The sequence below is a fragment of the Blennius ocellaris genome (assembly GCF_963422515.1).
Source record: "Blennius ocellaris genome assembly, chromosome: 10".
Taxonomy (NCBI): domain Eukaryota; kingdom Metazoa; phylum Chordata; class Actinopteri; order Blenniiformes; family Blenniidae; genus Blennius; species Blennius ocellaris.
Window position 1 is genome coordinate 20,477,691 of NC_137659.1, and position 119,751 is coordinate 20,597,441.

Consider the following 119,751-nt stretch of genomic DNA (forward strand, 5'->3'; position numbering starts at 1 on the left):
GAGACGGACCTCCACGTAGACCGGCTCCCTCAGGACTTTATTGAGCGGGTAGTCAGACGGCACGTAGAAGGAGTTGAACGCTACCTCTTCTGCAATGAGAGCGCTTGTTACGGGTTTGGCATTAACTTTCCGCAAGGCGTTTGCACTACCCACCCTCCACACATCCTTTCAGGCGACACTGTCCACTGGCCAGGCGCAGCTCCACTCCGAGGGGTCCTGCAGCAGCAACCGGCATAGGGGGAGGGACGTCATTCACCTGCAGGACAAGGGCCTCCACAGCTGTGCCAGAGTACCTACACTGAAACAATAACCTGCAGACAGAGCCAGAGACTTAGAATCTTAACTTTCATGGGAGCAACTCTGGACAAGCGAGCTTTATGTGGGAAGTAATGAGCCTGGATTTATATTTCATTGCTTTTATAGTCATGGGGGACAGCTAAACACATTGAATACAATCGAGACATTCACTTAAACTATAATGGTGTATGATAGACTGAATCATGGAACCAAATTCCAACTACTAAAGTGCATTCTTTTAATTTCCTTGTAGAAAAACATCTGCCTGTCACTGTAGTATGGTCTCAACTTAAATTCAATGCAAATATAGATTCCTTTGAGAAATCCCTAATGTTTAAATTACAAAGATTTGAATTCATTATTGTACATTTTAACAGGGAAAATAGCAATTCTCCCTTAGTCACAATTACAATCACTACAGGGATTGAAATCACACCACCTATTGCAAGGCTTCTGTAGATTTATTAAAACCAGTTTGTTGTACATTTTGCCCGCAGCAGATCAGTGAATTGCAGAATACATTTTGCTTCAAGCACCACTTCAGACAAACATTAAGAAAAGTGGGCCTCGAGTGCAGGTTAAGCGTTGGGTGTTCACTTAACGTGAGAATTCTGTGCTCGAGTGCAGAAGAGCTGAGTGGGTCAGATAAACTGTAAAGTTGATCATTTACATGAACTCACTCAAAATGGCTATCCCTGGTAATCGATCCTTTTGGTCCAACACCCACTTCATAAGACGACGACATGTGGTTCTCATAGACCACATAACCAGCTTCCTCTTCCTGCTGTAGAAAAATCAGGATTTTGGTTCAACCGTTGCAGTTTTGAGTCAATTGGTTTTTCGGTCAATCACAAAACACTTCCCAAAAATGCTTTAAATGACCAAGAAAATTCAATAGGCTAAAAATTGGGGCTTATCCTCTTAAATGTGGATAGCCTAAAATACAAGTAATCTACAAATAAGTTCACAATATATTCCTCTTGCAAGTCCACACTGGAACCCCAATTCAGTATTTCACAGCTTTTCAGATGTGAAACTTTGATTATGGATAAAAGATATTCTTTGAAACACCACCCACCTTAAGCACAGTGCCACATGCAGTCACAGGGAACTGAAAGATGACGAATTCAGAGTTGGCATCAGCCGGAGAGCAAACATCATCAGTCATCTCCAGCAGGCTGATGGAATTCACATCAATGGGTGGGAGAGTGGCTTCTCGAGCCACAACCACCACAAACTGGCCATCTCTGGTACACTGCACAGTCACTGCACGAAAAAGAAAGATTACTCCCGTTCATGCCATGGCAAGTTCTTCTTGCTTTGACATGCGAGGCTCACACGTACCTGCTTTCCCATAGTAGCACAGTCGCCCATCAAAGCAGCAGTTTATGTCTTCACACTGCTCGGCCGTGAGACCTGGAGTCCCGCAGCGGATCTTCTCACGCTCCTCCACCTGACATTTACTAAAAGGAGCCACAGGTGGAGGAAGCTTTGACGGTTGCTGAGGCCACTGAAAAGGAGACTGCTGTGGCACGTGATGCTGGGCGGCAGCAGCGGCAACCAAAACAGCAACTACCACGACACCAAACAGACACTTGAGGAGCTCCATTATGGTGTTAGTAACTACACACAGGTCCCGAGCTGCAACAATACCACTGCCTGCTTTGACGCTGTTTTTATACGTGATTGATTGTGAGCAGTTTGCTGTGAGCTCCGCCTCTCATTGTTAGGAGCCAATTGTGTGACAGCCCCGCAGAGCTAATCAGCCGGGAGCTGACAGGTGGAGCTTATTGTCTGCTCATCTGTCTGAAAAGAAGTCATTACTCCACTGTTGAGTCAAGCTGAGTGGATTTTTTTTTCTTTCTTTCGTCTTCCTAAAATAGACTGAAGACAGGCAGCAGCATTAAGGAGCAGGAAGTGAATTTTCCCCACACCTGGCTGTGTTTACTCCGAGTTTAAACATCAATCATTTACACAAGTTCAATGTACCATTCATTTTATGTAATGCTTTGATTTAAGTGTGAATTCTGTGGTGTTTTTTTTTTTTCTCTTCTAATAATAATACATTGGTTTTATATAGCACTTTTTTGGACACTCAAAGAAGCTTTACATTGCATTATTCATTCACTCCATACTCGATGGTGGTAAACTATGTTTGTAGCCACAGCTGCCCTGGGACAGACCGACCACCACCAACCACTCACTCTCGCCCTGCATTCACCCAGGCAGTTATGGGGTTCAGTGTCCTGCCCAAGGACACTTCAGCATGTAGACAGGCAGAGCTGCGGAATCAAATCTGCAGAATTCTGATCACTTCTACCAACTGAGCCAAGTCTCTCTTGTCTTGTCTTGTCTCTCCTCCTGTCTCTCTTTATGCTCTAATAACTTGCTTTTTTTTCTTTTTTCTTTTTTGATCTATAGATGTATGGGCGGTACACCCAGGAACTGGGGGTGTACGCCAAGGAGGAGGCGGCGCGCCTTCGGGACGCAGGGGTACGGGACGGTGGTGGACTGCGGAGGACCACCAGTGTTCGTAGTCGTGCCAGTGATCTTCTGGAGTATGAGAAAGACCCCTGTGCAAAGTGCCAATGTAAGTAGTCATCTATCCTATGCACTGGCTTCTTCGCTGTAATTTCTACTCGTCTGTTCAGTTATTTCTGCTGATCTCAAAAGAATTCGCATGATTGTGACTCTCGACTCTTGAGAGTTTGCGGCCCTCCGTTTACTTCGGTTCCTATTCTTATTTATTTGATATGATGTATAATCAAATCCACCTGCTGACTTCAGGAGAAGCAATGATACTTGGATCAGTGACAAGGACACCTTTCGCCCTCCCCTTTTAGCTTCTCTGAGATGCAACGGTTCAGTCAGTTAACAGTCGCGGTGCTCCAGTGAACTTCCCGTCTTGAACTGCTGAATTTGAAAGGTACAGATTTCACTTGGAGGCTTTGCAACTATGAGGTCTGGAGTATGCATAGTTGACCATGTATGTTTCAGTCACTTATTTCCCTCTGGCATAGTGTGTTTGGCTAGATTATGGTAATCCTACTTATCCTGATTTTGATAAACAGATGTACAGTATGGTAACCCCACAAACGACATGAACACCAGTGAAAATATCTCACTTTTTCCCTTGCAACTTCAAGGACCCTCTCCAAGCTTTTATCCACACCTTTACCTTTGAGAAGAATGAAACCCCCCCCTGTGCCAGAGGTTGCCCTCTAAGTGTGGAGGCAGCACAGTGCGCAAACACGTCTTCAAGGTCAGACCAATGTGGTGTTAAAACAAAAGTGCATCCGGTGTGAGTGTCTGCACGAGGAGCCCCGAGGCAGCCCTCTTACATCAGATTGCAGCGCTCCAATAAGCATGAAAGTTGTGTGAAAACACTGACTTCTTAAAGTACAGCAGAGCGACGACTTGACACAAGGGACCAGGAGAGGATGTGAACACGATTAAATGTGACTGATCTGAGCAGTGACCTCCAGCCAACCAGGGCCGTCTCAATGTCAGACAAAGACAGCTCCCTCTTTCGGCTGCCTGAAGCCAATAACGTGTTTCTTTGTGTGCGTGTGTGTGTGTGTGCGTGTGTGCGCGCGTGTGTGTGGGTGTGCAGAACTCTGATCTTAGCTGTCAGATTATTTTACGTCTAGTCTTCCCAGATGACTGCGGATAAGGGAGTGGCACCAGAGGAGCTCCACTTCAGACTGATGTACACGAGAATAACGGTGTGACAAGATAGTGTGTGTGTGTGTGTGTGTATGTGTGTGTGTGTGCGTTCTCAACGACCCCGGATGATGTTTTTGGATAGACACGGTGCGTTTGTCATTTTTCAAAGCTGTCAGCTGCCTAAATGAAATCCTCTTCACCTGCATCATATTGATTTGATGGATAAATCCCAGAGATGGATATCATAATGCTTGATTGGATAAAATCCAAGTTAACTGTCTGCTGGGAGACAAAATATGTTGATATGTGAGTTGGTGAGTGGTTTAGAGTGAATGATTTTATTGCTTTATCAGCTTGTGCCAAGAGTTAATAATCTGGTAAATGCCAGGGAAAAAAATTCCTTATAGAAGCTTTCTTCTTGGCTGTACGTTTCAGTGTTGGCTGCAAAAACAGAGTAGCATCTGCTTTTTGTGTTCTTTTACTATCAGTTGCAGTTGGAAGGTGAGTGTTTGTTGTAGGTGAATTCGATTTCAGTCACACGGTTTATGCAGCAGACCACATTGTGCAGCTGTTTGATAACTCCTGCTGAGAAATAATGAATCGAATATCAACCGGAGTATGTTGTGTATGCAGCAGAGCGGTGGGCTGGAGACATGAGGGGAAAAGGCTTGTAAACAGACATTTTCTGGTTGAAATCCCCCCTGCGGACGGGTCACTGCTGTGGCTCCTTGAGCAAGTCCCTTAACCTCAAGTTAAACACGCTGCTTGTGATGCACGCTGCGAAATCACTCACGGATTCAGTACAACTGCTGTGCACTTTGTTTCAGAAAACAAAGATCAATGATGCAGCAGGTATAGTTATTACAAATATCCACAAGTACTTACTAACTAATCTCAAAGGTGCTCAAACGACTGAAGTTTGACTCCCTGTTACAAAAACCAGGCGCAAACTTGATGTTACAAATTGCTTTCTGTTAAGGAATGTGTTTATACTTTGCAGAACAGAAGTTAACCATATGATTTTCTCTACAACAGTTTATCATGGAGTTCCTTGAGAAAAAGAATCACCCATGACTGTTCTGAAATTAGTATCACAAGATCTCCCTATATTGTGCATTACCAGCTCAGCCAAATTCAAACTCCGGTGTTTAGGGGGACTTGCAGCATTTTAGGATGTCAGCAGTTTCCATACATCCACTACACACTGGAAATCCTTGTGGGTAAATGTTCAAAGGGGAACTGTTTACATGGCTGCGGTAACCTTTATGAGACAACAGTTACCTGATGGTGGCTTGCTGAAGCTCGCCAGTTTCAACGCGTAATGTCTCCAACTCCAGAGCCGAGGGTTTTGCTTTTACATGTGTGTACACAAGTGAGCCTGTGTGGCTGCTTTCCAGGATCTGTTTCTGCCTCTTTGCCCTTGTGACTAGTGATCTGATTAGAGCGCCATAGATCACACCATAGGTGAAAGCTACACTATATCAGTCGGGGCCGGCTCGCTGGCTGTAATGGAAGCCATTTAAAACAATCACTCTCAGATCAGCAGCCAGCCAGAGTGATTTGTGTGCTCACTGTCTGCCGTGTGTGCTCGTAGATCAGGAGGTGTTTGTATTTTTAGACTCATCTGTTGAGAGACTCTCGGGCTGGCCAGGCACAGCCGTTGTCTTAGGTAATGCAAACACAGAGAGAGAGAGAGAGAGAGGGAGAGAGAGAGAGAGAGAGAGAGCGAGCCTTCAGCTTTTTAGTGGGAGTGGGAGTTTTAGTGTTTTCCTCTCCTGCATCTGTGTGGGAACATCATCTCTGTGGGTGATGGACTGTGAGTGAGTGCTTCAGTTCAGATCAGTAGCTGGGGCTTTTGAAAAAGGCAGCCTACACATGCAGCTAAAGGCTCTGTTAGCGGTCATGATGGAGAGCTAAAAACACAAACTGCCTCACAGTGTTTATTTTGACTCATGGAAATTTTATAGCATGATGTTACTCAGATCTCCGTGTACTGGCTATTCCGAGCTTGAGCCACGGTGTGTTATATCACTGATTGTGTTTGCATCGCCTTCAGAGGACGTATTTATTATCAGTGGAAGATCTGTTTTGTTTTAACACATTATTTCTGATTAAGGCTCAGCGGTGTCAGGTGATGCGATGCAGGACCAGCAGAGGTGGAGGGGGAAGAAAAAAAAAAAGTCTGGCTTTGGGTGTGATTTCATTACACGATCGGGAGAAGACATCTGTGAACGCCACTGAGCCTGCGGATGCGAGAGCGAGCCAAGATGCACGCGCTAGTATGTGGCTTTGCAGGTGCCAGACGGTGTATGTGTGTGTGTGCGTGTGCGTGTGCTTGTGCTTGTGCGAAACGAATACACCGAACACACCGATGTGGGAATTTCCACAGCTTTTCCCCATACAGGAGCGTCCACTGGTGTGTGAAGGCAAAATGAAACATTGAGAAGCAACATGGTCGCCTAATATTGTCTTTGGAATTAGTCTTTAAATATTTCTCTGAGACATGTCCAGATTTTCTTTTGTCTTAAACTGTTTGTGCACCCATGTGTGCACGCATGTGCATCTCTGTTGGCAACTTGCTGTCCAGCAGGTGGCCTGACAGTTATGCCTCGTTTTCAGTTTTTTGTTTTTTGTTTTTTTCTACAGGAGATGAACAATCTCATTGTGAACGATCGCCTGCACCGAAAACACTGCAGCAGTGATACGGTACAATAAAGCAGCAGGCAAATCGAACAAGGAACACAAATGTTTTATATAGTCATGGTTTAACAATATTGTAGATAAAAGAACTATCTTTTGCTGCATTTTGAGGATATGAGTAATCAATCCATGAAAGGTTTCATGCACTTTAGTACAATTTAAAGTGTTTTGTTAAATTCTAATTGTTAAAAATAGATGTAAAAAAAAACCCGTATTCAGAGAAAGGCCATGTAAGCACAGGGGGAACATGCAAATTAAACAAAGATATGCTCCCACACATGGATTCATACCGGGGATGTTCTTGCCGAAAGGCTTGAACGCTAACTGCTACACGACTCTGCGGCCTGACACAAAATTGAATTTAACACAAATACCAAATGCTTTTTTCTCAACGTAGTTTATGTTTTACAGGCAGGACAAAACCTGACGTATCTGGACTTTCATGATTTCATAAAGCATGGGTCTGGCAAATGTGTCAGTAGCACATTTTGAGCGTCTCTGGAGACGCTCACATCTACGAATGCTCTGGATACTGGAGTGAATCCCAGGCTTTGGCAGAGTCCGCAGACACGAGGGAAGAAATTAGTCCAGTGATGCTTCTTTTAGCTGACCTAGCTCAGAGTTATAGATTGTAATGTAATGGCAGAATTTATAACCATGGCCCAGCTTTGTTTGTCAAGTGGATTGAGATAAAATGATTCCCACACCCATATCAAAGTGTATAATATCTCTGTCCACTCTGCTCACCGAGGGTTTCGTTAGATGTTTTTTCTTTATATTTTTTTTTCAGACCAGTGACTGGGAATATATGTTTTGTTTTCCCCCCTCAATTTATTTGTTCTTGGACCTAATTGAAGGATTTGTGTCCAGCCGCGACGCTGATAAAGGAATCTCAACATTCTGTCAAGTTATAAGAGTGTACTGAATTTATTTATTTGCTTTAAAAAGATTTCAATTCAAACACATTAAACAGCTTTTTTTGGGAACTTCCCTGTACTGAAAGCATCCAAATTAAAGTAACAAATTACTTTTAACACAAAGTAATTATCTTACGTAATTATAATAATTCTAACATTACTTTATATTATTCTTCTAATGGACATGTCAGAAACAGACTCCCAAGCAAGACATACCACTTTTGACCCCCCAAAAATGTACTGGGCTCGCAACTTGTATTATAAATTAAACATGACAAGATAACTGGCAGTCAGATTAGAAACAGTGAGATGAGCAACGGCAGGACAGGATGCCTTTTCCAATTTCGTGAGGAGAATTCATAGGAACAGAATTCAAGCAGAATTTATTATAATTTTGCAGCAAAGGCTGCAAATTAATATTGTGGGGGAAAAAAGACTTGATTCCAAAACCAGAAGTGTAACAGTTATCATAAATGTTATTGAACAATTTGAGTCCATCTTGCCGAAGAATGGTTATCGATTTTATTACCTGTGAGTCCAAACGTGCAGCAGCACTATGATGTTTCTGTTCATTTCAAAACATTAGTAAGTGTGACTGTTAAAGGAGTCTTGTTTTGTCTCATAAAGAATGATGTGTAATTCTGCAGTTAGTGTTGAAGGATGACCTGTGTTGGAGTGTTGGAGCCTCGGTGCTGCTTCAATGCAGACTCAAAACAATTGTCTGACTTCATAGTGAGACGAACTCCTGGACAATCATGCAAAGGTTGGACTGTGACATGCCTCTTCTTGCAAGAATAATGTAATAAAGTTGCCTCAAACATTTTTTCAAATCGCTCTCAGTGTGATTCCAGTGTATTCTGTCTCCCTGAGGTTTTCTACTCGGAAAAATCTCCTGACAGTGACATGACTACTTGCACCAAGCATGTCAAGGAGGAGCGATGGGGGCTTGTTCTCCCACAATCTAACACGGTTCTCTGCTTCTTCATTTTCTTTATTTTATGTCAATGCAAGTGGTTGTGTGTGAATTGCGCTATACACACAATCTCATCTCACTGTTCTTCAGAGATGTTATCCCACTCATTCCCATTTGAAATTCTTATTTACCGCAAGCCACTCTGCCTCTTTGAGTCACAGGTATCTCTGCAGTCACTTTACACCTCAGAGACGGCTTACTTTCAGGTGACTTCAACAACTCCTCCTCCTCCTCTTTCTGCCCCGTTTGCCCCCAGCGTGTGCATCTCGCTGCCAGAAGTTCCTGATCTCGCGGGTGGGGGAGGACTGGATCTTCCTGATCCTGCTGGGGCTGCTCATGGCGCTGGTCAGCTGGGTCATGGACTACGCCATCGCCTACTGCCAAGAAGGTAGGAGAGAGAAGGCAGAAAAAAAAACAACCCTGCTTTTATACAGGCTCTAAGGCCGCATTAAGCATTAATCCCTGAGCAGTCGAGCTCTTAATTAACTGCTTAGAGGGATTTCCAGACCATATGAAGTAGAATAATTGTAAAACATTAATGTGAAATGACTGGCGAGCTGCAGCTGTGTTACATTGATTGTGAATAGAAGCCAAAAGAATAGGTTTGGTTAATATTTAAGGCGTTAATAGATAGGTTTGTAATGCACCAAGCTCCATTTTAACAGCTCATTCAATATACGTCCTGGGGGGTAGAAATCTGCTCGGAAAGGTGTTTTATAGCATTAAAAAAATAACGCTTGGAGTGATTACAACTCAGAACAGTACATTGTCATTACATTTACCAACTTGCATATATTTTCCATATATTACCATTTATACTTATAAAGTAGAAATGCCTATACAGTATATAGATGTAGGGAAATCCATCTGCCACTCTTGGGAATGGAAGGTAACCAGCCCCTCAATCTGAAGGAATATTATATGCATCCATTAATAATATATTTGTGTACAACAAACTCCAGTTTTTTTTATAGTTTCTGCAGATGTGTGCTGCTAAAATGTGTGTTTTTTTAAGGTGTTTTTCTCAGATGTTGCAGAAATTATTCACCCTCTGTATCAGGCAGGATATGTAAAATATACATAAAGCTATCTAAGCCTAAAAACACATGATTTCTATAATGTCATGTTCTATTCAAGCCTGTTTGATTCTTTCTCTCCCTGCTCTCAATGTTTCTGTTAGTGTTGATCAATTGATGTTTTAGTTTTATGTTTCCTTCTGTAAGTAATGATGAGAATGTCATTCAATTGCTTATTTTCAATGGTTCAGCTATAAAAACACAGTCACATATAAACAAACAAAAAAAAATTACCAAATGGCATAAACACACAAAAGCAAATGGGTGTATGTCCTGCATGTGTTGTCTGAGTTATATTGACACTGTAATGATGAACTTCTGGAGGCCCAAGGGGACTCAGATGAACCAGAGGTGATGCAAGATAAATAGAAAAAGGGAGGAAAACATGTTTGTTTTTTTTCTTCCTTTTGCTATTTTCTATTAAATTACAAGCTCATTCATTTCTCCGGGCCCATAAAAAGCGCTCGAATAAAACAACCTCTGAGGGAAAAATTACTTTTTAGATTGAACTGCCGAGGGTTGCAGATGCCTGCTCAGTGTGTCAGGGGCCAAAAAGGCAGCAGAAAGTGGGCTTCGAAACTTTAATGAAACGCTGCTCTGTATTTCCTTTTTGTAAACCTCTGACTTCTAAGGCAAGTTGTTTGTTTTGTTTTTTTACATATATATTCTTTCCAAGCATCACCCCGTTTACACCAAAAATATTTTGTTTTCCATGTGTGAAAATGCCTGGTTTATTGTGGGCAAGGAGCAGAAATGCTCAAAAATAAATTTGTGGCGAGCTTAGGTGAGTTTGAAGTATTTATTTCTACCGATTTCCTCGTGATTAAACTGGAGACAAATGCAGGCAACAATGCGAATATCTGGGAAAAGTGTAAAATAAAAATAAAAAAGTGTATGAGGAATATCAACAGATACAATTAAATGGGGAAGTTGGTTGTTGAGTGTTCGGCTTTCCCTTGAATAGTACTGAGATTAAGCTATTTCTGTGTGTGTGTGTGTGTATGTGCAGCACAGAAGTGGATGCATGGCGGGCTGGACAGTAACATGCTTCTGCAGTACATTGCCTGGGTCACCTATCCTGTAGTGCTCATCACTTTCTCGGCAGGATTCACTCAGATCCTGGCCCCTCAGGCTGTGGGTAAGATACACACACTTAATTCATATACAAACGTATGCATACGTCCCACTAATCCATTGCCATATCTCTGTGTTTGAGTATTGTAATTGGCTCTGCGGTGGCTCATAAGGTCCTCCAAGGACATGTGCTGTGTGTCTCTAAGCGGTCACATCTGCAGGAAACCCATGAAATATACCTGTAATGAGATGTGCATAGAGAAAACTATATGAATATCAATTGGATATTCCACTCCTCAATTATTCTTCTCATCCCTTTCTCTGTAATTGCTTTCTTTCAACTCTCCTCCTACCCACACTCTCTCATCCTTTGTTTTGTTTTTTTCCTCAGGCTCAGGTATACCCGAGATGAAGACGATACTCAGAGGGGTGGTCTTAAAGGAATACCTGACTTTTAAGACCTTTGTGGCGAAGGTCATTGGTCTGACCTGTGCTCTGGGCAGCGGGATGCCCCTGGGAAAGGAGGTAGAGTGTAGTTTCTTTTTGTCTCCGTCATCTCTTCCTGTCACAGTGGCACCCCCCTCTGGCGTAACAGATTACAAATGACAGATCGCTTGACAGTTCTTGAAGTTTCCTGTCTGGAGGATTTATTAACTCGGCTTCTTCTCGACTCCTTAAAGTCAGAGCTGTGAGGATAAAATTGTGATTTACCACTAGCAGCAGTTACTGAGGAGTAATTAAGTGGTCTGGATGTGAATTGGGGCAGGGTTTAATTGCTTTAAGTTTTTCTTTTGCCCCTGAACTTCCAGGCTCCCCCTCAGTGTTTGAATGGACTTTCGGTTGCCTCCTGTTGACTGACATTTCTCTCCGTCCTCCTCCTCCAGGGACCCTTCGTGCATGTTGCCAGCCTGTGTGCCGCCCTCCTGAGCAAATTTATGGCAGCTCTTTTCGGCGGCATTTACATGGTGAGAATGGTAAACATATTGCAGACTGGAGATGCAGATGTCCCGACAGACTGCAGCGCAACAAACCTTCCCTTTACTTCTCTGAGCAGAAACGTCACCGTGATGCCTCCATCTGTGTGTGTCAAAAAAAGAAAAAAAAGAAAACAGAGACACTTTCTCAAATTGAGATGGAGAGGTAGTCGTTTAATCATGTATGTGTTGTTTTCAAAGCAAAACTCAGCTGCTGGTAGCACATTCAAAATGTTGCATCTCAATTGGTTTGGACATGAAGAAAAAAAATGTGGTTTATCATTGGTAGATTATGCTTCTTGACAATAAGTCTTAGAAAATTCAAAAGCTCGTTAAGTCCTCCTTAAGGCAGTGCCACATGTATTTGTGGGATGAGCGGCGCAGCTGAGTTATGTGGATCCTGCCTTTTGAAAAATGAAGCCAAAACTTCTCTGCCAGTGACAAACAGCTTTTTCTTTTTCTTTTTCTTTTTTTGCTCTTGACTATTTTTGGAACTTCTGTAAACCAAACCAGGTGCCAGTCTGTTATGGGAGTGTGCAGATCGTTCACACGTCTGAAGCTCCCGTTTGTTAAATGAGGAAATTGAAAAACTGCCAATATGTCTTGTTTCTATAGATTTCAAACAGGAATCAAGCGGAGAATCATGTATTTATTATTAGCAGAGAAGATTTGTGAATTGAAAAAAAAAAAAATTAGCTTATGGGCCAATATGGCATGTGGACCAATAGAGCAGCTAAATATCTTTAATGAATGAGTCGAATGTGTCATGTTGACATTTATAAAGCAAGATGCCTTGAAATAAGCTGGGAAAGTTCATTTTTATAATTAGCTATTTTCCCACTGTTATAATGAGGTTTATGTCAGAGTTCTGATCAAAACAGGCATTATTTTTTTTCTCAAACAAAAGGTTTTTTGAAAGTCTGAATGGTGACGAGAAACAATTTGACTGACGTACCAGGGTTGAAACCTACATTTCTATGTGTGTGGCTTTAAATTAATAACATTATCCAAACCAGTATTTAACATTTTTTCCCCCACAAATAGCCTCCGAAAAAGACAGCAGATCCCCTTTCTTATCTCGGAATCCAAATGCGAGCACATGCAAACACAAGGGCTTTTAAATGGGAAGTTTTCTGCTATGGTTTCATTTAAACATGTGCAAATTAAATTTTCACCACCTCAGTGCAGACGCAGCCTCAAACCTCTTGTGGTGTCGACCGAACGCGCTCACATTCACACCTCGGGGCAAGTATAGACTCTTCAAATAGCCTCATGTGTTTGGGCTGTGGGAGGAAATCAGAGGAACTGGAGGGAAAGACACAGACAAGCACAGGGAGAACATGCAGACCCCACACAGAAAGCCCCTGCAAGCCTGGGTCTGGTGAACCACTACACCACAGTGATTCTTGTCAATTCTTTAAGGAAATATAGAGGAATGTCATTGGACTACTCCTCAGACCCTTGGTGCTAAAATAATCATTAATAGCAGTAATGCTAATGAGAGTAGTGATGCAGTAATAAAATATACAGGTCCCTATTATGAAAATATATTCTCAAAAATACAAAAACATTCATAATAAGGCCTGTTCATGTACTAAATGCGGCGTGAAAGAAGTGCTGGAATTCCCAACATCTGTCACTGCCATCAGCCAACACATAAAACTGCATTTTAAAAAAAAATAGGAGAAACAAAAACATTCAACATTTTTCTTTACCGTGAATAACAAAATCTCTACAAGAACTCAAACACTGTAAAAGTAAAAATCTCATATAAAAAAAAAAAAGAGGTGAGCAAATCCTTCCTCCCATGAGTCATAACTGCAGCGTCTTTATGGTTGAGATCAAAGCTGCAGAGAGCAAATTTAGTTCAAACTGGTTGCTCTGAGCAGCCACACCTGAAAGAGATGCTCCATCTCTGTGAAACTGCTCCGTCTGCACGTTGAAGGGCAACCGGCTGCCAACTGGAACCAGTTCAGTTTGTGGAAGTACAAGTAGATGGAGGAGGCAGATGGCAGGGACACTGTGCTGACCTGAAAGTCTTAAAATACACGCCTGGAATTTTCCTTAGTGTACATAAAACTCCTTATTCTCTTATTTCACTCTCACCAAATAAATACAGAAGTGTTGATGACCTCATATAACTCCTTACAGACATGAGGCAACAATTGCAAGTATTTTCTTTGTTTATTCACTTTTCGGTGCTTCTTCTTTTAGAAGTCGTTTCTGGCAGGAGGCACATTTTCACTTTGGACAAAAAAAAAAAAAAGTATGATTCAAACTTGCAGGGTAAAATTGTATATTTTAAAAGCATTTTATTTCACCTTTATTTGACCTGGGAGTCCTGTCCATCAGCCATCTTATATATAGTTTGTATCTGCCCTCTTTAAAGCAGATACAAACACTGTGTAATTTAATTAAGAAATGTGACAAATTACAGTTAGATGCTGCTTTAGAACCCAGAAAACATCAATACAAGCATCACATTAAAACATGAAGTGCACACACTTGATGTAGTGTCTTTTCTGCTGTTACAACAGAGAGTCATTTTGTTTCCTGATGTCTCCTGATGAATCCGTTTCTTCAGGAAATCTCTTAAGCTCGTCCAGATTTAATGGTCGTCTGGCGTCCGTTTTCTTCAGTTTGTAATTACACTGAAGTCAGTCAATAACTATAAAACAACGCTTTATACAACCGACAGCGGACTTCTGGAAACTCAGACATTACTTCTATTTAAGCTGTTTTTATTTCCGTATACCCTTCTGCATCTTTCTTTAGCTTTAGTGTAATATTATGGTGAATCTAGTTCAACTTTTGCTGTTGGCAGGAAGCTGTCTCACACCCTTACTGAAGTTTTGTAATACTGCATGTAGCCCTCAGTTCTGACTTCGTTCTTCCAGCTTTGAACATTCGTGTCTTTGCAAAACTGTCATTTGTCGTGGCTCAATGTGAAAAATTATGGAATAGAATAAAAAGTCTTTATTAATTCCAGATGGAAATTCTTTCAAAACTCTAATAATAGTGGCCCCGGTTCATCCATCCATCTTCTGCACCACTGGAGCCAATCCCTGCTGACCCCGGGCCAAAGGCACTGCACCCGCTCGTTTTTAAAAACCTTCAAGAAATAACTGTTTTTGTGTTTTTCAAGTAATACTCGTAGGTTTAGAAATGCCATGTGGGAAAAAAAAAATAGACATATACAAGTAATTAAAGCGCACTCATCCGTACCATCTTGTTTATGTTGCCATTAATTGTGAAGGTTGCTAAAAATAGCACCTGCACAGACTTATATTGACGAGTTCTTTGACATTTCTTTGACTTTTCTGCCATTTCCCAGGACAGCTCTCACCTCCACTCATGTGAGGATGAAGATAGGGCGCAGTGATGTGGAGGAAGGAAAACACGTGTTAAGAGAAAGACTCAAATAGTCCCGGGGTTCATCTGCGTGGCGACTCGGCATGATCAGTCTGGGAAAATGTTAATTCAGTCCGGTGTGGACTGGAGACTGTGTTCGCAGAGGCTCGGCCGCTGCTTGTTTGATGTGGTTCTGGATGTTTTCCAGGAGGAGGAGGAGAAAAAGAGAAAAAGGTAACCTCCACACTCACACATATTTCTGTCTTCTTTTTGTTTTTTACTGCTAAAGGAAGAACCCTTTGAGGGAAACAAGGTACGGACGCATAAATCGGACAGCTTCTTTATTTCAAATCCCATCAACATTAATAATCCATGCTGTCCATTTCAGAGGCAGGAGATAGATTCATGTCTTTCCATTTGTCTGCGCTGTGTTTGAACCAGTCCAGTGAACCGTCGCAGCGAGGCATCGATCTGTTGTCCCCTTTTGCTTCAACACAAACATCTCATTCCATAATGCCAACACTCAATCTTGGGCCATTATGGCCTCCCATGCACCTCTGCTCAGATGTGTAGTTTCATCCAGCAATGGGACAGATGCGTCGGTTTCACAGTCAAACTGTTGCATCTGTAAACTGGCAGCAACTTTCATGAGATATGCGTTTCTTTTTGTTGCGTCTTTGTGGCACTGCATGTACTCCTCCTGGGTGCGTGTGTGTGTGTGTGTGTGTGTGTGTGTGTGTGTGTGTGTGTGTGTGTGTGTGTGTGTGTGTGTGTGTGTGTGTGTGTGTGTGTGTGTGTGTGTGTGTGTGTGTGTGTGTGCGTGCCCCTGCTTTGTGTGTTTCCGTACATACGTGACTCCTGTCAAACAGAACGAGCTGAGGAACACGGAGATGCTGTCGGCGGCCTGCGCCGTGGGTGTGGGCTGCTGCTTTGCCGCCCCCATCGGAGGTAAGAGAACGCGGCCGCGGCCTCCGATTGAACTGGATCTAATTATTAAAGATTTTTACGGAAGTCCTTAGATGAGCAGGATATTTACCCCCGCTGGCAGCAGAGGACGCCAGGCTCGGTCAGTAGTTCTGTCTGACTCTCTGGTTTGAGAAATCACACAAGGTTGCTGCTTAAAGATGAAACTGTCTCCACTCTTTGAATCAGGTTGGAATAACAGTTTTTTTGGGATTGGTTTTTTTTTTTTTTTTTCCCAAGTATATAATTTTACTTTGTAATATACATCACCGCTTAGTAGCAACTTAAGATTTAAATTAGGTGATCACACAATTTGAATCAATTAGCCTGTGAGGTTATTCCTTTAATTGATTTATATTAAAATCTTTACACTCTATTGTTTCACTGCTGATATATAATTTTTTGTTTGTCTTTTTTAGTTTAGAGCATGGTTTGTGACTGGAAGGTGTCGATTCGAATCCCACTTAGGGATTTGTCAGAAAATGGCATCCGGTGTGTGTGTGTGTGGGGGGGGGGGTGTCAAGTGATCTGCTATCATGATCTGTTGTGGCAATGGTGGAAGGGAGGAAGACGATCTTCCAAATAAATCAAATGCCTTAAAAAGTAACTAGTACTTTTACTTGTAATTGAGCACAATTGAAGCAAGGTTAATGTACGTGAGTAGTACAGAATGTATGTATCCCACCTCTGTCTAAAATGTTGAGGGAAAATTAGTGTCGCGGATTGACGTCAGTTGTCTTTGCCTTTGCAGAGCTTAATGGAGATTAACTAACAAATTAAGAGAATGTGACGTTTAAAGTCGACGTTCTCGTGCTCATGAAGCAAGCGCTTCGTCTCTGCAAGGGTTAATGAAAATTACAACATACATAAAGGAAAACAATCACTCCTGATGTGGCCAGAAGCAGGAATTCAAATTATTGGGGAAAAAAACAAAAAACCGTCTCTGTAAGAATTCAAAGGTTAAATGCAGCTGTTCACAAACCTTCAGGGGCTCAAAACACCGTTGTGTTGATTTTTCCAGCTGATATTTGTGGAAACTAGATGATATATCCCAACTTATTTAGACTGTCTGGCCTGTCCTCCAGGGGGAAAAGTTGCTTTCGTCCACTTTCAGATTCGTGCCCAAGTATGGAGGAGAAAGTCATTGAGTGCAGACGTGATGAGTCATGTTTGGTCTGCTGATCTACCTTCGACTGTCTTCCTCTGCCGATGCACTCGCTCACTTCTAGAAATCAAACATTCTGATTTCCTCAATCCCTTCTGAGGAATTCAAGGACTTCTCGTGCTTCATTTTAATGCTTTTATTGGGTCAGATTTCCCTCTTGCCTAACATTTTATTAGATTGCCATTTAATCTTCCTTTATCTTAATTGATATTCTATTCAGTTCCCTCTGGTGTATTTTAGGGCCTGCAGTGTGTGAAACACTGTAAATTACCAATCTGATGGAGATTCCCCTCTTTTTCAAAGCTTTCGGTCGACAAACACTGTCCTTATCGGCTTTTCCCATCATGTAAAGATGAAAACGATAAGAACCAGAAAATGAGCGAGAGACGGGGCCTCAAGACAGAAATGTTTCTAAATTACTTTTCTTGTGCGCAACGTTTGAAGAAAAAGCTCATGGCGACACGACAAGAGGCGGGAGGAGCTCCTCGTTGGACTGTGATTGACATTTTGTCTCATTCGTTTAGAGCAACTGAACTAAGTCATGCTGACATCCGTCCACTATGAACAACGTGGTGACTGGACGACACCATGATAAATATTTGTGTTTTTGGGGATGTTAGTTGCAGTGGAATGTTTTCTGGGGGGGGGGAAACAAGAGGATGAGTTAGTGTAAAGTTAATGAACTTTCCTGCAGCAGGTCAGTGGAGACAACAGGGTTTAGGAGCGCGAATGCAAGACTGAGAGAGGAACAGCAGCTTCACACCCCAAGAGCGGCGAAACGTCTGATCCAAAAAGAAATAGAAAATATTTAACATTATTTATGTGACACCTTTTGAAAGCAGTCTTCACAAAGTGCTCGGTTAGGACACCCTTGGAAATGAGCTGACTAATGTCCTTCCATAATAATGATTGTATCTTATTGCGTCTATTATATATAAAATCACATTACCACATAATTTATTTACATTTTTTTCAACAGATAGTCTAAATGTAATGCGACCAACATGTTTAAATGAATCTATTCTTGATTAAGTGCAAGCTAAAAAATAAAATGTTATTTATTGAGAAGGGGTTGGATTTAATAAGTTATGTTTCTTGCCACTCCTTTTCGGACATGCAGCCAGATTATATTGTTCTGCTGTTATTTATTCACTATTCGTTTGACAAGTTATCTTTTGGTTGATTGGTGTGAAATTATTATTTGATTTTGTGCATGTTTGAAACATAAAAAAATAAATAAGGATGTGATGTTTCCAGGAAATATCGTTTTGTAATTAAAACAAAAAGCCTAATTATGGGACTCCAAGCAATCAGAATCCAACTGAACAAAAACTACAAAAAGAAATCACACAAATATTAATACATTTTATAATAGGAAATGTAATTAAGTGAAATAATGTTGAAATAACAAACATAACGGTAGATAACCAATATTATTTTAATTAGATTGGGCAAAAATGGAATAACATTAATTATATTACAGTTATTTCTAATTATACAAATTGACTGTGCAAGAGACGTTTGATCACTGCTGATATTTTCAGACAACAGCAGTGGGTTACTTCACTGTGTACAAACAAGCCATTAATAACAAAACCTGCATTAACATTTCAGTTTGGTTCTGCATGAAAAGGAAATTGCCGCCCATTCATCAAAAGATGGGAATGTTACTGTAATGTAACGTATACAAATCCACAGTATGACAGATTATACCAATTGTATCCAGAAATAATAGTATAATTATAGTATTCAGCAGTAGTCATGTTGTTTGTGGTGGGCACACAAAACAAATGATTGAATGGATGAAAACATAGTGAAATAACCAATAAATTAGAATAACTGTTGTGCAAAAGCTTCATTCTCATTTAAAGTTCTATATTTGTACCAGAGAGTTCTAAAACACAGGAGTGAGAGCCCACATGCGGTTCCTACGCCTGTGGGTGACACAGACAAAAATAAAAAACATTTTAGCAGGGTACAATATAATATACTCATTTTACATTTGGTGAAGCTCACACTTTTTAAAAAAAAAAAAATTGAAAGAAGCCGTGGATAAAGATGACAGACAGCACATTGCTGTTGGAAAACCATGAGAAAGTGACTTTTGCATAATATGACCCCTTTGATTGTGATGTCCAAACCTCAAGCTTTTAGTAAATGCACATTTAATCATTTTACTGGTAAATTAATTGCTAAATCAGGAAATGTCAGTGATTACTTCACAGTTTCAGTGCATGTCAGGTTGTATCTCACTGCAATGTGATTGGAAAGTAGTGACTTGAAATATTTATAACATGCAGGAAATGTTTCCCTGTGTCTGTGTGTGTTTGTGCTCTTCAGGGGTGTTGTTCAGTATCGAGGTAACGTCAACGTTTTTCGCGGTGAGGAACTACTGGAGGGGCTTCTTCGCTGCCACCTTCAGTGCCTTCATCTTCAGAGTGCTGGCGGTGTGGAACCAGGAGGAAGGTAATGTGCCTGATACCAAGGCTTTATTTATTTCCACATCTTTTTGTGCATCAGTGCTTTTGTGACTATATATCCCATGGTTTGCTTGTTTTTTGGGTTTTTTTTAGAGCAGGGGTGTCAAACTCCTTTTGCTTCAAGGACCACATACAGCCCAGGTTAAGCTCAGTTAAGACAGACCAATGGAATATTGAACAATCGCACCTGTTTTCAACAACAAGAAGTTTCTTTCTGAGAACAATGGATTTGGTCTTCAGTCTTTGAAGAGGTTTCTTCCCTTATCCAGGTTGCCTCATCGCGTTATGCTGTTCACTTCGTCCGATACGTTTAACTGAGACCTGATTGAAATGCTTCAAGAGGCCTGAATTAATAATGAGAACATAAACAAACACATACAAGACAAATCAATCATAACGTTTTATAGCCATGTTCATACAGCTGGTTGGATTTCAAAGGAGAAATAGACTGTCATTATTTCATTAAAGAAGCATTTTACTTATTGCAAGTTTTACTTTTTCTTTGTGGATAAGTCCTATTTATTTCTTTGTTAGAATATTTAAGAACATACATTTTTGTTTTCATGATTCTGTTCAGAATTTAAGCTGTTTTACACATTTCATTTTCATGTTGAAAATTACAGTTTAGAAAATGAAACTTGCTACTATAAGAGTTTCTCGCATTTCTACTCATTCTCTATTAGATATTGGCTATTTCTATCATTAGATATTTTACGTAATACTTCAGGTTTGGAGCGTTCTGGTGGAATTAATTGCTGAAACAATGAAACACTAAGCAGAGTTCAAAGGTTAAAAAAGGTAAATACAATAAAAAGGCTTCAAGTGTTTCATTAAGTTGACTCAGTTCGCAGTGAACTGTGGTTCGTCGTGTTAATAGCTGATGCATAACATTTATAATTGCATACCCCGTCTGGTTTAGTGTATTTTTAATTGTCTATTAATGGATGACTATGTCCCCCGAAACTTATTCTGCTCAGGTCTCCAACATGTTCAGGGCCAGCTCAATATTTAGTGTCCAATAATATAAAAATGTCTCCAAAAATGTTGAGGCATTCAGAAGTGTTTAGGGTTGCAAGAGGATGGAAAACTTCCGGAAACTTTCCATGGGAAGTTATGCAGGGGAATTTGGTAGTATCTATAAATGAAGTGAATTGTCACTGAGCTGATGATGCACGTGGCCAGCTGAATAAAATGACTTTAGAACAGACGTACTTTCAATAATAAGTTTGAAAAGTCACTAAATGAGACAGTCAAGCACAGGTTCCTGCATGACAGGTGGATCACAACAGACTCAATTTTAACTCGTAATTCATATTACCTAGATAGATTGGTCGTAATTCATTTCAGGGGATCAGAGGAAGTAAATGGCCTGTAAAGTAACTTAAATATATTTTTTTTGAAACTCACCATTAATAAGGATTCCTCCTACAGTAAAGCAAGCTGCTCACAAAGCGCTTTTTTCAAGGTCACTGAAAGTGCGTACAGAAACCATTATTTATCCACATCAGTCACACAGGTGGAGGTAAACTGTGTTGTAGCCACAGTTTTCCTGTTTTATTCCCGTAAATTCCCATTAATTCCCATGGAAAGTTTCAAACTTTGAAAAACTTTCCCCTGTGATTTCCACCGGCAGGACGGTTTATGACGCCGCTGATTTAGAGTGATAGTCGTCTTAGTGTTGGAGGGCCATGCAGTTACGCAAAGAAATCCTCTCAAAAAACTATTTTATTTTTATTTTATTATTAATTCATTTCAAACAAATCGACATTTCAAACGTGTGTACAATCACATACGTAGCTAGTCTTATATATTGCATACATACATGAATTTTGATATATAAACTCATTGACTTATTGGAAATATAAATAGAGAAGATATGGAAATAGACACTCTATGTTTGAGAGTACACACATACTTATAAACTTACATACATTCATCCTATATCTAGTTAAATGCCTGAAAATGGGTTTCCTTCTCCAATATTCAATAGTGATACATAATTAACCAAATATACAAGATAGAAAGTGCAGTTAATATGTAGTGAATACTACAAATACACACCTTAAGTCCAGCATGTACAATGTAATATTTTTACTGAACAGAGCCGATGAACAATTCTGATTTGTATCAAACTGCTTGAAGTCGAACAACACAAAGAACAAGAGCTGCTTTAAATTCCTATGATGTATACAACAGCTTTAATCCAAAAAGTATGTGTGTGTTCTTCTTTTCACCTCTAGAATTATTGACAGTAAGTATTTATTAAATTTGAGCTCCAAACCTTTGAGATTGTGTTGTTTACCATCACTGTGCTAATAGTGAAAGCACAATGTCATGATTACATATTAAGTGAAATAAACATGTCACAAAACCTTTATTTTGTTGTTGTTGCATATTGAACGTAAAGACCGGGTATTATTACCATTTGAGCTTCATTCTTGACATTTAGCATTGTTCTTGTGAAGCAATGTGAAATGTAATTGACGCTCTCCTTTCGATATTCTTTTCCTAAAATGACCCTGACCAGCAGTATTATATTCAATATGTTCTGCAGAAATGAATCCATCCACAATCCAGTTCTGCTGTTTCACTGAGCAGACACTTTAATCCAAACAGACGAATACCCGAGGATCCGTGACAATACAAGCGAATCTCTTTTTAGATATCTTAACAAAGATGTTCCCGTGCGAGCATTCAGATTGTGTTTGTCGCTGACTTATTACAATCCTCTTCTCCCCCAGAAACCATCACTGCTCTCTTCAAGACCCGCTTCCGCCTGGACTTCCCGTTTGACCTTCAGGAGCTGCCAGCATTCGTCGTCCTCGGGTGAGTGTGCCTCTCTGTTCTGACGCCGCATTAAAAGGGGAGCCTGATCCCACAGCACTTCAGCGCCCAAGTTGCTGAGATGTGAGCTCTTTATTCAGCTCCTCTCTGAGGTCTCTTCCCAGACACTTTTCGCATTCCTACTGGGAGCCCGAAGCTCGATTTGCATTCGGCGAAGTGGCCATGAAATTAACTTTTTACCCTGCTGATTACAAGCAGAGGCTGCAGCCGCCCGCTGCACGCGCCAGATCTGATCCGTTTGATGCCAAAATGTCTGAACGGAGAGAAACAATGCGTTGACACTGGTTGGATTGCGATCAAAGAGATTTTTCAAAAGTGACTGACTTAACCAGCCGAAAGCAACACAAAAAGAAAAAGAAAAGAAAAGGAAAAAATACACCTAAAAACCTGCCGCTTGTATTTCTGTGTTGGCAAATGTTTTTCGGGGCTGCTGGTTTTGTTTTGGCCCGGGATGGTTTTCTGTTTCACCCTCAACAGAACAAACAGACCTTGGCTGTGTTTGTTTGTAGGATTGCCTGCGGGTTTGGCGGCGCTCTGTTTGTCTACCTGAACCGGCTGATTGTGGAGTGCATGAGGAAGCAGAAGACAATTAACAAGTACCTGCTGAGGAAGTGAGTATCTGATCCCAGTCTTGGCATATGTGTTCTTTGTCGTTCTTTTTTTTTTTTAATCCTAAAAACAGATTTGAGAAATGCTCTCTCCTTTGCCTCAAAGCTGGTATTTCGGTGATAAAATATGAATATTGCTGCTGCTAAAGGATGAATCAAAGCGAATCCAACTTTATTTATATAGCACTTTTCATACAAAAGGTTGTGCTTCACATACTATAAAAATGTAAACAAAAACACACACACGCAGCCTTCTTGACAAGCACCAGAGGGAAGGGGGTGTAGTGGAGTACAGTTTGCATGTTCTCCCTGTGTGCAGTTTTTCTCTCGGTGCTTAGACAGTCATTTATTGTGTGAATGTCACCGTGTGCATTATTGTCTGTCGCTGTATACGGCCAGTCCAACTGTGACTTTGATAAACCAGCAAAGAAGAAAATCAATTTCTCCTCAGTGTAGTGATGAACAAGAAGCAGAAATAGCGAACCAGCTTGTGAAACATTTAATTTCATGTTGCCTGAGCCAAACGGAAAACAAAAGACAGCAAATGCTGTAAAACAAAACGCACCCTCACATGATTGTCCAACCACAACATTTCATTTTTTGCATGTTGATTTTCTTGCAAATGAGCCAAGCATACGGTGGTTTGTGTACTTTTATGATCTCCCGCTCTGGCTTTCTAACTGCATTTGTTAATTTGGAATTTAAGCTGAACACGCATCCTTTGTGTTGCGTGTTGCCTTTATTAAAGTGTTGCATTACACACTACTGGATTCCTTTAAGTCCTTCTTTGCTTCAAACCTCTCCATGGAAGGTGTTTAGCTGCACCACTTCTATTATTTTGCAGCCTCTCATTAAAAAAAAGCCATTGTTTTGCTAATGTTTTAGCATTTATCATGTATTTCACTGTCAGTAATATAACTTTAAATCTGACATACAGTGCCCAAAATAAATCAACATGTCATGTACAAGGTTTGTCTTCAATGCTCAGTGTTTAGGCTAGGCCAGCTTAAAGGGCACTAAACACTGGAATGTAGCAGCAGCGCCACCACATTTCTGTCCTTTTTGCTCAAGAAATCTGAAAACATTGTGTACGTCTCCTCTCTTAGCAGACTGTAGACGTCTATGTCTTAGTTTTCAGCACTGACTTTTGCCAGGTGACTGTCTACAAGGAGAACGATGAGCTCAGATCGTTCAGGAGTAAAATGCAAGCGGCAGTACAATTCTTTTAATGAGTACCAATACCCCTGGCTTGTTGCACAAAGCATGAAGGTGAATGTAAATGTAATCTCAGTAACCACTTGACTTCACACCCAGCTCTGGTCTGGGAACGTGGCTCAGGTGGTTGAGCAGGTTGTTCTTACATCACGGGGTCAACAGGTCGGCTTCTGCTGCTGCATGTAAAAGTGTCCTTGGGCAAAACACTGAACCTGGGTTTGCCCCCGATGGCTGGGAACCTCCTGTCACTGTTGGCGTGTTAATGGATGAATGAGATTGAAACTGTGAAGTGCATTCAGGACACTCGGGAGGTGAAAACACATAAGTGCCGTGCATTCAGTCGACAGTCTATAGGTTCAGTATAAATCTGCGAGTTGAACTGTGGGTAAAGCGCCTCTGTGAATCTAGATGAGCTCGGATGACCAACCTCCAGCTCATGAGCCTCTAGAGCTGTTTAAAATTGATTTTTTTTTTTTTTGCTCCGTGCTAAAATAAACATGCAGTTCTGGTAAATTATGGCGAAAGCCCTTGTGTAAAATTGGGTCACTTTCACACACGGATCACATGGAGCTATTCATAGACTGCCCGTGCACACTGGAGGGAGAGTATGCACATACAGTATGACAAGCACACCCATTAATGACCCCACAGTCCGTCTCTTCCTGTCAGACGCCTGGTGTATCCGGCCCTCGTCACCCTGCTGGTCTCCACGCTCACGTTCCCACCGGGCCTCGGGCAGTTCATGGCTGGACAGGTGAGAAAATGCTTTCCCACTCGGGTGACAATATTAAAGCAGGACATGATTGTTGTGAGATGATTGACGGTTATTTTATATGAAGTGGGGGCTGGTGTCAGGTCGTGGGTCATCCTTGATCGCACCGTTAGTGGAGATCTCTTATTAAAATAAAACGTAAAAAAATCCAAGTGATTTTAATAGTATTATTTAATGCAGTGTATAGGCTTTTTGCTTATGAATAGTGTTCGACGGCAAAGTGTAACATTGCGTTTTTTTGGGGGGGTAAAATAATTCCAAGTAGCAGGCCTGAGGCGCCTGTTCATGAAGGGAACACAAAAAAAAAAGTTGTGCTGTGTTGTGCATTGTGCTGTACTGCCATAGGAAAACTTTAATAACTGACAGAACAAAGTGAAATGTAGTTTGAGCTGTTTTCAGGCAGAGATGCCGAGCAAACATTTTTTTATGTGTGTGCTAGTGTTTTGGGTGAAGCTGTCACTGCATATTCATCCCACATAACAATCCATACAGTTTCATTTTGAGCAAATACTCAAAACAATAAAAAAAATAAAAAAAAACCAGCCTGATAGTTCGTTGAAGGAACTTGTTTTCCAGTGGATCATCCCTAATTCTCAGACAGTGATACAGAAAAAAAAAAAATCTTGCTGCGATACAGAAAAATACAGCCTGCAGTGTCAGCGTCGCAAAAGTTGCACTTGTTTGGAGAAAGTGTCAGCAGTGAGTTGATGTTGTATTGAAAGATTTATGGCTCCAGGGATATCGCTGTCCGCCACTTTGATGCACGCTGAAATATTATCCACTGTTTTTGATGGAGAGCTTAAATTTTTATTTTTTTTTTAACTTTACATTTACTGCAGCATGTCAACATTTTAGTGGAGTCATTAGTAATTGATTATTGGGGCAGTCTGACTGTTTCTCTCATTACGTTTGTCGGGACTTCGTTCTACTCAATAAAACACGATTCATGACCTAATCACAATAAAATGGGAGCTAAAAAGCTGAGATAAACTGCAAACACTTGCACTGACTTTCTTTTCAGCTACAATGTGCAAAACAAATGCAGATGACTGGCAATACCCTACTATACAGGGAACCGTCCATCTATTTAAGGCTGCTAATGTAGCACAGGTACAGTGGACAATGCTAATATTACACGCGGTGGGACATCTTAAGAGGACAGAGTTAAAAATAATAAGTTCCTTCAAAGCCAGTAAACTGGAGTTAAGAGAAATAATTGCCATCATAAGAATCCTTCTGGCTAAAGGTTCATTTATGTTCAATGCTGAATGCGATACAGATATGAAAGAAGATTTGCGTTCATTACAACCACACTCCTGTCTGTGTCCTGGAAGTTTACAGATAGCAGGACCACCGGTAACCGTGGGGGGGCAGTGTTGAGTTGCCCTGGATATTTCATCCATTCTCGTAATCATATTTGGCCAATAATGTCATAAATTGTTTGAAGAAGCATAACTTTTTTTTTTTAAATCTATTAACAGATACATGCTGCATTTGTTGGATTTGAATACCTTTGTGCAGGATTTGCTTTTCTAAAACATGTCCAGTGAAGGGGATAGTCGTCACATTGAATTATTGAGGATACATTCTCTGCAACACTCTGGTGTAAAAAAAAAACGTAAATATTTTATATCAGAAAGGCAGTTAAGTTATTGGCAGTTTGTATGTTTATTGCTTGTTGCATACAGTCGCGTCACGCATAGGGAAACTTTATTAACTATAACTGAGCCACTAAATTCAATTTAGTACTTAGCGACTTCACTGTGTGTTATTCACTGCAATTGCTTTGAGCATCACAATGCTAACATGCTAAGCTCTTAGAAAGATGTTTTAGTCCTTATATTTCAGTGTCTTATTTTCATCCGAATGACATTTGTGTTCCTCAAAATAAGTTTGGTTCTCCCTCCTGTTCCAAAAGAAACTGTGATGTAGCGGTCTGGTCCATTTCTAATGCACTGCGATTGTTAGACAGACTCTCTCCAGGTTGTGTGAGAAGACAAGACACAATGGCGAGTGTTACACGACACATTTATGAGCTGAACTGTGTCTGAGCAGAGCTGCAGCTGCTGTGTTTGGCTGCGACTTGCCGGATGCGGTTAACGGCTCCTCGGATTTTCTGCGTTTGTGATTGAATTTACAGCGCGTGTGTGTGTGTGTGTGTGTGTGTGTGTGTGTGTGTGTGTGTGTGTGTGTGTGTGTGTGTGTGTGTGTGTGTGTGTGTGTGTGTGTGTGTGTGTGTGTGTGTGTGTGTGTGTGTGTGTGTGTGTGTGTGTGTGTGTGTGTGTTTACGCACCGGAGGATTTGACTCTGCGGCGCTTCTATCTGACATGACGGATGTCCAGCCGGACCGTGGCTTCCCCTGCAGTTTTTCGGCCGTCGCCAGGACCACCGCATGTCGTCGGTGTTACACCCACCCGTTATTAACTCATGAATCACGGCAGTCAGAGCAAAGCGACATCTTTCGCCACAATCACAGTTACAGTCTGTTTCAATCAGCCTCCGCCGCAGTCGGTTAAATAGTTGAATGATCTCCTCATCCATCGAGCCGCAGTGATTCCTGCTGAGCAGCCACAACCCAGGCTGGAGCTCAGCTCGCAGCAGTACGCTGCATAATATATGAAATCATAAAACAACAACCTTTTTTTTTATTGTTTTGTTATTTATAGTGGGGATGGGGTACAAAGAATGAATCCATTCCTATAAGATGCAATGCAGCTTCTCATACTCTCCTCTCTCCTATTTCCTCTCGCCAATCACCTCCATGTCCTTCATCACTGCACCCATGCACTTCCTTTCTCTCTCTCTCTCTCTCTCTCTCTCTCTCTCTCTCTCTCTCTCTCTCTCTCTCTCCCCTTCTCCTCTTTCCCCACATCTCTCCTAATTACATCATCAAACCAACTCATTTCTCACACTTTCCCTTAAAACTGTCCCTCTAATGTTCTTCCATTAGAATCTCCCAGTTAGCACTATAGTGCTGCTGCATAAATACTATACAGTAAATAAAGATGAAATCAACACAATTAAAACATCAAATTAATATCAACTACTGACACTTGTTTGAATTTTGATTTGGGGGAGAGAGAGAGAGAGAGAGAGAAAAAAAAGAAAGCCTGTGAGCTTGTTTGTTCCCCGTCAACGTGCAGGCGGGTTTCTGAGTTGAACAGCTGCACCGTTTGTTCTTTTCGCTTCAGCACATTCGATTCGAAACAAATGAATCAATACTGCATTCCAGTGCCAAGTCTCAGGATTAATTTGAGTAGGTTTACATCAATATAACAAATAACTGTGGGAGAAAAGTCTCTGTTAACACCAAGCTCACAAAATGCCAAATACTTTGTTTCGAAACGTTTCTTTTCCAGGAGATTTCGTGTTCCAGCGCGGCTTTCGTCCTGACTTTGTGAAACCACCAGAGCCTTTTTTTTTTTTTTAAGTCATTCGGACGTTTCACATTCGCGCCACTTTCTCTTGTGTTTGACCTGCCAGCTGACGCAGCACGAATCACTGGTGGCGCTTTTCGACAACCGCACGTGGTGGCGCCAGGGCGTGGCGGAGGAGTTCGACTACATCAGCCACCACCACGCCTGGAAACACCCCCAGGTCAACGTCTTCATCACGCTCATCCTCTTCATCATCATGAAGGTAAGTCCTGGACTCAAGCTGGACAATTCCAAGTTTGGACATAAATCCTGTCGCCCAGGATTTTAATTTGCACAAAGTGTGTTAGAAAACCTGGATGACTGGAGAGTTTTTGGCTGTTGACTAACTCGAGGAACACAGATTAAAGAAATATGTGGGTTTTTGGGGGGGGTTTTTTGCCTTCCTCAGTGCACGGCTCTCACTACACTCTCTGTGGATTTACTCTTTTCCAGTGTTATCCCTCTCATCATGTAATCCCACTGTGGTTCTGTGGAGCTTGTTTATGTGAGGATTTTCTATCTGCCGGAGGGCACCTTGCTGCTCTCGTCGCTGTAGCCGGCTCTGGTTATGTCTTTGGTGATTGAATCTTGGATTGATCAGACGCCTCCCTGATGTTATTGTGCAATGCATCATAATCTAAATATGCACAATTGACTGTCCAGACAATTTGGGAAATATGGGGACTTTTTTTTTTTTTAAACCGATTCTCCAATCCTGCATCTCCTCCGTTTCAGTTCTGGATGTCCGCTGTGGCCACAACCATGCCCGTACCATGCGGGGCGTTCATGCCTGTTTTTCTTATTGGTGAGTGAAATCAACAGGTTTGTTTTTTTCTACTTATTTATGCAGCAGCAGTGAACTCTTTAAAAAAAAAAAAAGCGTGCGTGTGTGATTGACAGGTGCAGCATTCGGCAGACTTGTCGGGGAGATCATGGCGACCATGTTTCCCGATGGCATACATGCTGATGGTACCGTGTATCCCATAGTTCCTGGCGGCTATGCTGTCGTCGGTGAGTATCTCCAGTCGGAAAGACGTGTTTGGCTTGGAATGAGCAATTCGAATTCAATACAATATTTTGATCTTTTGAGAACAAGCAGAACGTTGGCGGAATAATGAGAACGAAGTCGGGTGGAAATGCTCATGTTGAACACTTTCATCGAACCGGCAACTTTGAGAATTGACAGTCAGTGTGTTAGTCTTTTATCCATTTATTCACCTTGAGTTGAAACGATGGAAAATTAGTCATATTTTCAGGAGGTTTTTTTTGTAAATCTGTATGCACCAGAAATCCAGAAATATGCCTCTTTTGTCCCAATTTTGAAAGGAAAAAACATCAAGGTAGCAAAAGTATAAGATATGCCAATATAAGTTATTGTGTTATTAAGACGTGGTTTTGCTCTGAAAATGGGTCTTTAAAAATGGGTTTGTCTACTTTTCTTGGTCCTATTTCAACTCTGTGTTATACTGAACTACAGGTGCTGAGATGTTATTGTTAAAAGGTTTTAAATTGTACAAGATATTATGAGACACTTTCAACTAGAAAAAAAAAATTCTATATTAAAGGGGAAATTGGGCATTTTGAATTTGATTTGGCAGCTTTTCATAGACTTCATTAGTACAACAGAATGTATACCTACTGAGAATGTAAAATAAAACTGTGAATGATATCCTTTGTTTTATGTTTTTTGTTGTTATTTTTTATTTGTTTAACCTATATATGTCAAAAGTCTTCCTTGTTGGCTCAGCTAAATGTGTTTTTACAGTTTTATGAGGATGAGAAATGAAAATGAATAATATGTCATTACTTTTTTTCTGTGGACTGAAAGCATGATAATAGTAGAAACAAAAAAATATTAAAACCTAGTAAAATCTATCAAAACACATGTAGCAGAGCATAAACCTAACAACGGTTTTACCTCATTGGTGCTCATTTAAAACCCGTATGATTGAAATTGCTGCCGCTGAAACGTTGGAGCCGCTTGTTTCCCATTTGTAGCCGTTTATAGAAAGCGGCTGATGAGAATTGATTCCTTCTAAGTTGAACTTTATATTTCGAACCAAAACAAAATAGAAAATCGTTCAATGCAAAATTGGCCCGGTCATGACTCACTGGAATGACAAATGATACGAACGAGAACAAACATCCTGCACATGCTGTGTTTTCACGATTAGCCGTGCCGCAGAGAACTGTTTTCTGACAAATGGTACAAAATCTTCCTTCACAGTTACTGCTGTATGCCGATTGCTTTGGAGAGATTAGTTCAGAAACACAGGTTTTTCTTTTTCTGTTGTTTACCCAGGTGCTGCAGCGCTGTCTGGAGCGGTCACCCACACTGTATCCACAGCGGTCATCGTGTTCGAGCTGACCGGTCAGATCTCCCACATCTTGCCTGTGATGATCGCTGTGATTCTGGCCAACGCCGTGGCCCAGGCGCTACAGCCGTCGCTCTACGACTCTATTATTCGCATCAAGAAGCTTCCTTATCTGCCTGAGCTCGGGATGGGACATCACGAGTGAGTCTGGATTATGTTTTCTCCTTTTTTTGTTCTTTTTTTTTTTTTTTTTTTTTTCATCTCTTACCCGTCCCACGTCTCTCTTTTCCTGCTCAGTCTGTCACCTCAGTCTTTCACTCCTTGTTTCAGGAAGTATAATTTCCGAGTGGAGGACATCATGGTCAGGGACGTGCGCTTCATCACTCTGACCTCTTCCTATCGGGAGTTGCAGGAGATGCTGCTGACGGGGCAGCTCCGGACACTGGCCCTGGTCGAATCAAGAGGTAAGGGTGGACCCGTTCATGTATGGAAAGCTTTCCATCAAACTTTTTTAGGTTAAGCATTTTAAATTGATGAGCAACAACCATGTACCTGCACAGTAAACTGAGGAACATTTGTGATCAGAGAGTGAGCAGCAGCTTGATCCCACATCCAGCTCTTAACACCAGCTTGGTGTGTTTCTATAGAAATTACAACACCAGAGAGAAATTCTCCTTGTTCAGAGTCTGAACAGCAAAAGAAAAGCAAATTTTTCACCGGATGTGTCAGCATTCCTGCCAGTTTTTTTGCACTGTGTGTAAATTGCCACATCGCGGATTACGTAGCAGACGTGCCTACAACAGCTGGGAAGCAATCCAACGTGCCGTTTGCATGAACTCCTGGATCAGAAGTAGGGCTGCACCACCTCTAAACGGATTGTAATTTCAGTTGGATCGGGTCACTCCGAACACAAAGTGTTTACTTGACTGAATAATCTGATCACGAAAAGCTATTAATAGTCACGCTGTGGTTTTCCTGTTTTACAAGAAAGCAAAATTAATGACAAATGCAGCATGTCAAATATAGTTTGTTTGCATCTTTTTGAATGTTTATTCCATGAAAAAAAAAATAAAAAGATGAGTGAAAGTACTGAAAACAAGGGCCAAACTCCTACCAACACCAGACAGGAGACAGGAGACGATGTTAATGAGGCGCGACCATTACAAGGACATCCCCTCGACTGGAGACAATAAAACGCCACCTTGAAATTGAATTTGTAATTAAAGGACAAGATGTCACAGATTAGCAAAGAGTCCAAAACTGGCCGTGGCTTTATTGGATGTTGGCACGTTATCTCGGCCGGTTGCCAGACATTTGATTGTGCACGGATTCACGTGCCCTTGAGGAAAATCTGGACAGTCAATCAATCAGTTGACTTGTTGTGAAGGAGGCTTTGTCCCTTTAGGTTAGAACTAAACATACAATGCCCTGACTGTCATCGATCTACATTTTGATGCTGCATCTAAATTTTTAACTGGATCGCATGTTATCGTTACTACATTTTTCATTTTGTAGTTTGGAACATTCATTATTGATTTGGTGATTAAGCTTTTGGATGTCCAGAATATTTTGTATCATTGCTTATCTGCTTGATCATAACTTTGAAATCATGTACTTCTATTTTTTTTAATGCACCTGGCCAAATGTGGCTGCAATCCAGACACCTGGCATATTAATCTGGGATTATTTTAACAAGTTAAGAGAGCTTTTAACCAGTTCAATTCAACTTTATGTCTATAGCAGCAATTACAACACAAAGTGCTTTTACAGAGAAAAACACAGGATTTAAACCTCATTTTAGTGAAGCTGCTGCTTATATCCAGGTGTGCTCAATAGTCTGGAAAATACAGTAATTCGAAGCCTCAGGTCCTGACTCTCTGACTTCCCATTACTAAACACTGCTTTACATGCAGGTATAAAACTTTGCATTCTAGTTCTTTAGTGCAAAATAACAAACAAAAGAAAGCAAATCATAGATGATCACTCAGGAGACTTCTACTATATTAGTGCTTTGCAACCTGTGAGCTTATTTTTTATTTTAGCTGTCATATCCTAAAACTTCAAAAAGATACAAGCTCATTTATGAAGAATATGAAGCAAATCCAAAATGATTAATTGGTTAAAAATGTAACTAACTTGCACAAGCTCTGCATCTGTCATTGGTCCTCCTCTCTATTCAGACTCCATGATCCTGCTGGGCTCCATCGAGCGCCTGCAGCTCCAGTCTCTGCTCTCCCTCCAGCTGGGCCGCCAGCGGAGGCTGGAGTACCTCCGTCAGCTGGCCCAGGACAACGGCACCAACGATCACCTGCCCAGCCTGACCACGGACAGCACCCCCAGCTCGCCCTGCGCCCACGCCCAGTTCAACGCCTCGACCAACACAAGCGCTCGCCAAGGGGTTCGCTTCCTGGTGAGCACGCAACAGGTGTGAGGCGTCCGGGGGCGCCAGGGCTGGGCCGGGGAAACGTCCGACTTGGGTTGGGGTTGTAGCAGTAGGATGACAGTGGATCAGGCACAGCATGTGTGAAGCATGTAGTAGTAGGTAAGGGCACAGATGGAGATTTTGGACTGCTCTTTTTGGTAAGTGTTTGGAACCTGTATAAAATGCTTTTTTTTGGGGGGGTACTTTCCCCATTAACACGTGTTTTCTGTGTTTCTGTCGTCTGTGCCCTCACCTGTGCTGTCCTGTTTGTTGATGTGCATGCGCTCGTATTCGTCTTCTCTCTCTCTCTCTCTCTCTCTCTCTCTCTCTCTCTCTCTCTCTCTCTCTCTCTCTCTCTCTCTCTCTCTCTCTCTCTCTGTCTCTCTCTCTCTCTCTCTCTCTCTCTGTGCGTCTGCATGTGTCTGGCTTTCTCTGTTAATGTGTTTTCCATGTAGATCTCCACAGAGGAGTCTTCCTCCTTCAGCCCGGTGGTTTCCAATGCCCAACTTCCTCTGAAATCCGCCTTGAAAACGGTTTCTGCCATCAGTGACACAGAAACACCAAATAGTATGTATTTTGCTCCGCTACAAGAGCACACGCAGACCGACACCCTGGTTCCACATTGTATTAAAAGGCTTTTTATGTGACTGGATTGCGATCAGACAGTGTTACAAGTGTTTATGCAGACGTGAGATGATTAGCGTGAACATTAATTTGTTTGCTCCTTCCACTTTCTAATGTGACCAGGGACACGTTGAAATTGAAACAGAATCAAACACAAGTGTCAGTGCGAATACATTTTCAATCCATCAGCAGACGCCTCTTTCCAAATGTATGGGTCAGTGCCAGCTTGTGTCCACGGATCAAATGAGCGTCAGGCCTATAATCTCACAAAGGTTTAGGGCAATGTGCTGCAAATAGAAGCCAAGTGCAAGTCCATGTTATACCAGATGGCAAAAGTAAGTCATTTTACCGTTCCATTAAAAACCTGAAACATCAGAAAGTTTGAAAAGAAAGTGTCACTAAAAGTAAATGTTAAAGAGCATTTTACAACCTTTTATACAAATGAACGACTGAAATATTCCTGGTTTAGAATGGTAAATATTATAAGCTCTCATAATTAAAGAAACTGAGAGGTTCACTAATCTGTGGAAAAGAGCATTTAACTGGAATTACAAGCAAATATGGCAGATTTCAAACACCCTGCAAACATCATCCTGATGTCCTGCACACCAGAATGAAGTCGCCTTTAGCTTTCGATCAGTTAGGAAAGTGTAATAAAATGGGTCTCAACCACCCTTGGTACTAAAAAAGTTGGGACGATCGCTAAAAAAAAAAAAAATTACAAAGACTTTGTATATCCTGTCATCTGTCATACATAATATCATTTAATGATTTTCAAAACCCAATTTTCAGAATTCCTCCATCATGGAGAACAAATTCTCCACTGCTGGATCTGTTATTGCCATTCATTGCTGGTTCATCCCCGAGTTTCTTTAAGTGATGTGTTTGGAGACGGGATCAGCCGGTCAGTTTACAGAACGCCGACCAGTGGTGCATGTAGCATGCAGGAAAATAAACTGGGTGCCTCAATATTTGCTCTTGTTGTGGCTTAAGACTGAAAAACCATGAAATAAACGATCATATCTGATTCCAAACTGTAATGTTGACACTGCAGTAAATCCTGTTGGTAAATATAATGGCGTTAAAATCAGATCTGCACAACAGACTCATTTTAATGAAAGGATTAAATAGGTGGGATCCTACAAACACGTTGATTTTAAAAGGTCAGGATTCAACACCAGATTTTTTTTTTTTTTTTTTTTTTTAACTCTTTTTCTTCCCCCCTCCCCAAGGTTCTCAGACCCTTTCCTGTGCTGACCAAGACCAAGAGCTGCTGGAGGTGAGCCTGAAAAACAACCTGTGAAACAACATGGGGTTGAATGCGAGTGTGCTGCAGAGTGTGACGTGTGCAGTATGGGCGGGTGTGTGTACGCTCGCTCCGAGTCCACGCATACACCGTCCACCTCGTCGTCCTCCTGCCGCTGACAGGCCCGACTCACCCACAGGCAGCAGGGCTTTCCTGTGTGATCTCATGCTGTGGTCTTCGCCTTTCTTTTTCTTTTTTCTCCTCCTAAAACTTCTGTGCGTCATTGCACCCTCACCGCGCCGCACATCCACTGCCAGTCAAACGCGTTTGAACATCCTACATTTGAGCATTTCTTTCTGTTACGTTTGAAGCGGCGATGGTGTCGATCGACTGCGGGGAAATGTTTTCGGCTCAATCAGCATCATCGACGGTCAGCCAGACATTGTTCAAACCCACAAAACTTAAAAGTTGGATAAATGTGGCAGGAAAACCTTTTTACCGCAATGTATGAAGCGGGGAATGTATTTTTAATGTGTGAGCACAAGCTGTTCATCGATAGCTTCCCAGCTCGTATTCACCCTCTTCTACCTTCAAGTTAACTTTATTTCTTTAGCATTTACTGTAAACAAACAGCCGTAAACAAGTTCTTCCTGAGTTTAAAAGCAAGAGACTAAAATCAAACAACAGGCTACACCAGATTAAATTAATTAGGCTTTTTGTTCTCTGGATCGTAACTAACAAGTGCTTTCAAGTGTGTCCATAGTTATTAAAATCCTTTAAAATGAGTTGTTGACATTGACAATTTAAACATGTTGTGTCAGTGTGAAGCTCAGTCATTTCAATGTGTGTGTATATATAGAAGTATTTTCTTGGTGGTGACAGTTTCTCTAAGCCAACTTCAACTTGCATTGACCCTTTTTTTTATAGAATTAATCAAATGCCTGCATATTGTAAACTCTGCACTCTGCAGCACTAAACGGGTTGTGTTCTCTTAAATCAGCAGCATCTCAAAAGATTTCCTGAAACCAAAGTGTGTGAAGTGCATTAGTGTTACTTGTACATGTTTCTTCCCCTGGAGTGTATCACTACTATTGTCCCTGCATCAGTTCTGGTCACACACATTGTACCATTAAACTGAGGAGCTTCCTGGAGAATTTATGGAGAACAGGACTTTTTCCCCCTAATACCTTCTTTTTTTTTTCTTTTTTTTTTTAATTCGAAGCCTTCATGTGCTAAAACGTAAAGAGGAATCAAGCTTAAACCTGCATGAAATATGAAGCTCATCCAGAATTGTCAGAGGAGGAAAGTTTTGCTAATCTGACTTCTGCTAATCTTCTGTGATTGTTGCTTCTTTCCACAGCAACTACTTTCTGGGGGGGGGGGGGGGGGGGGTAGAACTAATGAGATTATCACTGGATCTGTTGCAACCTTTTAATGTTCTCAGCTATGGCTGCGCTTCAGAGGTTAAAAGCTTTCAGAAGTATGATGTTCAGTCATATTTTCACTGCACTATTACAACCCTGGCCATGGAAAGTAGCAGCTGTTATTTCAGTGAAGATCAAGAACTGATTCAGAATAAAATCATGGATTCTTAGAACCAAAGTTGCTTAACAGGCCAGTCACGGTGCAACATGCGGACAACGATCTTGACAAGAATGCTGAAGTATAAGATGTTCAAGTCCTTCTTTTTCTGGCAGTGCATCTCCTCCCATCGAGTGTCGTGTTAGCACTTGTACAGACTCTGTGCCCTCACCTTCATCCGCGGTGTAGTAATTATACCCTTTAAGCAACATTGTGTTCACACCGCACAGACTTCTCCCAGCAGAAGTCAGACTGGGATCCAATGTTGCGCCATGCCGAAAGGGCTCACAACTGTCCACTTTCACTGATGCTGATGTTAATGTTGTGCTGTGTTGATGCCTTCTCTCCCCGGTCGGAAGAGCTCGGCTGGGCCGGCTCCTCCTGAAAAGAGAAAGCCCAAGCCCAAACGAGTGAGGATCTCCATGGCGGTAAGATTGTCTGCCGCCTAGAGACTGTTGCCTAGTAACCGTTGCCTTGCGACACACACGTAGTGAGTGCTGGACCAAAATATTTGTGGTACACACATCGAGGCGTCAGAGTGGCTTTGCGGAGAGAGTGAGATGAAGTGCCCGCGTGTGTGTGTGTGTGTGTGTGCATGCATGCTTGCGTGTGTGTGTGTATGTGTGTGTGCGTATGTGTATGCGTGTGTGTGTGTGTATGTGTGAGGTGGGCAGATTTAACATCACTGTCAACTGTTTGTCAACTCGACCCCAAACTGTTGCCGAGGCTCGTACCTGTTACCGTCTTATTTTCCTGTGTCAGTTGTTTGTACCATTTTCTGGGTTGCTGATGAATAAAGAAACACTTGCCTTGTATTTGAATGTCTCCTCTGATCAGCCATAACATGATGGCCGTGTTGGGCTGCAAGTGGGCTTCGTGTCCTGTATACAGTGGGCAGTATCTATTAAAAGTGGTGCAAGGAAGAGCCATGAAGGCCATGGCCCACTGAAGCATGAGGACAACGGTGGGCGGTACGTGTGGTCCTGTCCAACAAACCGCTGATTGTGTTAAAAAGATGTGAGGATATCCAGTTTGTTGGATGTGTGGCTGCAGTGTGGCAGCTCCATCAGGCGGCCCATGCTGACCACTGTCCACCACTGAGAGATCCGACGATGGGGATGTGCAGCAATGAAACAGATGTCCCGGTCTGATGAAGCCTATTTAAAGCCCAAGGATGGAACAAAGCATGTAGCGTGGTGCTTTGGCCAGTCTGCAGGAAAACACTCCTGCCATCCATTTTGGGCTTTACTTTGACTGTGTCACCTGCTGAAGTATTGTTGCACAAGTGAACAACAAGTCTGAGGCGTGAACTTCTCCAGATTCCTCCAGATCCCAGTTCAGTCGAGCGTTTGTAAGACGTGCTGGACAACCGAGGCCAATTGAGGCCAAGAGTCAAACGATCTGCTGAACATTGTGGTGTCAAATAACACAGGACACCTTCAGATGTCCAATGGAGTCCATGTCTCGAAGGGTCATAGTGGTTTGTCACCTAAACGCTGGACCACGTTAGGCTCGTGGTCATCATTTTATACCTGGACACCAAGATCATGAAGTTTTTTATTTATTTATTTATTTGTGGGGGTTTCGGGAGAGTTTCACATTCATTCCACCAAGTATCCTCACCAGATTGGCTCCCTGTATGCAACATACAATCTGATGTGGCGTTTTGGTGCTCAAGTCCTACCTTGTGTGTTTATCAGACTAACAAGTTGGGTTTTTTTTTTCTTTTCTTTTCAGGACTCAACTGAAGTAGAAGATTGCACGACCCCTTCAGATGTAAGACCTGCACTAAGCGTATGTAATCCAAATGAGTGTCATCACTCAGATTTGCTTATTGATGATTGTCATGTACGTTTTAATTTTTTTATTTTCCTCGCCGCAGATAGCAGAGTGGGAGGAGCAGCAGCTCGACGAGCCGGTGGAATTCAAGAACTGCAAGATTGACCCCGCCCCCTTCCAGCTGGTGGAGCAAACGTCTCTGCATAAGGTGCAACAGAGACAAACAGCCGTCGGCGCACTTCCACAACCAAGCTAAAAGAGAGAAAGGAAGCCACGCTGTAGAGATATGGCACCTGTTCAAAGTAATATCTGTGAATAAGAGGCCCAGCATCTATCTGGGTGTCAGCAGAGTGGATAATACTGAAAAAGCGGGACATTCAGAGCAGCAACACTTTTCCCCTCCATGAGAATTGCTTGACGTTGAGAATCTCTGAGACCAGAAATAGCCGTGAGAAATGTTCTTCAAAGAGACGCCGTAACCCCTTGTACTTTTTTAGGACTATTCATACTTTGTGCTGTATTTATTTTTACCTGCATTGTTTATCCAGAATTTCTAGTGGGATTTTTCTTTTTTTTCTTTTTTCTTTTTTTTCAGTTTTGAAAGATGTGATCATTGTTTTTTACACCAATCCTTCAATTACCGGTTACTATTTTGAAATTAGCAACAAAGTCACTGGAGCTTCACTGAGTTTGTTCGCTTTGTCTTGTGTGCGAACATTTTGAAAGCCACCGTCTCTCCTTATACTGCTCATTCAGCTAAACATCAGCTTCACCTTTACCTGTGTTTATAAGCACTGTCTGCACGTCATGACTTCAGAACTTGTTTGGTTTTTTTTCAGAACGGCGAACATCTAAATTTAGAATCGACTTACGACTGTATCTGCAGCTCTAAACAATAATCGTACCGCTGCAACTGACGAAGAAAAAAGTTACACAAGAGTTGAATTCCCAATTAACTAATTCACTACGACCTGGTTATATTTGCACTGTAAACATTGTCCCAAACTCTCAGGACATTTTGCCACACAGATGGTGTTTTCTAATTATCTGTGCACGTCACAAAAGTTATAAAAGGCAACAAGCTGTGAGGTGATGATCTGAATTTAGTGACTTCCGACACAGTGACCATCTCCCCAGTCGCCGAGTGGATGCAGTCTGACTCCACCGTTTGGGGTTTGCATAACCCAGATTCCTGAATGCAAACCACCCCCCCCCACCTCTGAGTTTGTATTCAGGCCATGACCGACCTCTCCTCTTCTTCCTCAGACTCACACTATCTTCTCCCTGCTGGGCCTGGATCACGCCTATGTGACCAGCATGGGACGGCTGGTTGGAGTGGTCTCTCTCAAAGAGGTGTGTGTGTGTGTGTGTGTGTGTGTGTGTGTGTGTGTGTGTGTGTGTGTGTGTGTGTGTGTGTGTGTGTGTGTGTGTGTGTGTGTGTGTGTGTGTGCGCGTGTGTGTGTGTGTGCGTGTGCGTGTGCGTGGGAGTCTTTCACTTGTTAAAGCCTGAAAAAGAGTGATGTTTTATGTATGTGCTCATTAATCCCCACCTTCTCCGTCTCCTTTCTTTCTCTCCAACTCTCCCGGGATTCGACTCCTGTCTCTTCTGGGCCGTCCCCCAAAGCTGCGTAAGGCCATCGAGGGCTCAGTGACAGTGACGGGGGTGAAAGTGCGCCCTCCACTGGCCAGTTTCCGAGACAGCGGGAACAGCACAAACGTTTCTGAGGTAACAGAACTACACAAGCTGTGCATCCGCCACAGGGGGCTGTCTTTGCCGCGGGAACCCAACCCTCCGGATGTGAAGGACCAGCCAGATCTCCAATACAAGGAGATCCCCGTCACCTTCTCAGACCAGACCAGTTTGGTGTCGGAGGACGGTTCCGGCGACGTGGCCAATCAGCCCACGGACCTGGTGCTGCAGGAGAGCCCCTCGTTCACAGAGGACCCAACAGACTTCACTTTTGACTGCAGCCCCTCCCACACCGAGGAGTCGGAGCTTGCCTGTGACTTTGACCCCCCGACACAGACCCCCGAGCCGGAGGAAATGGAGGAGGGCCGGGGGAGTCCGTCTCTGAACAAGGACCAGTCGGAACCTGAGGGCGAGGCCGGTCCCGCTCACACCCAGGACCCGTCAGACTGATCCGACCCACGCTGTCGCCTCATGAATGTTGACATTTCCTACATTTGTAGAGGTCACACTCACCTCCAACTCCAGCCTCGGTACACGTGTTTCTACCGTTGTTGTGGTGTGTGTGTGTGTGTGTGTGTGTGTGTGTGTGTGTGTGTGTGTGTGTGTGTGTGTGTGTGTGTGTGTGTGTGTGTGTGTGTGTGTGTGTGTGTGTGTGTGTGTGTGTACGTACACGAATGTTAAAAGGATCAAGCTGGTTTTATTTTAGGGTCAACACATCTGTCTAAAAGATCCAATTCAACTCTTTTCTGACTTTCCTGTCTGTGGCTTTATGGGTCCAACCGAGAACCGAAATCTTTAAACGTCCAAAATCCAAATACAATAATCTTTTTATTCTCTTATTTTATTTTTTTATTTAAGAGTGAAGAAATTTTAAAAAAAAAAGTGTGATTCAAAAGGAAAAGCTGCCACAGCTTCTCCTTCTTGCCTGAGGCGTGAGGTTGCATCAGCCACTTCAGACGTAACCTCAGACTTCAAGACTCAATTGCTATTTGCCTTATTTTTGATAGTAGTTACGGCATTACAGCCTTCAATGTCCTTATTAAATGAAGGTGTATTATCAAACACTGCCTTGCCTTGGGGTAACTAGATCCACACAAGGCCACAACATTGAATAACCTCGAAGGCTTCACTGGTGGAGCCCCAGAACATAAAACATGCTCTTAAATTTTAAAAAAAGGCAAAATGCCCTTCCTGACTATTCTTACTGAGGTGCGTTGTGTCGGTACTGTCACCATGTTGCAGTGTCGGTGCTGAGCGTCCTTAACAGTGAGTATCTTTGATGGAGTTTGGTCTTTCATTCCTGACTTTGGAAACAGAATTCTCACCACATGTTTAATTTAGAAGCTGTTTTGGAGGTTTTGATCATATCACATGATGCTCGTCAAGCAGATGGAGTCTGCTCAGTCGTCACTGCAGGTTTTCGTTAATCTCTTCATTATATGAAGCACGTTTGAATCCATACTGGCTTAAAATTTGAATATAAAATTGTAGAAAAATGACTTCAAACTTTCACATGCATGACAGCTAAGCAAATTAAGAGTTTGAAGTCGTAAAATGTGTGAGAACAGATGCTAAATAGACATTTAGGTAGGATTTTTGGGGTCATTATGGCGGTATTAAAAGCAAAGAGCCAAGTAATTTTCTCAAACAGCTGGCCACTGTTGTTTTTGAAAGCTTTCTCAAACAAGACCCTGTTTGTTTGAGTCTTTTCAGCTATGGATTGATTCATTTTTTTTACTCTAGTGAGTATTTACAGGACAAATATTACCGATACCCAGCGTGAAAGAGAGGGACTCATTACCAGAAATACAAAGCTGTTTCCTGAAGCAGCTCATTTTTTAGCAAAAAAATTAAAAAGTGATGAATTTGTTGTGAACTTTTTATAGCTGCAGGTGTTGAGGGAGATGATCGATAGCAGCCCTCAATTAAAGTAAATTACTTTGCCCACTAATTAAATCTTCACTTTAGATAAGCAATTCCTGGTTAATAATGCAGCTTTTTGAGTGGTTTATTTCAACACCCCTTTTTTTGCCCATTTTATTTTTATGTTTATGAAGATTTTAAGAAGTTAATGTTTAGGTAGAGAAAAAGCATATTATAAAGAGAAATCCTAGTTATATAAGAACAGGTGCAATGGTTGCATGCTGTACATAAAGACTTGTCATATAATATGCTGGCTGCTTATAAATCCCAACAAAAATCTTTTTGTGTGTGTGAAAAACATCAAGGGGCCTTAAGTTGCTACAGCCTTGTATCAACTTCACTTAAAACAATTGCATTGAAGAGTAGAATTGATGTATAATTACAGAGGGGGGAAAAAACGTGTATCAAAGTCTGCATAAATGCACACAAGCGTAAATTAATTTCTTCTCAATTAGTATACAGTTGTAATCCCTGCAGTACTCCAAACTGACCCCCCCCCCCCCCCCCCCCAAAACCACAAGTACAGACTTTGGTCGAGACGACAGGTAATGTTTTTGCAAAGTTGCGTTGACAATGGGAACATGCAGAACGGCACCAGCTTCATCCTTTATGTACGTCTGCATGTGTTTGCAAGAGTGTGCAAGAGAAACCTTCCCTCCCACACTCAAACGTTGTTCAACCATTTCAATGATTTTGACAATACATACCAAATCAGCATCCCACAACACCAAAAAAAAGAAAACATTATCAAGGACACATAATGAGGCACACGGTGGGAATGGAAACAAAAAAAAGAAAAAAAAAGGAGCAAATAATAAAGAAAGCACAGACAATTTTGTTCAAATGAGCACATGATGGTATACACTCTTAAAAACTACCTACAGTAATCGCGACCACTGGACCAATATATCAGCAGGCCAGAATAAATGGCTTATTATTCTAAGATGTCATGGTGTTGGTTTATGTGTCGGCTGATATGCAATAAATTTCCATCAGTGCGGTAAAGGGCGAGGTTTAGAGCACTTTGCTGTCCCTCGTGTCGCAACGTTTCACGATTTCACTCTTCAACTTCAGCACTCGTACCGCACACGCCAAACCCTCTGCGAGCTGGGATCTATTCACACGACGCAACAAAGGCAGCTTCCAAAGGTCCGCCAGGCTTAGTACAGGGCTCTAAATACCAGAGAAGCACATTGTAATTACCATGAATATAATTTGCTGCACATGTAGCCTCGTCGGCTTTGAAGGGGGCTGATTCAATAAGGGCAATGTAGACTCGGCGTCGGGTGTCGTCATTTCAAGCTGCCTCCACATCCTCTGCTTCTGTGAATGTTGCCGCGTTAATGTGTTTCTAGCATGATGGGGGAGGGGGGGGGGGGGGGGGGCACACAAAACAAAACATCATTTTGGGCTCCCAGTTACAGAAAGCTTGAGGTGTTATGCCAAGTTTTGCATGACTGATGGAAATGTCCCCCCAGGCACCAGTACTTTTGTTTTTTTTAACTGAGGCTGCAGTGTGTACACTGCATTGCTTGTTTACGTGTACACAAGGTGGAAAATCATTTGGCGTGAAAGTGCCAGTCAACGTGAGCTTTGTTTAAAAAAAATAATAAATCAAGGATATCTGATGCCAGGATGGTCGTTTTATATAAATATTATATATATCATATATACTATCCTATTTAACTATCAAATATATTTCCCCTCCCTCCACATTTAAAAAAAAAAAAAAAGCTCTCTGTGTTGCCTCTAAAGAAGTTATTAGTTAAATGACTAATGGACAACGCCGGTAATCACTGTTCCAAGTTTTCAGGAAATGGTCCCAAGTCACAAAGCGTAATGTACAAAACCAGCAGACACACTGAAGCAAGCACAGGTCTGGTCTCCTCAATGGTACATGGCTGGTGTTTATGGAGTTTATTTCACGGTTTCCGCGCTTTTAGACCTGCTCGTCACGTTCATCCATTCACATTCACGCTCCCATCTTGAGGCAGTTACAGGAATGTTCAGTGAATTTTGCACAACAGTTTTGGAAGTGAAGGAGTGACGGTTGTTGTGGATGTTACTCGTCTCAGTTTAGTTTACATGAACGCTTTCAGCCAGCAGCGTCTGCATTTCTACTACTAACTGATCTGCAGCCACAGTCTAGAATTGTCCACCGTCTCTTATAAGCGTTGTGAATGATTTAATCAGGTGAATGTCTTGAGCAATTTGCAGATACATTTTAATCCACCGTCTGACATTATGTGACACGTAAAGTACCAACCCAGTGTGATTCCAAGTAAATTTGTGGCTCATTTCCATAATCGAATAAATTCATTTATTTTGAATCAAAGTTAAAACAAAAATAATCTTTATAAGCGATTTTATAAAGGAAGTAGAATATTTTCTAGATACATATGTATAGTTTTTCAATTCAACATGTTATATTACATTACTAGATTATTAAGAATCTGATTATTCTGTGCTCCTAAAAAAAATGCAAATTTTCCTCTTCCAAGTACCTGTCAAGAGTTTATCATTCTGTTGTTGTTGTTTTTTTAAGTTTTACTGCTGTATCTGCTCACCCGTTAAACAATTTGTGTATTTTTCTCGTATTTTTCCGTCTCCAACGAGTCACAAGTTGTCACAGTCAAGTGATATAAGAGGCTTTTCTCTCTCACTCTATTGCTCCGAGTGAGTTTTCAAGATTACCTTTTATTGTCATTTCACAGCGCATCCAAGATGCGGACCGAACAAATTCACATACAAATATTGAAATGAAAGAAATGAGATAACAGGAGCCGTTAATAGCCGCTGCTGCTGGAAGTAAATGGATCTTCAGCAGCATGTTGGCTGCAGTGTGAATCCATCTGTAGGGATTTGCTGGTCGTTAGCTCTTGCAAACAGGATGAAACCAGCAGGAATGAAGCACCCTTCAGTGTGATGGTGGGAGAAAATGAGCTGCAACAGCCACAGATTTACACATCAAGGATTTTTTTTTTTTGGGGGGGGGGGGAGTGTTACATGAATAAAAACACCTCCACAGTTTTTACCAGAGTGAAATCTCGCTGGGTAACAATAAAGCAGGTCGATGTTAGAACAGCAGATTCCCTTTCTTTGTATATGAACTACTGGTCCCAACTATCAGTGTGTGTCTGTGCAGGGAACACAACATTAACGTGAATACATTTTTACAGAATACAAATATACATGTGATACCTGTTGAAGTAAGATTAAAAAAAAATAATAATAATGATAATAATATCCCCCTGGTGTGGTCTGAACCAGGTAGTGGATGGCTGTTGTCTTCCGTGTGAGGTACTGCCGTGGCCAAACGTTTTGATGACGACACAAACATTGATTTCCACTAAGTGCTGCTTCCGTGTTTTTTTAATTCATTCTTGTGAAAAATAATATTTGAGTCATTCTCAGAACGTTTGCTCAGGTGGTACATTCATGTATTATGTACCGCCAAACAAAACCATTATTAGGAGGCTTTGCGAGCTTTAAGTGCGTGCACAATACTCTCCATCACCCTCAGACCGTCGTCCAGTGAATCTTGACTTTTTAGTTTGCATTCGATTCTCTCCAGCTCTGACATACTTGCTTTCGCTCTTGTTTCACAAACTCACCTGATTTAACTTGGATTTAACCTGTGAGTGAAATGTTGGGACTTTACCGACTGTGATGCTTTTAGGTTTTGTGAGTTTTGAGGTTGGTAGTGCCCAAGATTTTACTGCTTTATCCCACCAAGAGTGCTACATGAATGAAATATACTCTAATGAACTCACACTGTCTTAAATATTTGTGTAATACCATTTTATTCTTGTGCTCACAAAATGAGGGGAGGACTTTGGGATTAACACAGCAGGGGATGAAGATTTCTGCTACTCCAAATAACTGCATCTTCTCCCCTTTTTCGTTTTTCTTTTCTTTTTTTCAAGTCAGTCCAGACACTTTGGAATTTAATTCTGCTACAAGCATTATATTGTGGTCCGTTTTAGTTTTTCCCTTGCAAGTTCGTACATTATTATTCGGATCTGTTGTTTTCCACTGCACACTTTGGAGAGGGATCCAGTTCTTAGTAGTCACGCAGGACTTGGCATAACACGGCTGTGGTACAGAGCACACACTGTACTGTCTGCAGCCTGTAGATATTTACACCGGGATTTTGGTACATTTAACCGAGCCTGGCCCTCTAATGCAAAATGTTTGAATCCCCCACAAGTCCAAAATAACCTTGTAGAGCAAAGGTCATTTGTGTGACTCCTTGTTACAACCTTCAAATGGATGCAAGTACTTCAGATTCATGCACCCGTTTGAGCCATACTTCAATCTTATGTGGTATCACTGCAGCACACCAGCCCTTTTCTGTTTGTCTTTATGTCCATGTAAACACGTATTGCAACAATTTCTTCATTTGTTTGCATAGAGAATGTGAAGTAGTGCTTGCCATATAAGATATAAGGAGTTAAATGTAGAGAGTGTATAAGCTAATTTGCAGCGTATCTAGTTAAGCAATAAGTCTGTAGTATCTCCCTTTATATGGCACTGGCCTGTATATGCTTTGTACATATGAAGATATATGAATGAGAGTTGCGTACATGCTATACTGTACATAGGAGAATTATGCATTTGAGATCAACAGCCATTGTTATTTTTCAGAGGACATAAAATTGTTTTTGTACATGAGTGAATGATTAAATTTAAAGAGAGATTTAAAGGATAGGCAGTGGTTGTGTTTCTTTCTTGTGTCTTTTTGGTGGTGGGGGTGGTTGGGGGTGTGTGTGTGTGGGGGGATAACCTCATGTACATAATATGGGACATTAAATAATTCACACAACAATTAAGAAAGTTAGTTTTTTTGCTGTAGTTTATTCGACAATATCATCTTTATCTCTTGGCTCCCTCTCAGAAATGAGAAATTGTGCTTTTTGTTAGTTTATCAATGAATAATTATGTGTTTTTGTTTGTGGACAGGAAGAAAAAAACAACAACCAACAACTGGTAATGTTCTTTCAAAAAATCCATATTTATATATGCAAGACATTGAGGCTTTCAATATCAAACATAGCCCAACCCACATGGCACAGCCTGACCCAGAAATTAAACTGAAACACTACAAAATAGCCATAGAAAAACCAAGAGCAATAGCAACACATGACTCGTCACAGAAAATGTACAAAACTCAGTTTGAACAACAGCTTTACAATCTGGTGGAGCTCTCCAACATAGATACCGTTTACAGCAGCGCAAAACAGCGGAGTGACATCGGAGTGTGAAAGGCCTGAAGGATGAGAGACAGAAGGCAGCAAGTGGGGGGGGGGTGGGGGGGGCAGAGAGACGGAGGGGTGACAGTGTGAGGAGAATAGATGATGTCCATATCCAGAATCAACACAGGCCCGAAGAGATATAAAGATGGACGACACATCACATCAAATATTCCTTCTCCTCCTTCTTCTCCTCTACATCCTCCCTCTCCTCCTCCTCGTCGAACGACGCCACACCGGAGGACGCCCGGTCGGAGAAGAAGCTCCTCGGGCTGCAGTGCCAAACGCGGACCTCGTGGAACACGCTGCCTTCTTCCTCGTCGTCCTCGTCCTCCTCCTCCTCCTCCCCGGGGGACTCGGAGTGGGAGGTGGAGTAGCAGGAGTCAAACCTGCTGCTCCTGCACCGGGGCCTAAACTCAGCCTTGTACTGTGCGCAGACGTCACTGCGCTGCAATGGAGCCAACTCCTCCTCCAGGCCATCCAGCCTCTCCTCCTCCTCCTCCTCCTCCTCCTCCTCCTCCTCCAGGAATGGACTCATGCAGTCGCTAGGTAAAGTAGGGGAGTTGGTCTGGGATGAATGGGGGTCATTGAGACTTGGCGGCCCCCCACTGAGCAGACTGCTGCTGCTACTGGAGCCCACCGGACTGAAGCCAGGCGCCACCTCACCACCGTCCACCTCAGGCTGGAGTGGCGTTCCGGTGGCGAGATTGCACATGGCGGCGTCTGAGGGAGGAGCAAAGAATCAGAACACCTGGAAGACGGACGGATGATGGGAAGGATGAGGCGATCGGTCAGTGACGATGAATGAACGGTGATGGACATGAGATGAAATGAACGGACGGCTGGCAATGGAGGATACCTGAGCTCTGGGTGGACAAGGTGTGAGTCTCTCTGTTGACGTGGGAGTCTTCGTCGTTGAAGTCCTCCTCTTCATCGTCATCTATAGACGCCCAGGCCCGCAGCTTGGCCTCAGCGATGGCAAACTGCTCAGCCACTCCTGCAGCCAGAGCACAAGTCCTGTCAGTTACTGAAGCTGCTTCCTCTCGATAGAATGTTTCTACTGCTTTTATACATTCTGATAATATTCTTATGAATCACCAATTTTTTTTCTGATGTCAGTAACAAACAAATACTTTGATACAGAATGGGACACAATTCATATCCTGAGCATTTTTACTTTACTTTGGTTGTGTTTTATGAAACATTACCACACACGTGACTGGTTAGACACCCTTTAAGATCCTGTTTCTGGAGTTCTCTTGAGTTTTGTTTCATACGTTACACATAAATAATCTTTACTTTACTTTTACTACAATTGGCTCCTTCCCCTCTTTCTCAATGTTTTTTGTCCTTTTTCCCAGATCGCTGCTGCAAATAAGAATCTGTTCTTAATAACTTACCTGGTAAATAAAGGTTGAATATTGAAGTAGAAAGACATAGATGCACATTCATGTCACAGCAACACACAGAAAAGAGGTATTCAAACATTTTAAGGATCTTTGTGGGAGAATTGGTGGCATCTAGTGGTCAGGTTGCACAAAGTATGAAGCAGATTTACTGGTCATCCTCACAGCTCCGTCCAAAACCTGAGGACCTATAGTGGTCCTGAAAGCCACAAAAAAAAACCTGTTTGTGCTATTCTCTATTATTGGGGACGATCTCAATGCAACATAACGACATCTTCAGAGGACAATGGATTCATTCATGTAAATTATTTCATGCTCAGGGCAATATTTTGTCTAAATAATTCAAATTGCCTCTCATAAATAGTAAATCTGATATAAAGGGATTGTTTAATGGGAGTAGAACAAAGATGATTTTTCAGGTTCACAGAGATAATATGATGATACTCGCGGATCCGGACTCAGCAATAGGAAAAATATTGTTCCCATGACGTCCAACTGATTTGTGAATGAAGCAGAACTGCGACCCGGGATTAACCACATTAATCAATCTCAAGCTGTTTTAAAAATATCGGCCAACACAATATAAACTAAATGGAGGGGGGGGGAGCAAAATAGATTAAAAAAAATATCAAATTTAATCGCTTTTGATTGATGAAGCCATGTCTCCATTTTATTTACGCAACAAATTCCAAAATATAATCTATTCATTCAGTCAATCTTATTTTGAGCAGTTGAATCATGATTATGGACTTTATATTCAGTTTCAATTCACCTGATGTTGGGACAGCACGCAAAACCAACAAATCCGTCATCAGAGTGACTTGATATTAAGTTGACCGCTGAATCGACGCAGCACTCGGTCCTCCGGCGTTTTTCTCGGGTCAGCTCGTCGCAGGAGTGAAGGTTGAGACTTTCAGTGACGTACACTGACTGTGCAGCCCACTTTCCTCCCTCTCGTCCTCTCCCTCTTCATCAAACTACAGCGACGACGCGGGCGCCAGCGAGGATGACTCACAGCTGAACAACGGGAGCTGCTGTACCATCGGTGGGCAGTGAAGTGTTTTGGGAGAGTGTCTAATAGGCCACCATCTGCTGCCAAGACAGGCCGCCACCCAAGAGACTGCGAGGTGGGCGGAGCCCAGCGCTGACATACAGGGGTTTGGGGGGGGGGGGGATTAGGATGCACTGACAGAAGGTGGGACTCAGCCAGGAGTTGATGCTGGAGTTAAATCGAGCCAACTAAGAGGATGCACATGATCGCACAGAAGCAGACGGAGCGTCAGCGAGCTGCGCGGCACGTGTCCATTGAGTGGCAGGAAAACAACGCAAATAAGCACCCAGACGTGAATACCTGCAGCGAACCGAGCCTCCTTCTCCCCTTCAGTCAGGTGGCAGTAGGAGCTGAACTGGGATTGGGCGGCCGGGGAAGGACCTGCAGGTTTGGGCCATCCTTTCCACTCGATCAGGTGGGCGACCCGGCCCTGAGCCAGCGAGGTGGGCTTCGTCACATGGTCCCTCACCGCCTGAGATAAACCTGGAAACAGAGTGGCACACATGCATGCTCAACATGGAAAGCCCCAATTAACTTTTTTCTGTTTTTTTTTTTTTTTTTAAACTGGGCAAAAAAAAAAGAAGCGCTCCTCACCATTCAAGGAGGACCTTGCGAGTGCAGCAAACTCATGGATCCCGACACTTTTCCGTGAGTCTGCTGGAGATTTTCCTGACTTCGGAATCATTTCAATCTCCTCAAACTTCACCTGCAAGACAGAGGTTTTTTTTTTTTTAAATATAGTCAAAAGTTTGGTTAATTTCACATAAGTGGAACATTAAACATTTGATCATGATCAACAATTTCCATAGAAAGTGGCATTCTGTCTCATATTGTAAATAGATTTAAACATATCATTTCACAATGCATACCCATTATGTATGTATGTTTATTTTTTACATTTCAGAGAATATCAGATGTTTAATGTTGCACGCGTCTCTCTTTTCACTCTCCATACTGATATTATAATACTCAGTGGGGTTACTGGGGCAAAAGTCAATCCCAGCTGCCGTTGACCTACAGGCGGTTTACAAGTGTTTAATGCTGCAAATACATCCAACATAGCAATGATCATTCCCTCTTGGTTTTAAATGTTGTTTTTCCACATGACTGCATTCTGTAAGAAATGTGTGTCTTTTTCCTTAATGAATGAGAAATCCAAACAACGATCAAAAACACATGTGAATCCAAGGACCTAGAATGGGGGGGGGGGGGGGTCACAGTTTACACGCCAGTAAAATAGGAGAATAAACCTTTTTCCTACCTCCTCCTCCTCTATTGCCCTCTCCCTTCGTTCCCTACTCCTCAGCTTCATCGTGGACACGCAGAGATGGGATCACGTCGCGGCAAAGCAACGCAACTAAACATCACAGCTTGGCTTCGTGGTTTTAAACCACCGGACAGACAAGCAGACCGCTATGCCCTAAATTTACTGCACAGATGCTAAAGCCAACGTAAGCCGGAGAAACGGGTTAGAATGGTCGGGGGATGGAGGGAGGAGAGGAGAGGCGAGGGCCGACAGTCTCCAATGCGACCAGGCCAAACATGTGGCATGTGACCAACTGGAGTAAGCAGCTCCAGCCAGAGCTGCACACCACAAAGCCGCTGATTAAAAGTGATAGCGCTACCTAGCTTCACTCCAATACAAACACACATGGCCACAATATGAGCATATCTGGTTGGGGACAGCTGAAACTGAGGCTGGAAAACAAAAGCACAATGGCGGGGGGAGGAGGGAGGGGGGTAGATGGCCTTAGTTTTGGTGACTTTGAACAAGCAAGGGGACATGTTGCCGGGATCACACATGGGCGCACGTGCTTGACTTGACAGCTCTTCCTAAGCAGATTGGCTCCCAAAGCAGCTAAAGGGGGGGGGGGGGGGGGGGCTCTGACAGCAGTTATAGGCTTACGCTGAAGTCAAACATGACAGTAAATGTGTGTCAAAGGCAAAGAGGCAGGTGGGAACTCTGGGAGGAAGCGATATGAAGGTGCGAGCAGCTCCTTCCAGCGCAGGTGACATTCAGCGCTCCTCAAAGGAGAGCTGCAGCTGTGAATCCAGCCGGGGAGACATCACTCATGCTGAACGCTGATAAACACGACACATGTTGAGCATGTGGAGCCCCGAACGTCTCCCTCCGGAGAGCCAGGCGCTCCACGGACGGCTCGCCTCTTTAATCGACACAATGAGCGGTGCTTAATGGGAATCAGCTTTGGCTTTAACCTAAATATCAACTGAAGCCACGGCTAGAAAGGGTGGATTATACTGGGTCATCTGAAAAATTAGCGATATTTGGACTGTATTACAGTGATTTGCTCCTCTCATCTTTCCAGTTCTGCTCGTCTAGACATGAAGCTGCATTTTTTTTTTTCCCTGTCTGTTGTTCATTGTGTTTGTTGTTCTCGTTCCCGCTCTTTGCTCAATACACTCTCCTCTAATCCAACTCGGTGATGTAGATGTTCTCCAACTGTGGTTTCGCTACTGGCTTCTTTTAAAAAAACAACCAAAAAAAACACCTTTAGTTCTTACTTATGCTTGCTGATGTTTGAGTGCTGGGAAATCCTCTCTATCCTTTATTGAATTGGGAAATTGATTTTACCTATAATGCCTGCTTGATCAGTCTGATCAAGTTTGGTTCAGTATTTTACTAAGAGACACACAGTTGGGGAATCGCACCACCAACCTTTTGTTTGGAAGACAACCTGCTCGTCCAACTGACCCTCAGTCCCTTCAAATGTCTTTGCAATGAGTCGACTCTGGTGTAGCTGTTCCTGATCCGGAGGTGCATGAGGATCATTTGGCCCTTTTCTGGTTCTCTGGCCCATTAAATGTCACGGCCGCATTTGAGGTGTAACAAGGTGGGAAATTATTCAAACATCTCTTTGTCACACACTATGACCAGGAACAATGTCATCTCATGGCAGGTATATACTGCGTTTTGGGCTTACAAACACGAGTTCGTCGTCTGCATCATGTCAAATCAAACCTGCTTTTTCATGCACTCTCATCATGCACATTATCAAACTAATACACGCTGTTTTGTTTCTGTCTCTGCCTCCAGCTTACCTTCTGTGTTACCAAGAGACGGATGTGATATTTATATGTCACAGATCTTATTTCCCTCCTCTAGTGTCTCTGCTCTCTATGCCTTCCTGCACGATCTCCGACTGCAACCTGTGATTGCTGCTTCCTGCTTATTGCTCTCTGCCTCTGTGCTATCATTCTCTTTTACTATCCTCTAACCACAACCGGCAGCCGACAACAACCCACTGCTAATATTTGGTTTCCACGCCACAACACCTCATAGAACATGTAGAGTAATAGAAGTGTAATGTCATGTTATTAACTGTTCATGGAGCTCCTAGATGTAATCCCAGTGGAACCATCCCGCCCTCTAGGGCAGTAACAACTATATAATGTCCCTGTCGTTTATCTGATAATGTGATTATTATAACATTTTGTGATCAACAATTCAGTCCAATTCAACTTTATTTATCTAGTACAGAATACAATAATCAATCAATATTCTCAATGTTTTTTTCCAATTTGATTGATTGATTGAATGGTTGATTAAAGCTGTGATTAATAAATGACCAATTAACTCTCATCCATTTCCCATCCTACACTGCTCTGACCTCCACACATTTAAATTACTATTAAAAATGCACCCGTTCAAAATCCCTTTTTTTATGCCGAACTTCTTTACATTTGTATACAATCTGTTCGTTTCTGTTTTTATCTTTTGACGTGTAAAGTGTCTTTGAGTGTCCTGAAAAGCTGAATACAAAATATATCCATTACTATTATTAATCATTATACTATATAAAAAATGTCACTTGCATCAAAACGTTCGGCTCTCAGGGGTAGAATAAACAGTACAGTCATATGAAGAGTACTCTTTCCTAAAAAGGTCAGGCAAGGAAGGAGGTTGCATAACAACGTTTGAACCCCAAAACTAAATTCACATTTCTATGTGGAAATCATCAAATGCATCATTTTGTTTTTGTGAGCTGAATATACAGCCACTCACTTTGCTCCTGGTGTTAAGCTCTAAACTCCAATCCTCATCATCCAGTAATAATCCATTACAATTTGGCCCTCTGGTGGCAAGGATGACATTTGTGTGGCCCTGGTGGAAATCATGCGGGAGGTATAAGGGCGTCCCACACAAATAAAGGCCATATGAAATGATAAGATACCCCGTAATAATATATTGGATTGTTCCAACCAGAGGGGAGCAGCCTCACATGTCCCTCCTGGTATTTGAGCCTGACGTGCCAGCTCCTTTTAGCATGTGGCAAAACCCCTCTGATTAGGACTCCTCTTGATAAACAATTGCATTGCCGCTGCAACCATGTTTTGCTTCAGGTTCTTTTTCCGTGACGTTTGGATTATTTTGTATACTCCCTGTAGAATGGTGTGTAAAACAGAGAGAGAGAGAGAGAGAGAGAAAGGGGGAGAGAGAGAGACTTCTTGATATAAACATACGGTGAATAAAACCCTGCAGCAGTGAGGATGTCTCGTCTGACACCTCTGGAGACGCTGATTGTGACTTTACAGGACCAACAAGTGGGATCGAGTGAAGCCACTGCCAGTGTGCCTGAATGGAGTGATCTGCAGTGCTGAGGTGTGTGTGTGTGTGTGTGTGTGTGTGTGTGTGTGTGTGTGTGTGTGTGTGTGTGTGTGTGCTCTCTGGAAATGGTGCATTCAAGCACCAGAGAGGAGACACGCTGAATAACACGTCGCCCCCGCCATTGAAGATGTACATGTGCAGGGCTGCAATTGTTGGGGGGGGGGGGGGGGTGTTAATGAGCGGTTGCAGCAGCCAAGCAGACGCACAAACCTCTGAAGTGTCCATCTGCATACCAATCGCTCCATACCTGCATCGCGTAAACACCACGGAGATACGACCCCCCCCCCCCCCCCCCACCCCTTCTTCTCCACGCACCCCCACGGCCCCGTCGTGAGGTGCCGCCGCTTCTTCCCGTCTCTCCCTCGCTGCCTTACCTGGAAGTCGGACCGCGGCGGCTCATGATGATAATGCCCTTAATTGTCTCCGATCCGATCAACAGATGACGGCGCGCGCTGCGTCCTCGCGCTGGCAGCCTCTGCAGTGACTGGAGCGTCAACCCCGCGCTGACGGCGCAAACATCTCCCCAACTCCAGACTCCAGCTACATCACATCCACTCAACCCCGCACCATTTGTTGCTCGGTATGTGGGTTACATAGGCTGTCCAAATGTCTCCCGATGGCGAGCGTCATCAGCGCAAGGCGGTGTCATCTCATCCATCCGCCCCCCTCCTCCTCCTCCTCCTCCTCCTCCTCCTCCTCCTCCCACCTGCAGCCAAGAAGACGTCGCTTCAGTCCTGGAGAGCGCAGTTTTCCTCTTTTTGAATAATTGATTGTTTCATATTTCATGCCACAGTCTTCAGTGCGCACGCACGCTGCAGGATGGAGGGATGAATGTGGAGAAATGTTACGGAATCCAAAACAATAACAATAATGCTGTAAGATGCACCGATATCAGAATCGTATTAATGTCAAATGTGTCTAGTTTGTTCATTTCTTAGGACCATAGCGGAACCAGCTTTTTTTTTTTGTTAAATTATTTCCAATTTCAATTATTAAATCCAAAACAGGAAAACGCATAAATGCAGCCACCCATTCCCTTACTGTATGTTTATTCCTAAATGTTAGTGAATAAAACACACCTATAACCTTCATTTTTGCCCATAAAAACCAAATTATACGGCCTTACTGTGAGTTTAGAGTACATATTTCTATGTATCCACTGTCTTACTTACTAAATAATATATTTTATTTATCCTGTATTCTATTTCACCAAAGCCTGATATTTGTTTACGGTTTTTGCCTTACGTCCATATTTCCTTATTGATAGTAATGTTTTTTTAAACTTATTTTCAATTCTTCTATTCATTGTACCTTTTCATAATGGTCCTTCTTTCTATATTTGCGTCCGCTGTCTCTTTGTCTTCATTGTTTTTGCCATTATGAAATGAACTATGAATCACTAAATACTTTTGGAAAAAAAATCCAATAATTTCAAGTGTGCAATTCAAATTGCAGATTTTCCGGATAAGAAAATGACATTGAACGTCATCAAAGTGGGAATGTCCCACTTCATTATTCCCAAGGAATAAACCATGACTAAACCTTAATTCATTTGTATGAGACAGGCTCACATGAGCCCTGATTCTTCAGCTCACATGAATCATGGAGTTCCACAAGGTTCTGTGTTCAGATCCCTACTTTTCATGTGAGGAATGAAAGAGCACTGTATTAACTGAAATTGTTTTGCAGATGATACACAAATCTATGGCCTGGCCTGTGGTCTTTTCAAGATACTGAGTTTTTACGTACAATAATAAAAGCTTCTAACTCGCCTGTCGAAATGATCTTTGAAAAGACTTCAGTCAAAATGTACTATTTAATGTTAGATTAAACTTACTAATGCTGCAGGTTTAACAAAGGGTTTCACTCTTAAATGTTCGATCTTATTCATTCACCTACTTCAGGTGAAAACGCTTCATAGTTGAGGAGTCGGGTTCTCAAGGGGAAGAGGAAAGGGAGGCCCGATATGCAAGAAGGACTCAAAATGTAACGAGAACCTGAACCGTTATAAGCTATGATATAATGCAATAGAAAATGTAAGCACTGGTTCATTAGGTAACTCAAGTGTTGATTTTTTTTAAAAAATAAAACCCCAAATGTATTAACTGGTTACTAATGTAACAAGACCCAGAGCCCTAAACTTAACTTCTACTACAATAGGTAGTAAAAAATATGTTTCCCCGAATAGTGTAATGATTTCATAACAAAATGAGTCAATGATTTATGGTTTGGACTTGATCTGCTTCAATTATAACACAGAATGAGTTCTAAAAGTTGGTACTCCTTGTTTATGCGTATATATCTATATTCAGCGAGTATTTTTCAGATCTCGCTCAAACGTACAAGATGAAATCTGGAAAAATTGTATTCTGGGTTTTGTTGCAAAAACCAATGCAAATATAAAAGTGTATTAACGCTGACCAACACCCACCTCACACCAGTCACTGGGAGTCAGTGTCGCCAGAGAGATCAATGGTAAACCTGGAAACGCCTGGTCTACATGGTTAGTAAGAAAAACAAAGTTAAAAACAAACGTATGAAACACAATTCAGACACAACTCTGCCAGCAACTTAATAACTCCTTTATTTGCAATGTTCCATTATCTCATTTTCCAGTTTCCGATGCAAAAGAAGCAATAATTTCTTAAATAAAGAAAGCGAAAAAAAATATTTACAAAATTCCAATAAAACTAATAATCAATGGATTATCTAAAGCACCTCTCTGCATCCGGACAACTGTGGTTTCTGCTGGAAAAGGAAACACTGCAATTACATCAGCAATTTATCGTTTCTGAAAAATAAAACAAAAAAAAAAAATGTTTTTTTTTTTAATTATATATTTACAGAACGCTCCTGAAATGAGTTTCCACTTAAAGTAGAAAAGGCTTTCAGATGATGTCTGTTTTTTTTTTTCTGTTACTGTATATATATATTTCATCAAGTCAAATTTTCGGTAGATTTCAAGTTTCATCTGTGATTGGGTCATTTAAGTGTCCTCTGCAACAGCTCAGGTTTTGAGTACAGGAGAGGTAAAAGACGAGGAGTCAGTGTGGTTCACTACTGGGGATGGGAGAGGATGGCTTGGAGGAAGCATTAAGTCCATCCCCTAGTAGTCAAGGTCAAAGGTCAACACGAGTCCTGTTGTTCCTGTCCTCTGCCAGTTCATAATAGGAAACGGGAAGAGAAAATAGACCTTTGCTTTTTAAAAACTCCACCCATCAAATTAAGATTAGTTCTTGTGCATATCTTTTTTTTTTTTTCTCTCTTTCTTCTTTTTTCTTCTCTAACGAACATTTTTATCCACGTTATCATTAATAGAAACACACTTCAGTCATGCTGCACACTCCAGTAAAGGACAAAGACAGAGGCGCGTCGGGTGCCGAGCACGCGTTATGGCATGACGATGCCCAGGTATCGGGGAAGCCCACCACATCACACACCCCCTCCCGTTTCCCTCCCGCAGATCACATGGGATGCTTTAGGCATTAGAATTGTCTGAACGACGAAGACGAGCAGCCCGTTGGTTTGGATTACTGTGACAAGAGTTCCGTAGTGACGTGGGATACTTTACACCTTGTTAACAAGCAATCCTGCTGAATCACTTTTCAAGTTTATTTCAAGAAGACAATTGCCTTGATAAGCAGGTGGGTCAAAATGGAGGCAAACGAGAGAGGGGAGGAGAGAAATGATTGTTTTTCTTTTTTTTTTTGAGTCCATCCCTCAAAAGAAAAAAAAAAGAAAAGAAAAGAAAAAAAAAATGAATAAAGATTTATCCTCATTGAGGATTGATTTGAGTCTGCCTGTCGGGCAACAATGTCCATGACTTTATCCGGCGGCCTGCTGGACCCCGCCGCCTTGACAAAGGGGGCAGGGGAGGCAGCGCCGTGACAGTTCGGTTGGTTGGTTTGTTTTTTTTAGTCCTTGTCAGACTCATCCTCGGGCTCGCGGAGCCAGCTGAAGAAGGCGGTGACTGACTTCAAGGCCACACCTTTGCCCGTCTGCTCTGCAGAGTCTTTGCTGGTCTCCCACTTGTAGAAGGCCTCCTCTTTAATGACGTCTTCGTCGTACAGGGCGTCGAAGAACATCCGCAGCAAGTCTGCGGGGGAGAGAAGGCAGGGGTCAGAAATGTGGAGGGACGGGGTCTTGTTCTCGAGCGCTGGCTGCAGACTCACTTGCGGGCTGCTCCATGTGCACCATGAGAGCCTGGAGAGCGTAGAGAGCCTGCAGCTCTTTCTGCTCGTCACTCAGGTATTTCTGCAGCAGGCTGGCCCTCTTCTTGATCTGGTCAGCGTCTACCTTGTAGGGGTTGGTACCTGGAAATAACAAGAACCAAAAAAAAAAAGTTGGCGTCCACTCTAACACTCTGTTGCATTTTGCATAACAAGGTGACAGAGGAAGTGGGCAATTAAAGAGGCTGTACTCGTCACACTTACAAATGATGGCTGACTGACACACTGATGTCATCAGTGCTCGAACGTACTGGTTGGAAGCAGTCTCCTCCTCCTCCAAGTTGGCCTTAAAAATAATAATAATAAAAGGTTTGAGAGCAGGTAACCCAATCAAAGATATTTTAACACAAAAAAAGAAGAAGCAAATCTTCAGGCACAGGGGCGGTTCTGTCTCTCACCTCCACCCAGTCGATGACACATTCATTGCTGGACTTGTCCTGCAGGAGTCTGTCCAGCTCTTTGCTGAGCTCCTCTGCACTCAGGACCGGCTTCTTGACCACGTCCTTTGACTTGTCCTCTTCTCCCGTCGTGAACTCTACACTCTGAAATTTACAAATAAAGGTTTCCTTTCCGATGTCCAATGACCTCATCACGGTTTTCCATTTTACAGTGTTTAGACTTGAAGGGGTTTACTTGATGTTTTTTGGTCATCATCAAATCAAATATCCTAAAATATTCGCCACAATTTCCAAAAGACAGAGATGCATTCATGGACATTTACTCTGGACTGAAATTTGAAGAACATCTAAATATGTCGAAACTTAATTTGGGAGTTTCTAGTTTCCTTGGCAGGGGTCCTTCGGTGCCCTGAATTAAACCACAGACATGATTTGCAATAGTTCCTCAAACCTGCAGGTTTGGACTTACATGGTCAGTGACAAACTTGTTCACATCTTCATCCTTGGACAAGAAATCATTCCAATTCAGCCCAGCGTCCATCCACAAAGCGCCAACCTTTTTAGGGGTCTGATGAGAGGGGAAAATAGCCCATTGAGTGACTGCAGCTCTCCAGTGTAATCAAGTGGCCGAATCAAGAGTGCACGCAGCTTCTGAGATGCATTTACATACCATTCCTTTGCAGAGCAGCTTGAGGATCTGAACCAGCAGCACGCCGGCCTTCTCCAGAGGCACGAGAGGCTTTGAGATCTCCCTGAAAACACAATTGAACTTGATGAAGTTCACTACCTCAAAATAGATTTGATGTCTTGAGGACCTAAGTTTAAGCTTCACATCATTCATCATTTCCTGAAGAAAAAAAAAAAAAAGTCCAATTCTTTCAGATACTGGAAGAGGATAAATGATGACTCAAAAGGTTTTGTTACACTTGATCACTGTGCGTTGAGAAATCCCAGTCAGGCAGAACATATCAGGCAAAAATAAAGGCAAAGATAAAAGAGCAAGCAAGTAATTAAAAAAAGCAACTTGAGGTCGACGACATCTTTGAGTGAATTGAGCAGAAAGAGGCGAGGTCCAACAGATGTTGGTCAAAAATGTCCAGTTGTCAATCTGGAATCCAGAGGTTTTTTTTAGCCTGGACTCATCACTTATGCCGATGTCCTTCTCACCTGAAGAGCGGTCCCATAGGGATGCCTCCCTCATGGAGTACAGGCGTGATAAGTTCCGCCAGGTAGAGCCACATGTGAGGTATATCTATGGCCATGTCTTCCGCTACCTCCAGGATCTCAAACAGCCTGAAACAGCATAAACGCAGACCTCTCACTCTCAATTCATCGAAATAACCTCGAAATCGAGTCAGCTGTCGGAAAATGTCCTCGTTTAATGCTCACCCTTTGTAGTACTGCTGTGTTGTCAACGCCCCTGCCTTTACAAGTTGGTGCAGCAGCTGGCCCATGCGCTCCCGAGCAATGGTGCTGCGTTCAAGTGTCGACTCCATGCCGGTTCTCACAAACACATAGAGCAGTGAGGCACTATTGAGTTCTGCCACACACTGCAATGCCTCCTGCAGAATGAGATCAACAAGTGTGTCAAAATGTGAAAACATGCATACTGGGAAGACAAAACGACAGCATTCCTTGACACATGGAACTACGAGAATGATGGGAAGTGACATGGTTTTGGAATTCCTCAGGAGGAAACTGGTAACATGCTGTGATGTCTGCTGATAAATGCCGACCACATCGACAGTCTCTGTACCTTTAAGTCATTGATGTGGAGGTACTCTTCAATGATGGCATTCGACTTCTTCTCCACCTCCTCTTCAGTTAGGGAAGGTTTAGACAGAGCCGGGGGAGGAGTTGGTGCGCTCTCGCGCTTGACTGAAGGAAGAGAGTATAAAGACACCATGAAGCCGATTCTTTTCACTTGACGAATTATTAAAATGACAAAGCTTGACAATTGTGTATCGACTACTGCTTGGTGGAATTTACTCTTGCTTCTCGGGGCTTCGTACCTGGGACATCCTTGCTTGCACGCCTGTCCCGACTTCCTCTGTCTTTGCTTCCCCGGTCTTTGCTTCCCCGGTCTTTGCTTCCCCGGTCTTTGCTTCCCCGGTCTTTGCTTCCCCGGTCCCTGCTGCCTCGGTCCCTGCTGCCTCGGTCCCTGCTGCCTCGGTCCCTGCTGCCTCGGTCCCTGCTGCCTCGGTCCCGACTGTCCGTCATGCTGGCGACCCGCCGCACAGGTTCATTTGTGGCCCGACTGTCTCCCCCTCTCCCGCCACGCTCCTGCGACTCCCTGCTGAAGCTGCGCTTCGTGATTTGGCCGCCTTCGCTGCGGTCAAATCTGTCAAACCGATCCCTGTCACGATCAGCCCTGTCTCTGTCGCCACGTTCACGACTGGAACTTGATCTAATGAATTCAAGAGAGAAGGTTTACAAAATCAAAAAAATTAAAAAATGCAATTCATTACCATCAATTAATGTACAATAAAACTGGTCCCTCCTCCTTCAGCCAACACTGGAGGAAAGTGAAGCAACATGATTTCAAGTCATGGTGAGAACGTTCGGCCCTTGTAATTACCTTTGAGGAACTCTGCGATCAGAGTCTGATGACGACAGCAAGGAACCGGACTGCTGCAGGGCTGAGAAGCGGTTCAGAGTACTGGTAGCTGGACGCCCCGAGTCTAAACAAAAAAACATAGCATCAAATCAAACTTCTGAGGCAAAATCAAAGTAAGCCATAATTTTTTTTTTTTACATCAACAGAAGGTTTTACCCTGCTCGCCACTCGCTGGTTTAGCTCCACTTCCTCCACTACTGCCTTTTCCCCAGCTACCCCACATGCCTTTGCCTCCAGGAGCCAACAGCTGATTGTTGAAGTCCATTGCACCAGGCTATAGCAGCACAAATTACATTCAAGTTAAACGCATCAGATATTAAACGTCACAAGTATATATTCAAGCTTTTAAGACCAAGCTAAAAAGCTAAGAGAAAAAGCAGAACAAAGTAAAAGTTGAACCACTATATGACTGCACTAATGTGCTTTGAAGACCTAAGAAAAGCTGGGAACTTACTTTTGTGATCTTGCTAAGGCGGGTGGTATCAATGGGTCTATTCTTTGAGATGGGCACCGTGTTCCACCCTTCATCCTGAGGCTGGCTGATGCGTCCGCCTCCTGCATTGTGGGGGCCCCGGCCTCCCATGCCCCCTCCCATTCTGCCTCCTCCGCCGCCGCCGCCACCGCCACCGCCACCGCCACTCTCTTTCTTTGAGAGGAGCTGCTGCTGAACTTTGATCTGCTCCCGGTGCTCCTCCAGCTCGGCTTCTTTGTGGATCTGGTCAATTGTTTTCGGACCCTGGTCTCCTCTACGAGGTACCCAGTTATTCTGTGGATCGGAGAAGAAACGTCATCAAGATGTACCAACCAGTAAACTTTCACTTACAAACTGAATGAGTGTCTTTAATGCCCTATACTCGCTGAATTTATGGTTGTCACAACAAAGCCTTTTTTGTTTTGTTTTGACTCAAAGGACAAAAAGAGGTCGCTCCACCTTTTTGGTTATCAAAATAGACGCTTGGTTTGAATAGCTGCTGCTGCTGGAATATTTACCCTTCTGAGATCCAAGACATCCTGGAGCATAAAGCGAATTCTGGATGACGTCTTTCTTTCTTTGATGATTTTGTCCATCTGGTTGAAATACTGGTCCATACGAGGCTGTTGTAGAATGGGGGGAAAAAATGGCCTTTATGAGTCATGGAAACAAAACCAAAAAGTTATATATCTAACAAAGAAACTTCTCCTCAGTTCCTCAATCCATCACTAATCATCAGTGGCCCAGACACGTGGCACAAAAATAAATGTCATCACTGGAGACGTATTAGATTCCGAAATGCGTCTGTTCCTCGTGACGTTACCTTGGCCTTCTCAAAGTCCAGATCTTTGCCGATAGTGGAGAGTAGTCTGCAGAGACACTCCAGAGACTCTTCATCGTGGTTCTTCAGTAGTTTCACTACGCAGTCATGCATGATGGCTTCAGTCAGCATCTTGAGCTTGAAAAGCTCGCCAATGAACTTGATGTTGCCTAGTGATCTGCGTCGAGCCTGGTCTCTGGCCTCTTCCAGCTCAACCCGCAGTCGCTCCCGCACCTCATCCTGGTGGTGGATACAAGTGCATCTTTGTGATTAGTGTCTGAAGTGAAACCATCACTCGAGCCAAAAATCACAATCCCTCTTTCACACTGAATATTCTGACAACCTTGGCAGCCTCCATCTCCTTCTGCTTCTTCTCAAAGATCTCGTCGTCATCCTGGTCCTTCTCAAATTCCTTCTGGCAGCGGTTGAGTAACAACTTGCGGAAGTTCACAAATACCCCTGGCTTGTCGGGGGTGGGGACTTTCAACTACGGGAAAGCAATGCATCAGTTACGCGGCATTCACACCAAACAAAACATTGACGTAAAAGGAAATTAAATATCTATCAGGAATTTTGAGATTCAAGTGAGCTCCTTCAGATCCTCAGTACCATCACGAGCATTCAGTGGCCCAGACACGTGGCACTAAACTGAAGGAATCATTGAAGCAAACAAAAAAGGACTTCACGCCCACTTGACTCACCCCAGAGAGGCAGCGGCACATGTTGGCGTAGGCCACAGAGAAGTTGGGCTCCGAGATGGCTTTCTCAAAGATGAGGTCGATGGCTCCCTTCAGCCTCTCCTCGGTGTCGATCTTCAAATCGGTCACCTGTTTCATCAGCTCCTGAAACTTTTGCGGGGTCAGCTTGTTGAGGATGCTGCGAAGTCGCTTGAACAGCTCCTGCGTCTGGCCGGTTTCTGAATTGTCGGTTTCAGTTTCCTCTGGGGCGCGGCTGCGGGTGACCTTCTTCGCAGACGGCTTCCAGGCCTTCTCGGCCTTGTTGAGTTGCACGTCTTCGGTGATGGACATGGTGATTTTCCGGGGCTCTTTGCGCTGGCCTTGCTGAGAGCGACGTGCACCAGGAGGCTACAGACACAAGAATTGCATGGATTTGGTGAAAAGTTAGATCAGAAGCAATGATGGCCGTGAGATTTGGGTAACATTTATGAACCTACTCAAAAAAACCATAAAACAAGACAAATCCCTCACCACTGCTGTGGATTTTATGCATATGAACCAGTCTTTGTCACAAATCAGCCAAGTGTCGGGAAAAGCAGGGAAACACTTACTGGGCCTCGAGGTCCTCCCACTGTTCTGGTCCCAAGGTTTCCCAAATATGAGGGAGTGAAATCAGGACCGGTATTCATCAGCCGAGCTGGGTCAACCGGCCTCAGCGGAGTCTTGTTTACCTGAGATCAAAAAAAAAAAAAAAAAGAGAGAAATTGTCTGAGTTCTCCTCTTATAATCGGTTTACTATGTTTAACTGCTCGTCGTGGAAATTGGGTCAATTCGTAGATATATGAAGCTCTTTGTTGCTGAAGGTCACCTACCTTGTCCAGGACGACGTCGCTGATGATTGGCAGGCCCTCGGGTTTATGCATACTGGCGCTGCTGAACTGGAATTCAAGAAGGAACGCGCGGTCGTACCTCTTTTTGTCTTCTGGGTTTAGCGGTTTCCATTGTTCTGATCAACGCAAGGAGGAAACGGGTGAGAATGCAAAAGGTTGAACTAGATTCAATAGTTGCTTTTCTCTGTTCAAAAAGGTGCCAATAACCACTTCAGCGGAATAACAATGCTCTTTAGTCAAACCACAAAAAGATGACAAGATAAAATTATGTCCAAAAGTCTTCAAATATTCATCATGCATTTTGTTAATGCATGATGAATATTTTAAAGTTTTATCTTCTCGTGTGCTACTTTTATATGTCACAACAAAACCTCCACAAGTGTACTTTACAACTTGTGTACCCCTTTATTGTTGAATGTCATAACTCACCTGGTTTGTACTGATATTTCTTTTCACTTGGCTCAGGCGAGTCTGTAGGCCCATCAGGCTCTGCGTTCTGCTTGTCTTCTTTTTCTTCCCAGGTCTCGTCTGGCACTTCAGCGGGAGGCGCGGCTGGAGCCGGAGGGTTGGCCTGAGTGGACGAGGGTTCAGACGCAGGTTTGGCATCCTGCTCCTGCAAACATGGAAAGGAGGCAAAGTATTTACAAAAGTGGCTCTGAAGCCCTGTGTACACTTTTAGATTATCTGAGATGGTACACACCTCAGTGAAGGCATCCAGGAGGTCTCCTATGGCCTCCTTCTTGTTGAATTCTTTCATGTTCTTCTTCTTCTTTGGCACAGACGTAGCAGCTTGGAGAGGAAAAACAACATGTTTATTGCACTTGACAAGGATGTGATGGTGTACTACCGAAGTAAATACAAATTTAGGGTTACCTTGCATAGTAGATTCCTCTGGGCGGCTAACAGAGGCAGGAGCTTCTTCACTTTTTTTCTTCAACTCCAATTCTTCCTCTTTCTTCGGCTCCTCAACCTCCACCTCCTCCACCTCCTCCATCTCCTCCACCTCCTCCACCTCCTCCACATCCTCAACATCCTCAACCTCCTCCACCTCGGCTGGTGCTTCCGGTTTAGCCACCGGTGTGATTTCCTGAGATTGAGACACATCGGGTTTGTCGTGGGGCGTAGTGTCTGTAAATGCCATATCCTCACACAGGTCTTCGGACTCCTGAGGAAGGCCGTTGGACAGAAGCGGCTCTGCTTTTTCGACAGGTAACGGTTCAGGCTCGGGGGCAGAACTCGGTTCAGCGTCCAGCGTCGGTGGAGCAGCAGGTTCTTGAGGGGAGGGAGGCCGCTCGGCGACTTCTGCTGCCGTGTCTGTTGCCATTTCTTCTTTTTCCACATCGACGGGGGCAACCGCTGCTGTGGCATCAGCAGATGTCTCCAACTCTGGACTGGCCACTGGCTCTTCTATCTCCAATGTCTTCACCTCCTTTATTTCTGTTTCCTCTTTCTCTGGTACCTTCTCTGCAGGAATTGGTGGACTCGCCTCTGGTTCCTCCACTTTCAGAGGAGCCTCTTGCTCTGCTGACGGTCCAACAGGAGCATCTACAGTGTCAGAGACGACGCTAGTGCCGACTTCACTCAATGCCTCTGGAGGAGGAGGAGTGGTGGTGGTGGTAGGGGCTGTTGTCGCAGGGAGGACTGGAGCCTGCTGCTCATCTATCAATGGCGGTGGCACTTCAAAAGCAACCGTAGACTCTACAGGTTGTGTAACGAGCTCAGTAGGCAGAGCTATTTGACAGTCCGTTTCCTGCTTGGCCTCCACAACTGGCTGTACATTTACAGGAACAGGTGGTGGTGGGGTCTCAGCACTAGGAGGAGGCTCTGTGTTTTCATCTGGACAGAATGAAACAAGCAATAATCACACCCTGACAAAAGTTGGAATATGCAATTTGCATTGTCGAGAGAACCAAGTCTGAAAACTGTCCTCACCTCTTATTGTCACTGCAGTGACAGGTCCTAAAACTTCACCGTTCGTCTGTGGAGGACTTAAATCTGGAGAAGCCTGCAAAAGAAAACAAGTGTTAAAATTGTACCAAACAAAAAAAAAAAAAAAGCGTGTGGAAGGCTATTCCATAATAAAATATGCACACATATGAATTGGAACAAAATTTGAGTGGCTCACACTAAACTTGATTCTACTGTTATGTTTAGACTGCACTACAAACAGAAAACTCTTTTCTTCATCCATTATTACCAAATCAGTGACTTACAAGTTAAGGCAAACTAAGCACTATGCTCAGAACATCTGCACTTCTGTGTGTGTGTGTTTGCTTGCTTTGGCTTCACTTTATTTGTTCTGAAAAAACTGACAAAGGCCGCGCTGATTATAAGATGTTAACGCAAAGACGTAAAAACACACAATCACCTCTGTGAAAAACAAACGGGTTGGGACTTGGGGGTGAGGGGGGTAAAGAATTCTAAAGGAGTGCTTTGTTTTCCCCAACAATGTGGGCTTTGTTCATATAGACTGACTCAAATGCTCAAATGTCTTTTTTTTTTTTTTTTAAATAAAGAAATTAAAAAAAGTGAACAACAGAGACCACATGATCTCTTGACGTTATAGGCAGGCTGACAATTAGTCGAGTCAAAACACAAGTCAGACAAACCTACCAAAATACACTGAATAAAGTTCAACGGATAAATCTTTCCATCTGCCACACAAACAATGTCTGCCACTCTTGGCACCGATGACAAATTTAATTTCTACAATACAAACTACACCGTTGTTCTTCAGAACTTAAACCAAAACCAGTCATGACAAACTCCTGCTGATCGTACCTGTGGTGGAGTTGGGGTTGTGGTGGACCTTCCACCAGACATGATCTCCTCTGTGATGTCACGGCCACCCTGGTTGGGATCTCGTATTCTTATCTAGCAGAAATAATAACGACGCGTTTAAGTTCAACAACGCCTGCAACCAACATTAATATACAAACTGCATGAACCCATCGAGTCACTGCTGACCCACAGCTGCCACCAAACATGACAAATGGTATTGTTATTTTCACGTAAAAGGGAAAGTTCCACATTCAACAGACAGCACACTTTCTCTCCATTCTTTTTTTTGGGGGGCCTCAGACAAGAGGTGCGCGGTTCTTTTGTTGGGACACACTACCGGTTTGCGTTCCCTCTTTGGTGGGCCTTGTGACTGTGCCGGTGGCGGCTGGGGAGGCGGAGCTTGTGGCTGCTGCTGGGCAGGGTTGATCAGGACCGGTGCGGCCTGGACAGACGGGGTGTACTGTGGCTGAGCTGGATAGTATGCTGCAAAGTGAGAACGAAACAAGAAAAACCATCATGAAGTGAAAACAAACACAAAAAAAATGAAGTCCAGTCAAGATTTCCATGTTACAACCATTCAGTTGAGTGGAATATTTGTGACGTTTTCTTAGGGGAAGAAAAAATAAAATAGAGGTTGGAGGGAACGCTTTCACAAATAGGTCTGTTAAAATATAAGGAGGAGCATCTTGGATTGTACCTGAAAGTTCACGAGATGTTTATGCATTAAAATGTATCAGCCGTTCTTTTGTGTCGAGTCTTCATTAGGATAAAAACTGAAAATGACTCTCACGTTCGTCTAAAACACGAGCGCTGCACTGGACGCTTGCTTTGCCTTATTTGGAGCGTTTTTTAAATAGAAAGCCCATTCTACACTCCGTGCATGAATGATCATTCATTTAGATTAAAAACCACCCGTCACTGTAAGGTTCATCCACTGGGCAACAGGCAAGTTCAAGGAAGGTGAGACCATGACTGTAAATTAATGATTCATTATATTACTCAAAGACCTGTGATTTCTCTCTAAAATATACTAAAATACTTGCCATAGGCTTGTAGATTTTGAATTTTGTACTGTAAAGTAATATACATGACCCTTCAGTATTTTTGTATCGGTTACTTTCACATTGACGCGCTTACATCAGTCTATATGGTTATAATTCAACCTTTATGTTAATATCAAACTTTTAAGCCACCCTTTAGCAAAAACTTTGATTACTTGAATTTTTTGGGAATATCATGCAATATCAATTTGCAAAAAAAAGAAAAAAAGAAAAAATAAGATGCAGAGTCAATGTAGTTTGATGTAACAATACCATTCTGGGACTACATTTAAAAGTATACAGTACACATGCATGTCATAGTATTCAAAGGTAATAGCGTCAATTTAATAAAGTACATCTAGATTTAGACGTTTGACCCGAGACCGTGCAGCTGAAACAACAGAGAGGGAAGGCTGCGGACAGCCTGTCGATAACTTTATCTGGCATAATGGAACCTGCCCACTGTGGATTCTCTGCAAGTCACCGACTGCACGTGTGTTACAGAAAAGGGGGAGGGGAAGGGGGAGGGGGGGGAGGAGGAGGACATTTATGGACACAGTTAGAGACGGGAAGTGCCACAGAAATTTTTGCCACTGAAGCCTGCCGACCACCACACAAGCTCTCTCTCACACACACAAACACTACTCACCGGGGTAGCGCTGGGAGGTGAGAGGAGCACCGTGGAGAGAGAGACGGCCGTTCTCTCGCCCGCCCCCTCTCCCCCCACCACCCCGCCTCTCCCTCGCAGCAAGAGAGGGCTCTGAACCAACGCAGCAAAGGAGAGGAAGGGAGTGAGGGACGGGAGAGGGAGGAAAGAAGGAGAGAGGGCAGGAAGAGACAGATGCAGAATGAGTTAATGAGAGGATCCAGAGGAAGCAGGGTGTTAAGAAGGTCCCATGAAATGAGAGACGCCCTTACTGTACTCTTATCTCGTGTTCCGGGCTGCGTTTTTATTTCCGAGGCCAATTATTAAATCTTTTCATTTACATAACTTCATAGAGAGATTTGGTTTTGTTCAGTAAACCGTTTAACTATGTATAAAAGCCACTTTTAAAGCCGATGAGGGCAATTTGAGTTGAACTCACCCAATCCTCGGCAGGAAGTTTCTCTACTCTAAATGGGCATTTGCAGCAGTAACACGAGACCAAAAAAAAAAATTTGTTTGGGTAGGATTAAGTCCTTGAAATAAAAATAAATGGAGTCTTTTTTTGTCTTGCACTCTGGTCTCCACTATTTTTTGTCTCATTATGATCAAAATGAGGCTCCTGAGAGAGGTAAATCCAACCCAACCCTTGCTTCTGTATGCAGACATTGAAGAAGAAATGATGGTCCCAAAGGCATTTCATGGAACCTGTAAGGCAGTGTCAGGTGAGACTGCAGATAGAAAGAACACAGGCCAAAGCAGAACCCAGCCAGACCACATGCAACTGGCAGATCACCACACGCAGCCGTTTGGACCAAAAGAAGCACGACACACAGCAACCAGCCAAGCAAAACCATGACACACACACACACATACACCAAAAGGACAAATATGTCAACGTTTTAATGTAAATCGAATTCTGGCGATAAGAGAGTTCATCAACCAAAATATGTGGTTGTGCTTGGCCGTTCCTGCAAGTACTAGTCTAAGAGAACAAAACAAAACCAAAAAAGAAAAGCCTTACCATAACCGGGATATTCTGCAGGGCTGGTTCCGGGGTAGAATCCCGCTGAACCGCTTGTCACAGGATACTGCTGGGTAGGAGGCATGTAAGGGGTCCGGTACTGCAGAAACATGACAGGCGGTTCACTTGAGAGAGCGTCAGGGAAATCGATGCCACGCGAACATAATCAAGTGTTTGAAGGAGTTGGTCAATTTGTTGTAAACTATATTTCTTGCCTATTCAACAGCAAATAACTACACTATCACATCTTTATTAAACCATCAGAAAGAAAAAAGCAAAACAAAGTTTCAGATTAAATACATTCAGAATAACATTGCACCGCAGACACAAATCCACAATAGCCTGAGGCAATATCAGAAGCTGGCTTGTGCAGTTGCGGTTCTTTTAAATGCAGAATCGGTCAACTCTGTGCAGGATGAGTCATTCGACGTTTTACATTCAGGCAAAATGAGGGAATTCGATGTGAAAAACACTACAAACTGGACACCATACGAAAGTCAAAAAAACACTGGGTATATGTAATTTTATGATTCGATCCATAACCCATAATGCAACTCAAGAAGCTCAACGTGTTCAAGCTGGCGTTTCTACTATTCAAACGATATCATGGCCCATAATCAATTCCCGTCTTGCACAGGCCTTTGTGGTGCTATGATAAGCCTGCACGTGTGATGCGGGGATTCGGACCGACCTGCCCAGGTGGGATGAAGTAGCCCTGAGGAGAGCCAGCGAAAGGCAGCTGCTGCTGGGAAATCATCATCATCTGCGAGCTGGTCGGGTAGACGTGTGTGGGTCCAACAGGGCGAGGGCCGCTGCTCGTCTGTACTCTCGGAGCACTGGCGGCCATGGTGGGTCTGTTCGGGTAGTAACTCTGCCAAAGAGATGAAGACGGGAGGAACAGACATTTAGAGTGCATTGTAACAGGAGCAAACTTGTTTTGTTTCTACACTTAGCGTCTTACTATAATAGTTCTAACCCTGGTCTTAAATGTTGCAGCACTTTTACTTGTACGAGCGTGTTCTCTTGTGCACACGCCCCTAAACTCAATAGTATTGCATTCGTAGCATGAGGGTAAAACAAGTCTAAGTTTGAGCTAATGAGGAGAGTCATCCCTGCCTGCGACACTGACATTAGTGCAAGCTAAGAAGGTTGTTTGTGGGGGGGGGCAAGAGAAAAGCTGTTACCTGTAGCGCTCTGTATCCACCCTTCAGCCGCGCAACACATGAGCAGAGAGCAAGAGAGGGAGTGAGATTAGGGTGAGAAGGAAGACGCGAGACAATGAGGAAGGCTGAGATTGTAAAAGAGTAAGAAGGAAGAGTATGAGAGAACAGAGTGTCAAGCAGCCACACAACAGAAAGCGCAAACAACCATGGATGCACATGCAACCCGGTACAATATTCCCAGTTCTGCGGGCCTTGCTTCCGAATCCAGAGAATCATTTTAAAGACCGCGAGCAGACACATTAAAATACAGCGGGAACAAAATAGCCCTTTTATCTTTCACAAATATGTGATAATCGAAAACCACAGTGGCCGATTACAGTTTGAGCCAGGGTCATCCACTGGGGATTTTAATTAGCACGTAAGAAAATGCTGGAAATGATAGCAAAGTCCTTTCTCGTGTATGCAAACGTTTGCTCATGGCAATGCTCCAACATTTGTTTTTTTGGCCTTGATATTTATTAACTTTGGAATGTGGCTGTATTAGTCTTACTACCAAAAAGGGAATAATTTTGTCATAAATTAGGAAGCTACTGTTTGAACTGCGCTTCACATTGTAGCTCTGCGATTGAGCATGCACCTCCAGCTTAATGTCACATATTTCAGACTGTTATTGAACAGCCTTCAGAGATTTTGTCAGACCCATGCTGCACTGTGCAATAAAACCACATCAGCGCACTAATTTTAACTTAAGATTCTTTCTTCTTCTTTTTTTTTTTTAATCAAAAGGAATATTTCATAACATTAAGCCACTTAAATCAACGTTTTTAAACACATAGCTGGCCTGGAAAGTGAAATAACATTGGAGTAAGGTCAGGATATACAATTAATTAAAGATGAGGTCAACCCTGATGGTAAAAACGGTGACTTAAAGGTTGAATGACTATTCACTACATAGAAAGATACATTTCCAAAGCGAGTCAATTCAATTCTGGAGACATTTATAATAAAAACAACAACTGAGGTTTATCAACAGAATGCTTGACCTGTGAAACCTGGAAGCATGCATTACAATAAAGAGACACGGGGGGGGGTTTCGAGAAAGTAAGGGGTGTTAGTACCTGTTGGTGTAAAGTACGGGGCCCAGCAGCAAACTGGGAGGACAGCAGAAGAGAGGGAAGAAATCAAGGTTGAAAGTGAAGGAGAGAGATAGCACGTAGCCAAAAGCACACACGTTTAGCCAAAGCATTACAGCACGAGAAGCCAAATCGGAGAGCAGGAAAGACCCGAGTTCCTCAACGATAGCAGACGTCCAAGAAAATTAAAGCAACACTAAAGACTAAATTAGACGTACCTGTCTTGGCTGTTGTGCAGAGTTCATTTGCGGTGGTTGTGGGGTGGCAAAAACCAGAGAGGGAGGCTGCCCTGGACCGTAAGCGGCCTTGAGGGGAGAAGAATTGGTTACTCAATGTAAATCTCACCAGACTGAATTCATGTAGACCTGGTCAGTGGGTCTTACCTGAGTCAATCCCGGGGAAGGGGCGGGGTTTGGGACAGAAGCCGGTCCCGTTATAGGCTGTGGTGGTTTGTTCATTTCACGTTCTTTTATGGTGCTGCATCAGGTTGGCGGTGTGTTGCCAGCCTTTCTGTACAAGATGAGAGCAACAAAAATATATATTAAGTAGAGTAGAAATGGCACAGTATATTAAAAACAAGATAATCACACACCTATTAGTTAAATATCCAACACTATACAAAGACAAAAAAATCTTGTATGACAACATCTAACCAAGCGCCAAGGGTGTGGTTTGTGGTTTCGCCTATGATAACACTACCACCTCCCAAAAACCCTTGTTCACTTTCAAATCGCCTTGCTTATGAATGAGGTCTCATGTGCAATTAGAGCAGTTACGACTACCCTCCTCAACTCTTTATGCAAATCTGCTGAGCAAGTTTGATTTTGAAAAGCTTCAGGGGAATTTACCAACTGGACAAAAAAGTTTTGAATAGATTACGTTTCAGTGTGTACCTGTTTAATTTTTAAGAATTATTGATAATTGTAGAAAATGTCCATTCCATTTTAAACAGTTTTCTGGCACATAGACATTTTAGATGCTATTTTAACTTCATTGTGTCTATCCGCTCACGACAAATGGTAGTCATCCGGGATGCAACACGACATGGTTTGCATGTTGCAGATTCATGACTCAATCGACAGAGAACTCAATTATTCTCAGCTATTCAATCATCCCCACATGTCACATCTATCCATCTACCGCATCAACCCAAGTTTGACTGATCAGTGGCCCCGTGTCGTTTCACCACATGTACCCACCACCTCAAATACTTCAGTTTACGCACAGACAAAATCATCTGTACAATCGGAGGGAGTGTTCGCAGTGGGAGCTATGGGACTTAACGATACCTCCACTGGCGGACGTGTCACGCACCGTTCACCTGGTTCGGTGGCACAGGAACCTCTCGTGAGCCGCTGAGCGCCATGCTGCCTTCAAACAGCCCAGCAATGCTGCTGCCATATGGCCGAGCAAGGAGTGGTGTCTGACAAAGTCATCCGCCACGATCGCGCACTTGCGATGGCTCGCGCGGAACAGATCGGCATTATAAATTGGTCGACATATAGGAAACGTGGTTCAAGTGGCCGACGAGCGTGGCTCCACTCCCAGTCCGGCTGCCGGCTAATGTTACGTGTCCCACTAACAGACATTTTACTCAGCGACGCTACGTGGCCGGCTCCACATTTAACCTTACTGCGATTGAGCCTTTCTCTGCAAATACCATCGCGCTTTTTGGCGATATTTTCAAAAAGCGAAAGGCAGGACACGGGGGGAGTAAAATGTGCCTGATGTTAACGTTATAGAGCTCGATGCCGGTTTAGTTTCAGTGAAGCTATTGTTGGTAAGCTAGTAGTTTAGCCCAGCCCTGTCCTCCCGTACAGGCTGCAATTACAGGCCGACCGAGCTCCAGGCTCAAATATAACCACGAATCTATCAAATATGTCTATAAATAATACGATGCTCTAAATAGAAATTATTTTGGACTTGGATTGAACTCCTGGCAACAAGACGTTGCTTAAAAAGTCCAGTTAAAGTGGCCTAAAAGCTGTGAAAAGGTTAGCCTGGCGGCTAACGCTGCTCGAGCCTGCGATAACGACTGGCCGGAGGAAGATTAACAGCCGGAGCGACTAATCAGATTTATCGACTTCCCATGACAATAACAGCAGAAAACAACGTACAAAGTTTAAATAAGTTATCGTAGCAACGTGGAACACTGAGATTAGACGGACATTTCCACATTTCTGTATCGCCGAGTAGTGAACTGAGCGCCTGGGCCTGCTCATCCAGCGACCATTAGCCGAGTTAGCCGGAGTGCCTTTGACAAAATGATGCCCCGCTCCGGGGGCAGCGTTCGGCGGCGCCCGGTGGTTTTAACTCACCGGGAATCAGCAGTGTTCACGTCGGGGCAGGTCGGGGATTCGGGTGGTCAACTTCTCCAGTTGAAAGTAGTGTCGTTGCGGTTTCTTCGTCCTCTGCTGAAGCAGGAAAAAGTGATGCCCTTCTTGGCTGTTGACTTAGCGGAGCTGGTATGCTAACCGGCGCTCCGACTGTCACTCCCGGTTTAAATCCCCGAAAGTGTCAGCGCTCGAAATCTAATAATACAGCTCTGCGAGACTACTGCTGACTACTCCGATGGCTCCGGTGTAAGCCTCTGGACCGGAGGTCCATGATCAAGGCGTCGATGGTGACGGATTGCCGGTTGTGGATGTACCGTGTATCGCGTTAGCGGCTCACAGGGAGGCCATAGTGCGATGTTGCTGCTGTGTGGAGCCGGTGAGCCTCCGAGAAGCATGGGCGACTTCCGGGGAAATTAAAACGTGATGCTGCTTCCTGGGTCACGTGACGCTGGAGCTTCTCTCTTCTGATTCAATCAGTTCTAATCTGCAGACAGTGCTGGGTCAGGAGAAACTCACTTTGAGGCTTTGTGATCGATGGTGCTTGCAAGTCTGCAGTGGAAAGAAAACAAGATAAAACACGAGGCAAAAATAAATAAATTTAAAAAATCCCCTCCATGACCATGTGACTTTAAACGTTTTGCATGATAAACATAGGTCTCAAGCAGTTGTCTATTATGACAAAAATGAGAATAGAATAGAATACCTTTTTTTATTTATGATTTTTGCAGCCAAAATGACAACAACAATAACAAATCCCGATAGAATAGAATAGAATTGTCCCGACAGGATGTGCTATTAATGGATCACGGAAATGTTATATTCAGATTTAAAACTTAGACTTTATTATGATCTGAAACACAGTGTAAAACAAAGAGGTCGCAGCACCCCTCGCACTTACGGTGTTACACAGTTATAACATAACCTGCACAGAGCAGAGTATAAACAATATGTGATCAAACAATAACTGAAAAACCAACAGGTATGATTACGATAAATTTAGAAGAAGAAAAAAAAGTCCCCAAGATATGGCATTCTATAATCACTGTGATCCGTTTCTGATCAAATCAACCAGTGTTTACAAAAATAAAGAGTGTGGTGCCTTTCAGTAATCCTTCATACTGTGAGTCTTTAGTGGTCAGAAAAGCTTAAACCGATGAGACAACATTCAATCAAATCACAATGTCTCTCTTTATCGTCTTTGTAGCTCAGTGTGTTGGATCCTTCTGTGATCAATCTTGCTTTGTGAAGACTTGTTGTCTTTCTGTGCTTAATCTGAATTTATGCATAAAACAAATGGAATTAAGTGAGTCCAGTAGCAGGCCCATGTACTGTAGTGTATTTTCTTGATTATAATAGTTAACATCTTAATTTAACCCACTATGATTGTTTTGATTGTGGCACTATCAAATAATAAAAACTCAGTATTTCTTTGTGGTTTTAATGTGTGATGTCGGGTGCGTTATTGTTGTTGTCACTTTAAAGTTGGGTGGTTTCATTTAATCCAAGATTTCATTGTGTCATGTCAGTTGAAAAGGACTGGAAATACTCATTTGATGAAAGTCAAAAATTTGAAACCTTCATCTGAAGTCCTATGTGGTAAAAATCTGTGTTAGTCAGAAAAGAGGTTAAATGGTGAAACAACAGCCCCCCTATTTTCCTCAAGACCTGAACTCTGACGATAGGTCATTACTTTGTGTGTCATTGTGCTCATTAAGGATTTCTTTGCCATCACTATCATTATTTCTCACTAACTTTTCCTTGATCAAAAGAGCTTGAATTTTGGATCCACTCAGATCTCGAAACAATGAAGAAACACATGTCTTGTAGCCTTGTTGAGACATAATATTGATAATAATATTTCCATTTTCTGTCTATATTTGAGTGTTCTGGGAATCAATGGAAGTCACAAGAATGGCCTTGAGGAGGCTTCCTTGATCGTGTCAATCAGCAGCTTGAAACGTTTGATCCACTCGAGCTTCACTTCATCATTGATTTTACAAAGCAAAGTCTACACTGATCACAAGGCTGGATGACAATCTCTTTTTTTATGAACTTTGCATTTGTTTCTGTTTTTTTTTTGTTTTTTTTAATTGATGTAAGTTTCTCTTGTTCCCAAAAACCTTAAATCCCATTAGCCTGCCTGATAGGCCTTTTCACTAACTTTTTCTAAGATATTTAATCAGCTCAGACACGATGTTAGCATTTATGTCAGCAATAATGTTATTATTTAATTTGCAAACAATGCAAAGTCCATAGCTTGTGTGAAAGTTCCACAAACACAAATCAAATTGTACTTTTTTGTGTTGTGAAGTTCAGTGTCAAAGACATATTTAATTTGCAGCAGATGTTATGAAACAACTCAAAACAGCCATGTGCCATCTTCAGGTATGAGGTTCAGAATGGAGAGCAGATTTGGAGTTGATTTGGCTTTTTTTGTAAATGGTTTCAAGGCTACTCAGTAATTATAGACGCTGGTATTTATGTCATTCATCGGAACAGATTCCATCCAAAGACAAATTCATTGCTTACTTAATTTCTTTTTTTGTGTAGTTTTGGGAAAAGCAGTAGCGTTTTGAAACTGAAGATATTTCGTAAATGTTTCAATGTGCATTTAAATAGATTGAAAAAACGTTCATCACTGTCAGGAGAACTTGTTCGTTAAAAACCTCAGGGAGACAACTTCCAGAAAAGGTACATTGTGAAATATGTTTTTATCTAATCTCATGAGGGCTGTTTTGAATTTAAAAATGTGGTTTTACAGCCTTATTTACAAAAATAATCTATCATTGTGCCTTTTTGTAACAGTAATGCAGTAATTACAATACCACTTCGATATCATCAAAATGCTAAACTTATGTTGGCTTGCTGCATAAAACCTCATGTGTATTAATAACAACCTTATAGTTTTATAGTGAAACTACAGCTCGTGATCCAAACCTTTTTGGCACATCTAGCTAAGATTGTGGTTTGTATTTACTCTTTTGAAGAAAGAGTCATACCAGAATAACATTTAAAAGGGTTTATTAGAGAAAAGTCAAGCATATGTCAGCAAAACATAGTGGACTCAATAGGAAAAGCAGTCTGACATGAATAATAAAATGCATGTGAACACAATCAGCCACGTCCTCTTTGATTGGTAGGTTGGTGGTATTTCTCTGCTGATTGCACCTCTAAAAACAGGTCTACAATAGGATCAGTAATAAAAAACACAATGCGATGTTTGGGTTGAGTGCGGAAAGTGTGTGTGGGGAGGATGAATCAGAGAGAGCTGAGTGAGACTGTGTCCGGTCCATGTCTTCATTACGCCATCTGACAAGAATGAAAAGTGCAAGATTTCTCCAGATCTGTTGGGAAGAAGAAAACCAAGTTGAAAATGCAGAGCAGAAACACAAGTTGAAGTAGGAGCCAACAGTTGGTGCGTCTCACACATGCCAGAGGCTTGTAACCAAAGCAGGAGATGCTTTTAGATGTTACAGAAAAAGAAGACGCTAAACTCTTACATTTAATTAAAAAAAAAAAGAATCTTATTTTGATTGCTCTTATTGACAGCTGGAGTTGAAAGCTTGATTGATTTGGCACTTTCTCCAGTCCTGAGTTGAATAAAGCAGTACAGAAGATTGATGGACAAATGGACAAGGAGTCTCTACATATAGCTTGAAGAGTTGCATGTGGCTCCAGAACTGTTGGTTGCAGACCCCTGGCATATCTGAATGCATAATCATAATAAAGAATGAACACAGAAGTTTTCCACAGCAAGATACATTTTTGAGTACAAACCTGGAGTACTGTCACTGCAGTGTCTGAGTGAGGACATGGCTGACATATATTCTTGTCCCAAAAACTGCTGATAATCGCTCCCACTTGGAATCTCCTGGAGACACTTGGTGGAGTCCTTGAAGAGGAGGTTCTTCCCATTTTCTGACTGGAACAGTTGGAACGTTGCATCACTGCCGCCTGTTCCAAACCTGGTCTATAGGGGCAAAAAAAGAAGAAAACACATTCAGATTTAAAATAGAGAGACTCAGTTGACTAGGACTGTTTGTGATCCATCGTAAGAAGCAGCTTTTATTGTGCCAATAATAAACCATTTGTTCACAAATAAAAGTTTTTGAATCTGAATCCGTACATTATAGCCTTATAGTGAAACAATCTCGGTTGCTGTTCTATCATGAGCGGTACAAGAGTTAACTTCAAGTACCACAATTTAACAAATGTGGCCCTGTAATAAACAACACACAGTAGCACTGATTGAAATAAGTAGATCATTATGACACAGTAAAAACACAAGTACTGGCCTTTTAGATAATCAGTTTTGTTGCATTTTCAAGAAGAATGTCAGCCATTTACTCAGTTTGGGGATAATTCTCTTCAAATTAAAACTACACTTTGGATTGATAGCTGAATGAAACAACTGCAATCAAAAATATCACGTTCAGCGTAAAATTTTAATCAGTTGCAAAGTAAACATCACAAATTAGATGATTAGAAATTTAAAAAAATATACTTCATTGGCATTTTATACAAAGGAGATATTCGTGCCCCTCTACAGGGTGAATTCTGGCATAATGAGGAGGATACAGAATAAAAATGTACAGGATATGATAAATAGTTCCATCTGTAAACAGAAAGGCCAAAAGTGCAGGTACATAGATGGTTATATATGACTCAATAAAGGTAATAAAGGATAATAATAATAATAATGGATGTACGTGTGTGTGAACGAATAAGCAAATAATTAGATTGGAGGGATGGATGGATGGAGGGATTTATGTTGCCCAATACAGTCTTGATAGTTCTTGTTGGTTACTGTAAATGAAGATTTCTTGTGGCACAGAGGAAAAAGTGTCTGCGGTACAGGAAGTGTCGACTTTTAGGCACGTACGACTCCCCAAAATAGAAATGGGTAGATTCCCGGCCTATTTTCATCTGCGAGTGACTTTAACGTTGATCACTGACCTGCTGGTCCCGGAGGACGCGGATCACCTCGTCACGAGCCTCGGGGCGAGTCACCACGGCGTGGGCGGGCACCGCAGCCAAGTGGCAGGAGGCATAATCAGAGATGGGCATTGGACTCTTATTGGGACAGATCAGCTGATAGTCCTCGGCCTTGACATCACGGGCCCAGGCCGGACCGTTTCCTGTGAGGAGGACAGGCGGTACAGAGCTCAGATAAGCTGAACTCTCATAGCTCGTCGATGAGCAGGTTCAACACACTCACCGTCACTGTTTTCTGAAACAATTGTGTGTTTAATGAAGGCCACATCACCAGCGCCTTCAACCAGACACCTGTAATGAAACGTCGAACATAGAATTACACAAAATGTAAGTCAAGTTTGAGCTTTTTTTTTATTTTATTGATATATATTTATGTTTCTATTTAATTGTGGGGGAAACTACCTTACCAATAATAAGCAGCCATTTTAAAATGACCTTGAACTTTTGATCATTGATCTCAGTTACTTGTTGTGAACTGTAATCACAACTCAGAGCGAACACTGAACACTCCCATACGCGCTACCTTACCTGAAAGCTCCAGCGTAACCGTAGTACTGCTCCTCGGCGCTGGCTTTGCATTTGGCCTCGTCTCCCACGGCCCTGCCGCTGCCTTTGCACTGTGCGCACAGCGTAGAGCTGGGGTCGGCTCCTGGAGCGCAGCCGCTGCTGAAGAACCTGGCTGAGGAGAGGAGCGACAAAGTCACAGACGGACGGAGACAGCGGCTCTGCAACGCTACAACTATTGACAAAAGCATGTTGCTTTATGGCCCTGCTGTTACGTCAGTTGGCATCGTTTCTCCTCACTGAAGTTCTTTTCTTCTTTTGTTGTTCTGATTGTTGTATTAAGGGATTGTGTATCAGTGGCAAAAATAAATAAAGCATATATTTACCAAAGTCACAGCTTTGGGTCCTTTGGTAAATGTGGCCCATGGGGACGTTCCAGCCAGCCGTTCTACCCATGCCCGTGTGGCAAGACCTCTTGCCCCGCAGGTTCTCCCACGTCACCCCTGAGGTCTTCTTCACCACAGCAACGGCATAGTACGACGAAGCACTGGCTGAAAGTGGAACAAGCTCAGATTTTTGTACTGCACGGTGAAACCACACATTTTAATCGAACAGAAAAAGACTCATACAAATAGGACTGTCTTAAATTTTCCATCTCATTTGATCACGTAGTAATTTTAAGGGTGAAATTATAGCATTTGGGATTCAATTTGAAGAAATGTACAGTTTTATCAGTTCATTTAGAATTAATTAACAGCAAATAAAGCTTATCTATGGATTATAGATCCCAAAAAGTCTGAATAAAGGTCAACAAACTGCAATAATGGGATTTCTTAAAAAAACAAAAAACATTGGCATAATTACCTTGTGAGGAGCCACAGAGATCTATGGGGGGGAAATAATGAATATTAAATTATTATTCATTTGCACATAAAGCTTATGAATATATATATATATATATAGTTTCTGTGGTTTCAAAGCATCATACCATTCTGATACTGCTCCACCATTGCAGGAACCAGACCGCATTTTCCAGCCGTGTACACCTGTCCTCCGTCCACCGCCATGGCGTCAGCCTCTTTACGCTGCACATGAGGTCAAATAGACGATAATCAGACACAAATGCCCCCCCAAAAAAAGACAAAAGTGTCCATATTTCCATAGGTGCCTCATGTTATTACCATAATCTTTTTCAGGCACTCATCAACTGTGACGGCACTCTGGCACTCGATGGAGGAGGCGTCATTGACCACGCTGTTAATGCTCCACTCGTCACACTTGGCGGTCTCTGCGTGACCCACGGCGCACCATTTAATGGCAGAAGATGCAACGCCTGGCGTTGGCTCTGGAGAGAGACGTATAATATGAAAACAACAATTACCTTGACTATAATGATGTGTGTTGGTCACATCCTGTGAATCACCAAGAAGATCTGTCTTTATTTATGGCCTTATAGACGTTCTTTTGTGGGGTTTGATAGTAATTCTTCTTGGTATTAGTGATTCCTCTTAAAGGCCGATGAAAGCTCATGTTATCACAAGTTTGTTACCGGTAAGTGTGTGTATGAGCTTTGTGTTCTTTTTCAAAATGTGTCGCTACCACTGGTCTATTTTCACACTCGTCATTGTTTTTTAAAAAGGGGAATTAGACTTAATTTGAAATGGACGTGACATTATCCTGGTCACGCCAAGGATTTCCCTTTGACGTTCTGCAGGTCTTTCATACCAAAATCTGCACAACGGAGAGTCATCACAGAGAGTGTTGCTTATTTAGGATACGGATGAATCTGTTTAACGTTTCACTAATTATCTTTGCACCATCTCAAGTGTCTAGATAAAACTATATACACTTTTTTTGTAGTTTCTTTAAAACAAACTGTAACAAGTTAATGACGATCACAGATTATATTTTGGCAAAAACAACACTGTTTTAGCAGCAAATGCATAGTTGTAGTGCTCCATGAGAGACGTTTTTAAAGATATCTAGTGAGAATATCATCTATTTCAAATCTTTTTTTTTTTAAAGTTGTGAATTAAAATGCCATTTTGGTGAGTTTTGCACTTTAGAAAAATTGAATTGCACTATATCTAAATGGGATGTATTGGTGTTTAAAAATGTTTCAAATGTAAAAAAAAAAAAAAAAGTCATGAATTAGTGTTTGACAACACTCAATTGAAAGTGGTCCAACAAGTGCCTTTCCTTCACCTTTTGCGAGGGAGCGGACCACGCTCATGTACGCTGCACCCAGATACAGGAAGGAGTCTGTGTTTGGCGGCAGCATCACCAGCTTCTGTGTTGAGTCTTTGAACATCAGATTCTTGGCAGGTGCGTACGCCTCAGAGGAGAAAAGGTTAATGCCCTGTAAAGACGCCAAAAAACAGACACCCGTCAATAGGAAAGCACAGTGCGAGATCCACGTTGGACATCTTCTCTGTTCTTTTTTTCCAAATCTGCGCTTTACCCGCACTGTTGTGAGGTTCCCCCAGATCGCGGCGGCGAGCTGAGGATCCTTGCGGGTGACGACAGCGTGAGCCGGCACGCGGGCCAGGTGGCAGCTTTTGTAGCTGTCGACGGGCATTCTGGTGTTGTCCTTGCACAGCAGCTCGTATTTGGACTTCTCTGAATCTGAAAACATGACATCCGTTTTCTTTACATTCTCACATAAACTATTTATTTGTGCAAAAGCGTATGCATATATGCACTGAAATAATTAAACATGACGATGCTGCAATAAGTGATCGGTTTCATATTAGACCGAAAGAGACCTGGATGGGTGGACAAGGCTGATTTTTTTTTTTTTTTTTTTTAATTAAATAAAGTTTCATTACACCTCGTGTAGAATCACACCACCGTATATAATCCATACAAAGTGATACTGACCAGGTACAGTGAGATGTTTCACAAATGCCACATCGCCAGCATCTTCAGCCAGACATCTGAAGAATGGAAAACATTGGATGAAAAGAAATCCACACCAAAAAAAAATCACAAAGGGATCGGTCACGTGAGCAGAAGTCACTTGAGATGGTCACTGACTGAAACGCTCCGTCGTAGTCGTAGAAAGGCTCCCTGTGGGACCTGGAGCAGTCTCCTTTGCACGCTGCACACAGCTTGCTGCCCACCGTTGCTCCTGGCGCGCAGCTCGCCTGGAAAAAGTTGGCCACCGCTGCAGAAACAAGGAGCAGGTTCACAATATTTCACTTTTTTTTTTTTTAAATGTTAACTCTTCAGAAGGCTTAGTCTCTGAAGGTCTTTGCAAGTGAGTGGAGTTTATTTTTTTCTCAATGTAAAACTAGACAAATTTGGATATTATTAACAAGTATCTGAAGACAATGAGACAGATTGTTTCTTTCCAGGGTTTTTTTTGGTTTTTTTAAATACGGAATACCTGTAAAGTCAGGAATATAAAGTGGCTAAAGTAGAGCTCTTAATCCAACTTTTTTTTTTTCCCCTTTGGTTAAACAAGAGAACAAATCAGACTTAGAGATTTCTTAGTAGATTTCTTGATCTTGGTACTTTATTGATCCTGACAGGAGCTCAAAAAGAGCTCAATTTTGTTGCTGCAACTGTACTGATTAAAGTTTTCTGTCTCACTTGGAGCCTTGTGGCTTCGAATTCACCGTGTGCATGTGCGCTGATGCACAAGCAAAGGGATCATTTGTTCTCTGTGTAACTCAAAACGCCCATTCTAGCGTTTATCAGCCGGTTTTTAGGGAGGCACTTGGCCAGGAGGTACTGGAAACTGAAGTACCCGCACTTTATTACCTCCCACATTAACCCTCTAAGCACAACAACACTGTTAAGTTGTATTTACTTAAGTTTACCCGACAAGGCCTTCACTCACCCTCCTCCACTGGTTTGTCTTCAATGCCAGACCACTCAATCACGTTCATGGACAACAGAGTTCCAATGGGGATGTTCCAGCCTGCAGATTTCCCCAAACCGGTGTGGCACGACTTCTTCCCCCTGAGATCCCTGATTTTAAAGTCCGTGCCCTTCTTCACCACGGCCACGGCGTAGTAGCAGGTGTCGGAGGCTGAGCAAGAAGAACAAGGCCAGCCAAGTGAGCACAGTATCAACAAACGTCTCTGCCCCCGGTCGTTCCCGCTGGCAAACCTACTGGAGCCGTAGTCCTCGGCAATGATGGGCTGCAGGTCGTAGTTCTTCAGCCCAGCGAGGTATACGTCCCCTCCGTCCAGCGTGATGGCGTCAGCCTCGCCAGCCTGTTAAGCAAGCACACGCCGTCAGCAAACGCCCGTTAATCCAACCGCCTTGTCAAGATGGCAGCAGGATGTGCAGCCAGGCAGGCTCTTTACACTCTATTAAATGTGCCTGGAGACAAAACTATACCGTACATGACTGACATACGTGACTTACATTATAGGTTTCATAATTTCAAATTAGAGCAATAAAATCTATGCAGTATTAAGTTTTTCAGTGTGTTTTACATTTTCTAGCCTTTAATGGCCATTTTAGACGTTTTGTCTGTTTTAACGCTTTAATCCATTTTCATTCAGTCAACCATATTGAGAGTTAAAAAAACAGAAGCTTTCTGATGGTTTTAACCATTTTAACATTTCTAGAAATTACAATAGTTTACCTTTTAAAACAGCATGTAAGTTGTTTGATAGTGGTTTTGAATGATTTGAGCTGCTTTACCCATGTTGGCCATTTTGGGAAGTTTCAGCTGTTTCTCCGACGTTACGTTTCTCCAGTAGTTTTAGCTGTTTTAAATCTTTCAAGATAACTTTTTGGATGTTTCTCTCCACATATCAAACATAATACTAAGGGCAGATAAAATGAATCATTTTGTCCATGTTAAATGGAAGTATTTTCTTTACTTTAGAACCTCAACATTTCTCAGCTGCTGTGAAGTTTGATACGATACAGATTGTAGTTGGCAAACATTTGATTTAAATGTCAGAATTTTTTAAGATGAGCTGCCAAGTGACCTTCCTTCTAACAAATAGTCTGCTGTGCAAATAAAAGAAAAATAGTCTGTCGAGTTAAAAAAAACTCAACTAGGGTTTACTACAATTATTCACAACTCCTTGGATAAAAGTGACATTACTTATATTTCACTTCTCTGTAATTTCAACAGTTTAATTCCTGCTGATAATGCAATGAAATCAGTAAAAACGAAAACCAATACCATAAGTAGACATTTAAGAACAGCAACTTTACGTTGCATTAATTCTGCATACTTTATTAGGAGATTTGGGTGGTGCTGGATATTGAAATATTATGTAGAAGAGAATTATCATATTGGACAACACCTCTACTTCACACCTTACATGAACACAGGTGTGTTTTTCCCCCCATATGTGATGAGGTGGCCAATGTACACAAAACTAATATAAGTTGCATTTTACAAACATATACTCATATATAAGTCATATTCAAACTGCTTTTCTGCGCAAAATGAAAATATATTGTGGTAAAAAAAAATATAAAAAAATAAATTATTATCATCATTATTATTATTAATATTATTATTATTATTATTATTATTAATAATAATAATAATAATAATAATAATACTAATAATAATAATAATACAGGAAATTCGTTTAACTTTAGTTTTAGAAAGGCAAGAAGTGTTTTTCCATCTCTCTCTCTTTTTTTTTTAATCAAATACAAATGACATATGATTATAAAAAAAAATTCTGGAGTTACTAAAGTAGAAAAAGTAGTAGCTATTGTACAATTTTGTGTGTGTGTGTGTGTGTGTTTTTTTATTAAGTCCCCCTGGAGGAATTACGTGCCTGAAGTGCTCTTTACACCTTTAAACAACATTGAATAACAATTACAATTAAAAAAAGAAACATATGTGTATATTCTAACTTTCTCGTGTGGCACGTTTGATTTTCCATCACATTTTTTTTTTTTTTTTGCAACTTAGAATTGAATTTTAAGATTTTACAAAAGTTTGCATCTTGCATTCCACTGCCAACCCCCGGATTGCGTGTGCACGGAGTGTGCTGCGCTGCGGGATGGCTCACCTTGATGGCAGCGATGCAGTCCTTGCTGTTGTCTCGCTTCACGCAGGAGAAGACGGGAGCTGCGGTTGAAAGATCCGAGCATTTCTGAAGCTCCACGTCCGACTTGACGCACCATTTCAGCGTGTGGTCGATGGGGACCGCGACGACGACGGCTGCAAATAACAGAAGGACATCAGATTTAACACAATGCGTTGTCAGTGATTCAACCTGTGCACTTTTTGTTGTTGTCTTTTTTTCTTTACCGATGCATCCGAGCAGTGCAAGAGGGACTAGATGCTTCATGGTGGATGGAGGGGTTCTGCAGACCAGCAGGGCAGAGGATCTGAGGCGCAGCTCGGACTTTTATAGGAAACCTGTAGTCCCCCCCCCAAAAAAGAAAAAAAAAGAAAAAAGAAAAGGATCAAATGCGACTGTTTGCTCAGGTTTCCTAATGTGTGCGTAGGGGTTCGTGTGTACTTTAGTGTGCAGCAATCAGAGCAGAGCTTCATGGAGTTCTGTCCATATTTCACACACACACACACACACCCACACACACACACACACACACACACGGGAAGATTACGTATTCCAAAATTTCCACATCGTGGAAATCGTGGAAATTCCACAATTATGTACAGGGTGGAGACTCCTCCTTCAACACACCTGCAATATTTATAGAGCTTTCATTTGATTCTCTTCACATACCTTAGTATCAACTTAGCGAGTTGATTCAATTTGAGTCTGAGTCTGAAACCTCCTGTTTGATAATCTTTGGACTTTTGGGGAGGACATGCTTGAAGTGATTGATTGATTGACTTCATCAGGCCTGATGTTTGACCTCAGAGAGCAACCCAGTCAGCAGATCAGTTAAAAAAAACACTGCAAAGTGTGCAATATAGTAAAGGCCAACAGTCTGATGATGACAGCATGAAGTAATTGATTAGCAAAGTTACATTACCCACAGAGGTATTAACTGCACCAAAGGCTGAAATGCTACATGCTATGTGATTATTGTGCTTTTATTTTTAATAGCTGATATTGTATACACATTTGATTGTACAGTAAAATGTTGCAGTGGGTTACCGGTTGAAATCGTAGTAAATACATTAATTTATTCTACTTCTTTATTACACGTGTTTATTCCTCATCCAATCACGTGAACAAGTGTGACTATTATGATCACAAGCACAAATGGGAACATTTTGTTGAAAAACACATGTACTCTTTTTTTAGATGAAATACTTTTTTCCTTTTTTTTAACAGAATAAGCTGCACATTGTGAGACTGTGTGACCCACATGTTTACAGAGTCAATAATATTACACAACACAAAATCCAAGGTTCATGCTGGTTTGTTGACTGATCCAATAACGTCTTTGTTCTCCTCTGCCGAATACTGAGATCTCTCTCTCTCTCTCTCTCTCTCTCTCTCTCTCTCTCTCTCTCTCTCTCTCTCTCTCTCTCTCTCTCTCTCTCTCTCTCTCTCTCTTACACATTTTACAAGACATGTGGAGTTGGAGCCATCTGTGCTGCGGCATGCAGAGATCCAAGTTGTGATTTGGGGTTTGAACTTGATTTTATTCCCAGTTGAAGAAATATTGTGGTATATTAGGAAACAAATACACTATTTTAGGATTTATGAGACAAACACAGGCCCCTAATTGTCGTGCGTCAGTGTGATTTTGCATCTGCCCTCTGTATCCCACTTAAATTGCACAAAAACATTCAAAAAAAATTACAAGCTTTTAAATTTTGATCCCCCCCCTATTCTTTTCTTTATATTTTTAAGGAACAGTTGTTTTGAAGTAGATAGAATACATCCATTTCTTTCCTAGGTTTTTGTAAATATTGCTTCGGCACAACCTCACTTGAACTTAAATGATTCTGAGTCACGTAATCAGGGTGTTATTCAATTTAATACCAATCCGGTGACAGTGACAAAGAAAATGGGATTTCCTGACTCAGTAGGTATCTAAAAAACACACAAATGAAATCAATAATACCAAATGTCATAGAAATTAACCACACATTTGAAAAGATGGCTCACTTTAACAAAATAAAATTGGCTCTAGACTCATGTTATTTTTGTTGTTGTTGTTGTTGTTGTTTTTTAACTTGCAGATGCCTGGCGTCCCGACACCACACAGAGAGGGGAAGAAAATATATATATAAAAAAATAATAATATATAATAACATAGTGTTTTGTGCATGGGCAAAATCCTGATGAATGATAAAGGGAAATATGCAGATTTTGCTTCATTTCCAGACCTGAATGTTGATAAGTAGAAGTTCCACACCCTCTTTTCGTGTGCCCAGTCCCTGCAAACTCAGTAACCGTGATATCCTCCTGTGACGGGTTGGCCGTTTTGTCGTTTTTGTTGTCATTTTCCCACATCTTCCCTGCAGCATCACCTCACATGACCTCCTCCTTCTCCTCCTCTCTCACCTGCTCACGACAGAGCCAGTCAACCCTTTGTCCTTCACTCGCATGGTTATTGTGTCAGTGTTAAGTGTCGCTGTCCTTTTCAATAGTTGTTATTTGTTATTTAAACCGCTTGTTGCCTTGAACTCTGAATCATCCTGCTGCTCCAGTTCAGCTTGCAGGTCTGTCTTTTTTTTTTGCTTTCATAAAGATGACGTGAAATGACTTTGAAGAGTTTGGCATAGTGACAGTAGTCGGATTTGTTCTCTCTCCCTCTTTTTTTTTTTCCCCTTGTTGGCGGGTTTAGTTTGTTTCACCTTCAGGGGACTCCAAGACTTTTATTTGTCACAAGCATGATTATACACGGTATAGCTAACGTGCAGTGAAACTAATCAAATAAACACATTTACACACAGCGAATGCAGACAGTCTATTGTTCCGTTGTTCAGGAAGACAACCTGGGGGAGGACGCTCCTTCTCCTTCTCTCTCTGTGTTTGGCTCCAGGCAGCAGTCGATCATTTCCCCGCTGACCTCAGCAGAGAGAGCAGTGTGTCGCTGGCCTCCATCACAATCTCTCCCTCACAACTCTATGTAGTTGCAGGTGTGAGGTATAACGGCTTTCCACCTGTTTCAGTGGCGAGCCGCACATGACGACAGCTTCGGTCTCTGAGGCGCTGGACACCAGTTGGGACACCAGTTGGGACACCAGTTGGGACACCAGTTGGGACACCAAGAGACCCTCGCCGACTCCACAATGACCACAGCTCCCTCCTGTCCCTTGTTCTGATCAGTCAAGTTTCCCCTTCTTCCGAGCCTGGATGTCCTCGGGTTGCCAGGAACATTTAAAATGCTTGTGTTTTTTGCCAGAACTCAGTCGTAGCGTGAGCGCCTGCACCCTCCCCTCGGCCCCCCAAGTGGAGTTCATGTTACATAACTAACGTGGCAGCCATCCTTGGACTCTATCAGAAGAATGCATGGGAGCTAGGTATCTAAAACCACATATATCTAATTAGTTGAATACAAAAGCCTCGGACTAGATGTTAAGATGATGAGTCTATGGCTATTATTTGCTCAAATATTTAACATTTCTTTTTGTTTAGCGGCAGACATCTTGGATTCCATCTTTGGTACAAACCAGACTGTGAAGTGTTACATTACAAAGAATAATCATGCTAAAGACACAAAAGACTTTGGTTTATATTTTTAATGTTGTGCTTTGTTTCAAATATTTAGCTGGTTTATGTATGGTTTATATTGTATTTTTATATCAGTGGTAAGAAGCACAGGGGAAAGTGTTAGAAATGTTCTTTTTGTAGTCTATTTTCAGAAGTTTGTTGTTTTTTTCACCACAACTGACGTCACTAACCTTCGCCGCCGGCGGATTATTATTACATCACCTAGTGGAAGTGCGGTCTGACTGTCACAGCAACGTGATCGCCTTTCACTAACTCCTTGAGGAAGATATATATGTACAGAACACTAGTGAAGTAATGTTCCCGATCACTTCAGCGAAACCTGACCTGAGCCTTTCAGTAATGTGAAATAATGAAATAATGATTGAAAATGTAGCTTTAAGAAAACAACAGACCGAGTGCAGGCCATCAGGGTGCGTCTGTGAAAAAAGAGAAGCTGCTCGTGGCAAACTTTAAATAAAGTTTATTTTAAAGAAAAGACGCTTCTAGAGGAGGGAGGCGGAGGTCGCCTGGGAACAGCGGAACAGCCCAAACATCAGACCGGCCCACCGGGAATTGTCCCGGTCCTCCTGATTCGCCACTCCGGGCCTGGCCGGTAGTCATTACATTAAGACAGCTAGGCGTGCATGATGGGTTACATTTACCGTACAATTTGTGTGAATTTCTTTCTCAGGAGATCAAACCTGGTCTCTATTACTGTCCTCACCATGGTTGTGGTTGGTAGCAACTGGTGCAAAACACAAAATATGATGAAAATGTCAGCATGCTTTCGGGTTTACCTCCTTCACGCAAACTTAAAAATGAAATATCCACTATAGTCACCAAAGCATTCTGGGTAAATAATATAATAATAATAATAATAATAATAATCTTTATTTCTATAGCACTTTTTATACATTAAGCAACACAAAGTGCTTCCACAAAAATTAAAAACAGTGCAAAGATAAAATAGATGAATAAAAAGCAGGTGAACACACACGCACACATGCAGACACACATCATAGGTGAAGACATGCCGAGTGATATGGAGACATGGCAGGACACTGAGGACTAAGGTGAGGAAAGGGACATATTTGGGCCGTCCACACTGGGGGCGGCACAACTTCCGACCACAGGGGGCGCCGCCCCACAGATCCCCCCCCAACCGGGCAGACAAGCCAATCCCACCGCATACGCGGGGGACCTGCCAGGTGCCCGGGCAGGGAAACCCATGGGACGGCTCCACCAGTGGCAAAAACCGGCCACCACCAGTGTAGCGCCCCCTAGAGGAACCACTGGAGATAAAAAAGAAAATTAGATAATTATCTGAAATAAATAAATAGAAGTAGATAAATACATTGATCAAATACATAACTATATACACACATACATGTATAAAATCAGTTAAAAGCCTGATTAAAAAGGTGAGTTTTTAACCCTTTTTTAAAAACCTCAATGGACTCTGCAGCCCTGAGGTTCCCCGGCAGGCTGTTCCACAAACGGGGGCCATAGGAGCTGAACGCAGCCTCCCCGTGAGTCTTGGTCCTCGTTTGAGGGACAATTAAAAGGCCGGTGCTGGAGGACCTCAGGGCCCGCGAGGGTTGATATGATAAAAGTAGTTCGGATAAATAAGAGGGTGCAAAACCATTAAGACACTTAAAAACTAGTAAAAGAACCTTAAAATCGATCCTGAAGCGAACGGGGAGCCAATGCAGCAATTTTAAAATAGGCGTGATGTGGGCCCGCCCTCTGGTCCTCGTCAGCACTCGTGCGGCAGAGTTTTGTAGGAGTTGTAGTGGTGCTAAAGTTTTCTTGGGGAGACCAGAGAGCAGGGCGTTACAATAGTCAATTCGACAAGAGATAAAAGCATGCATTAGCACCTCCGCGTTTGCCTGAGAGAGAAATGGGCGGACTCTGGCTATATTCTTCAGATGATAAAAACCAGTCTTTGTGACATTTTTGATGTGTGAGATAAAATTAAGCTCAGAGTCAAAAGTTACGCCCAGGTTCTTTATAAATGAAGATGAGTTAAAATCTAGCAGTTTTGGTAAAAGTTTCTCTCTCTGGTGTTCAGGACCTACAACTAAAATCTCTGTTTTGTCCTGGTTGAGCTGGAGGAAATTTGCTGCCATCCATGACTTGATATCTAAAATACAGTTAAAAAGGGCATCAATCGGCCTTGTGTCATCAGGAGACACGGCCACATACAGCTGTGTGTCGTCAGCATAGCTGTGGAAGCTGACACCGTGTCTCCTGATGACATCCCCTAGTGGCAGCATGTATAAATTAAAAAGGATTGGGCCTAAGATCGACCCCTGGGGAACCCCATAGTGGATTTCATGGGTACCTGAGGAACGTGTATCCAAACTTACAAAGAAGCGTCGATCTGTGAGATAAGAACTGAACCAATTAAAAACATTACCAGAGATGCCGACCAGATTTCTAAGTCTGTCAAGTAAAATACAATGATCAATAGTGTCGAAAGCAGCGCTAAGATCCAATAAAATCAAGACTGTGAGTTGTTGGGAGTCTTGATTGTGCCTGATGTCATTTAAAATCTTTAAAAGGGCTGTCTCTGTGCTGTGGTTCTTCCTAAAACCAGATTGATGCTTCTCTAAAATGTTATTTGTAAGTAAAAATGTATTTAATTGATTAAAAACTATTTTTTCTAAAATTTTGCTAAAAAATGGTAAGTTGGATACAGGGCGATAGTTATTAAGAACCTTGGGGTCTAGACTGCTCTTCTTCAGAAGGGGCCTCACCACCGCCGTTTTAAAGGCGGCGGGGAAAACACCCGTCTGAAGAGAGCAGTTGACCATGTATAAAAGCTGTTCCTCAAAGAACCCATAAAATGACTTAAAAAGTGAGGTAGGAATCGGATCTAAAAGACAGGTTGTTGGTTTCACTTGGGAGAAAACTCGACCAAGTGTTCCTGCATCAACCAGAGCAAAACAGTCCAGTGATTCCTCTGGTGAAGACACCAGTCCAGGTGAGTTAAAAGGTACAGTTTGTAAAGGTAAAAGACTGGATCTGATGTCATTTATTTTGCTTCTGAGGTGGTGGGCATAATCCTCGCAAAAGGAGGGAAAGGGGAGCGAGTTTTTATTAAAATTGGTGTTTGTTAAAAAGTCGAAGGTGGAGAAGAGGAGTTTGGGGTTATTTTTGTTGTCACTGATGAGTTTTGAGAAATATGAAAATCTTGAGTGTCTGACTATTCTATTGTAGGCTTTGAGGTGGGCCCGGAAAATGTGATAATGAACCATAAGTTTTGATTTTCTCCACCTCCGTTCGGCAATCCTGCAGTTTATTTTGTATTGGTGAGTTTCCCTGTTTTTCCATGGTGCTGGTGGTTTGGATTTATTAAGGATTCTTGTAGTAATTGGAGCCACCAGGTCTAGAGTTGACTTTAATTTACTGTTAAAATCGTCAACAATAAAATCACATGGAGCGGGTAAAACCTCAGCTGGGATATTCTCTAAAATCTTTATAAAATTATCAGCCACCTCAGAAGTTATGTAGCGTTTCCTCACCGTTCTGACCGGGGCCTCCTGCTGCTTAAAACTGGTGACATTAAAAAACACACAAAAGTGGTCGGACACAGCCAGGTCAACAATGAAATGATGTCCCTTGATCGGCCCTCGATTGGCTCCAGCCAAGATTTCCTTCACTTACACTCCGGTTTGACATTTCATCCCGGCACTACAACCTCGATGCAGAATTACACCTGAATTTTTGACTCACCTGCACCGGAGTCTGAACACATTCCAGCTGAGTCAATGTGACTTCCTTTAAAAAAAACAAAACAGCTTGTTTAACCCAGACCCGGCACTTTGTGTGGCCAGAAAGCTTTTATTTTAAATGTTTATGCTTGTACGGACACCTTAGCCCATGTCTTTGTTGTATTATACTGATATTATATTCTCCTGACTTTCACTAACATCGGTGATAATCATCCTGTAAATCATCCTGTGACTCTTAGAATAAAGTAAGTGGGCGACAAAAGGCGACTGCTGCTCAGACATACTCATGGATATCGTCTTGAATCTGCTTGGAAGGAATGAATTGTACAACTAAAATTCTCGACGTTAGAATTAGAATTGCTATGTGGGGGGGGGGGGGGGGGGGGGGGGGGGCTGTCAGTGAATAACAAACACACAAACAAATCTCACACCAAGCAAAAGTTTGTTGTTTCTAAAAGAAAAAATAAATGCTAGTGAGCCTTGCTTTTTGGGCTTCCACCCCAGACACTGATATACATGATTCTTAATGAATACACTGCAAAAAAAAAAAGTTAAAAAAAGGAAGATGCTTTCAGATGTGACACCTGAGAGAAAAGTGAAATTAACTGCAGCATAACACCTCGGCTGTGGTGATTCATCGATTCACAGATAATGAGGAAGTGTAAGATGATCCTCATACGTATCTGGGTTTTCGATTAGCATTTATAAACATCGCTAAGACGAGTAGCTGATGATGTGAAATGCAGAAATATAAATACTGAAGTGAACAAATTAGCCCTCTCACTCCGATCGGTCAGGATATTATCTCAGGATCAGATTCTCCCTTCGACGTTATTTGAAAAGCTTCAACACAATTTGGCAACTTTTTTTATTGATTACATCTGCTGACTCAGCATTGATATGGAATGTGACAACTAATTAAGCTGGCAATGACTGCTATGTGCAGACCTCCAACCCCCAACCCCCTCCCCGGGATGAATCAGTGTGTGTGTGTGTGTGTGATGTTTGTCTTAAGGATACTGATGTTTTTTGTTTTTTTTCTGGTTATGCTTGTTTTCTGTTCATTTGTTGGTGTTTTTGTTCTCTTATCTTAAAAAAAAAAAGAAGAAAATTCAACAAATACAATTTGAAAAAAACAAAATTAATTATTTTATGTGAAAAGTGATCTTATCCTTTGATTGTGTGTAAACTCTGTGTGTAGATGCTCTAATAACACCACACATCTTTGGCAGACTGTCAAAGACTCATTTCTGTAAAACCTTCTTCCCTTTCTCTTCCTCTATTTACAAAATGGGTAGTCAGGACCAGGAGGGGGGGGGGGGGGGGGGGGGGGGGGGGCTGACTTAGCAAATTGACCAGTCATCAGTCCATCACAGTGCAAACACAGACACTCATCAAAGTACACGCTCCCACCTGCAGCCAACAGTGTCACTGGGAGATTAAAGCTTTGAAGAGGAAGCTCGATGTTATGACCTGTTTCAAAAGACCCTGACAAAAAAAAAACAAAAAAAACAAAAAAATAGGTTAAGGTCAAGTAAAGTCCTGAATTTAGTTTAAAAAAAATAAAATCAAACAAGGCTATTAATATAACTTGGTAGGGGGGAATAAAATCTATGACGTGTCCATTCATGTCCTGTATGATGTTATCTAATTCAGGACTGGGAGGTAGTGACAGTTTTTACTTGTTTGTCTCTAAAATGAGAATAGGTGAGAAACATGGTTCAGTTTTTTTGTTTTTTTTTCCCCTTAAAGTCCAATTTCCAACCTAAAATAATTTGATTTGTCACCACCAACCAAAAAAGAGTCTATCTATGGTTATTGAGAACTAATGCGATCAGAAAATACATCCTGAAGTCTGCAGATTATTGCCTAACTGAAGAAATGCTAATCTTTAGTAATCATTAAGTGCTTATAAATAATACAGTAGCCCTTCATTAATTCTGTGAGACTGCTACTTAATGAAAAACCCAAACTGCAAGAGAAGGAAAATTAGGTTTTCTTTCAGAAATATCAGAAACATCCTTAAATTACTGAGCCATTTTAGCAGATTTTCTTTAACTTCATGTGTAACACTGGTGAATTGATCCTTCAAACTGTGTGGGAGATAAAAAGCGTGTCGATCACTCATTAACTTAATATTGATTCTTTCTGAGAAAGAACTGAAAGGTCCTTGGTTTGAGGTGAACAGCCTTTTTTATGCAACAGTTTAGTCCTTAAAACAAACCTGGATGATTCAGGGCTGCCGTCTGAGTTACCTCATTACACTTTCAACCCTGAATAATAAATTCAGCTTTCAAATTTGCCCTGGAAGTCTACATTCGCATTTTAAAAGGTGAGCAAAAAAAACCCCAAAAACTTTTGTTTGGAGTTTTACTGATTTGATGGTAATCGTTTCTCTCTAAAGACGCAAGTTCTGCTGAAATGCTCCTGTTGCTCTGGACTCCAAGCCGATTGAGGAAAATGGGTTGAGCTGTCCTCTCACTGCACCCACCTTTTGTTCTTTTACTCTAAAAGCAGGAGGCGAAGGCCTGCACGTCTCGAGCGGCATCAGTGTCCTCATCTGTTTGTACAGCTGTCAACTCTGACCGTTGGCCCCCGACACATGCTGTTGCTGTTACCATTTCGCAAAATCGGACTTTTTCGCCCCAAATAATATTTCTCCGTCCGGTTAGATGTGAATTTAAGCTTGAAGTTTGGAAAAATTACCAGTCGTGACGGCCCCACATTCCACATGACAAGAGGGTCGAGCCACGACAATCTGCAGATAGTCAGTTATCAACACACACATAAACAACAGACATAAAATCATCTCGTATCAATATTGCCAATAGATTTCCACTCATAGTTCTAACGCATTGAAATACAACAGTGTTTTGTAAAGAAACTCTGAAACAGATGAAGTCAGGCCATTTTAACCTCCGCTGCAGTGATTTGAGGTCGTAATTAAGTGTGTAACTTAAAAGTATTTATTTATTGTGTCGCTTTCCAAAAATAAGAGTTCTTCCCCACTCGGAAGTCCGAACTTTCCCAGTAATCGTCAATGCACACTTATGTAATATTCCAGTTTCACCTCCAAGAGGACAAATATGTCATATCTTCAGTTCAAAACATTCTAAAATAACACGGACTGTCAAAAAGAATGAAAGTGATGTCCCAACCTGTTGAAAGTCTGAGGTCCAGACGCTAACCGGCCATGATTGGTCTTTACACAGCTGTTGCATTACCACTTGGCACCACCAGTTGGTACAGCGAGTCACACACGAGGCAGCAGGTGTTACTCGTGAAATTAGTGATTCATGCTACATTGTACAACTCGAAAACTGGGCAGATGGTGGACTGGATGGTGCAGGCACGCAAATCTGTCATTAAATGCACAAAAATGGCCTTAGTTCTATTTTTTTTTTTTTTTTTTTTTAATCAATTTTCAGTCAATACCAGCTGCCAGTCCATTACACACAGAGAGACCAAGTCTCTTGGATCCAAACATACTTAAATCTGAATGTAATGTTTAAAGAAACGTATCCAACATATGTCGTTCTCACTGTGAGGGAGGTGACGACGTGGAGCTCTGCAAATGTGCCCTCAGAGTTATTTAACTCAAACGCGCTGGAATAAAAGTGCCTATGGACGGAAAATGCGCAGCTAAATTTTTAAAAAATCCACCTACAATTAACACGAGGATAAAATGTCTTTGGTTTCTGGCATTTGTGCCATGACTCCACTTCCCCGGGCTTCAGCACATCTATAGGAGTCCAATAAAAAAATTATTTATGGAGGATCAATCAATGCTATGAAAAAGGAATACCGTAATGAAAAACTGCAGACAAATATAAGTATGAATCCTAAATATTTTGCCATTAGATAAAACCATTGTCAACTTCTGGTGGTGATTTTGGTCCTTCATTCAACCTTAATATCAACAATCTCAACTTGTTCTATTTATTTCTCATCACTGTAGAATAGAAACGTTACTGTCCTTTGTAAATGTTTTTTTGAGCCCCTGACATGAGAAATGTATTCAATGTATAATTTAAACTGATATTTTACCACACAGGCCACCTGGATTTAGTCAATATACAACACACCGTTCTTACAGATGCGTATGGGTGAGTGATTACGGTATTAGGTTGTTTTTTTTTTAAGTAGGCCACAGAAAAACCACCTGAAAAATAAAAAGCAGTAACTTAAATGATCACAGTGAAGATTCATATCAGATGAAAGTATGTTGGACCAGCTGAACAGAAGACAAATTTGAATCCTAATCCTTATGGCTTGTTCACATGTATGAAAGGCACGCTATCGCCACCATCTGTCCACACAGAGAAATGTCACTGAATTGGGGGGGGGGGGGGGGGGGGGGGGGGGGTAAAAATCTGTGCAGGCTGCCACATTTTAAATGTTTATCTGCCTCAGCTCATCCAACCTGGAAGAAAGTTTCATTCAAACAACTTTTGCTTTCATGACAGTAGAAATTGTCGGTTGTTGTGCTGGTTAAAGTTCAAGTTTGTATTTTTGTTGTTGTCATACATATAATCAGTTTTACCTCTGGTGATTTCCAAAGTTTCAGTGCTTCAGGCATTTGACGGTAAACAGATTCCACATTTCCAAGCCTGTGTCGTACATACCTAATTTGTGAATTGCTGCAGTTTGAATTGGACTTTTTTGTTTTCTTCTTCCGTCTGAATGTTTTTCCTTTCAGTTTCTCGGACGTAAACTTTTCAAATGACACAAAACAGTTCACAGAAATAGAAAATAACAAAAGACCAAGCAGAAGATCCCCTGGTTTTTGGTGGTTATATTTCAACATCAGCATCATTTCTTGGCAGCATATAAAAAGAAAGGAAACAATGACTACAGCTAGATATCAGACTCTCTAATCCATCTCTGTACAGTGTAGGTCCGACTGATGAGATGTACCACCTTCCACTCATTCCCTTCTGTCACTTGTGATTTTCAGACCATCTTTGAGTGCGTGTTCCTTCCCAATAATTACAACTGTTAAAACAATGACTGAGACCAAATTTGGGTCAAAAGAAAACAAGGAGTCGCCTCCCCTTACCCACCCCAGGTAAATGAAAATAATAAGATCTAGAAAATAAACTTTGACATTTGATGTCCTGCAGGGGGAGGTGGAAGTCTTTTGTACAAGTCCCTGGTTGCACGTCATCAATTGGTGATCCACTGAGTTTTATGTTTCTTTTCAAAAGGAGCTTCGTGGAATATATTTTGTTCTGATGTGCCTCAAAGCCAGAAGAAACCCACATCAGAGCAGAATATAGAAAAAGAAATATATGAAAGAATGCTGGCGTCTGAAACAGCTTACTGGCCAATTGTCGATCACTGTACTACAAAGAAATTAGGCTGTCAGCGGAGCATCGGTCAGTATTCAGACTAGTGGCGTGGCGCTGCTGAGAGAAGTCCATCCACTATCGGCTGTCAGGGCGAAAACGAAAAGAGGGGCTAACTTCCAGAACAGAAGGTTTATGGGATCAAGGCCAGTAACATCGCCCCAGTTCATTGGTGAGAGGGTGAGGTCTACCAGAGATACTGACAAGCAAAAAAGTGAACGTGTCTGGGAAGACTAGTTCCTCTCCTGCACAAATACAGTCTCCTGTGGACAAAGCCCCGCCTCCTGCAGCGTGATGTCATAGTCCAAGTGGGCCAGCTTCCTTCTGGGGAAGTTGGTGACGAGTTCGAAGCGTTCGTTTGGGTATCCCTTGGACTGGACGTGTCTCACCAGGGCCTTGAAGAGAGGGGGTGCACATACCAAAGACTGAATTGTTAGCAACAAACAGCTGCATTTCATTAGTAGTTTTCAACTCAATAATATCTGAGACGGCGTTTGTGCCTCTTCACATATGCAACACCGCTTCAGGTTCTTTCCTCTGGATTATTTATGCAGACATCTGTACAATTCACGATTCACAAGCAAAGTGGTGACGACGCTCCAAAGTAAATCAACACCGGTAGCGCCACCATCAGTGATCATCGCTATGACGACACTCACCAGAGGTACAGCCGCTAAAGTTTTAGTTGGCTTGGTAAATGTTACCAACAAAACTGTCTTGAGTGGCCGCTGCTTTTAACACGTTTCCAGTGAAAACCTGCTCTATTCACTAAACTCGCCTGCTCACATCCAGAATATAGAGCATCTTCCTCCAACTCACTGAGGTAACTTCTGCTGAATTTAATTGGTGAATCAACCATTAAACGGACTCACACCCTGCTGCCTGCTCAGCTGCTGAGCGACGGCAACATGACAATGTCCCTACGTGCACTGGCCTCATTTATGGAGACACATCATGGAAGAACTCATTTCCTGAGTGACTTAACACTTTCCATTCACAGTAACTAATGACTAACAACTATTATTTTTTAAGAACTTGCAAACACTTTAATGTCTGGCTCTTCCATGTTGCTCTAACTGTCACTGAATTAAAATAATAGTGAAGATAGTGTGGAGTTACCAGGAGTTTTGCTTTCGAAGACAAGGAAATTTGCTCTCTTTGTCCATCTGGGTAGCGGAGCATCAGCCTGGCTTTAGGACCTGTGAGACACACACACACACACACACACACACACACACACACACACACACACACACACACACACACACACACACACACACACACACACACACACACACACACACACACACACACACACACACACACACACACACACACACACACACACACACACACACACACACACACACACACACACACACACACACACACACAGAGACACACACACACACACACACACACACACACACACACACACACACACACACACACACACAAAAGAAGAAACAAATCATTTAAAATATTTTGCGATGATACAGCCGTTTTCACAATTTTTAAAATTGGTATTAATTGTGGCAGCAGAAATTCAATAAAGTCCACTCTCACACCCCCCCCCCCCCCCCCCAAAAAAAACAAAAAAAAACGTAATTTGGTTATTAACCTGTAAAATAACTCAAACTACACTCTAAATGCCATCAACTGATTTTCATTGCTAATAGAGAAAGGAAACACTCAGTTATCTCGGTTTTGTTACTGCGTCATTGTGAGTCAAATCAGTGATAATTGCTGTACCAGGGAGCAGCGCGTTGAGAAATGTGATAGAGCGTCTAAATACTTCCTGAATGCACTGTATGGTGTGTGGGTTTTTAAATAAGGTCCCACTCGTATTTTTAGAAGGTGATACAGTACGACACAGCGTGCCGTTTCACTCCAGCAACAAGCAAGTCGCAGTGAAATGCTCAGTTCCAAGAGTGCAGGGCCGTACAGCCGGAGCGTGTTACAGCCTGTAGGTCTGACGTACAAACAAAATGATAGCCTCCGTGGGTAAAACAAGAAAGACCGTCGTTCATTTGTTCAGGAGAGAAGCAGAGATGCCGCCACTCGCTGCTCTTGTTGGGGGGAAAAAAAGAAGAAGCTGAATTTGGAACAAAAAAAAATTCAAAGTGTTTCACTGTCTGTCCCAATGGCGTCCTGCAGTACCTGATCACATACGTGCCGGGACGCCTTCAATGGCAGACTACTCCACAACGTGATCGCTTTTTACTTCACTGTGGGGGCATCGGATTTTCAATCATGTGAAATGCCAGACTATGTGATCGTCAAGCCCTGCTCCAGCTGCTCCCTTCAAACTTCTTATCTTCACATTGCAGCTTTGTGTGCATCGTTACTCCGTGATGGAAAAGTGACACGTGGTGGAAAACTAAAATAAATACAAGATTTACAAATATTGTATTATCTAACTTGGCAACCGATCTTGTTGAACTGTGGCGCTTTTGACAAACAGTTTTTTTATAAATATATTCCAAGTATGTCAAACTATAAAAGGTAATATCCATCAGCTTGTCTTGACAAATGGAATATTATTCCTGCTGCAGTGAGGCTGCTTCCAACTCAACATTTATCTCTTTTCCTCCTTTTGAAATACTCCCAGCATTTAGACGCACGGGGTTTTTCTCAGTCCCTGAAGTGTCCTCGACGTGAGCCAATATATCTTCTGTTAAAAACGCAGCTGAGCTGCAAACCAGCTCCTCGCAAGTTGCAATCAAAAGGAAAAACAAACAAAGGAGTCGGACTTGCAAACTTTGCATGTGCGGTGAAACGAGCCGAGGGGCCCCAACAGGATTTCAACGACGTCATACCGTTGTCATCAGGACAGTCGACGTCGCAGGTCGTCGAGGTGCTGATCTTCGAGCTCCCGGCACTTCCTGCTCTCTGAGCGCAGTGATTCCCTCCAGAGTTCCCATCGGGGTGGGAGTGACGGGGCGCGGCAGCCGAAGGCTCCAGGTGGTTCTTTTTGCTCTCCTCTTTCTTGTGACTGTGGTTGTTTTCTTTGTACGGGGATTTTCTGTGGGAAGAGGTGGAACTATCGGGGTGGAGACGCTGCTGGGCTGCCGAGGCCGCCGACGCCGAGGAGGTGGAAGAGGCCGGGGTGTGTTTGCTGGCAGAAGTTTTCTCTTCGCGAGGCGCCGGCGTTTCACTGTCTGAGCCGTCCACCGAGATGGGACCCTCGCTGTCGGAAAAAGGCTCCGCGTCCGACTCCTCGTCCGATCGCGGTGAGTCGGGGGCTTCGGGGGCGTTTGAGGACTCGTAGTGGGTTTCCTGTAGGGAGGCTCGAATCGCTGCCTCCAGCTGACTGTCTTCACTGGCATCAATCAGACTTTCCTAGAATAGAGAGGGGGGGAAAAAAAGGTTGTTTGAGTAATCTATAGGAAACAAGCAGAAGAAACAATACGAACATTAAATCCCCCATTCATCCAAGCTCTGCTCCACAGTGCAAACACAGAGAGACGCACAATTACAACTGCAGGCGATTTAGAGTCACAATTAATCTCAAATCATTTCAGTTTTTTTGGATTGTGGGACGAAAAAAATAAACACACACAGGGAGAACATGCCGACTCTAAACAGAAATGCCCCCAAGTCCAACCTGGAGCGGAGATTACCAACGTGGTCCAGGAGTGCCGGCCACTACATTAGTATGTGAACATACCAAATAGATCAAACTATAGGTTAAAAACAACGGGGGACAGGGTTTAAACCGTCGCTGACACAGAGTCACAGAGAGAGAGAGAGAGAGAGAGCGAGCGAGAGAGAGAGAGAGAGATGCGCCACAAAGGATGAGCAACCCACTGATCGAGCTCGCTTTGCGGGGGGTGCGTGGCAGGACGGTCCGTCCAGCTGCCCGTGCTCTGCCAGGAAGCCTGTCACCTGCTCCAGGAACGAAGCCACATCCAGCTGGTTCCACTCCACCATCTTTTGACCTGAAGCAAAAACAATCAAAACCAAGCAGGTCAATAAAAAAATTAATAAAATTAAAAAAAAAAGCCCTTCTCGGCAACGTTAACTTTCCATAGGAACTCACCTGTTCGTGGATCGAGGATAGAAATGTAAGGAAACTTGTTGAGCTTATAGAACTGGATGTATCTTTGTCCCTCTTCGCTGTCATGATATACCTAAAAAGGAGAAAACACACATCAGAAGACAAAACTAAAGCAGAGAATTGAACAATAATAACAAATGTCATAAGTGTAAATTGAAATATAAATAGAGAGCATATCTGACAAAAAAAAATGATGGGTCAAAATATGATGTTATAATGTCTAATGCATAGGTTATATTTAGGTCCTTGTTTTTGAAAATAATCATACATTTTAAGACATTTGAACTCAGTGGTGTGCAGGATGAATCTAATCTGTTGTAGATGACATTTAGAAAAACTTCTCAGGCAATAAATTGTGAATCTGAGATTTCCATCAGTTCCACACTCATTATATATTATAGTATTATGTACACTGTTTATTCCTTAAATGCTTAGCTATTGTGTTAATGAAGTGTTTATGGGGTTTGGATTGAAATGCTCCATTTTCAGTCGTTGATGTGTACAACACAAGCAACAATCAATAATTATTCCAAAATAAATCAATATTCATACTCGTCCTCTATTTAGATGTTTGTTGATTGTTTTTATTGTATGTAGGAATTTTTGTGTGTGAGCTTTTATTTCAGTTATTGTTATTTGATTACTCTATCTGTCCTTGTCTTCATGTGAAGTACATCTCACTGAATAAATAAAAAGTCGATCAATATTAATTATCCTTCTTTCAAGGAGGTCTTCGCACCATTTGACAGACTGGCTGTTTGAAACGACTACTTGCACAACTTTACCCACATCCAAGTTTGCATAACCAAAAGCATGAACAAGAAAGTTAAACATGACTCTTTGATGGAGTTAAAGCAGCTGAAAGACGAAGCGTGCAGGAGTCTGTAGACGTGGACTTCCCGGTGCTGAGCTCTGAAACCGCATACCTGCCAGAAAATGAAGTGTTCTCTGATGATGGTCTTCACTGCGTCGTTACTCCACACGTCCCTGTTCAAGCACTGGCAGGCAAAGTCCTGAACGTTCTGAATGTTGATCATGAGCCACTTGTTCTCCAGCTGCCCGCAGTCTTTAGCCTTGAAGCATAAGGAACAGGAACGTGTCGTCAGTGTAAAACCAGGATCAGTTAATTCACTGTAACAAGAAGCAATTAGCTCGAATCATCTGGACTTGAGAGCTAAAATACAGAAGCAGTGTCAAATTTAGTCGGAAAAAAAAAATGGAATAAGGTGAAGCGTATCAGGAAATATCTGCAGTGCATTTCAGGCCCAGCAGCCAAACCATCAACCGTCTCATCCTGCTTTATACGGATTAGATTTACAGAGTTAGTTCTATTCCCACCGTCACCATCAAACCAACAGGTATGTCTTTGGACTGATGAAATACTAGGAATGCCACACCACTCTGAAGTCCTTGAATTATGTAGTTCACTTTGGTTTTAAATCGTGTGTCCTTGAAATATGAGTCTCACTGTCACTGTATGGAAATTGCCCCATTTTAACAGAAACTAGCCCTCGGTGCCACTGAGGTGGGACCATTCATTATATATTATTTCAAGTCAAGCTGTCTGAGTTGAGTCGGATCAGAATCCTCTGACGAGCCTCTAGTGTTCTGGTAACATATAGCATAATGTGAGCGCTGTGTTTTGTTAAGAAGCGAGTGCTCCAATGGTGAGTCTTACAATGAGCAAAGGTCAGCCATGTTTTGTATATTCTGTGAGCCACGTGCACAAAATATATCCAACAGAGGGATTTGGCGATTAGCGACCACAATTAAAAGACAGTGCCAAAGCTCAGACACAGAACAGAAACTCTTCTGGAGTTTGTTTTTAATAGATATTCTTGAAATGTGGAAAAGTTTGTTTTTTTGTTGCTCAGGTGCTGAAATGTGATCCCTCTTCCATGGGATCAGACTTTCTTTGTGCTGACAAAAGAGATTAACATTTTTTTCTTTTCTTTTTTTAAATTAGGGCTGATTAAAACAAGTGTGAAATGTAGGGTTTTTAATCATCCGGAGTATCATGTTCTCCCTCTGCACGCCAGGACCTTTCTCCAGGGAGGAAAGCTTGTTAGGTGAATTTGTGACTTTAAGTTGCCACGAGGTGGAGACGTTTGTGGAGGAGTGTGTAAATCAAGGTGTTTTCTCTGGGATGAAGTGTCGAAAATGTGAAGTGGCTGTGACCCAGAGTCAGCCGAGTGAAGGCTCGGCTCCCTGCAACTCTACGTTGGACAAAGCAAGTATAAAAGATACAGTAGATAAAAAAAAAAAAAAGAACATATTTAAGGATTTAAAGGAGCATCATCATTTCCTCAGCTTTTATTAGAAGTGTAACAAAAAGGAACAGAAAACAGGCTTCTCATGGGAGAGTGAGGGGACAAGGTTTTTTGGGGGGTTTCCCACCTGTGAAGTAAAGAGCCATCTGAGATTTCCCCGAGACTTCAAACGAAAGTGAATAAAGGTGCAGGGGAAAGCGTCCCCTGAGCGACAACTCACCGTCTCAAAGCTGCCTTTGTGCATGAGCTCAATGGGCGGACGAAAAAGGTCGGCCAAGGTGCTCAGTTTCTTATCCACTGTCCCACCGTTCCGCAGCTCCTGTTCTTGACGGACTGGGAAAATCAAAACACGGAACAGAGTTTCGTGTTAGCTGTAATTGAAAAATCTAGCTCCATTACACACACGCACACATATATATAGATATATAGTTTTTCTAAAGTGGAAAAGCTTAATTTCACTCACTTGTTTCTGTTTGGAAGTCTCGGAAACCGTCGAATATGGACCGGGCAGGTCTTCTTCGCTTTGGCACTAAATATATAAAGCAGACATTAAAAATTCACAAGCACCAGCTATTTTAAACAGGAACGACGATGTGTTTGGATTCAACTGACTGATACCTCCAAATAGTGGTTCTGGCTCCACCAGTATGTCCTGCTTCTGGGGGATCGGTGCTCGTACTTCGCTGAAACATCACACAACACAAACAGAATCGTTGTAAAAAGTATATCAACTTATTGATTCGACAAAAAATACTGATATTTATAACCTATATCATGAACTAAAATTGATTTTTTTTAAAAGTCATGTATTAATGTAGTTTTTCTTAATATGTCAATATAGAGAATGTTTATCTTTTCTTGTTTTCATTTTAACTGAAATTGTTTTCTTTGATTTTTACCAAAAATTGTTTCAACTGTATATATCATTTACTACTCCTATTATTAAAGCCCTACAGGCTCATGTTACGTATACATTGATCTCTTCAGTGTGCACATAGGTACATCGTGTATAATCATACAGCTTTATGTGTGTTTTTGTGAGTGTACAAATATACTTGCACACATTTATAAATGTCAGGTATGCCTCTGTGCATACAGGCCTGTGTGCATGTCTGCATCTTATATTTCCCCCTCATTTGGACGGAAGGAAAATGAAGAAGGATTTGGCGTGTAAAGTCTGTTTCTGCTTTGCCTGAAAGCAGCTTGTGTTGAAGTGAAGATGGTCTCACTCTGTCGGGGGGGCTCTGCTGCTTGATGCTGCTGAACTGGAGCTGGTGCTGGGCTCCTCAGCGATCCCGCCTCCATCCAGAAACATGGTCACGGCCATCTCCAGGTTGTTGTTGCATGCTTCCAGCATATGTTTCCCGACGCTCTCTGTGGCCCCTGCACAAGTGAATCAATTGACAAGCTCTTTATGGATATATATAAATAGAGAGAATTGTGAAGTCACTGAAATCATTTGCTGATGAGCTGAATATCTTACAGAAACCTGACAATGACCAGATTTTAAAATAAAACAAACAACACAGCAGATGTACGTCTTCACCTGTAGAACTTCGATGATGTTTTCACCAAAATAAAAACAGTTTCTACAGTCTTCAAGTTTTTTTTTCCCTTGAACTTAAACGGTGCCTTTTTTTATTTACATTGATATGTGGGCAATTTAATTAAACATAACAACATTGACAAAAATACTACTACTACAAATGTTGTTGTTATAGGAATCGGGACCAGGATATATGACAGTCAGAACAACTGGAATTTTCAAAACGGACATTTCATGGCTCTGAATTGCTTTTTTAAACACGTTCAACACATTTTAAAACAGAATCTCCAAATAATTGCAATATCAGCGCACGGACGACTGAGACCGTCTATTCAATGGTTATGAGGTTGTGGGCGCATTATGTATGAAAGCAACGCGTGAATGTTTCAACAAGCCAAACTAAAGGTTTGATTCAAACACGAGCATGACAGTTTCATTTTGTACCCAGGCTCGGTTTAAAAAAAACTAACAAATAAAAAAACTATTCCATTTAAAGTCCAATACTAATCAACACTTGTTATCAGTTTGTTACAAATTACCTATATAAACTAAAATTGCATTTGTTCACATTCCCTTTTAAAGAAATCTGACATAGGTGTGTACAACGTAAATATTAATGTTTTATTAAACAATATTTTCTGTTGTTCCATAACCGACCTCAACTGTAGAACCATTCCAATGAGTTGAAGCCAAAGCGAGTTCAGGATTCAGAGAACTTCACAAAATGAAGTCATCTGTTTCACATATTAATATTCGTCTGCTCACACACAACAGCGTGCCTCAATACATGTTATATATAAAGCTATATATCCATGAAAAATAAAATGTTAGGGATGATCGTTTTACTATTATCATGCTTTATTAAAGACAAATACCATGTGGCAATTAAAACTGACTTTGCAGGACCGATAACTATTTTGTGAAGCATTCAGTCTTTTGTGAAGCTCGGAATTTGTTTTTGTTGATCTGCTGGGAGGAAATCTAAACGTTGCAGTGAGATAATGGAATACTGTGCACACTGTTGATGTGATGGCACATTGGCAGACCCAGATATAAAAGGTATTGCTATTCAAATTGAACACTTAATTCCTACTTTTTTTTCCAGAAAATTCATGTTGCTATGCACACACGCAATACACCCAGGTGTAAAATCCATTTCCATCACTATTTACTTTGGATCTGCTTATACTGATTGTCATTGCTCCTGTTATATAACTTCTATTCACCCCAGTACAGTATTTGATTAGTTAGCCTTAGCTTTCATTGGAAACTCTTGTACTGAAAGCAGTTCCTGTAAAGTAAATAAAAGTTGTTCATGGAGTTATAATATTGTTTCCCTATAATCTAATACTATATACAGTCCATCTAAAACGATGCATTCACACCGCTGCCGTCATAAAGGGTTTTGGAGATTTTACAATTTGTAAACCATAATTCGTTGATATTGTTTTGACCTAAATAAGCACACATCAACGTGAGGCATAAATGGGAGCTAATAAACTTTATTCTGCTCTAAGATAAGAGTACAATCGATTTAAACGTTGTTCGTTTTCGTCCCGATCAAACACGATGCAAAAACAACAACAACAACAAAAACCCTTCAAAAAGTATACGGATCACAGCACGCCACGAAATACAATCGTATTTAAATCTCATGCGTGTTTAAAAAAAACACAACACACTTAATAATTTGTATTTTCCGGCGTGTAAGGCACCGAGTGGCTGCAGAGCTCTGTGGCGTGTACTGCGCATGTCTGTTTCACTTTCCAAGTCTGGCAGCAGCCCCTGAACTGGCTACCTCGTCTTTTCCAATAAATAACTTTAAATATAAACATTGTCCATCCTGCCAAAGGCCACATGAGCTACATAGGACCCCCGTGCCCACAGCCGAAGACAGAAAGTGGGCTCTTTCGGGAGTGTTGAGCGACACTCTCCCGGCGAACATGACAGAAAGAGACCACGGAGGCTGACTGGTGATGAAGAAGGGAAATGTTGTACAGACGACGTCCATTCCACATTATCACACAGCAAGCGGTGCAAAAAGAGCAGAAAAGCCGTCCCAGGCGGGCAAAGTACTCCATGGTACCGGCACCACTAAGAAAATAACACGTTTCCAACTTCCCGTGAGAGATAATATGCATAGCTGGAGGCCGCAATAAGCATTTTCGGAACATTTTTTGAGAGTTTAGCAGATAACTACCAGAGCTTTCCCCCTCTGCCCAGCATTGGCAGCGCCAGACACACAGCAACGGCAAACAGCCGTTTTCTGCTCCCCGCGCGCGTTCTGTGGAGTTTAGAGGCGACAGGGGCCCTCCGGTGTGACCACACACACTAACCCGATGGCCCAAATGCGGAATAAAATGTTATTTTTACCTGTTATTGCTGTGAATTGTTGTATTAACCCGTTCACCTCCGGAGCCGAGGTGTCTCTGAACGCCGCCATCTTACCGCCACAAACAACAACATAGATGTGGCGCATGCGCGGCGGGTCTGGCGCGGCGCGAGCCCCAACGTCACGACAGACCGCCCCTGCATTGTGGGTAATGTCGTTCACATGGAGTTCATTAATTTTGTTTCAAAAATGTGTTTAGGCCTTAAAAAATGTTTTAATTGGTATACTTGTTTGGCCCTTCACAAATGTTTAATTACTGTAAAATTCTAAAAACACAAAAAATGTATAAAGAATAACAAAACCAAATTTTCAGGCTTTCATATAGGACCATATCATTATTCTTCATCTGTTATAGATGAAAAAGAATGTTGAAAAACCTGAAGGACTTTAGTGTTACTTAGAAATCCCAGCCCTTGTCCTCACTTAATCTTGTACATATTTGTTTATTTTACCTTCTTCGTTTTATTTTACTTCTTCTATATATATTATCTTGTATTTTGTGATGCTTGCCTATTGCCTGACAGAAAATGTAAAACAATGTTACTGTGTCATATATATATTGTAAATTACAATTTACTCAATTAGGAAAAAAATTCAAGAAGGCTCTTCTTTTGGTTTAATTTTGGCAAATTACAATATTTTTGACATGGCAGAGTAATACAATGACTTTTTCATGATTGCATAATTGCAAAACATTTACTCCAAAACACTCTTTCAGTAATGATAAAACCAATGATAGTAATAGTCTGTCTATATGCTTACAATGTTATCCACTGAAATCCACAGCAAAGTAAACATTAACATTCCAAAGTTTATCAGAACATTTTTTTGGGGGGGGGGTGGATAAAATGAATAGATCATGATTGATTTGTTTATTACTTTATATATATTTGCATTTATTACTGACGTTTTCATTAGTCTGGCATAAAGCCTCTTAATTTAACAATGTTTTACAAACTGACAAAAGCTGCTTTTAAATAAAATATTCCATAGACCTCTATCCATCCTTTTGTTTGCTCCTTGAAACATACATTATCTGTTATTTGAAAAAGGTATGTAAATTATCCCTCAATAACAAATAAAAATGGCACAACAATTAATCCAAAGTATTTAGTTAATAACAAATCCTTGTACATCAAGTCTCAAAAAGGAATTTACAACACAGACATTTAAAGTACTTGTTTCTTAAGTCGTGTAATTTTATTATTTGCATAATACATTCAGTTTGAAATCTTCGTCAACCACGTCAAAACCCTGAAGACTCAGTTCAAACAAGGAGCTCGCTTGTTTTTGAGTAATTGCTCCTTTGCTGACCGATTAAGGTCATGTTCTCTTAATCACTGTATCTCACAAGAATCTGTTGTGCTGCCCGGCATAAACAAAAGAAGAGAAGTGTGTCACTTTACAAAGGGATGGGGAGGATGGCACTGAACTTTCTACATCATGAGGTGTGCAACCAATATTTACAAATACACAAAGGGGACATTTACAATCCCGCTGGCCAATTGTACAGTCACTGTAGTTAATCTGAGCGTATAGTAATGTTACATTCACATCAGTGGAGCAACGTTTCATTGCTGATAGTCTGATATGGGATGATAAATGTGTTACAGTTATGAGGAAGACGCAACTTAAAGGGGAGGAAACATTTCTATCCACACATTTGAAAAGGAAACGACAAATCAAACCAGGATTCTTAGTGTTATTGTCCTTCCTGCAATTAGAGACTTAATTTTAGTCAACAGGGCAATTTATGATTTAAAGGCCTGATTTAAAAAAAAAAAAAAGCTGGACAATACTGATGTGCATCTTGTATCACGCCGAGAGGATTAGCTGAACACTGATCTAATCCAGCTAAAATGCACTGAAATGTGACACTTATATGCTGTATTCATGTTAGCTTTTCATTTGATCCAAAGAGTAACTCAACTGCAGAGAATTATGCAGAAATAAGTCATCTTTTCCTTTGAGATAGTCGTCGTCACTTCACTTTGAAGGACACCTGTATAGGAGGTATGATAATTCACACTCTAATTGCGAAGCCAGTAGTCTCCAACCCTGGACCCACATATTTTAGCTCTCTTGCTGCTTCATCACACCTCAATCTCTAATCACCACCAAGCTCCTGACGAAACCCAGGAAAGAAACTCTCCACGACCAGAGACTCCCGTTCTAAACTAATCTGAAAGGCCCACAACTGTTGTGTCTTTTATATGTGGACTCCAAAGACCTGAAATGTGTCCTAAAAAAATGTCTGAAGCGCTTTATACAATATCCTTTAACACTTCCAGGAGATCATTCCACAAAGCAATTTTAATTGAAAAACATTTTAATGTTATGAGCTTAAAAACCCTTAAGGATAAGTTGATGAAAGTTGAAAAAGATATAAGCAAAGCCGTAATCAGTGAGTGTCAAGGTCAGGTTTAAATCACAACAGTACCACTGATTACAGATATAACAGAGTATTGGGACTACTTTTATTTCAGACATTGTTTTTTATTTTTGAAATTTATCAATTTGCATATAAAAAACAAAATTGACATCTCCATTCTTGATCATTTTAATTTTTTTTAATTGTATTTAATCCCTAATCCTAACAAAATTCTTAAAATGTCCTGAAGTAGCCCTAATACACCACCATACAAATCCATTTTTATTAACTCTATATGATTTTACATTCTCACAAGTTTTCTTTCACTTGCAGAGGTCACACTTGAGTTTTGAGCTCAAACAAAGAGGTTGAGATAAAGAATAAAAAAGGCGCCTAAAGTCAAAACTCAGGATGCCAGTTTACTGAAACGACCCCATTAACATATGTCCTCTGACAGCATATTTGTTAGTGCCACTTTAATGAATTGCTGCTTGATGAGGCTGCGTTTCAGATGTTTAATACTGCTAAAGCCGAGCAAAAAGTTCTGTATCGTCTGGATTCTCCCTTCATGGTTCCTTTGCCCCGAGTGTCCCGTTTTGAGGACAGCATCATTCTGCAGTATCGGAGTAAACTCTGTCAATCTCAACTCAAAAAGAAAAAAAAAAAAAGAGAAGAAAAATGAGGAAAGTAATGAGTGTAGGGTAGACTCTCCTTTTTCACAGTACCACCGTAATAAATTAAAAAGCTTCCACACAACAGCATCGATCAAACTTTAAATGAGTGCATACATGTATGTTGAGTGAACCGTGGGTGATGTTCGGTGTTGGAATGGACATTTTGGCATGTGATTGGGTGAGGCCGTGTGTGATTTGCTTCTGGTTGGTGGGGCAGGCAGGTTGGTGGGGGTGGGGGTGGGGGTGGGGGTGGTGGGGTGTGGGTGGGGGACCGGGAGGTTGGCGGGTGAATCGCACACAGCGAGGTCTAGAAGCGAATAAAGGTAGCGTCGATCTGGCGGACGGTGGGCAACGCCAGCATGATCTTCCGCCGGTACTGTGGGTCCTTCTGCAGCGGGTTTCTCTCCAGGTAAACCGTCTCCAGGGACTTGGCGTTCTTCAGCTCGTCGAGATCGGACCAGTTGTCTATCTGGTTATCGTTCATCTGAGGAGAGAGGAAGCCAATAAGAGCACAAGCTGAACACCGTCACGTAAATACAGCTTCTCTGGGCGTCATGGAAGAGACTCAATGATGGAGAAGCGCTACACCTTCACTCCTACACCGTTCTGCAACGCCGCTTCGGTTTCTGCAGTTCTGCCTGCACTGATTCTTAAATGTTTTTTTCTTGAATTCATTACTGCTGGAAGCTCTTTCATTTCTTTTTATAGCCTCTCCATCCTTTGTAACAATCATTCAGCTTGATGTTTAGATTCCGGCGTGGAGAAGAGCCTGTGTTTGATGTGCCCCAACAGAATCGGCGAACTTATCACCTCGTGAGCAGAAAAAGGAAAATGGTGACTTTTTGTCTGTCACAACTGGCACTTCAATATACGAGGGGAAAAAAAACCCCAATCATCCATCTTCTATATCAGCTTTAGATAAGTAAATGTTGTTCAAAAAGCTGATATCCAGTATGTACAGGAGGGGCCACCAACCCACCACAGGGTCTTTAATGGTCTTAACAAAGTGTCTTTAAATTGTGGGAGAAACCCCCCCCCCCCCCAAGAAATCCCTCAATCCCACTCTGGTTTAACTTCAAACTACTCGTACCCAGAATTCCTCCAGATCTGTCAGATGGCTGATGTTTTCGATTTTCTTCACTCGGTTGGCCGCAATGTCCAGGGTGGTAAGCTTTTTCTATGGAGAGAGAAAACAAACGTTTTCATTATCCAGAACACAATCAAAGTGAGACACACAGAGGAACAAACGTCCATGTAAGACATGGTGAAAACACAACAAAAAAACATTTTCGAAAACTACAATGTAAATATTTACAGTTTCTTCTCATCTGCCTTAATTCCCTTAAGGTTTTACAAGTGATCAGACAATATGGATGAAGTGAAGTTAGAAACTGTATTTAACTTCAAATTCTATGTGTCTGTCAACTGACTTGCAAATTAAAGCCTCTCAATAGGACTCTGATGTTTTTGTTGCTTATCCAAAGAGCAGTTAACAGAGAGGTCTTTTAGAGTGAAATTCCGTAGATCCATCATCATGAAACAAAGTGCGTGCTGGGAGTAATCTTCAGCCATCATAGTGTGACTTTCACTCAGAATAAGTGAGAATTGGCTGGATTTTAAAAAAGCTTGTTTTGCATCACTCAATGAAGAGTTAACACCGGCACATGGCACGTCGGATCTGCCAAGCTGAGTGAAGGCAGTGTGAGGATGATCTACAAACACACACTTTCGCCCAGGTTCAGCAAGGCGGAATGAATTTCTGCAGTACAAAACCATTACACTCCAACTGTTTTCATATGGTTGCAGAACTACAGTTTGACATCCAATCCCTAATCAATGTGTCCAGTACATTTCTATAACTCACATTATTTTCCAAGCCCTCGATGACTTCAATGCCGTTGTGGCTCAGGTAGAGCTCCCGCAGATTGGCAAGGTTCTGTAAACCATCAATCTTCGTGATGCGATTACTCTGCAAACAAAAACACGGCAAAATTATTAACAACGGCACGAATGTGCAAAGCGGAATTGCCAATTTTTGCCTTTGTAAAAGTCCCATGAGGCTTATGCGAGGATACCTGAATGCTTAAAACTGTCAAGCTGTGTAAACCATCCAAGTTCTGAAGCTTTGTTATTTTATTTGTGCCAAGAAACAAACTTTGCAAAGACGTGAGTGAGTCGAGGTTCTCGATGACCTGCAAACACAACAAAAAGAAGGGAAACTGTGAATTAGAGTCCATCTTTAAAGGCTTTTCAGCCCTTCATCCATATTTTAAAAGGCTTCAATCAACTTCGGTCGCAGAGAGCTGGAGTTACAGGACAGCTTTCACCTTCTCTAAAATGTATTTATTTTTCCCTCTCACCCTGATGCGATTGGAGCCCAGCTCGAGCATCTCCAGAATTGAGAAGTGATCCAGGTTGCAAATGCTGCCAATTTTGTTGTGAAGCAGAAACAGTTTCTTGAGCTGAGTGAGCTGCTCCAAACCCTCCACCTTTCTCAAAATGTTGAAGGAGACATCGAGCTGTCTGTGGGAAGGTACAACAAAGAATGTCACGTCAGGTAAGTCGGTTCCATTGCTGATGGGTCCACAGTTTTGGAGACTTACTCCAACTCTGTGAGGTTGTGCAGGTTCTCCAGTTTTCGGATCTGATTGTCATAGAGGTCTAGTTCTCGCAGTGAGATCAAACTGTCGAGGTTTTCTATTTTCTTGATGAGGTTCTGTCGTAAGGAGAGTGTCTGTGTACCAGGAAAAAAAATGATAAAAGAGTCATGGAGTGAAAACAGATATTAACCATTGTGCACACATAATAGGAATACTTACTTTAGCCTTCTGTAACACGTCTAGTCCTTCAATTTTTCCAATACGACAATGAACGAGATCAACATCCTGGAACACATCGTGCAAAATTTGAGATGGCATGCAGTCCTGAGTTCATCCACACTCAAGGTCAGAATTTGAGCATGAAACATTTCCTATTTTTAACATTGAAAACATTTTAACATTGAAAAAACAAACAACCTCATCAAAACTGTGCAAAAAATATTTTGTCTTATTCACTTTGACCTATAGTCAATTGTGAGGTCCACTACGTCATGATTTTCGACTGTCCCAAACAAAAGACGTACAATTGTCGTGATATCTATAATCACAGCCTACAGCCTGTGCAGTGCGACACCAGACTCACCTGCACAGAGAGGCAATGGCAACAAACGTGGATGATGTACAAGATAACACGACTATTTTTGCTTATTAAAGTATGTAAATGACTGAGTAAATGTCACTAAATATGGAAAAGCACAATGAAAAATGCTGTACAGTCAGGTATATTTACGATGCGAAAGTTTAAAAAAAAAATTAAAGATGAGCTTTATGAAACGTGTCCTCTCACCTCTTCCTCTGGGTCCAAGGTTATGGTGTCCATGTCAACTGGAGACTCTTCTTTACCTTTAGGAGAATAAAGAAAATTAGCTACAACGACCTTCACATGAGGGTTAACGGAAATTTTATATTGTCATGTCATGACATAGAATGAGCATTTGTGGGATATTCATGTTAAGTCATCTTGACAGCCTTAAAAAAATATTCATTGGCTGTTAAATGCTTCAAATTCGATGTGAGTATATTGAAAAGAATGAGGATGTTACTCGAAGCAGTAGCCTGATTGGGGTCCACATCCCCGTTGATACTCTTCCTCCTTGTCTCATCATCACCCGACTCCTCAGATTCACCCCTTCGGTCCACTGCAACAAGGGACAAAAAAGAAGAAGAATTTGAGTCTTTCTATACATGGATCACATTCAGATGATGCACTACTCATATGATGCAGACACCAGACCCAGTGCTCGAACTCCTGAGGAATCATTGAACCTCTTTGTGCATTGTAACAGTTCTGCAGTCAGCAAACTGTGTGTAATCCATGAGCACAATCAACCTGCATTACACCTACCATAGACACAAAATATATAATCAATGCTATTGTCTTGGCATCGCTTTCTGCTTCATCGGTGTGGTCACAGTCAATTGCTGATTCACAAAAAAGTTTGCCTCCTGTGCAAGGATATTTTAAACTTCTAAATGTTGCCGGATGCTTTTTATCAAAATGTTAATACTGTGAAAAATAACCGGTTTTTCATGACATGAACATAAATAAAAAAACACTGCACTAACAGCTGCCAGATATATAAAGCTTTTAGTTAATAAAGATTAAGGAGACTGCTTTATGACTTGTTTCAGTGAGCTCCAGGTGAGAAGAAAATAAGGTTTCAGATCATAAAACAAGTGATTGAAGTAATCTGTTCAAATTTGAGGATCTAAATTTAGGCCTCTTTTTTTTTTTTTTTTTTTACTCTGTTTAATGTGTTCTCCGGGGGATAAAAAGGAAAACAAAACAATGTTTCACAAATCTCAAAGTGAGTTTCTGAAAGTCCAAATGCTTCACACTTTCCTTACAGTATCAGTACATTCATAAACAAAGATTGTACCCCCTCTTGCCCTCACTACCCCCGCAGAGGCTCCCCGGGCTGTGAGAAGCATCCAGGTGGGTGTTCCTGGTTCCCCACCTCATCGTGATGATGCAGATTTCCGCGCTTTACAACATGCGCAAAAACCCCGTGAATTTACGGAAAGAATCGAGATCAAATCGAGCCCAGACACCGACCTGTCAGTGTTAAGCGCTGCGGATGGGAGCACAGATGCTTCTCCATCCTCCTCAGCGGTCCAGAGGAAGGTTGACATGAAACACTCAGGCTATCGTTGCTAACCACGTTAGCTACATGTTTACATGTTTACGACCGAAAGCAGAGACACTTTCAACGGACAAACAAGCAACGGCGCCGACAAATAATTGTTGGACTAATAAGATGTAAAATAAACGAATAAAGGTGGGATAAACATCTATTGCGATTATTATGAGAGTTGACGATAAATGAACAACGACGGGCGAACGTCTTGTTGTTAGCCTCGGAGCTAGCACAAGGAGGACGATGGTCCGACTGGAGACACGAAGAACGAGACGTCCCGGAGGCTCCCAATAAAAGAAAAAACTCGGAAAGATGTGCTGCAGCGTTACCACGCTAATGCACCCACGCCCCGGCTGCAGTCATTTGTATTTAGCCACTAACCTTCCATTTCTTGATGCTCTCCAACAGCCAGAGACGCCATGTTTCCTGTAAACAGTAACACTCCCGAGTCCCGACAACCGCTCAGCCAATCAGAGGCGAGCACGTTAAAACGAGCGGACAGCAGGGGGCGCGGCTGGGCGCGCACACAGCTGGATGCACGCTGGCTGTGTTATGGATGTATCACTGTACTGCAAATCACAATCAATACAAAACACGGCAGTGGGCGTAAGAAGTGAGCATTGTTAGTTCGATTTCAATTGTATTACTTTTTACAACTTAACCCCCCAAAAAAGAAATATTAAAGGTCAGAGATCATCTTGACTCCGGATCATTCAGGCCATAGAATAGAATAGAATAGAAACGTTGTTGTTATTGGCACCAGTACAACGAGATTATAAAGTGCGAACCCATCAGTGCATCATAAAAATCAATAAAAGTACAAATAAAACCTGTTAAACTATAAGAATAGAGGGATAAAATGAACAGATACTCATCACTCACACACACACACACGACTACATTCCATTGTAGTGGTCCTATGTACAATATTTTGCACTTTTGTTATGTTTTGTTTTGTTCAGTAAAGTGACTGCAGTAGTTGTAAAACTTGTGTTTGAGTCTATTTGTCCTTGTTTTAATGGCCCTGTATAATCTGTCTGATGACAGCAGTTCAAACAGAGAGTGTCAAGGGTGTGAGTTGTCCATGATAATATTGTGGGCTTTTTTCGGCAGAGGGAACTGTGCAGTTCGTCTAATCTTTTTTCAAATCAAAAATGGTCAAAATGAAACTGTCAGTCTGAAACAAAACATTTTCAATCAGGCCAAAGCAATGTTTGCTGTCTATCTTGTCAGGAAACCATATCATTTTCCATTCCATTTCTCCAGCTCCCCTGGACTGACCGTGTGTTTTATGATGGGAAAATCTATTTGACACTGGACCACAGTGATGTGAGGACATGCAGTGACATAGTTTATCTTGGCACTGAGAACTTTATGAAGCAGATCTACAAACCTTTGAGTAATCTCAAAGACTCAAGCACAAGAAGCCTTAATTTAATGCAAGATAAAAAAAGCTTGTGTATGTTGAGTTCGGTCATTCTTTCATATATCACTGTAAGACAAACCATAAAAGTCCCTTACCTCTATGAGGCCCCCCTGCACTCACAGCAGACTGTTTATACAGTGGCTTCCCATCTTGGCTGCATACTTTCCGTTTTAAGAAAATGCCTGCATAGAGCCAAGACGTAGACTTCACAGTGACATCAGTTCAGTTTACAAATAAATACGCTTTGTACCCATTTTATGATGTAACATAACATTGACTGTCAAAGACATGGATATCAACAGATGTCATTAGAATATCTAATCATGGGTTTGCCTTTGTGTCATTTGTTGTTGACAATAGAAAGTTTCTTGATGATAAACCAGTCTTGATTAAAACAACAACAGAGAGGGAACATATACGATAAATTGACTCACTGGGAGTCAGAGATGAACAAGTTATCAACCTGTTTAAACAGATGATTGTATGTATTCAAGACAACAGATAACATTTTACAACAGTGTTAAGTAGAACAGCTGGTTTAATAGGAAACTAGGTAAACATATTAACCCTGGCGACACATCACAGGATCATTAGCAGCAGCAGCTTGCACTTCAATATACTTGTTAACTCCCTCTAAGTAAATTCAAGCCAAGTTTTGTTTGGATCTTGCAAAGACATGAGAACATAATATTCTTAATGTATAGCCTCAGTGTATGCATGGATAATGTCAACATCCATCCAGATTGCATGGTACATTTGGATGTGACATCATTTCAAAAAAATGTCTCTCTGGAAAAAGAAAAGAAAAAAAGATGTGAAGCTTTAAGTTTAATAGAAAGAACACCAAAATGTCCGTAAGCAGAGACTGATCACAACAATGTATTATTGTTTTTTTAAAGGAAGAAAGAAATACTCAGGCAGGTCATCATGAGATGCATTTCTGCAAACAGAATACAAGCCACCCAATATACAGCAAAGAGGAATACATTTAATCAGTTTCCGACTATCTCTATGAGGTATGAGGAGAGCCATCATATCTCATTAACATCATATGCAAAAGTTCACATAAGCATCAAAAATGGTGGTGGCATGGAATTTTTTTTTACACAATCAAAACTCATGCAAACATAATATATAATTCTGTTATAGCGCGTGTCTTACAAAATGTATTATATTTCAGTCATTTGCATGCATTTACCTCAAATGTTTTGCATGCTAGTTTGTGTAAATGGTGCACATGTGTATCATTTATATTTAATTCTTGGTCACATTTGGATGGATTTGTGCCTCATTTTGCTCTGTTTTTGTTCCGTCTTTACTGCTCTATTCTTTTTACAGACTTTACTTTTAAATCTTATCCTGTGGACAATTCTATTTAATAAAGTTCATTTCTGGGTCAAGTTTAGGTGATATGTTTGAGCTTTTGCAGCTATGTCAATTTGTGCTTTGTTACATTAAGGGGTGTTTTTTTTAATACTTTGG

General features: G+C 42.0%; 7 protein-coding genes across 7 annotated transcripts in view; 1 reads left to right on the plus strand and 6 right to left on the minus strand.

Moving 5' to 3' along the window:
* LOC308135055 (zona pellucida sperm-binding protein 4-like) overlaps positions 1-1,906 on the minus strand; it is a gene marked incomplete at both ends in the record, with an annotated part of 2,617 nt that extends 711 nt beyond the window's left edge. The window contains 5 exons of the mRNA XM_080502928.1: positions 1-89; positions 154-311; positions 978-1,078; positions 1,376-1,563; positions 1,642-1,906. The exon at positions 1-89 is cut by the window's left edge and continues 104 nt beyond it. Of these exons, the coding sequence (XP_080359054.1) occupies positions 1-89; positions 154-311; positions 978-1,078; positions 1,376-1,563; positions 1,642-1,906 (801 nt within the window). The remainder of the gene's footprint in view (positions 90-153; positions 312-977; positions 1,079-1,375; positions 1,564-1,641) is intronic.
* clcn2a (chloride channel, voltage-sensitive 2a) overlaps positions 1-40,598 on the plus strand; it is a gene marked incomplete at both ends in the record, with an annotated part of 56,906 nt that extends 16,308 nt beyond the window's left edge. Inside the window, 24 exons of the mRNA XM_080503594.1 lie at positions 2,719-2,887; positions 8,810-8,941; positions 10,639-10,767; positions 11,095-11,228; positions 11,588-11,668; positions 15,318-15,341; positions 15,898-15,976; positions 19,497-19,622; positions 22,378-22,462; positions 22,990-23,091; positions 24,955-25,057; positions 28,559-28,714; positions 29,227-29,296; positions 29,392-29,502; positions 30,794-31,007; positions 31,137-31,270; positions 32,987-33,231; positions 33,684-33,795; positions 35,085-35,131; positions 37,039-37,107; positions 38,417-38,455; positions 38,562-38,666; positions 39,725-39,811; positions 40,083-40,598. Of these exons, the coding sequence (XP_080359720.1) occupies positions 2,719-2,887; positions 8,810-8,941; positions 10,639-10,767; positions 11,095-11,228; positions 11,588-11,668; positions 15,318-15,341; positions 15,898-15,976; positions 19,497-19,622; positions 22,378-22,462; positions 22,990-23,091; positions 24,955-25,057; positions 28,559-28,714; positions 29,227-29,296; positions 29,392-29,502; positions 30,794-31,007; positions 31,137-31,270; positions 32,987-33,231; positions 33,684-33,795; positions 35,085-35,131; positions 37,039-37,107; positions 38,417-38,455; positions 38,562-38,666; positions 39,725-39,811; positions 40,083-40,598 (3,069 nt within the window). The remainder of the gene's footprint in view (positions 1-2,718; positions 2,888-8,809; positions 8,942-10,638; positions 10,768-11,094; positions 11,229-11,587; positions 11,669-15,317; positions 15,342-15,897; positions 15,977-19,496; positions 19,623-22,377; positions 22,463-22,989; positions 23,092-24,954; positions 25,058-28,558; positions 28,715-29,226; positions 29,297-29,391; positions 29,503-30,793; positions 31,008-31,136; positions 31,271-32,986; positions 33,232-33,683; positions 33,796-35,084; positions 35,132-37,038; positions 37,108-38,416; positions 38,456-38,561; positions 38,667-39,724; positions 39,812-40,082) is intronic.
* Positions 40,599-47,483: 6,885 nt separating this feature from the next.
* On the minus strand, positions 47,484-50,465 carry fam131aa (family with sequence similarity 131 member Aa; the record flags this gene model as incomplete). The annotated part of the gene is made up of 4 exons (XM_080503178.1): positions 47,484-48,046; positions 48,183-48,320; positions 50,081-50,263; positions 50,375-50,465. The coding sequence occupies 4 exons, from the start codon at positions 50,463-50,465 to the stop codon at positions 47,484-47,486; spliced, it is 975 nt and encodes a 324-aa protein (XP_080359304.1).
* A 6,505-nt stretch (positions 50,466-56,970) lies between these two features.
* eif4g1a (eukaryotic translation initiation factor 4 gamma, 1a) lies at positions 56,971-75,005 on the minus strand. The gene is made up of 30 exons (XM_080502882.1): positions 74,613-75,005; positions 72,678-72,804; positions 72,513-72,599; positions 70,690-70,869; positions 69,999-70,098; positions 67,629-67,774; positions 67,292-67,384; positions 66,443-66,515; positions 65,384-66,346; positions 65,211-65,299; positions 64,940-65,123; positions 64,493-64,626; positions 64,232-64,351; positions 63,645-64,028; positions 63,287-63,430; positions 62,947-63,183; positions 62,642-62,746; positions 62,106-62,417; positions 61,808-61,925; positions 61,613-61,715; positions 61,047-61,441; positions 60,791-60,912; positions 60,424-60,596; positions 60,202-60,327; positions 59,705-59,786; positions 59,504-59,602; positions 59,035-59,178; positions 58,841-58,922; positions 58,580-58,720; positions 56,971-58,503 (listed from the first exon to the last, which is right to left on the minus strand). Exons 2-30 carry the CDS (start codon positions 72,750-72,752, stop codon positions 58,322-58,324), a joined length of 5,193 nt encoding a protein of 1,730 aa, XP_080359008.1. The 5' UTR covers positions 72,753-72,804; positions 74,613-75,005; the 3' UTR covers positions 56,971-58,321.
* A 2,843-nt stretch (positions 75,006-77,848) lies between these two features.
* Positions 77,849-88,599, minus strand: tfa (transferrin-a; the record flags this gene model as incomplete). The annotated part of the gene is made up of 18 exons (XM_080503595.1): positions 77,849-77,974; positions 78,408-78,600; positions 79,587-79,768; positions 79,849-79,916; positions 80,154-80,304; positions 80,516-80,680; positions 80,994-81,014; positions 81,118-81,214; positions 81,311-81,474; positions 82,335-82,488; positions 82,591-82,754; positions 83,010-83,065; positions 83,166-83,295; positions 83,974-84,165; positions 84,250-84,352; positions 86,132-86,283; positions 86,374-86,429; positions 88,556-88,599. The coding sequence occupies 18 exons, from the start codon at positions 88,597-88,599 to the stop codon at positions 77,931-77,933; spliced, it is 2,136 nt and encodes a 711-aa protein (XP_080359721.1). The 3' UTR covers positions 77,849-77,930.
* Positions 88,600-98,224: 9,625 nt separating this feature from the next.
* On the minus strand, positions 98,225-109,147 carry ubxn7 (UBX domain protein 7; the record flags this gene model as incomplete). Its single annotated transcript, XM_080503931.1, has 11 exons — positions 98,225-99,187; positions 99,912-99,991; positions 101,612-102,134; positions 102,603-102,733; positions 102,835-102,925; positions 103,779-103,925; positions 105,343-105,455; positions 105,586-105,651; positions 105,741-105,805; positions 106,352-106,505; positions 109,042-109,147. The coding sequence occupies 11 exons, from the start codon at positions 109,145-109,147 to the stop codon at positions 99,026-99,028; spliced, it is 1,638 nt and encodes a 545-aa protein (XP_080360057.1). The 3' UTR covers positions 98,225-99,025.
* Positions 109,148-110,255: 1,108 nt separating this feature from the next.
* On the minus strand, positions 110,256-117,283 carry ppp1r7 (protein phosphatase 1, regulatory (inhibitor) subunit 7). The gene is made up of 10 exons (XM_080504140.1): positions 117,225-117,283; positions 115,749-115,844; positions 115,493-115,548; positions 114,925-114,990; positions 114,709-114,839; positions 114,466-114,628; positions 114,181-114,297; positions 113,970-114,074; positions 113,196-113,282; positions 110,256-112,589 (listed from the first exon to the last, which is right to left on the minus strand). The coding sequence occupies exons 1-10, from the start codon at positions 117,262-117,264 to the stop codon at positions 112,413-112,415; spliced, it is 1,038 nt and encodes a 345-aa protein (XP_080360266.1). The 5' UTR covers positions 117,265-117,283; the 3' UTR covers positions 110,256-112,412.
* Positions 117,284-119,751: the final 2,468 nt, after the last annotated feature.

What these genes read in the sequence shown, in the direction of transcription:
- eif4g1a (XM_080502882.1), bottom strand. Translation starts at nt 72,752, where the DNA reads ATGAACAAACCACCACAGCCTATAACGGGACCGGCTTCTGTCCCAAAC. An exon ending in GCCTTAGCAAGATCACAAAA is followed by an intron (nt 61,926 to 62,105) that starts GTAAGTTCCCAG and finishes GTGCTGCTATAG; the next exon opens with CCTGGTGCAATGGACTTCAA. An exon ending in AGCTGCTCTGCAAAGGAATG is followed by an intron (nt 59,603 to 59,704) that starts GTATGTAAATGC and finishes CCCTCTCATCAG; the next exon opens with ACCCCTAAAAAGGTTGGCGC.
- ppp1r7 (XM_080504140.1), bottom strand. Translation starts at nt 117,264, where the DNA reads ATGGCGTCTCTGGCTGTTGGAGAGCATCAAGAAATGGAAG. An exon ending in ACGTGTTACAGAAGGCTAAA is followed by an intron (nt 114,840 to 114,924) that starts GTAAGTATTCCT and finishes CCTGGTACACAG; the next exon opens with ACACTCTCCTTACGACAGAA. An exon ending in TGGGCTCCAATCGCATCAGG is followed by an intron (nt 114,298 to 114,465) that starts GTGAGAGGGAAA and finishes TTGTGTTTGCAG; the next exon opens with GTCATCGAGAACCTCGACTC.